Source organism: Silurus meridionalis, chromosome 29, assembly GCF_014805685.1.
Source record: "Silurus meridionalis isolate SWU-2019-XX chromosome 29, ASM1480568v1, whole genome shotgun sequence".
In the NCBI taxonomy this organism is placed as follows: domain Eukaryota; kingdom Metazoa; phylum Chordata; class Actinopteri; order Siluriformes; family Siluridae; genus Silurus; species Silurus meridionalis.
Genome location: NC_060912.1, coordinates 4,517,563 through 4,639,458, shown reverse-complemented (window position 1 = coordinate 4,639,458; position 121,896 = coordinate 4,517,563). Strand labels below are relative to the sequence as shown.

The window sequence follows — 121,896 nt, the reverse complement described above, 5'->3', positions numbered from 1 at the left end:
GCTTTCTTGTTTTAGTAATGCCATTTATTCTCACTGCAAGGGATACCTGTCTGTGACGCAGCGTTCTGTTCTAATGTATTTCTGTATTATATGTCATGACACCTCTGAAGGCCTAGGTGTGAAATGCAGGGCCCGCCACTGAATCTATTACATTACACTCAAGACCAGGCTTGCATTTTACCCACGATCATGTTAAATTAGTTTTGAATATAAGAACAGTCTGGTTAGGAACGTAATATGATGAGCAATTATCCCTGTAGAGTTGTAATATAATATTGCTAATATTGATAATTATGCACCATTATTTGTTTTAATTTCAATAATTCACATGCTTCATGCTCACACAATGGTTCATATGCTTCATGGGTTCACTTAGGATTACCTGGATATTGTCCATTTTGTTGCTACAAATCCGAAGGGACTTGTTGTGCAGCACAAAAGTAATGCTCCAGTGGTGGGTTTAGGTACATTTTTCAGGCTTTGGGATCTGCTTTTTAGGGTACTAAAGCTATGAATGTCCGATTGGGAAAACAGAACCAAGGAGAAGTTTTTAAAATAGCCATGGCATCAGTGTATAAAATATCTAGAGTTCTGTGCTGTGACTGTTCCATGTCCTGGAGAGGATAAGCCAGTTTGCCCCTGTTGGGAAGGAAGTCGGTTAATCCAAGGTAATACCTGTGCTTCAGGAGTAATGAACTGTGTGGGATGTCCTTGGGGGGAGAGAGAACTAAAGATATTGCCCGTTTGTGGCAAAGCCATCATTGACTCGATGAGACAGGTAAGGTGTCTTGTTACTCTGCCCAGTTCTGCTACTTCCTGTCCAAGGGAATGTATTGCCTGCAATACATAATCAAAAATTACAACTACATGTATACACACAATTCCACACACTGAAACCACTAGTTCTATTAGTTCTGGTTCCAATAATTTTTTTATTTAATGTTGCAACATATACGGGGTAATTTGCTTGAAAAATATTCAATATTTAAAAAAATCTGGTTAAAAGGACATTATTAATTAGATTATAGTGATGTTTTAAACCATTTTTTTATGGCAGAAAATGCATATTGACAAGCATATTAACATGCTACAAAGTTTCTGAGAGGATGTCATTTGGACAGATCAGACAAATCTGGAGCTTTAAGGCAAGGCACATCAGATATATGTTCACAGATATATTAAGCTTTCAAATGAAAAAGAACATAATGCATACTATGAAATTATTTAAAAAAAATTAGGATTGAATATGCCTTGGGGCTGTTTTGATATGCCTAGCACAGGGAGTCTTGAATTTACACAGGGCACAATGATATCTAAATACTAACAAGCCATTCTAAAATAAAACGTACTGCTGTGTCAGAGAACTCCATCTGAGTTGCCGCTCATGCATACAGAGCTGGATCCTACATGAATAATGTCCTAATTCATATATTACGTAATTTATACATATACTCTTTCCATAGATGTCTAATAGAAATCAGATAAGGGCTCTTAGAGGGCAACTTCTAGAGTTCACTGTTTTGTACTTCACCATTCTTGGGTGCCTTTAGGTAAAAGTTGAAGAGTTGAAACATACAGGCTGGAGAAGATACCCTTCAACCCTGAGACAGCTGGAGCAGTTTGTTCATAAAGAGTGTGCCAAGCTACCTGTAGACAGGTACAGAAGTCCCACTAAGAGCTATAGTTCCCTTGGTGGGAACGTCAGTGGGTTGGACATGATTTGGGAAAGCACTTGTCTGTCCTAATAAAGCTCAGAGCTGATAGTTAGTACATGAAAAAAGGAGAAATAAGCGCATAATTATGTTGTTAAATATGCTCTGCTTGAGTTATGCTGAGCCATAGATCTATGGAAGGGCACCAGTAAGTGTCTGCACCTTTGAAGAACCTATGAACCATGCAGGTCCTGAAGAACATTGAGGGATGGGGAATTTCAGGGTTCTACAGTCCAACATAATGTTGCTAGTGGTTGCCCCTGAGCATGGCCTTTCAGACTCAGTTGTATAAATGAGATATGGGGATATACACAGATATGGGGATAGAGTTAGGAAGTAATTTCGAAGACTGAAGCACTTTTATGACTAGAGTTTGTGAAATAGTTTGTTGTATACTTTCACAAGACAAGCAAGCTTGCTTCAATGCAACATGATATAAGGTGTTTCACAGTACCTCTTGGTCAAGATGACCTAACTGGCCTCTGTGCTCTTCTGGTTTTGCTGCTAACTGAATACCTGCAAGTAATTGAATACAGACAAAAATGAATATGTTTTGGAGAGGCATTGACAAGGCTGATAATGTAATGCATTGCATAACTGCAGAAACACAATAATTGTGTATGCAGTATATGTAGTGCATAGGGGTGCCACACATGGAGGATGCCATTTCATTGAGTTTTCATGTAGTGTATTATTCTTGTATTTACCCCCTTTTTTTGTGAGGGAGATGGGGGCACCAACCATGATCTTGCGTACCCCTAAGCAAATGTGCAGTTCCACCCCTGCACCAAAGATCAATTTATTACATATTTAAAAATTAATTTCCCCTCACACTTATAAGCACACACCTGTTTTGCTGGTCGTTGTGTTGGCTGAACTGGTCTGGTGACCAGGAAAGAAAGAGAACTCTGAAGAATTCTCTGTCACTGCTTCTTCGTTAGCTTCTGTACCATCAACAATCCTAAATGTAGAAGCACACAAGGTGTAAAATTCCACTACAATGACAGCTATACATCATTTTAAACCAAGAACCAGCATGCTATTATTTTGAAAAACTAAAACTTAAAAGCATTGGAAAAAAAAAAAAATTGTTTTTGGGAGCCCTACCGCTATGCCATAAAAACACACACACAAAAAAACCCCAGAATTTATTACAATAAATAATACAATAAATAAATGTTTGCAGAACATAATTTAACATAAAAAATTTCAAAGAAGTGATCAAGTATTATTTACAGTTGACAACAATAATCATGATCTAATATTTTTATCAGATTCACTTTGGTTGTATGGTTTGTTTCTTTCCAGGAAGATGCTGGACATGTTTAATGAATTACTGTGAAGTTTGGATACAGTCACAGTATTAAGAAAAATTAAAATGTGGTACTTTAAATGCCATCGAATTACAAATCCTATAGGATTGTATTTAAAAAAAACAAGGAATAAGATTAATTTAATAATGGTGCAATAAAGTACAAGATCATACTTAAAAAATGATGCCCCCTTCAGCCAAGGTCAAACTAGGGGCCCATAAACAGGCATGTCTTCCTATGCTCAAGCCAGGGTTCTATGATTGGATCCCTCAAGCCAAGCGCAAGACAGAGGTTGCTTCCTAAGACCACCCCAAGGCAGCGTACCAAGACTTATCTGAGCCCACACTGGCCTCCTTAGGCTTGTCTAAAGTGTTTGTTTTTATGTGGTTTTGCTTTAGTCTGTGCCTCACATGAGGTTTTTTTTTTCTCATTTATGTTCTGTCTTGGTCCTTTTTCCAAAGCTGTTCCCATTTCTGTGTTGACCAACACCAACACAATATTAGGCAGAATGTAATAACATTATGCCTGACCGGTGTATATAAAGTGCATTTAGAAAGTAATCAGACCCTCTTCACTTTAATTTTATTATGTTGCAGCCTGATACTCAAGTCGAGGTTGAAAACACATTTATTTAGTCAAGCCTTTGATCAGTAGATTTTTTCTTAGGTAAAGGCTCAGATCTGGAGGGAACATATATATAGAGTGTTTGGTGAACTGGGATATTTGTATGCTGTCGTCCCCTCACATTCACACGTTCACTCAGGTTCATTGACGGTGGTGTGGTGGGTCGTCTCTTATCCCAGAGATGTCGGTGTTACCCTCTGGTTCTCCCTTGTAGTTATGCTGCCATAGTGAGTCTTGCCGAAATCCAAACTGCACAGTGATATTAACTTTCATACAACAATAAGGACACATAATAATCCATATCCTTCTCTTCCTGTCACCCCTCTTCTCTCTCTCTCTCTCTCTCTCTCTCTCTCTCTCTCTCTCTCTCTCTCTCTCTCGGTCAAGATAAACATGCTCCTGTGACCACTGTTCCTGCCCCTCTCCCCTTCATGGATCTTCCCACTTCGTCCAGGCCTGCCTCTGGATAGTGTTCTCTTCGACTGGAGGCCACTCTCTGCAGCTTGTGACAGTTTCTCATCAACACCTTGGGTGGTTCCATGAAATTTTGGAGTAAGAACGGGCGCTTTGAGGATGGATTGGACTGTAGTTAATGTCAACAGTTTCCTACACTGACTCAGGACTACTTTTCGCTGCTGATCATCACCACTGTACCCCGCAACATCGTATATCTGCTACAAATGGACATTCAGTGCAACCCAGATGAGGATGGGTTCCCTCTTGAGTCTGGTTCTCTCAAGGTTTCTTCCTATCGCCATCTCGGGTTTTTCCTTGCCAGAGTCGCCACCGGCTTGCTCATCAGGGACAAACTTACACTTATAAAGAGCATATTTACTTTTAATCACCACATTATCTGTGTAAAGCTGCTTTGAGACAATGTTCGTTGTTAAAAGCGCTATACAAATAAAAATTAATTGAATTGATACTAAAAACTTTCAGATTTTTTTCTCTCACTAATCTATACTTAGTGACAAAGTAAAAACTTTGTTAATAAAAAAATGAAATATCATATTTACTTTAGTAGTCAGACCCTTTACCAGTACTTGAAGTACAGTGGAACCCGGTTATGTCGATGTCCTAGGGGGGTGCCAAAAAGCATCGTGGTAACCGATGATTGAGATAAACGAAAATCAAAATGGCGGCAATATATTAACGTGCTTGAAATTTCTTTATGTACATGATGTGCGTTAATAAATGAGAATGTGCATGCACGTGTTTTTGAAGGGTTTTTTTACACAACAGCGTTGCCGCGATTTGTTTGATGAAGGCATGCTATAAAAATACATACAGTACATGTTTATCTGTCATGAATCCACCTGCCACGCCCCCTTCGGCCCCCTTCAGCGTGTCAGGTGCTTTCTCGGCCGCTTTCTCTGAAGCTCCCGGCTTCAATCGCGCACATATGGTGCTCGTTTATCATCATCACCAGCTCCTATTTAAACTTCCACACTCTCACTGTCCGTTATTGTTGGTATATGTTGGTTCACGGCGGTCGTTGTTATCCCTCATGCGTTTCCCGGTTTGTGCCTTCCCACCGGCACTCTCTCAACGGCTGCTCTTTTCTTCCCAAAGCCGTGCCGAGCCCCTACTAACACTATGAACACTAGCACTAACTAACAGCAGAGATTCACCAGTATACAATACAACACCTGTAGCATCTGTAAGGCTTGATCGACATAACCGATAAAAAATGCTTAGAAAAAGCGAGAATTTGGCGGTTCCACTTCAAAAGTGTCGACTTAATAGAGTTGTCGAGTTAACCGAGGGCGAGATAAGCGGGTTCTACTGTAGTTGAAAACACCTTTGGCAACAATTGCGGCCTCGAGTTGTTTTTGCACACCTATATAGTGTATTCTCTTCCAATGGTAATGGCAAATCCCCTCACGCTGGGTTAGGTTGGATAGGGGCAGTCAGTAGACAGCCACTTTCAGGTCTCTCCAGAGATGTTCAATAGGGTTCAATTACGGGCTATGAATGGGCCACTCTAGGACATTAACAGAGTTGTCCCTTAAGCCACTTCTGTGTTGTCTTGGCTGTGTGCTTTAGGTTGTTGTCATATAGGAAGGTGAACCTTCTGCCCAGACAGGGTTTTACATGTACATGTGATATTTTATATCATACCCAGCACTTGCATCTGCTCCTGCTATCGTGTGCTTTCAGTGCACACACTTTACATGACACACAACTAGGCACTTTGTACTTGACCTGCCTCTCTCAAATAGACGCATGATTGTTTCGACAGCGGTTGATTCTCCACAGCATTTAGATTTATCCTTCTATCCTGCACCCTCCACTGTGTAAAGTATGTGTGGTTGTCTGTGTATGAATTGGTTTGTGTGTGTGTTTGTGTGTGTGTACCTGGGACTGAGATTAGAGAGGTCAGATATGGTAACTGCACTATGCTGAATGCAGAGTTCTTCACGTTGATGAGACTTTATGGTTCCACTGTGTTGGCTCAAGCTTCCATTTCTCCTCCGCTCCACCTATGAGGTAAAAATAGCAAACAGTGATTTGAACAGAGCATTTTCTTAGCAGGATTTATACTTTCAAGCAACTGAAATGTTCTCCCTAAATTTGTCTCAAATGTTCTCCCCTCTAAGGTGGTAGTTAATCATGTTTATGAAATAAATTCACATTCGAGTTCTGTGTATAATAATGTTGGTACAATGGCACAGTAGGTATTATTGGAAAGCTAAACAATAGGTGTGAATGAGTCTGCAAATGTGTTTGCAATGTGCCGTCAAATGGACTGGCACCCAGTGTAGCAAAGTTAAAGCCTATCTTCACCTATCCAACATTAATGTCCTATCTAGCATTCTTAATTAAATGATATACACTCTAAAAAAACAATTCAAGGGATCTGTTCTTACCACTCAATTAAATGTATTGTTGCAATATTATTGCAAAATAATCTGATAGATTTAGATAAATCTTCTAAGTTGCAAACATTGTTTAATGCATTACATGAACACAAATTTGTTGGTATTATCAACTTAATTTTGCAGTACAATTTTATTTGTATTTTTATGTTATGTTTATACTTAACAAATTTCAAAATTCAAGCTGCAAGTAACTTAATAAAATTGAGTTAATTACCTAGTTCTTCCACAACTTGAGTTAAAAGATTAAAATCTCTGTGGCCTCATCCACTGGACATGCCTGGATAAGTTATGTTAAGACGAGGGAACGCATCAAATGAATAATATCGATATAAAGCGCATTTCGAGGCGATTATGACTTTGTTTCTAAGTTAATTATTTAAAAGTATTGTAATTAGTAATATGTTCAATTGTGTGAGGATAAATGTTGATGAGTGTTGAGTGTATAGAGGTTTGGCTACACTGCAAAAGCACTTGATGCTAGTCACCTTTAGCAGTTTAATTTGAATATCTTTAATTTGTTTACCTGAATATTTCATACAACCTGATTGTGCAGCTAGAGAAACGTTTTTCTTTTGTGCTGTGTAGTTAGTGTGTAACCATTTTTACTTATTTTAGTGGCTTTAAACCACGGCACTGTAATGTAATTTCATTAGCCATTTCACAATCAAGGACTTCATGGAGCTCTGACGTGCATTATTTTATTCAAAACAAGTAAGTTTTTATTTCTTTTTTTAGTTTCAGATTTTATTTGAGATTCATGGCACCAATTTCATTAAAATATGCGTCTATTTTTTCATACAGATGTTGATACTAATATGTACCAATTAATACAGTAATTCTCTTTTTATGATCCACATATAAATGAAAAAGTGAATAAGAGAATAACCACAGTAAGCCTTGAATTTACTAGATATACATAGTAACAACAAATGGAGAAGCTGCAGAAGCCAGAATCAGTCAGATCAAGGAAATGCTTTTTGAGGTATGAATGTTAACAAGAAATTACAGTCTCTTTTAGTATCAAATTTGAAAACCAATAAAATTACTTTTGCATAGACACAAAGTCAGCAGGTGACAGGAGGTCCTAAATTAATTTGTTTAGATATTACATTAATCCAAAAATAAATGTTGCCTTGGCTTTTAAAATGAAATATTGTGCTTAATAAATAACTTCTGTTCATTAATGTTTCATGGTTTTTGAATCTTCATAATGGCATCAATGTTCATGATAAGCAGTGTACTTTTCCAGATAACCCTATTATTGAGCTGTGAAAATTGTGGTATATGAAAAACTGGTAATTTTATTTTCTTCCTGTTATCACAGTTTAATTGAATAATATAGCTGGATTGACAGTTTAAAAAACATTCTCCAATTTAACCTAATGATCTCTAAATTGCATATCTCTAAAATATAGCTAACCTGTATTATTATTTGCTTTACAAGCCTGCATAAGTAATGATGCAAATTGCCCTGGTCAGTGACCACAATCCCAGACCTGCAACTATTGTGGTTGAATGGACTACAATCATGAAGGAAACAGATGTCTTAAGATGCTGTGCTCTGCAGACGAGCATGATATAACCTAAACAACCCAATTCTGTTCACTATCACCGTCTAGTAAAAAGTTACTAGACAAATCAATTAACATAAAAAAAGATATTTTTTATAGTTTCCAACTATTCTGGCACCCACCATGCATTGCGGCATGAATGGAGTGTTTATTCATCCTGTTTTAATTCAGTTGATGAAATTAACAGTAAGTAACTTTTAAAATAAATTTGTTGTTTTCTATCAAGATTTAAATGTTGAGTATTGTAAAGCTGCTGTTTATTAAAAAAACTTGTGTTGCTTGAATTACTTATTTATTTATTTAATAATGTAAAAAACAATATAAAGTTAATAAAAACATCTAATTGGAACAAAAATAAACATTAAAAATGGTGTCAACTTAAAAAAAAGTATGTTTAAAGTTATTGTAATTAAGCAAATAACAACAAAATATGTCTTTAAATAATATTAAGAAGATATTTGGGACAACTTAATTAAATAATATATATATATATACACTGTATATATTTATTTGCCATCACTGGGCCATATCCCAGATTGTAGGGTTTTTCCAGCTGTCCTTGAAAACATCTCAAATTTATTATGATGTTTTATGAATGACAAATCTAAGGTAAGTTTTCCTGTGCATTTTATTAAAGTTCAAACAGGAAGTTTTTAATTTATACTTCACCTGTATAGCAGTTCTACAACATATAGAAACTATCTGACTAAACCTCCCTCTGAATTCACATTAACCATTCCTCTTGTTGCCTTGCTCATTGTTAGCTCCGCTTGCCTATGTCTACGTCTGATAGCCAGGAAATAATACACCAGTGATATGGTGAAAAAGCAGGCTAAATAAGTGAAAACAGCATTTAATGAAAAGAAATAATACTAAAAGTAACGAGGATGATTTGAAAATGTGAGAAGTAGAAAGTACAGATATTTGTGTAAAAATGTAATGAGTGAAAGTAAAAAGTTGTCCGAAAAATAAATAGTGGAGTAAAGTGCTGATACCAGAAAAATCTACTTAAGTACAGTAACGAAGTATTTGTACTCGATACTTCCCACCTCTGGTCATTGGTATCAGATTTAGCTATCTGCATAAATGAGCAGGTGTACAAGTTTTCCTATTAAAGTGGACTGTGAATGTATATCACGTAAAGTTCTTAGAAATATTTATTGTATATTACATTTTATTCATGAGCAAGGTGAAAATGAAATCAGAATAGCAGTTTTTCAGTGTAAGTGCGAAGGTTTAGTCTATGTTTGAGAAATAAGGATGAATGCTTGCACGATCCACCCCTTTCTGTACTTGACTAATTACACTGATAACTGTCTAATTACACTGTAAAATATTTTCATGAAGTAATCTGGTAATTTTCCCCAGCTAAATAATTAAAGATCCCTCACACTGTACTTAAAGGGTGCCAGCTTTCCCCAAAGAATTCAACCATGATCCCTGGTTTGCTTCCTATTTAGCCTGCACTTCACCAACACTCTATGATTTTCCACTGTCACTTTCATCCAGCATTATGGCTTTAAGCATAACAAGAAAGGAGGTGGAAAAGATGTCTCAATATCATGATGATAATCACTCAACTCATTTCTCCTATCATTCTGCTGTTTTAGTGCCATAGTACACTAAGTCTTCCCTAATTAGACAAATGAGCCAAGAGATGGATCATCGTTAAGGAAATGAGCCCAGAGCTATTACAGTCTACACAGCCTTGTAAGTTTATGTGAGTGACTGTAGACAGAAAAACATGCCTGTGTGTCCACTGGACTTATGATACATACACAAGCACAAAACTCAAATTTAAATAGCATAGTATCATTTCTCTGCTGTGTCTTCAATGTCGGTCTGTAACTGCGCAGTGCAAAAAGGGCGGATTGCAATAGACTGTTATTTTGCATTAACAGTAAAGTCAGATCTTTTTTTGGGCACATTCCTATGCCCCTCCATCAAACCCATTAATTAAAGTTCACATTTTATAGAATGCATCTACCATTAAATATTATGTATGTATTGTAATTATATCTATGCCATGTGAATCACCCGATCAGATGATAGACAATAGGAATTCTGGTAGGTTTTATGTTATAGGGCTTCTTCTTCTTCTTCTTCTTCTTCTTCTTCTTCTTCTTCTTCTTTCGGCTTCTCCCATTAGGGGTCGCCACAGCGGATCAGGTCCTCTCTCGGCACCCTGTCATATGCTTTCTCTAAATCCACAAACACACAATGCAACTCCTTCTGACCCTCTCTATACTTCTCCATCAACATTCTCAGAGCAAATAAAGCAAATTTGTTTGTATCTTAAGTAGTGAAGACTACAGCATGGGACAGAGCCCCACAGTTATGGAGGAGTCGACCAAATGCCATATAACATGAAAATATTTCCTTATTGCATTTAACTATGTGTTTGACAAATAAAAATCTTGAATCTTGAATCTTCTCTGTCCACAGCTGATGCTCGACCAGACCCCAGTTGCCACAGTTACTTTTTTACTGACAGTTATATTGTGATTCAGAGACCATGCATTAAAATTTTATTGTTTTATTAAACAGACTCAACAGGGAACCCATTCACATCTGGGTGACACTGGTAATAACCAAATCAGAGGTTATTTATTATATCCTCTCCACCACTGGTGGACAAAGTACACAAACCATGGGGTTGAGTTAAAGTAGTTGAAGCACTCATTAAAATGTTACTCTAATAAAAGTAAAAATGCTCCCTTAAAATTTTCACTTGAGTAAAAGTAAAATATTTTTTACCCTAATATGTACGTAAGTATCCAAAGTACTCTGATTTGTTTTTGGCTATAATGTTTATATTTAATCAACTCAGTTTATGTAAAAAGACTCTAATGTTACTCTTAGCAAACTAAAATATGAATAGAATCATTTAAATCAGTCAAACACCTTGATTTCTATTAAAATTATCTTGAGCCCAAAACCTTCTTTTCATCTACTTTTAATAAATCGCACTAATAAGGCCACAGGTGTTGTGGCAAGTAAGAGTCAGGAGATTCTTCCATCATTTATTCCTCTCAAAATGTTCTGCTTGCTGGTAAACTAACAGTGAACTGTATATTCGTGGCAAGTAGATACCACCAAGCCTCAATCAAAACAAGTTCAAAACAGAGTGTGCACTCTACCCTGATTGGTGGCTTGCTATGTGTATGATGTGCAGTTATGTTTTTATCCACGCATAAAAAAAAAAAAACTTATTTCACAAAAAGGTAGTTAAGTAGAACATGTAATATAAGTGCATGTAAGCAAAAAAGCTACTTAGGTACAGTAATGAATTACATTTACTTAATTGCTGTCGACCACTGATCAGCAGCAGTGAGATTTCTAATTGATGAGAATTCCAACCACAAGTTGATCCTGGTCCTGGTTGAAATAGACCAGGTAGGACTGGAGAGCAAAGGGGACAGAACCACTAGTACCTCAGGAGCAAATGAACATGCCAACAGAGAGAAAGAGAAAGGGAGAGAGGGGGGAATTGAGGACTATGTATATGGTGCAAATAGGAACTCCAGCAAGACTTACTATGAAAGCATAACCTATGACCACAAACCTTTGAAAAGTAGGTGTGGTGGGTCATTTCCTCTTAACCTGCTGCTAAAATACAACAAAATATGCTTCTAAACAGTATGTAATGTTTTCAGTGTATATACTGTTCATTGTCTTTAACCATTACATGACAATAAGAATAATTTATAATCTGTGTTTTTCTCTCTGTGTAGCTACTCATGAAATACTATTGACACTGACACATTCTGCTCTCTTGGGCTGCCTGATCATTCTGTTACATTAAATCTATTTGGAGATCATCTAGAAACCCCTTGCTGCTGGTGCTGCTGCTGCTGCTGAGAATGGCTTATTATGGACAGCCTCATGATCAATTTAATGTATGGCACCATTTAGAAACCATGAAGATGATGTAGTGCAATTGTTACAAACAGTTTTTCACATACATCTCCTTCATGGAACAGTTAATAAAATTTGTCAGCAAAGCATTCATCTGGGCAATCACAGCATTGAGCCACACAATATCTATCTATCAAAACTGACTGCTACGTATAGAATGCAGTCATGATGAAGTACAGCTATCCTCTCCATCTAGTCTCAGTAGATCTGAAACAGGAAAGGTCCTTAGATTTGTATGGTCAATCTTTAAACAAACGATCAAAAAGGTTAAATTTATATATAAAGTACATGCTGTCAGAGATTTTAAAGCTCTGCATGTCATATGAAGTGCACACTTCAGTTTGTCACCTTGTGTGTTTTTGCTTTGATTCATGGCCTGTCTTCACTCCTGTCCTTTTACTGGTTATTTAATTCACATCCTAATTCTTTAAATTTGTTTTCATCTTAGCCTTTGACTAGCTTGTGTTTAAAAATTCCAGTGTGTCTGTTGTATCCTTGTGAAACACTTCATTTAGTTTCTCTGTCTCTGGCTACAGCTGACGGACTCCAAAGCTGAAAATTATGCCAGACTACAGACTGCATGTAATAAAATTAATAATTAGCACCTCAATGTTATGTCAGTTCCAGTTTTATTTGGCATGTATATTAATCTGTCCACCTCTCTATGTGTTTTACTATTGTCACATTGTCATACATTGTTACTACTTGTGGGTATTTCTTTTCATTTTCTACCTATTTATCCTTGTTGTTAACTTTTTTAGGTGGAATTGGATAAATTAAATAAAACAAAAATTAAGAAGTACATACAGTATTGTCTCCAGAATGTGGTGGGATATGGATATTGACCCAGGCTATAAAAATAAAAAGCATGGCTTACATGGATCTCCTGCCCCTCTCTGAGGTTGTAGGTGAGGTCTTGAGTGATGTCCTGGACAAAGTGGTGGGAGTACTCAGGGTACAGGTCCAGCACCTCATACAGTCCCCTCAGATTAATGCACTGCAAATCACAATATGTCAGTGCTTTCACGTCTGCACTTGTCTTTATCACCCAGTTTTCCACAGACAAGTTGGCCCCAATCAGGTCCCCTTTACCTGCATATGCACAATATACACAATAAAGTGTACAATAAATTAATAGTCAGTTATGGCTATAGAGAAATGTATAATAGTGTTGACATTCATATATAAAACCATAATCTACAAATATACTAAACATTTATTAAGTGCCGCAGTTCTTGAATGATGTATGTGCAATTGGATGATTTTTGTATTTCTCCATCACGTTAAGTGAATAGATTGATGAGACAGTATAATGGCCTTACCGTAGTGTCAGAGGGACCGTCCTCTGTCAGTGAGATAATGAAACAGATGAGTAGGGAGTGTTTTTTCCTGTCAATGTCAAAAGACATGCAGACAAACACATACACACACATGCATGTATATACATGAAGCAAATGACAAGATGTTGGGAATTAGATTTAAAACAATTACTACAATTACTACTATTACTACTATTGTGCCAGTATGATGTGATGTGAGAGAGCATGAACAGATCAGAATGACATTAATGTCAGGGATTGGTTTTGGTGGTAAATGCAAGTGCAACTCTAACAATAAACACTATAAAAAACGAGAATACATAGATGCTAGTGCACTGTAAATTAACTTTAAAATACTGGCATCTGCGGAAACCGACTGCACTTAAATTGACAACTTCTATTTGTTTATAAACTAATATTTATCATGTTAAAGTAATGTAAGCATATTAGTACTGACATATTTTATATTTTACTTAAGTGTACAACAAAAAACTTTAAAAGTATCAGTTTTCACTGCATCATGGACTACAGAGTTACTGCCTTTAAATAAACATGCAGCATAACATCAATGTCCATCCTTGACTTAAACACAGGCTCTACTCTCCTGCACAATGGTAACCCATAAAACACACAATGGAAATTTGCCTGTTTTACAATATATTGCTGTTTTTTCTTCTTTTTCATTTTATGGTAAACCACTAGCAGCAGAGTTGACAGAAATCTATTGTTGTTGTTTTTTACAGTTTGCTTCCGTAAATCAAATGTACAGTATATTACTGTTAAAACACATTTCAGTGTTGTTGTTGTTGTTGTTTTTCATTTCACACATTTAACCCCTTTAACAGCAAAGCCTCAGTTTTAAAAGACCAATTAAATCTCATTTAATTAACAATTAAATGAGGATTGAGTGTTAGTGAACACCTGTGAACAAGCAGAATCACTGAAGGAAAGAAACACAAAAGCAGAGAACTTACAGCCAAAGCCATAGATGAAATCAAATGAAAAGAAAACATTAAATCTCTCATGATCTCAGCAGAGGATGATTAAACAAACCCACATACTAGCTTACTACCTACCAGTGATATTTTATTTCTGTCATATGTGTACAAAAGCTCTAATTGAGATTTTGTGTTGTACTTTCATTTGAAGTCACCATGATCATGAACTGCGATATAATCCTACACACACCATGCATAAATAAAAGCTTTAAACTATGGCAGTGTTCAAACACAGACATCAACAGTGTATGAGTCTCAACATCGGTGACAATCAAAAATGGGAAAAAAAAACCAGATCAACTCTGAACATCACAAAAAAATCTACTAAAAAGTCACAACAAACCAAAAAATACCAAAATAAAAGCAAATAAAGAAAATAGTATGACCATTTAGCTGCATAATTTATTTATGGTGCAATGTATGCTGGGAGTTTTGCACTACTATAGCACCCAGCATGGATTGTGGCATGAAAGTTTGTTTGTTTATATTCGCCATTGTTGAGTTTCATGTGTTGATTATTGATGTGTCTGTGATCTAAATTAGTGCTGTAGCTCTAAAGGTTTGGTGCATAAAATGTTTCTTAAAATTTATAATAATTAAAAATAATAATTAAATTTTTTCAAACAAAGTTTTCTTGGATGGTCATATTATCATAAATACTATGAAATTAACAAGTTCCCATATAATCAAAGTTTAAATAAACAAGGTTATTCAATGATGGTAATGAAGTGTTTTTTGGTTGACTATTGAGTTAGATTGTAATTACATCAACATCAATAGTTAACCAAAAACCACTTATTTACAATTTCTCTTGTCACTTTACTTGTCATAACAAATGTGTTTCACAAACACAGTCAGCAATCTTTTACAGTGAGCTCATTAAACCAAAACATGAATCAAGTGCATACAGTAATGTGATGTGAGTGGTGTGATCAGCTAAAGTGCAGTGGTTGATGAGAATCACAATCATGATAAACAGCTTTTGATTTCTGAGAAACTTTGCTTACAGGTGCATCTCAATAAATTTGAATATCATTAAAAAGTTGATCTATTTTAGTAATTCAATACAAAAAGTGAAACTTGTATATTTTTAAAGATTCATTATACACAGTCTGATATATTTCAAGTGATTATTTCTTTTCATTTTGATGATTATGGCTTACAGTTAATGAAAACCCAAAATTCAGAATCTCAGAAAATTAGAATATTGTGAAAAAGTTGAATATTGGAGACTCACGGCGTCACACTCTAATCAGCGAATTAATTCAAAACACCTACAAAGGTTTCCTGAGCCTTTAAATGGTATCTCAGTCTGGTTCAGGCTACACAATCACAGTGAAGACCGCTGACTTGACAGTTGTCCAGAAGACGGTCATTGATACCCTGCACATGGAGGGTAAGACACTAACTTTAGGTCATCCCTAAAGAAACTGCTGTTCACAGCGCGCTGTATCCAAGCACAGTAATGGAAAGTTGAATGGAGGAAAAATAATGTGAAATTATTCACATTATGCTGACCAGCTTTAAAGAGATGCTGATTTAAATTTCCAACAGGACTTGGCACCTGCCAACTGCCAAAAGTACTAATACCTGGTTTACAACCAGACCCAACAACATAAAAGAGCTGAGGGCCGCTATCAGAGCCACCTGGGCTTCCAGAACACGTCGGCAGCATTACATACCAATCGCCTCGCATGCCACTGCAGTAATTCATGCAAAGCCGAGTATTGAGTTCTAAACATGTTCATAAATATTCAACATTTGTATGTTCAAAATCTTTTTTATTATTATTATTTTCTTTTGGTTTTAAGTAATATTCAAATTTTCGAAGGTACTGAATTCTGGATTTCATTAGTTATAAGCCATAATCATCAAAATGAAAAGAAATTAGCACTTGAACTATATCAGTCTGTGCGTGATGAATCAATTTAATATTCAAGTTACACTTTGTATTGAATTACAAAAATAAATCAACATTTTAATGTTATTCTAATTTATTGAGATGCACCTGTATATATATCCATTTGTCTTATTAAAATCTTAAGTTAGAAAGCAACAATACAACATGTCTTCATGGAGCTTATTTTGTGGAAATTGGCATTGTCACGCTGAATCAGCTTGGGCCTCATGTTCCAGTGAGGGTGAAATTGTAATGCTATAGCTTACAGAGAAAACAGTGGTCGAGTGCGGGTTTGTGACTCAACGGTAGAGTTGGAAGAACCGTCTCTGTACAGTTTTATTTACGAGTGTTTTTGCTGCAGTGAGTAATGGAAAGGATAAAAGGGGGAAAGATGGGGGCTGTAAGAGCGAGAGAAGGACATGCAGAGCAGTGTGTGTACTAAACGCTAAAAGGTGAAAGCAAATATGAGAACGTGACTGTGGCAAAAAAAACCTGATTATTTTGTTGATAACCTGTCGTCTTCCTCCCATTCATTCCTATATGAGCCATTAAGCTCTCCACACTGATGCAAAACCTGAAAGAGGGAAGCAATTTATCCCCAAATGCGAGTGTGTCAAGTTTTTTACCACCCTCCAGTAGACACCTCCTCCTGAAGATGTGGACAGACCAGGCACAGCCCTTCAAACCCAGGTGAAAAAAAAAAAAAAAGATAAATTCAACCACTGTCCTAGTAGCCATGCCCCATGTTGCTTTCAACAAAATGGGACTGCATCATGATGTATGTGGCTAGACTCTGAGCAAACGTGGTGTGGGAGGGAAGCCTCAACCAGCCTACATGGTGGGAACCCATGTCAACAGATGTGTCAACAGATCTCAGTCCACCAAAGACAGGTTTGTTGCAAAGTGTTTGGTGCAGATTCAGGCTGAAGCTGAGGTGTTTGCACAAATTTTCTAGTTTTGATAAGGGACTATTAAAGTGGTGGTCAGACCATCTACTAATTTTGGGAATCAACTTCGGGAATCAATGTCCACATTTTAGTTGTTATTGAGGCGAATGTGCATGAACAAGTCTTGCTGTAATGTTAAGTGTGTAGGATGTGCATAGCGTTGGTTAAGGAGATGTTGATAGGGCCAGTTTCACAATCAGAAAGTTACAGGGCAGAGGAAGGCTTACCCCTAGTGTGTGGTGTGTAAAACTAAAACACTAAATATTAAACAAAATATTAAAAGCGAAAGCAAGCATGAAAATATGACTGTGGACTCTGAGTGTATGTAGAGTGGGAGGAAGCCACAGCCAGTCTGCTGGTGTGGTAGGAACCCAAGGAATTTTCAGGACCCCAATATCTTAAAGCTCTCATCTCTCCCCTGTTTATCTTATCGATTGCTCACTGCAACAAAGAACACTTGTAAATAAAACTGTATAGAGGTGTGTGATCCCTAATTCCTCTGGCTCCAACCTTCAAGTTCATAAACTAGTGACTCTGCAAACTCTGTAAGCTGTAGCATTAAATTTTCACCCTTACTGGAACATTAGCCCCAAACCTATTCTTACATGATACTACCAGTGTCCACAAAGTAAGCTCCATGAAGATATATTGTATTACAGGTAGAAGAATTGTGCTCCACAAAGCCCTGACACACATTTTTGATATGTGTGCGTGTATGCCTTATACATACAATAATCTTGAAATTGGGCTCCACAGTGACTGGTCTAACCCTGTGGTCTTGGTGCCCAAGGCCGAATGTTGGGTCTGGTTCTGTGTGCACTATAGAAATTTTCTATAAAAGTAAGCAAGGCTTACTTTTATTCACCACTGGATATAAACAACGGATATTAGCATGTTCCCTTGACTCTGATATCCTGTGAAAATAAAAATGGCCTTTTTTAATATGTTACACCAGTTTGCCACACTTTTTTTTTGTTTGTTCAAAGCTCCAGCAAAATTTTACTTTCTCCATAATGATTATGTCAATGCTTATTTCAATTACATAATCATTTCTAGAAATGATTGGCAGTAGCATTTATAACATCTCCTACTCCAGTGACTCACTCACAAAAAAAGGAAGCAAGTAGAATCACTCGTGGTATCTGGCACTTCAGTAGTTTAAGTTTGAGATGCTCCACAAACTGGGGGCGCAGATGGCGGTGAGAGATTTCCAGTTGTGACAGGGGGATGGGGGGTGTTATTATTAAGTGTTCTCTGTTGCAGTGTACAACAAAAGGTAAAAGGAGGAGGGATGAGAGTCTCAGGAAGGTGTATGTGCATGCATGTGTGTGTATATACAATAAAACTGAAATAAAGCAATCAAGATTGAAATGCAGAATTTACAAGATCAAAATATTGAACATACAATTAGATCTATTGACATTTTTTGCATAGTCTTACCACTCTTAATGTCTGGAAACCATAATTATCACCAAATGCTTAAATGCATGCTCATTTGAGCTGAGGCCAGGTGTTCCCAGACTTTGCTCTTAGAATTGTTAGTTTGCTTAATTACTTCCTGCTGTGGAGGTAGTAAATGGTCCTGATTCCTATACAGTCAATGAAATGCTGTTTTAACCCCCTCAAATGGAAGTTAAAAGTCTACACTTAAATTAAATTTTCATTGCTTTATTTCAAATAAATTGTGGTGGTCCAAATATTTTATGAACTGACTATACATTCATTGTATAAGTATATAGATATTAGGGATGTGCCTTTCTATAACTGAGGCTGATGCAATTTGAATCTCAGTGCATATCAGACGGATACATATGAAGCCGATGCAATGTCATTCGATTCACCCATATTACGATGCAGTGCAATCCGATTTAAATTTTATTCAACACAATGCATATAAGTGCAATACGATGCAATGGAAAAATGATGCTATGCAATTCAATATGGTACAGATATTTCAGTTTTATTTCTTTGGTTCAGACAGTAAATCATAAATGTGTGTGCCTTCTGACTTCTAACTGATGGTCCTTTCACAAACAGGCTTTGTTAGTGCAAAAAAAAAAGAAAAAAAGAAAATGATTAAATAAAACCAGACACTGTTTTCCATTCTGTCTCCAGGAAGATTCACCTCTACCTGTTCAATGATAATCTATATTCTATGTGACTCTCAGAACATGTCTCAATCATTGTTGTGATACGTCATATTCACGTAGCAGCAGTGGTGCTGAGAGAACTTGCTTGAGAAACAGTTTAGCGAGGAGAAATCAATTTATATTGGTTACAGATTATTGGTCACTTACTATATAAAAAAGATCCAAATATCTAAAAACGATGCATCACAATGCAAATGCCAACTTGTATCCGATGCCGACTTTTTTTTTTTTTTTTTAACGGATGCATCACATCGTTAACTTTTATGCAGATGCACTAATGCGAATCAGTCAATCTAACCATCCCTAATACATATACATATACACATACTGTACATTACCATATGCAAATGTCCATGATTAACTAACCGAGAATAGCAAGCACCATGCCATCCTTGAGCACCTCCATTGAACCAGAGCAGACAAAGAAGAGGGCCTGCAGTGCATCTCCTTGCCGCAATAGGTATTCTCCAGGCGCACAAAAAGATGTCTTTATGTGCAGTGACAGAGAGCGCAGACAACCACGACTCAGAGATGAGAACACAGCCAGCTCCAGAATTTCCTTGTTCAGGTGCATGGCAATGTCAGAACGCAGCTCATCTGGGAAGTCTTTCAGGAGCTAGACCAAAGAAATGACACTGATGTTGAAGAAACTACAGTTAGGGCACTAATTAAACAATCAGCTAGTATCAAAATAAATAACAGTAACTATATTATTTGCTGTATAGCCAGCGCTATTAACACAATCTTGGCTGCCAGATGAGAATGGGAAAAAATGATTTGAAATGTAATTTATTAATCTGTGAAATATACCCAATAAGTTTGATTATGAACATGTACAGATGTTACCAGTGCTTTGAATTCAATTTAGTAATATTATATAACATCCATGTGTTGTGCTCTCCTAAGCGAGTCAAAGAGTAAAGCACTGATGTTTCACTCTTCTCTTCAGCTTCTTTTGCAAATGTCCATTCATCACTCATCCTTCCAGCCTGACTAGAGCCTGTCACACCCTGATCTGCTTCACACACTCATGCCCTCACTCTCACACTCTTCCTTTACTCTCTCACTTCCCTTCTGTCAGAGTTCCATTTATTATTCATAACTCTGTGATTTAGCTAGGTGTTTATATTCCATCTTATTTCTCTTCACTGCTGTTGCTTCTGGTAAAGAGTGTCTGGGTTCAAATGCAGAAACTCTCCTTTACACTCCTTCATTACCTGAGCACAATTTAAAACAGCATAATTATTATAAAACATTTACAAGTATATTTTGTGTTCATGCTTTATGTTAAGTATGGTTTCACGAAAAATTATGCCATAGTGAATACTGGCTAATCTCTCCCCTGGTGCTGCATCGTCCCTTAAGGGGAACTGCCCACCAAGTCCCCTCAAACCTCCTCGGCTATGGTGGGCAAAGTTTATACAGCAGCGGGTCAAGCTGGTTGCTGTTTGCACATCATGGCGGTCCTGCAAGCCTCCCAGGCTGACCTTCTTAAGGAAATAGATAAAGGAGATGAAAGGAGACATGACGACATCTTAGAGCTGCGTCATGCTACAGACCAGGCTCTCAGTGCCACTAAGGAGATCGCTAGGGCCATCAGCCCGCCTATGGCAGCCTTGGTGGCTGCTGAGAGGCACCTTTGGCTGACCCTGTCCGAACTCTCTGACAGGGACTTTCAACTGTTCTCCTGGATGCCTCCGACTGGCCTGTTTGGTGACGCCGTTAATACGGTTGCCAACAGGTTCCAGGAGGCGAAAAGACCGTAGGTGGCATTTCAGTGCTTCCTCCCTTGCTCTCATGGGGCTGCTCTGTGGGCATAGCCCCAGCCCAGTACGAGTGGGCATCAAGAGGGCCCGACTTTTATTTAGGCCGACTTTGCGTAATACATGGACACCAGAGACAGCTGTGTTCATGTGTATGACCACCAGACGCTGTTACGGTACAGGAATCATGCAACCACTAATCTGCATGACCTGAAGCCGGTGGCCGGTAGAGGGGATGTCGGAAGCGCTGCTCGAGAAAGGAGAAGCATGGCAAGCGGCGGGTGTCTGTGTTAGGCTAAATGCTAACCCTAGCAAACCGAACACACTTCTTGTTTACAAACAAGATCTTGTTTACACAAACATCCCTGGCACGTATCATGCGGCGCCCCGCCCCCATCTTGGCTACTCAGAACACATCTCTGTTAAGCTAATTCCAGCATACAAACTGCTCTTCAGACGCTCAAAACCAGTTTCGAAACAGGTGAAAACCTGGCCAGCAGGAGCCACCTCTGCTCTTCAGGACTGTTTTGAGTGCACTGACTGGGACATGTTTAGGGAGGCAGCAACCAATGGCGATTCCATCAACTTGGAGGAGTACACATCATCAGTGACCAGATACATTAGCATGTGCATGGATGACGTGCCCATCTTCAAGACCATCACTAAACGCTCCAACCAGAATCCATGGATGACCGCAAAAGTACGTGCGCTACTGAAACATTAAGACTCTGCCTTCAGAGCAGTGGACAAGACAGCCTTAAGAACAGCAGGGGCCCACGACGCCAAGAGAATCCATGACCACTTCTAGTACAGCAGAGACATCTGGCGCTTGTGGAAGGGCATCCAGGAGATCACGAACTACAAGACAACACCTGCTTGTGACCGTGACTCCTCCCTACCAGATGCACTGAACGACTTCTATGCCTGGTTTGAGGTACAGAACAACGTGGAGGTGAGGAAGAACACCCCTCCTCCCAGTGACCAGGTGCTCTGTCTAACCACAGCTGAAGTGAGGAAAACTCTATGCGGAGTTAACCCACAAAAGTCTGCTGGACCAGACAACATTCCTGGCAGAGTGCTCAGGGAATGTGCTGAACAGCTAACGGATGTCTTCACCGACATCTTCAACATCTCTCTGAGCAGCAACGTTGTTCCTATGTGCCTCAAGACAACTACCATCATCCTTGTGCCGGAGAAGTCTGCTGTCTTCTGCCTCAATGACTATTGTCCCATCGCGCTCACACCCATCATGATGAAGTGCTTCGAGAGGCTTGTCATGAGGCATGTCAATGTACTGATATGACATGTACGTACAAATGCTGTTCATAGACAAGCTCTGCATTCAACACAATCATTCTCAGCATGTGATCAATAAGCTGAGCCTACTTGTAGCAATGCACAACTCAAACCACATCGTTAAGTTCGCAGATGACACAACTGTGGTGGGTTTCATCAGCAAGAATGATGAGTCAGCATACAGAGAGGAGGTGGAACAGTTAACAGCCTGGTGTTGAGCCAACAACCTGTCTCTGAAGGATGACAAAACCAAAGAGATGGTTGTGGACTTCCGGAGAGCACAGAACCGCCATTTTCCACTGATCTTCGATGGATCCTCAGTGGAGATCAAGAGCACCAAATTCCTTGGTGTTCATCTGGCGGATAACCTCACCTGGTCACTCAACACCACTTCCTGAGACCCTACAGACAATAGTAGTGACAGCTGAGAAGATCATCGGAGTCTCTCTCCCCTCTATCATGGACATTTACACCACACGCTGCATCCGCAAAGCCAACAGCATTGTGGAGGACCCCACACACCTGTCACACACACACTCTTTACTCTCCTGCCATTGGGAAAGTGGTTCTGAAGCATTCAGGCCGTCATATCCAGACTGTGCAACAACTTTTTCCCGCAAGCAGTCATGCTCCTGAATACACAGAAACTCACTCTCTGAATAAATTGAAACTCTCTCACACACACACACACATTCACTCAACTGTGTTACTGATCTGCACACACTCATTACTCATCTCAATCTATTCCACCATTATTTATTTTTTATTTATACTTAACCATATTAGACTGTTTACATGCTGTTTTTTTGCACCTCTCGAATGCTGCTTTAGGCACGCCTGAGGTCAGTCTCGAGAGACCGATACCCTTAAGAGACTATCTGGCAGCCTGAAATCTTCTGCCTAACATGTCTCCATGGGTCCTGCACACTGTAGAAAGAGTTTGGGTCTCGTCTGCCTTGATTCAACCACTTATGAGGGGCCGAAGCAGGCTGTGGTTATGGAACAAGAAGTAGAAACTCTCTTGAGGAAGCAGGCTATCGAGGTGGTTTCTCCCCCGATAGAGATGTTTTTTATAGTTCCCAATAATTATGCGTCCCATTTAGGACCTGCGTCAGCTGAACCGCTCACTAATGAGGCACAGTTTTAAGATGTTCATGCTGAAACAAATCAGTCACACAGTTGTGTGTATGTGTGTATGTATGTGTGTGTGTGTGTGTGTGTGTGTGTGTGTGTGAGAGAGTTCAGTTCAGTTGTTTGTTGAGTTGACTGATGGCTTGAGGGAAGAAACTGTTGCACAGTCTGGATGTGGCAGCCCGAATGCTTCGGAACCGCTTCCCTGATGGTAGGAGAGTGAAAAGTGTGTGTGACGGGTGTGTGGGGTCGTCCACAATGCTGTTAGCTTTGCGGATGCAGCGTGTGGTGTAAATGTCGATGACAGAGGGTAGAGAGACTCCGATGATCTTTTCAGCTGTCCTCACTATCCTCTGTATCCGAGACTGTGCAGTTCCCAAACCAGGCAGTGATGCAGCTGCTCAGGATGCTCTCAATGGTCCCTCTGTAAAATGTGGGGGAGGAAGATGAGCTTTCCTCAGCCTTCTCAGGAAGTAGAGACGCTGCTGGGCTTTGTTGGTGATGGAGCTGGTGTTGAGTGACCAGGTGAGGTTATCCGCCAAGTGAACACCAAGGAATTTGGTGCTCTTGACGATCTCCACTGAGGATCCATCGATGATCAGTGGAGAATGGTCACTCTGTTTTCTCTTGAAGTCAACAATTATCTCTTTGGTTTTGTCCACATTCAGAGACAGTTTGTTGGCTCCACACCAGGCTGTTAACAGTTGCACCTCCTCTCTGTATGCTGACTCGTCGTTCTTGCTGATGAGACCCACCATGGTCGTGTCATCGGCGAACTTGATAATATGATTCGAGCTGTGCGTTGCTACACAGTCGTGAGTCAGCAGAGTGAACAGCAGTGGACTGAGCACACAGCCCTGAGGGGCTCCAGTGCTCAGTGTGGTGGTGCTGGAGATGCTGTTTCCGATCCGGACTGACTGAGGTCTCCCAGTCAGGAAGTCCAGGATCCAGTTACAGAGGGAGGTGTTCAGGCCCAGTAGGCTCAGCTTCTCAATCAGGTGCTAAGGGATGATTGTGTTAAATGCTGAACTGAAGTCTATGAACAGCATCCTTACATAAGAGTCCTTGTTGTCTAGGTGGGTGAGGGCCAGGTGAAGGGTTGTGGAGTTAGCATCGTCCGTGGAGCGGTTTGGACAGTATGCAAACTGCATGAAGTCCAGTGCGGGTGGAAGCTGGGTCTTGATGTGCCTCATGATGAGTCTCTCTAAGCACTTCATCACAATGTGTGTGAGTGCAATGGGACGATAGTCATTGAGGCAGGAGACAGTAGACTTCTTCAGCACGGGAATAATGGTCGTCGTCTTGAGGCGCGTAGGAACAGTGGCGCTGCTGAGGGAGATGTTGAAGATGTCGGTGAAGACATCCGCTAGCTGTTGTGCACATTCCCTGAGCACTCTGCCAGAATGTTGTCTGGTCCAGCAGACTTCCGTGGGTTAACTTTGCATAGAGTTTTCCTCACTTCAGCTGTGGTTAGACAGAGCACCTGGTAATTGGGAGGATGGATGGTCTTCCTCGCCACCATGTTGTTCTGCACCTCGAACTAGTTGAGAAGTCGTTCAGCGCATATGGGAGGGAGGCGTCACGGTCACAAGCAGGTGATGTTGTCTTGTAGTTCGTGATCGCCTGGATGCCCTGCCACATGTCTCCGCTGTCCTGGAAGTGGCCGTGAATTCTCTTGGCGTGTGCGCGCTTCGCCTATCTGATGGCACGGGACAGTTTGGCCCTTGCTGTTTTCAAGGCCGCCTTGTCCCCTGCTCTGAAGGTGGAGTCTCTTGTTTTTAGCAGCGCACGCACCTTGGCAGTCATCCACGGCTTCTGGTTGGACCGTGTGGTGATGGTCTTGGAGATGGTCACGTCATCAATGCACTTGCCGATGTAGCTGGTCACTGTTGACGTGTACTCCTCCAAGTTGATCGCCATTGGTTGCAGCTTCCCTGAACATGTCCCAGTCAGTGCATTCAAAGCAGTCCTGGAGAGCAGACATGGATCCTCTGGCCAGGTTCTAACGCCTGCTGAGTGGTCTGTATGCTGGGATCAGCATAACAAAAATGTGGTCTGAGTACCCAAGGTGGGGGCGGGGCTTCGCCCTGTATGCGCCCGGATGTTTGTGTAAACAACATCCAGCGTGTTTTCTCCTCTGGTTGCAAAGTCCACATTCTGGTGAAATTTGGGAAGCACAGTTCTGAGATTTGCATGGTTGAAATCTCCGGCGACAATAAACAATCCGCCATGGTGTGTGTTTTGTAGATCGCTAATGGTCCCGTAGAGTACAATGAGCGCTTCCTTAGCATTAGCACTAGGTGGTATGTACACTCTGAGCACAATAGCGGTGCTAAATTCCCAAGGTAAATAAAAAGGTCTACATCTGACAACAATAAACTCCAGCAGCGATGAGCAGTAGGTGGAAATGAGGACAGAGTTCTTACACCATTCCGTGTTGATGTAAAAACACACAGACCGCACAGAGCTGCATTACTGTCGGCACGAAACACGGCTAGCCCGTCCAGCTGAATGGCGGCGTCCGGAACCCTGTCGCTCAGCCACGTTTCAGTGAACACAAAAACACAGCAGTGTCCGTACTCACGCCGAGTAGCTTGTTGGAGTCTGATGTAATCCAATTTATTGTCCAGGGAGCAAACATTTGCCAGCAGTAAAGGTGGTAGAGCGGGCCGGCTAGGGTTAGCTTTTAGCCTAGCATTAGCACCCGCTCGCTTTCCGCGCTTCCACTTCCTCGAGCAGCTCTTTTGATTCCCCCTCCTCCATCCATCCGACGCAGGCGATGCTGAGGTCTGGAGGCCTGGTTCTCGAAGCACGCAGAGGTCGCGTAGCTTCTGCCACAGGTCATCATTTATTGTGTTTGGGTTATTTCTGAGTTCTTTGAGTGTTTTGCAGTGGTACACAGGGACACCGGTTGCTCCGATGTCCATGTGTTGCGTAAGGCGGGCTACAAAGTGAAAGTATCACCATTGCTACTGCCACACCGCCAACTTGGATCCATCTTGGATTCTGTGGACACATACGTCCACAGAACTGCCTTATGGAGAAAGTTGGACCAGCTGTTTGTCTGCTATGATATAAGTCCTCTGGTCTCCCCACCACTAACTGACACCACCACAAATAACATTAAGTGAAGTCTTCACTAAAGATAATATATGACTAAGTCATGTTTGAGATACTTGTATATTGTATAGTTTATATACAGTGGAGTTAAAATAATCTGAGACCACCAGTCAAAAGGCTGTTACTGTATATACTCCCATCTTAGGGAGTTTTTTCTTGCCATAGACACCACTGGCTTGATCATTAGGGATAAACTTATAAGGAAAAACATATAGGCACTAAACTTACATATACATTTCAACTCTATAACATCTTTATAGCTCAGTAAAGCTGCTTTGGGACACTGTCCATTGTTAAAAGCTCTATACAAATACAACTGAATTGGACTGAATATCAATGTCATCAGTTAAAAGTAATAATATTAACATAATATTTTTGGTATTCGAGTATTTGTTTGTCATCTAAATATATATTTTAATTAAATGTGATATTTTTTTGTACAAACAAAAAAATAGTTAAAATGCATTTATTCACTACAAATAGTGATTTTTAACGTGGACTTTTGGACCCCACTGTATATATATATATATATATATATATATATATATATATATATATATATATATATATATATTTTTTTTTAAAAGCATTTTCAAAAAGGCTTAAATCCAGAGACTGTTATAGCCATTTCAAAATGCTGATGTGTTTAGCCAGGCAATTTTTGTGTTTGGATGTTTGTTTCTAATCTTCCTGAGTGCCATATGATCACTAATCATAAAACAGCTCCAAAGCATCAATGCGTCCATATTTTTATTTCAGTTTGCTCACCAAAATTCTTTTTACCAAAACTTTTGTGGCTCCGGTCTTTTACATTCTTTACCATGTCCTCTGGGACTGCTATGTTATTTATATGTGGGATTACTGGTAAACAATGCATATTTTGTTATTATATACACATTATAAACAAATGTTTATATGTGTATATAATGAACCAAGATGACGGCGCGTGCACAACGCGAGTGTCTCTCCAGATTTTGCGATTTAGTAGCAATTTCTCCATCAAAAGCAAGCTTATTCACTCAGAACAGGCTTGTACACATCTCATCCAGCTCGGCCGACAGCAAGACCACAGCGCCGGCGCCGAGACCTTAAACAAAGGAGGGCGGCATCAGGGCTAGGCTAAGGCTAAACGTGCGGATCAACCATCGATTCCAAGCATCTTCCTTGCCAATGTTTGGTCTCTCGCAAACAAAATGGATGAGCTGCTGCTCCGGATAACATCACACAAACGGATTAAGGAATGTAATTTCATGATTTTTACGGAAAATGGCTCAACGACAACATTCCCACCAGCGCCATTGAGCTCGGGGGTCGCAGTGTTTTCCGGGCAGACAGGACGGCAGAGGACTCTGGTAAGCGCAGAGGTGGAGGTCTATGCATTTATGTTAACAAATCATGGTGCACAGACTCTACTGTTTCTGAAAGTCATTGCTCTGTTCATTTAGAGTATTTGATGATTAAGTGCAGACCCTTTTATTTACTGAGAGAATTCTCAGCCGTTGTTGTGACTGCGGTGTACATTCCGCCGGAGGCTAATGCTAAGCTAGCTATGGAGTAACTGTGCGCTGCTATCAGCAAACAACAGTCTGCACATCCTGAAGGAGCCATTGTTGTTGCTGGAGATCCACTCCAACCTGAGATCTGTTTTTCCAAAATTTCACCGCAATGTCTCTTGCTCTACCAGAGGGGACAAAACACTGGACCAGGTGTACACAAACATACCTGGGGCATACACAGCCATTCCCCTCCTCCACTTGGGTCAGTCTGATCACCTCTCTTTGTTCATGCTACCCAAATACACACCACTGATCAAACGGGTGAAACCAGCTGTGAGGACAATAAAAGTATGGCCAGAGGGGGCCATTTCTTCTCTACAGCAACAGTTTCAGGATACTGACTGGAACATGTTTGCCTCACAGGCCACACAGGACTCTCACACGAACATGGACATTTACACTTCATCTGTTTTGGACCATATCAACACGTGCATTGACAAGGTCACTACCGTGAAACACGTGCTTTCCTAATCAGAAGCCGTGTATGAACTCTGATGTCCATCTCTTGTTGAAAGTAATAGATGCTGCTTTTAAATCTGCCAGATAGAAGAGCACTTCAACAACTCTGACACCAGACGCATGTGGAAAGGCATCCAGACCATCACAGACTACAAACGCACAGCTCAACCAACCAGCAGTGCCTTTCAACCGGACGAACTCAATCGATTTTTTGCTCATTTCGATCAAAGCACAGGACATTTGACCTCAACCACGGACTCTTCCACAGCTTACAGCCCACTTTCACTCTCAACAACGACGTATATTCAGTGTTTAGCAGAGTGGATGCACGCAAGACAGCTGGCCCGGATGGCATACCGGGAGGTGTTCTCAGAGCATGCGCTGGACAACTGGCACAGGTCTTCACTGACATTTTCAACCTGTCACTGGCCTAAGCCACGGTTCCTACATGCCTGAAGACCACAACCATCAATACCTGTGCCTAAGCACTCAGCTGCCAAATGCCTGAATGATTTTCGCCCAGTCACACTCACCCCTATTGCAATGAAGTGCTTTGAGAAACTGGTCCTGAATCAACTCACTGCGGGCCTACCACCTACACTGGACCCACACCAGTTTGCCTATCGCCCGAACAGATGCAGTTTCCACAGCTCTTCATTCAGCCCTCACCCACCTGGATAAAAGACCTACATCAACACCTACATCAGAATGCTGTTCATTGACTTTAGCTCTGCGTTCAATACAGTCCTCCCCACTGTACTGATCACTAAGCTCAGTGACCTGGGTATCTGCACCTCCACTTGCAGATGGATTCTGGACTTTCACACCAACAGACCTCAGTTAAGAGTTTTACAAAAAATTGGTTGTCACAGGAGTCCTACCATCAGTGCATGGTTGGAAATCACAATGGATATTTAAAAAATTTTGCAAATAACAAAATGTGTAAATCATAAACTGGAACAATTTGCTTCGTCCTGGGAAAAATATATTTTAGTGAAAATCTACAATGTAAAGAACGACCACTCCCTATATGTAAATAGTTTCTATACTATACTATAATGTCTATTTTTCTTTTATAAATAATGTAATAAAGAAAAATTTAAAGACATTCGGTGCCACTCAGATGAGGATGGGTTTCCTTTCGAGTCAGGTTTCTTTTAAAGGTTTCTTTCACATGACATCAGGGAGTTTTTTTTTTGCCACAGTCACCACTGGCTCGCTCATTGGGGATAAGCTTAAAAGTATAAGCAACAAACTTATAATCTCTTTATCTCTATAAAGCTGCTTTGAGACAATGTCCATTGTTATAAGCACTAGATAAATAAATACAAATTGAATTGAATTTTGTATCAATTGAATGAACTAAGTTTCACATCCAGTCATTTCAGCATCTCAACAGGTTTAACAATCAAGAAATCTTTTTTTTATTTGTGACCTTCTCATGCTGATTAATGTAATTACTGCTATCCATTTGCAGATGATGGTGAATTTGAGGATGATTAGTTGCTGATAGGTTTAGTTTTAGCTTGACTCTGTTGCCTCAGCTTTTATAAACAAATAGCAAACAAGACTTGTATGTACTGTAATTGATTATACATTTACACTTCATCTGTTTTGGACCATATCAACACGTGCATTGACAATGTCAGAATGAAATCTCTCTTAAACACACATTGCATTGAAAATGGTACCTCATTTGAGTCGATGCCATTGTTGACAGACCAGGTAGTCTGGAAGTACTCTAGCATGCGTTGCTTGAGGATTTGCGGCAGGTGGTGCACTCTTATGAAGTCCTTCAGGTCTTTAGTGCGTGTATGGTATGAGGACCAGCGTGAGTATATGCGCTGAATGATAGCTGTCACATTACCAAATACTAGAGCATGCATAAGTGCTGACATGGAGACACACACACACACACACACACACACACACACACACACACACACACAAACAACTTTAGTATTTGTTAATACAAAAATTAGTACATTTTTATGTGTAAATAGTATATACATTATTTGGTATGTTGCTCGTTATGTATGTCATATACACCACCCACTTTATTAGGAACACCAGCACACCTGCCCATTCATGCATCTTCATGCATCTTAGCAAATAGTGTGGCCTCAGAGCCATGCAAAAAAAATCAAGAGCTTCAGTTAATGTTCAAATCATCAAAAAAAATCTGTCTCATATATATATATATATATATATATATATATATATATATATATATATATATATATATACGTCTCTAGGTTATGTTTATAACCCTAGTTCCCCGAGGGAAAGAGACGCTGTGTTGCAATGCTTCAGGAACACCCCGCGTTGTCCGCGCTCTAAACCACGTGCGAAATCTGGCCAACAGACAAGTCGTGATGTCATCGGCGGGCTATGTCGTGACGACCAGGAGCTACAAAATGGCTGCGTGGTGGTAGCGACACTGGCTTTTGCCTAGAGAGAGGGAAAGTGCTGCAGGGACGCAGGGAGTGTGAACAGCTGCTCCGACTTCCTCCACTGACTCGTCCAGACGATTCTGCTTCTCCTGGTCAGGGTCTAGGAACAGAGGACAGGTCTTGCTGTAAGCATCTTAGGCACATACCCAGGTTTCGTATAGAGAAACGCGCTGGCCATGCTAGTGGCAAATTCCAGGCGAAACAGGGTCTACGGACAGAGCCTGCAGATCGCCGATCCTCTTCAGGGAGGAAATCACCACAAGGAAAGTGGTCTTTACCTGACAGGTACCTAAGGGCCACTTCGGCCAGGGGCTCGAAGGGGGGCTCGGATAGAGCTGCCAACACAACGGCCATGTCCCAGACCGGCACTCTGGGTCGAGACCCAGGCCTCAACCTCCTGATGCCATGGAGGGAACGTGTCACCAGAGGGTGCCTACCCAGCGGGTAATATAAGCCATGATAGCAGACACGTAAACCTTCAGGGTCGAAGGGGTCAACGACTGCCTCGTGGAGGGAGCTCTGGAATGGAGGATGTAGACTTTGTAGACTCCTGGAATCTGTCGACGACCGCCGTTACAGCATTGCCAAACAGCCCAGGAGGAGCCATTGGGGAATTCAGGACACAACTCGATCGTAAACAAAAGATGCCTTTCTGTGGCCACCAGGGCTGCCATGGACAGGTCAACGCCCCGCGCCGTGTGTTTCGTGGCCCTGAGGGTAAGGTCGGCAGCACAACAGTTTAGTAGGAAACTCCGGGGCCTTTAGCAATGATGCTACGCTAGAAGAGAGATAGCTGGCTAGCGTCTCCTCCACACGCTGCATCGCCCCGGAACCGCACTTCGGTTGTACGGGGTCTCCCAGGACCTGGACACCTCAGTGTGCAGGTTGGGGAAGAGTGATAAGCCTCGGCACCAAGGCTGTGACATGGGGCGCAGAAAGCACTCATTCAGCTTACTGGCCATGAAGAGTCCACAGGCACGCTAGCGTCCATCATCTTATCCTACTTGAAGGGAGAAATGTAACGCCGCGCTGCTCGCAACGGGAGAAGGAGCGGCCCCGGGTGTGCTTCCCCGAAAGAGCAGGCGCCCTATCCGGCAGGGTGGCTGGAGAGGACTCGTCTGACTGGCCTTCTGCCAGATCGGCCTGCAAGCCCCATGACTGCCGGCGCCACTTTGCGAGAGAGCTTTCCAGGAGCGAAGCGTGCGTGGTTTAGAGCGTGGACAACGTGGGGGCGTTCCTGAAGCGTTTCAACGCAGCTTGAAGTTCCCAAATGGGGAACAGATGTTGGTACCAGATAGACTGGTTTAAATTTATTAGATGCTGCTGATCTACTGAATATGTAATACACAACAATCTCTAAAATTTACACAGAATGCTACAAAAAGTTAAAATGATTTATATTCAAAATGACTGGAAACGACTTCATGAGAGAAGTTGGAAAAAATCGCAGGAATTATTTAGAGATGCCAAAAAGAATACAGTAGCGTAAATAATCTCTGTTTATACTGATGGTGTGCAGAAAAGCATTTTATCCTGAACAAATTATTGAGCTTTTAGATGAATGGGCTACAACAGCAGAAGAATGTGTTTCTCATCTCAGCCACAAACTTCCAAGGGTCTATTGTCTCTGTCCAGTTTTGGTGAGGCTGGGCTTATGATAGCCTTTACATTCTTGTTCATGGCTGACAGGAGTGGATGTTGACCTGGTCTTCTGCTGTTGTAGCGCATTTACCACCATGTTTGGTGTATTTTGTGTGGCGGAATTGGTGGATATAAAAAAAATGCTAGTATAATTAAAGGTATGATTTGATTTTGATGATTTCGGATTTATTGAGGGTTTTTACTCAAATTCGGGTGATTAGTCCTGGATTTAAAACCTGGTGCGAGATAGGGACTAGCTGTACCTGTTGCACCAACGGTAGGGGATTTGGTTTTTCGAAAAATTTAAGGTAACTACTATCCTACCCAGGGACTTTCACCCAGAGAATACTAGATTACCAATTAAAACTCATAAATAGACTATATGTTTATTCTCTTCACAGGAGAGGAGACATGGGTGGACCAGGATCAATTACTTTTATTAATCTACCAAAAAGTAGTAAACAATTAAATAAAAACGTCCACATAAAACAAAGAAATATGAACTACATATAGAACTAACTAATACAAATTACAATTTTAACAATACAAAACAAATAAATAAACCAAACAATAGAACTGAAGGTGCCAGCAAGGGGAAAAATTAGTAAAGAACAGCTAAAAAAAAAACTAAATCACTTGCACACACCAGTGCATTCAATCCACACATCACATAGAAAAGTTAGACACACACACCCTTTAGAATTAACAAAAGACAACTACTAACAACCAATACACAAAATAACCCTTACGGATATCAAAACAGCAACCAAGATGTCCAATATTAATAATGTAAACAATTTAGAACATACTATTATCAGAAACAAACCCAACAACATAAAAAAATACTTAACAATACTACAAAACTTTTGTACCGTTGCCCAACAACCCTAACACTCAATAACCACCCAATAATATTTTAGTAGAGAAAAAAGCGGCACAGGCATACATCCTTACCTCCAATAAGCATAATGCAAATAGAGAAGATCTTCTCAGCATCGGTATTAGCAGAGACATTCCCGAAGCCCACACTGGTCAGACTGCTAAGCGTGAAGTAAAGTGAAGCAATGTAGACACTGCGCAACTTTGGACCACTGTTAGCTGAGCCATTCACTGTGGTATAAGGGATCTCCAAACGTTTTCCCAGCTCATGCAGCCAACCTAAGAGAGTTTAAAACCAAGATCAGTGTGAACACAAAAAAGTTAAATGTGAAAAGCATATAAAAAGTGAGATAGTATGAATTCAATTAGCAAAAAAAGGACATGATATAAAACTCAAAGTACTCTGAAAAAATACAGTGGTTAGGTTTAGTGATTAAGTAAAAACATTACTGTCCACCACTGTCAGTTTACATGGCATTCTCATTTTGTTGTATCAATCTTTAGGTTCACAGATATTTATTTGTGATACACAATAATGTCAATGACAACATAAAAAGAGAAGAATTATTCCTTATTCTTCACCGACTTCACAACATAGTAACTTTCGGGGAAACGGATAAATACCAAGTAATTTAAATTTTAACTGTTCACAGGTGGGAACAGCTTAGGAATTGATTATCATTGAAATTCAATGGCAATCAAGAAGCTAACCTAATGCAAAAAAACAAACTAGAGATTTCTATTATAATGTTAAAACTGTGTGAATGAGCAACAAAAGGTCATATACAGCAAATAACCAGCTCAGAAACTAAACAAGGAAACTTTTATTTATCATATCATTCTGATTAGAGTCATCTCTACTGATTCTCTCCTCTGTCAGGTGTCTCTTGGCCCAATCTGTTGCAATTTTCATATCCTTTCATCTGTCATTCAGCCACATGTGTAATATAATTATAATATAATTACCCATTAAGCTGTTTGTCACTCACTCTTGTTATCATGTTGTTGTTTTATCTCTATATACAATATTGATTGAATGAATTTGCTACGAGTTCTCTTTATTATAAGTGACAAACCTCTTCAGTGAATATAATAAGAACAATTTTCTGAACTGATCAGCTCAATTAAACAGGTGTAATTCCATCAAGAGAGAGTTATATGCCACTCAGAATTTATTGTTGTGTCACTCCAAAAAAGTTCCATTAAGTTCTCCATGACTCAATTTTCAGTCAATAAGGTGAATAATTGAAGGTCATTTTCATGACCAGGTCTTTTGCTATGTTCATTGTTCAACTCCAATTTTAATCAAAAACTTTTGCGATTCAATTAGGCAGACGAGGAGGAGCTTACAAGTTACAAGCTTACAGAACGAATTATTGTATTGTACTAATGCTTTTTATAATATTTCAATATACCAGTAAGATATGCATTTTTAATTCGATTCAATTCAATTAATTTTTATTTGTATAGCACTTTTAACAGTGGACATTGTATTAAAACAGTACCGTATAATTGTAAATTTGTGTTAAGAAAACTCCCTGAGATGGTATAAAAAAAGAAACCTTGATAGGAACCAGAGTCAAAAGAGAACCATCCTCATCTGAATAACACCAAACGTCTATTCATTACAGGTAATCATTGTTAGGTTCTTGTCAAGTCAAATTTGTGTTTTTTTATTAATTTCACTGGTCTTTAGGCATTTTTAAAACTCTGTCATGAGCCTTTCTACATATTTGTGCATAAATCTGGGAATATGTGTAAGTGCAGATGTTTGAGCATAACTTTCTTACCTATATCCCAGGTGGTTTGCACATTGCTGTCCATTTCCTTTTTTCCAATGATGTACCAGATGCAGGCCATCCAGTGGGCAAGCAGGGCAAACATGGACATGAGTAAGGTGAGCACCACTGTGCTGTGCTGGGAGTAGCGGTCCATTTTTTGCAATAGACGCAACAGGCGCAGCAAACGTACAGTCTTTAACAAGTGCACAACTGACACCTGCCAGACAAAGGTAGATCATTACTATAATATCCTAACATAATGATGTGTAAGTGGATTAAAAACAGAAACCAGTTAGTAATGAGAGTTTCTTTCCTAATACACAAATAAATAATAAACAAACACACACATTTATGGGACTAGGTGTGTCTGCAATGAGAAAAATATGTACAGTATGAATGATGTATGCAGTCACATATCAGCTATGCCACACTATGTAAGTGAAAACAAACCATATTGTCTGTCAGCTTATTACTGTGGTGCCTCAGGCAGTCTGTAAATAATACTCGTTATACCATCCATTAATATAATCACCAGTCCCTTTCCACACAGGTAAGGTATTCTTATGTCTCAAAGCAGACATAATCATTCACAGTATAACAGACTATCATTCTTCACCTTACACTAATATTAACAAGAGGCACAGGGGTAGGAAGAAATGGCTCTCAGTAGCTTTTCTTCTATGAACACTGTTATTAAGAGAGTAATAAGATCAGTCAGTAATAAACACCCGGTTCTGTTTCTAAAATTTTTTTATAAGTCATAGAGTTTGGGCATGTACAACCGAATTCCGAAAATGTTGGGACGTTTTTTATATTTAAATAGAATACTTTCAAATTACCTGAGCCAATATTTTATTTACAATAGAACATGAGAAGTGCCAATTATATATGTGTGGCTGTAACTGAGAACAGTTGTGTTTGGATGAAAACTGAAGACTATAGCTGTGGGGGTAGAGTGTTGTGCTGGGAATTGTCATTAGCAGCCATGTTTGAAGGTCACAATGTTCTGAAAAGTTTTTTTCTGGCGGATTGCAGTGATAAATGAGTATAAAGGTGTACAAATGAACTGCAAAAAAAATTGACTTTTTTCTTTCTGTGTATTTTCAATATTGTACATTAATAATGAAGACATCCAAACTATGACAAAATCTTTACCAGACATAATGTTCTACCGTTCTAATGTTATGCCTGGTCTGTAGTAAACGAAAAAGCGTTTAACAACCCAGAACATGTTTAAAATTTTAGATTGTCCAAAGAAGCTACTGTTTTTATGACAGCTTGGCATACTCATGGCATTCTCTCATCAGATTCACAAAGTAGTCACCTCATGCTCGAGAGGCTCTAATAAGGACTGTACCAGGAAAGAAAGACCAAGAGCTAGCTTTGCTGCAGAGGATACATTACCAGAATCAGAAACCCTCGTTTAATACATATGCTTTTTGGAATTCAAGGGGCAGACATCTTTCAACATCCACAGAGGAGACTGCATGAATCAGGCTGTCATGGTCGAATTGCAGCAAAGAAACCATTACTTCAGAGGAACAACTAGCAGAAGAGCATTGTTTGGCCCAGAAAACACAAGGAATGTACATTAGATCAGTGGAAAACTTTGGTCTTTTGATCTAATGAGAAAGATGAGATGAGATTCCTGAATGTGTGGTTCACTGTGAAGCACGGAGGATCAGTGTGATGAGGGGGTGTGTTTTAAGTTTTCTAATTAACCAGCATGGCTACCACAGCATTTCGTAGTGACATGCCATTCCATCTGGTTTGTATTTAGTGGGACCATCATTTGTTTTCTAAAAGGACAATGACCCCAGACACACCTCTATGTTATGCAAGAGCTATTTGTTCAAGGAGAGTGATTAAGTGCTGGAGTGTCCTCGTTATCCTTAGTCCTTCCTCGCATGTGTTTGGCATCTTTTAGCTATGCTGCCCCATACCTGTGGAATTGACTTCCTTTTTTCACATCTTATTTGGAAACTTTTCCAAAATCTTTTGAAGCATTCATATTATTGACATTGTATTTGTATGTATTTTTGGTTGTATAGTGTTTTATTATTTTAAACTGTTGTTGGTAATTGTTTTATTTTCATTGTATGTAAGGGGTCCTTGAGTGTCATATCCTTATCATATCCATCTGATGATGGCCTGTCCTCCACAATCATCTAAATCCAGATAAAAGCAGCCAACAAGCACTCTGGAAAATCCTCATAATTGTTAAAAAACTATTTCCGGTGACTACCTTGGTTTACAGTTTACAGTAAATAATTAATCCATGTTCGCATAAGCAGTATGATTGGTAGCAATATTTCTCACTCATGTAACTAAACAAGTTGTTTAACACATTCTCACCAGATCTGATTGTGGTGACTGGTAAATTGCTGAACACCAGTTTGTGAAGAGAGAGTGGTGTCAAGAAGTAATGAATGAGTGCTGTTTGTTAGTAACTGTACTTTGTTCTATGTGTTTTTTTTTAATTGGCACTGAAAATTAGCACCTGTAACACCACAGCATATATTGCACTATAACACTGTTGAATACTGTACTGTTCTGATTAATACTGTATATATTTACTGAGTTTCTCCCAATTTACAATTACCAAGCATTCCATTTTGGTATGACAAAATAACATTTTAAACTGTTTTACTGAAATTTAAATAAAGATATTCCTAGCCTATGAGGTATCTATGGCCAAGTTGTGAACAGTACACCTTGGCTATAACACTTTATTTAAGAAATATTAAAAGCCAAACTTTTGAACTCACCACACTAACATTGAAGGCATACAGAAGATCAAAGGGCAGTGCGGCCACCAAGTCGATTACTAGCCAGGTGGTCATGTAGTGGATGCAGATTTGCCGTGCCTCAAAAATTACTTGTCCAGATGTGCTCACATATGTAGTGCGAAAGTTAAGCACAATGTCTACAATTAGTGTGAAAAATATGTTTAGACAACAGAAATTTTCAGCTCATTTCCAATAATTTACAGTCCGCAAAGTTTAAAAGATACAGGTGAGAGTCCACCCTGAATATTCTCACCAATGATAAAAAGGATCTCCACAGCAATGTCACTGACAGTGGTGCTGCGGGTCAAGTCTTCATCACCAATAAAACACACATTATATGGCACAGTCACAGCCACATAGAAAGTAGCCAGCAGAATTAGCCAATCCCAGCCAGCCTTGAAACTGCTGAAGTGGAGAAGGATGAACTTGGACTTCTTAGCATCTGCAACTTTGTATTCCGGCAAAGCTGGAGGATCACCAAAAACATTCTGGTAACAATAAGAATAAAGATGAAAAAAGGGTTTAGAAATTCAGCTGCATGTCCACAGTGACATGTTTTTCTCCTTCTTTTTTGCCTTTATTCAGCATGCCATTTATGTTTACTTTTTAAATTTCTTCTGTTATTGTAATAATGATAACAATAATAATAATAATAATAATAATAATAATAATAATAATAAAAACCCCACTACACAAAACACTGTTACGTTCAGTGAAAGACTCATACAACCGTGATGCACCACAAAGTGCCACAGAAGGTCATTTCCCATGTAACACAGTAATAAATAACTCCTAATTCTGAGTGTTAAACAGCTGGTAAATGGTAATTACTGTATATATATATATATATATATATATATATATATATATATATATATATATATATATATATATACAGTAATTACCATTTATATATATATATATATATATATATATATATATATATATATATATATATACTTTAGTTATAGATTTTCATGCCACACTTACATAATGTTAAAATCTTGGGCAATAATGTGCAATAATCTTAGTGCAATGATAATAATAATGTTTACATGTGCAATAACTTGTATAATGACTACTGTAGTCTTGCGGTTTTTTTTCCATCTGTTTCACTGCTGCTACATATTTCATTTCCTGCTGCTACACATTTTTTTCACTTAACATATAAAAATATAACACAAATTTATTAAAATTCTCTTTTTTTGTTTTATTTTACTTTAATGTTTAACTTTGAACAACTGCAAATAAAATTTCATTATGGCTTCAATAAAGTTTTCTGATTCTGATAGATTCAGATAATAATAATAATAATAATAAGAAGAAGAAGAAGAAGAAGAAGAAGAAAGAGAATCCAGTAATTATAAGTAAGACTTTTCAGTTGGGATTTCTTAAGGCAGACAAATTTCACAATCACAGATTTGACAATCTGACAAACAGGAAGTCAGCTTTTTTCGATTTTGCATTTGCATTCATCAGAAGCAACGTGCTTTACACATTTTTGTCTGCAGTTTATCATTAGTTCATCTGTCACTGAATTTAACTGAATGTAAATACTACGAGTGGCCAATAGTCTTAACTTGTAATACATCTTCAAATAAATCCTTCATGATGGTTCATGATTTTGCCTTCTGTAACCTCATATATTCTGTCATTTACCCTCCATGCATGTTTGTTCACCATGTGGTACCTTGTTGAGTTTGATTTTGTTTTGTTTCTGCCGGTTGTGGAGATGTCCTGAGATGTGATACAGGACGGTGTTCGAGCGAATTCGAGCAGTGCTAAATGGATACCCTTTGATCTGGCCATGATGACACTCTGAGAAAGAACAAGTAAAACTTAGTTAAAGGAAGTAGCTAAGATAAAAACCAGGGATACTTCAACATAAACAAATGTGGTAAAATAAATGTGCATGACAGCAAAAATTACAGACACAACACAGACGCTAACACAAACACCAGTCGATTATAAATCAATTTGGTAAATGTCTTCTAAAAAAGGTTTACATAATTATGAATACACTTATGCATTTCATAATTGTACCTGACATTTATGTAAGGATTTGTGAAAAATATTGTCCAAATAATGATTCCCCCTACTATTCACCTATCCTTTGCAAACACCAGTGATTTATACACTAAAGCAAAATAAGCACTTGGCATTCTGGACAATAATGTTGCGTTGCTGCAATTGAATGCAAAAGAATAAGACTGCATTTTGTTTCTATTCAGCATTTCAAATTAAATAGTGAATAAGAGGAGGGACAATCTTTTTCCCCCGTTGTCCTGTTTTTTACCTGCTATCCATGAAATATATCTGCAGATTTGGACATTCACACTGTTGTTACACAACACCAGGTGCAGAGGCTATTGTTAATGTCTGACCTACTTATGTCAAAGCCAAAATAAAAACTTAACCCAACACAACACTGAAACACAGACACTGTTAATGCCAATAATAATGTTTTTTTTTTTTTTTTTTTTTATCAGAACTTCATGTGGGCAAATAATTAAAATATTAACAAAGCAGGTAACTAAAACGGAAACAAAGGCAAACAAATCAGAAAGGTGAGCTTGGTATTCCTGGATTATGCCAACATATATTCTTTTAAACACTGATACGATATTAATTATAAAGTTTTAAGGATGCTTGAAATACACAAACAAGCCCACAAAACCTTTTTTTCTTTCAATGGGGATGGTTTTTGCCTTGGTGTCTGTGATGTCTTTAAATGAAGCAAGGAAGAGAACAACATCGCCTTTCTCATTCTTAATAGGCACAATATCCAGCAGACACCAGAACAAACAACCTGTATTGGAGACAGAAAAACAGTTAGAGTTCAAACATTGCAGTATTTTCCTTATGAGTACAGTGAACCAATCAGACTCTCTCTATACACATGTGTCTGTGTGAGAGAGAGAGAAAGGTCTGATACAGTACAATCTAATACTAGGTACTAGGACAATTATGGGTAAAATTCAGCTTGATTGCTTACAGCTGGTGATGTCAAACCTCTTGATGACACTTAAAAAGACTAAAAATGTTTGGAAATTGCAAATAAAATGAAATGTTAAACCTTTTCTTTTCTTTTTTTTAATGGATGCTCCACATATCGTATTTTCCGGACTATAAGCCGCTACTTTTTTCCCACGCTTTGAACCCCGCGGCTTAAACAATGAAGCAGCTAATTTATGGACTTTTCCTGGGTTTTTCTCGGTTTCACAAACTTCAAGCCAAAAAACTAAGCCCCATAATATTAGACCAATGAAATTGCCGAATGGGTTCAGGTGAACCAATGAAATTCTTTATATTAAATCAGATGCGCTCCCACTGAATCGGGCCGCACCACATCATAAATATGGATGATGTTCCTCTGACGTTTGGCCTGCCGCTCACTCGGACTGTCAAAAGGAAATGCGAATCATTCATCACACTGTAAACAACCAGGCATGAAAAAACGCACCTCACCTGTGTTCTGAGCTGCGCGGTATCGGGAGAAAAGATTCACCAATGGTGATTTTTAAACGCATGACGCCAAAAGAAAAACTCCCGAGAGAAATTGTTGTAAAAGGAAGGAAGAAGACAGTGAACAATGACTTTCTTGGTAGGCTACTGTTTAGATACAAGCCGTGTAACAGACACTGTCTTTCATTTAAGCCTGTTTAAAGTTCATTAGTTTCAATGTGGGAACCTGCGGCTTATAGACAGGTGCGGCGTATTTATGTTCAATATAATCTTTGTCAAATTTAGTGGGTGCGACTTATATTTGGGTGCGCTTAATAGTCCAATAGTCTACTAATACATTTATTAGTATTGGTGAAAACTATTAAATGTAGTAAATTATTCACAGCGCTTTTTTATTATTGTGTGTTTTAATGGATTCAATCCATTGTTTTCCTCAAAATTCTACAAACATCTTAGCCATGAAGTGTGAGGCCATAGTCAATAGCTACAGACCTCCAAACTTCAGATTAACTCAAGACCAGAGCGTAGAGAGCTTCATGGAATGGGTTTCCATGGTCGAGCAGTTGCATCCAAGTCTTACATCAACAAGTGCAATGCAAAGCATCGGATGCAGTGGTGTATAGCACCTAGCATATAGAGCACTGGAGACATGTTCTCTTCACTGTCCGGCAATCTGCGTCTGGGTTTGGCAGTTGCCAGGAGAACGATACTTGTCTGAATGCATTGTGCCACATGTAAAGTTTGGTGGAGGAGGAATTATTATGTGGGGTTGTTTATCAGGTGTTGGGCTCGGCCCCTTAGTTCCAGTGAAAGTAACACTTAATGCTTCAGCATAACAAGACATTTTGGACAATTTCATGCTTCAAACGTTGTGGGAACAGTTTTGGGAAGGCTTGCTCCGGTTCCAACATGACTGCACACCAGTGCACAAAGCAAGGTCCATAAAGACATGTATGAGTAAGTTTGGTGTGGAAGAACTTGACTGGCCTGATAGAACACCTTTGGGATGAATTAGAGTGGAGCCAGCGATCCAGGTCTTCTCGTCCAACATCTGTCTATAAAAGGTCCCACAGTCAACAGTGCATAACAGAGCAAAAACCAAGCCATGGAGTCGAAGGAATTGTCTGTAGACTTCTGAGACAGGATTGTACGGAGGCACAGATGTGGGGAAGGCTACAGAAAAATATGTGCAGCAATGAAGCTACCAATGAGCACAGTGGCCTTCATCCTCTGTAAATGGAATAAGTTTGGAACCACCAGGAATCTTCCTAGAGCAGGCCGCCCGTTCAAACTAAGCGAACAGGGAAGAAGGAACTTCGTCAAGGAGGTGACCAAGAACCTGATAGTCACTCTGAAAAAGCTCCACCATTTCTCTGTTGAAAGCGGAGAACCTTCCAGAAAAACAACCATCTCTGCAGCACTCCACCAATCAGACCAACCAACCAGACTGAAGCCGGTCCTCAGTAAAGGCACATGACATGGTCCAGCCAGAGTGCAGACTTAAACCCGATTGAACATCTCTGGAGAGATCAAAAATGGCTGTGCACTGACACTCCCCATCCAACCTGATGGAGCTTAAAGTGTTCTGCAAAGATGAATGGGAGAAACTGCCCAAAAATAGATGTGCCAAGCTTGTAGCATTATACTCAAAAAGACTTAAGACTGTAATTGGTGCCAATTACAGTCTTAATTACAGGAGCTTCAACTAAGTATTGAGCAAAGGCTGTGAATAATTATGTACATGTGATTTTTTTTGTGATGTGTGTGCCTTTTAAATCATGTCCAATGAACTGAATTTAGCACAGGTGGACTCCAATCATACACCTGAGCTCAGTTTTGTGAGTCAGTAAAGGCTGTGAATACTCTACTTTATTTATTTATTTTTATAAATGTGCAAAGATTTCAAACAAACTTCATTCATATTGTCATTATGTGGTATTGTTTGTAGAATTTTGAGGAAAATAATTAATTTATTCTCTTTTGCAACAAGGCTGTAACATAACAAAATGTGGAAAAAGTGAAGTGCTTTGAATACTTTCTGTGTGCACTGTATATACATAATATATATATATTTTTATTATTAAGGAGTGTGCTTTTCCATAACTGAGGTTAATGTAATTTGCATCTTGATGCATACTGTAGCTAATTATATGATACATTAATGATTCATATGAAGCAGCTGCCAATGAAATGCGATACAATTCACCCCATTACAATAAAGTGCGATCCGATTTCAATTTGATTGCAATTCACTGCAATAAGAAAAAAGGTGTTATGCAATTCACCAATGTCGCTGCATCACATACATACATTTTTATTCAGATGCACCATCGGTGAAACTCGCCATTCCTAATATATCATTATAATTTGCCAATGAATTTGTGAATTGTCTGGTTAAAAAATGTATGGGGTTAATCATAATCTGTAGAGGTACCAAGCACATATTTTTGTCATTTTTACTCACCTTTCTTCTTGTAAAACACGATCTCCTCTTTAAGCTCACTTCGCTTCTCAAGGGTAGAATCCACACGCGTGATCGTGTGTTCGCTGCTCTCAGGCCCATAAAGAAACTTACATGCACAACTCTGTTGCATGACCTCAGTGCGTGTGAAACCCGTGAGCTCACAGAAGCCATCTGAACAGTAAACTATGGGAAACCCCTTTGCTACCTGTGCATTAGCCAAGATGAAATTGCTATCTGTGGAAAAAAATAATAATTCACATGAATCATCGTAAATGGGATCACATTTTTGCATGGAATTACAGTCAGATTATAGCAGCAATCCTGAAATGTCTGTAAAAAGTAAAGGACCTTATAGCTAAAGTTGTAATACTGTCAGTCTCATAAGATACCTGTAATAATTGACCTACAAAATAAAATGTCAATTTGTTATCAGATGAATAAGAAAACAATAATTAAATCAATTTAGAGCAGGAGATGTCAAATAAATAGGTCGCCAGAGACCTGTTTACTGGTTTATAAAATCAGTAATACTTGAATACTTAAGATAAAGTACACACATTTTTTTAAATTTAGGCTCTTTAATCAAAAGTATACAGTAAGATTCTGACTAGTTATTGTTGCAAGAGACTCCATTTCCATCCTTCTACCAAAAAAAACTAGGTCCTACTTGTTATTATATGAGCTTAGTTACAGTGAGGAAAATAAGTATTTGAACACCCTGCTATTTTGCAAGTTCTCCCACTTAGAAATCATGGAGGGGTCTGAAATTGACTATTTATTTGTATGATACAGCTGCAAATAAGTATTTGAACACCTGAGAAAGTCAATGTTAATATTTGGTACAGTAGCCTTTGTTTGCAATTACAGAGATCAAACGTTTCCTGTAGTTTTTCACCAGGTTTGCACACACTGCAGGAGGGATTTTGGCCCACTCCTCCACACAGATCTTCTCTAGATCAGTCAGGTTTCTGGCCTGTCGCTGAGAAACACAGAGTTTGAGCTCCCTCCAAAGATTCTCTATTGGGTTTAGGTCTGGTGACTGGCTAGGCCACGCCAGAACCTTGATATGCTTCTTACAGAGCCACTTCTTGGTTATCCTGGCTGTGTGCTTTGGGTCATTGTCATGTTGAAAGACCCAGCCTCGACCCATCTTCAATGCTCTAACTGAGGGAAGGAGGTTGTTCCCCAAAATCTTGCAATACATCCTTAATACAGTGCAGTCGCCCTGTCCCATGTGCAGAAAAACACCCCCAAAGCATGATGCTACCACCCTCATGCTTCACAGTAGGGATGGTGTTCTTGGGATGGTACTCATCATTCTTCTTCCTCCAAACACGTTTAGTGGAATTATGACCCAAAAGTTATATTTTGGTCTCATCTGACCACATGACTTTCTCCCATGACTCCTCTGGATCATCCAAATGGTCATTGGCAAACTTAAGACGTGCCTGGACATGTGCTGGTTTAAGCAGGGGAACCTTCCGTGCCATGCATGATTTCAAACCATGACGTCTTAGTGTATTACCAACAGTAACCTTGAAAACTGTGGTCCCAGCTCTTTTCAGGTCACTGACCAGCTCCTCCCGTGTAGTTCTGGGCTGATTTCTCACCTTCCTTAGGATCATTGAGACCCTACGAGGTGAGATCTTGCATGGAGCCCCAGTCCGAGGGAGATTGACAGTCATGTTTAGCTTCTTCCATTTTCTAATGATTGCTTCAACAGTGGACCTTTTTTCACCAAGCCGGCAATTTCCCCGTAGCCCTTTCCAGCCTTGTGGAGGTGTACAATTTTGTCTCTAGTGTCTTTGGACAGCTCTTTGGTCGTGGCCATGTTAGTAGTTGGATTCTTACTGATTGTATGGGGTGGACAGGTGTCTTTATGCAGCTAATGACCTCAAACAGGTGCATCTTATTTAGGATAATAAATGTAGTGGAGGTGGACATTTTAAAGGCAGACTAACAGGTCTTTGAGGGTCAGAATTCTAGCTGATTGACAGGTGTTCAAATACTTATTTGCAGCTGTATCATACAAATAAATAGTTTAAAAATCATATATTGTGATTTCTGGATTTTTTTTTTTTTTTAGATTATGTCTCTCACAGTGGACATGCACCTACAATGACAATTTCAGACCCCTCCATGATTTCTAAGTGGAAGAACTTGCAAAATAGCAGGGTGTTTAAATACTTATTTTCTCACTGTAGATTTCACCTAAAACTATTCAAACTACACTCCTAAACAAAATAAAAAAATGAGCCAAGCACAAAATGGCAAAATATTAAGCTTTATTTGGTCTTTTAAACAGATGAAATTCCGGAGTAAGAACGGGCGCTTTGAGGATGGATTGGACTGTAGCTAATGTCAACAGACTGCTACATTGACTCAGGATTTCTTTTCGCTTCTGATCATCTTCACTGTACCCCCCAACATCGTATATCTGCTATAAATGGACATTCGGTGCAACCAAGATGAGGATGGGTTCCCTCTTGAGTCTAGTTCCTCTCAAGGTTTCTTCCTTATGCCATGTCGGGGAGTTTTTCTTTGCCACAGTCGCCACCGGCTTGCTTATCAGGGACAAACTTACTTATAAAGAACATATTTACTTTTAATCACCACATTTTCTGTGTAAAGCTGCTTTAAGACAATGTTCATTGCAAAGCGCTATAGAAATAAAAATGAATTGAATTGAATTGAATTATGAGTAGTTGAAAATATTTTGTAAACAGGGACATACGCTGAATAACATAAAAAACAAAAAGAAATTCACAGCCTTTGCTTAATACTTTGTTGAAGTATCTTTGTCACCAATTACAGCCTCAAGTCTTTTTGAGTATGATGCTATAAGCTTGGCACAACTATTTTTGGGCAGTTTCTCCCATTCTTCTTTGCAGAACCTCTCAAGCTCAATCAGGTTGGATGGGGAGCGTTGGTGCACAGCCATTTTCTGATCTCTCAAAGACATTCACATAGTCGTCCCGTAGCCAGTTCTTTGTTATCTTGGCGCTGGGTTTAGGGTCATTGTCCTGTTAGAACATGAACCGCCGCCCCAGTCTGAGTTCCAAAGCTCTCTGGAGCAGTTTTCATCAAGGATGTCTCTGTACATTGCTGCATTTATTTTTCCTCAATCCTGACTGGTCTCCAAGTTCCTGCTGCTGAAATATATCCCCACAGCATGATGCTGCCACCACCATGCTTCACTGTAGAGATTGGATAGGTGATAAGTGTTTCCTCCCGACATGATGCTTGGCATTCAGGCCAAATAATTCAATCTTTGTTTCTCATGGCCTGGGAGTCCTTCAGGTGCCGTTTGGTAAACTTCAGATGGGCTGTCATGTGCCTTTTACATGAGAAGTGGCTTCCGTCTCGCCACTACCATACAGGCCTGATTGGTGAAGTGCTACAGAGATGGCTATTCTTCTAGAAGGTTCTCCTCTCTCCACAGAAATACGATTAAGCTTTTTCAGAGTGACTATCAAGCTCTTGGTCACCTCCCTTACTAAGGCCCTACCCGATCACTCAGTTTGGCCGGGCAGCCTGCTCTAGGAAGAGTCCGGGTTGGTCCAAACTTCTATTTACGGATGATGGAGGCCTCTGTGCTCATTGGGACCTGCAATGCTGCAGAACTTTTTTCCCAGTGCTATGTCTCAATACAATCCTGTCTCGGTGATGAAGACAATTCCTTGGACTTCATGGCTTGGTTTGTGCTCTGACATGCACTGTTAACTGTGGGACCACATATAGACAGTTGTGTGCCTTTCCAAATCATGTCCAATCAACTGAATTTACTACAAGTGGACTATAATCAAGTTGTAGAAACATCTCAAGGATGATCAGTGGAAACAGGATGCACCTGATCTCAATTTTGAGTGTCATGGGAAAGGCTGTGAATACTTATGTACATGTGATTTTTTTTTTTTTATTTATATTATAAATACATAAATACATGTGCAGAGATTTTAATGGGGTATTGCCTGTAGAATTGTAAAGAAAATAATGAATTGAATCCATTAAGGATCCATAAGGCTGTAACATGAAAATTGAAGTGCTGTGAAAAATTCCAGATGCACTGTATTCTCAAACCTCACCAGGCATTATAAAAGAAGACTCTGAGCTGTTACCTTTGCAAATAGAGGTTGCACAAAGAACTGACTAAAATAGTGGCAATAATTGTGTAAGACACTTAACAACAAAAATTATAAACTATTTTGATTTTGCAATTGTTTTATCTCCATGAAAACATGAGTGCAGAATATTTTTGTCAGTATTTTAACAAAAGATCTAAAGGTTGAAAAATAAACTATTTTTCACAGCCTTCTTTGGTCATATTTACCAAGTGTAACAATATTAGTAAAGACAATCTAATATACCACTTCCCACCTTCTACTTTTTCATAAATGTAGTGACAACATTTTTGTACTGTCCTAGATTGTTTTCAAGCACTCCCTGCATGGTTATCCTAACAAACACACACACACACACACACACACACACACACACACACACACACACACACACACACACACACACACCAGCTCAGGTCCCAAACTGTAACACCTGAGTGCTATTTAAAGAAACACAGTATGATTAGTGAGCAGCAGCACAAGGGAGAGAAAGAAGGAGTGAGACAGATAGTGGAAGGAAGTCTCAGAAGGGGGCTCAGGGGAATTTCTGGAACCTTCTATTTTAATGGGATTGTCTCGGTCTGACACAACATTTTGTATACAGTACAATCCACTGTGTGGGAATTAGAAGTGGATGGATGCATTTATAAAACCTCAATTTTATTTAGCTTATACAGTGATCACTCCGCATTATCAATGGTCATTTTAATACCAAGAAAAAATCAGATACTGTAGGTACCTTAGATATATCCTTCCTAGGCAATGCTGAAGGTTGAAAGCACTTCTTATATTGCATAACAGCCATAATATTGTTGATCTCAGTGAGCTAAATTGCTGGTGATTGACACTGTAAGAATTCTGCTAATTTCAATTTTAAATTTAGCTTCAGCTTAGAAAGAGACTAAAAATGATACTTGGTGTCAATTTTATTTTATCAGAGTTTATTTTTGTAATTTGCTGCTGATGCTGTGCTTCATTAACCACTCCTGTAGCTTACCACCAATTTGTCTAATAATACCCTTAATACTTCTAATTCTAGGTACAAGTGGTGTAGAATTCATTAGGCATGTCCCTTGTGGTTTTCTATTTGGAGATTTCTTGATATACTTTAAGGTCTTAATCAGAATAAAATTACAACCAAAATAAAACAAAACCCAAAAACTTCCAGTGACAAAAGCTATTTGCCTGATGAGAAACTCCACTAAGACTATAAGACACATTTTTTGAAAACTTTTGAAATGTGATATTATGTGGATGATTTTGAGTCATAATTATGCCCTAGTGTTCAAATATTTAAAACTCGAGCAAATTAATTACCTACCAATAACATTCTGAATGCTGTGGTAGAAAAAGATATCAGGCATTCTGTAGCCTGATATGTAATAAATTTGGAAAACACAACTTGTGTTTCCTGGATATACTCTGGCTGCAATTATACTATGGATACACAATGAATACAATTACATTTTGTATTCAATTTGATTTATATGGTGTTTTTAACAATGGTTATTTTCTTTAGCAGCTTCACTGAAACCTGATTATATAGTTTTATGAGTGAATGAACAAATAATAGATCTCTTGATCTCTAGATCTCCATGATCTCTTTCTGACCCTGACTCCTGTTCCTCTATACCCTTGGACTTTGCTACTGACTCCTTCCTTTCCTCCCTTTCCTGAACTATGGACCTCCTCTGCCCCTTGACTACAAAACCCAAGAAGACTTCTTCTCCCACACCCTGACTGTCAGAAGTTTTGCGCAGCAATCAACGAGAACTCAGATCAGCAGATAGGAAGTGGAAAAAAATCACAACTCGATGTAGACCTCTCATCAACCTGACCAAATTTTCCTCAGATGTGACTTCTGCTAAGACTGCTATTTACAAGGAAAAGCTCAAGGCCTCTGCAAAAGATCCTCATAAGCTCCACAACATCTTCTCTTCACTACTCAACCCCCCTGCACACCAGTTTAACAAGAAGGAATGCAGCCGCTGCGGTGCCAAATGCGTCCTGTGCGGCAAGATGGGACCAGCAGCGAAAACAGGCACTCCATCGTCCTCTCCAGGGAAGTCCAGATGGCAGTGACCCAGGGACAGGCAGTTTCTTGCTCTCACTCTCTCATTCCTTCTCTCCCTCCCCACCCACATGCCTGCCCACCCGCTCCTCGGAATCTGGGAGCACTCTCTACCACTTTCTGCCTCTCATGCCGTGGGGGAGGAAGTCAGCTCAGGCTGGACAGTTCCCTGGCGTTGAGAAGGAAATGTTGAGAAAGAAAGGCGTCCTGGACCGCAAGTGTGTGGGTGAGCCCTTGCGTGAGTACTGGAAAGGAATGTGCCAGGGTGTAAATTAAAGAAAATAAAGAAAGCTCTGCACTGTGAACTTTTGTCTGTCTATCTTTCTTCCAGTGCAGTGCCAATGAATTTGTTAAAGTATACTTCAAGGCTCTTCTCTGTTCTGGCACCGCGGTGGTGGAATGAACTTCCCCTAGATGTCCGTACAGCAGAGTTCCTGACTATCTTTAAGCGACGGTTGAAGACCTACCTCTTCCTGAAACACTCAAATTAGCACTTTCCAAGTTTGCTTTGTAGAAATCAAGAGGTATAGTCTGATTTATACTAAGTTTGTAATCTAGTGTACAAGTGTAGCTTTATTCATTGGTAGAGACTCAAAACACTTTTGTACGTCACTCTGGACAAGGGCGTCTGCTAAATGCTGCAAATGCAAATGCAAATGTAATAGAATTGAAAGAAGGTGCACTTTTCCCCTGTGTTTCTAAGTACCATTTTTTAAATATATATTTCTCGTTTTCACCTGAAATATAAGCTTGGGACTCAAAATCCTATTATCTGAAAAAAGCATAGAAGAATATCATTCTGAATGGGAACATTCACTGCAAACTCCAGGGTGCGGTGCGGCAGGAAATGTGGGCTATGATTGTTCAGAAATGTTGCATGCTTACATTAATGAATAAGGATTTACAAAATCGGACATTGTTTCACTTTTCCTGTCATCAGTGAAGAACAACTCTTGTCTGCCCATATCTGAACCTCAGTCATGAACAATGACTATTCTTTCATCTTCATTAAGGACTTCCTTCTAATAGTCAAGTTGAAATTGAATTTCCAAACAACTAAAAGTAGTACAAATGTCTGTACAAACTATTGAATGCAAATATAATATTAGCAGTACATAGACATTGCATCATTCAGGAAAGAGGCAGAAATGAACTCCCAAAGATGAATGAATTTTAACCTCAACATAAAGACTTGAAAGGGAGGGAAACATCAGGTAACAAAGTATTGACATTCAAAATTCCTCTAACATGATGATCTGAAAGGCTGTTGAACAAGAAAGAAGCTCTTACTCCAAAACAAGAGTCAGTATTTTCTCTCTTTATATCAGACACATTCTTATTGCATCACTGTAGTTATTTATAAGATGCCATTTCGAAAGGGAGCCAAACTGGGACCACATGAATACAGATATTTTTTATTCTGCATTTTGGTCTAAATTGCTCTCTGCATTTTGGTCAGAAGTCTGATTATACAATTTATACTTTACTGCTTTCATCTGCACTAGTCAGTGAAGCACTTGGCAACTGTCCACCCAATTGCTGGGGGTTAGTTAATATTATGAAGTGAAAGGTTCCATGAACTTAATCTATTTAAAAAAGTAGACTAGATATATTCCCGGTATGGTATATGCCCATTTGGTGATAATTTCTGTCATTTCATCTTTAGTAATGTAGTAAGTAATCTGTAGTACTCCCAAACATATACTGTCACGCCTTTTGTATACCTAAATCCATTAAGGGTTTACATGAAGCCTTTTACAGTCAAATATTTCCATTTAGAGTTATATTTAACTTTAATTGCTCCATGTTAGAAACTACATATTCAGTAAGAATATGATCATGTAGAAATGCAATTTTCTATGAAGTTGTAAAGTATTGCAACACCACTGTTCATCAAGCGCCATGGACTTCAAAACACAGATTTTAAATCTAGTTTAACCAGTTAGATTTTTGGGGTAAGCTTGTGCTTATAATCCTGGAAATTGGTCTTAGTTGTATTAATGTCATGCATTGTTATGTAATACATTAATCAGACTGCTACATACAGGTTTCTTTTTCTGATATACAGTATTTTGACATAATTTAAAGCTGGTATTACCCTTGTAAAACAACCCTTATTAAAGCTGTAACAATAAGCCTTTGGCTGTAGCTGGTGTGCTAGATCCATATTTTGTAAGCCTACATGATTTTGAAAGACCTAAATTAGCATATAATATGTGTTTATGGTCCCTACTGTAGTGAAGTAAAACTTTGTATATCAAGATTTTCACGTTTTCTAGTTCTCAAAATTGAAGGCTGATTTGAGATGTTCTGATCATGCAGAAAAGGAAGAACCTGGCACAATAATGAGAAAACTCCATCAATAACCCTTGTCCTAATCAGTTTTGAATTTTCTGTTATAAGTCAATGGATAGGCTGGGTAACTCCACTGAATATATATGATTCATAAAGGAGAAAACATTGCTACTGGTGATGGGGGCTGCAGGCTCCAAAAAAACTTTACAGTGATATCAATTTAAAGAAATAGCACATCCTAGTAAAAGAAGAGGGAGGGAGTAGCACAGTGTTTAAGGCATTGGTCCCTCTGAAGGTCACAAGTTCAAATCCCAGCACCACCAACCTGCCACTGCTAGCCCTTGACAAGGCCCTTAGGGCATCTGCTAAATGCTGTAAATGTAAACGAAGAGAATGTAAAGCACCAAAGGCAGAAGACATTTGGTGCCACCCAGATATTCAAGTCAAGTCAAGTCAAGTCAAGTGGCTTTTATTGTCATTTTTACTATACACAGTGGTACACAGTACACAGTAAAAACGAAACAACGTTCCTCCGGAACCCTGGTGCTACACTAAACAACAAAACAACATAAAGTGCATCGAGTGCAGCCTGGTGCAAACAGTGCAAACAAAAGAACAGTACAGACAGACAACACAAGACAAGACAAAGACAAAAACAAGTATAGCGCCGACTAGTAAACCTACTGTATACTTACATATACAGTACTGTGTGTGGTGAATGTAAAAACTATACCCAGGAGAAAGTACAAACAGAACAGAGCAATGTAGTGCAAAAAAACAGCAGCAAGGAGGTGCAAAGACAGCATGTAAACATTATACTGTAGTATAAAAGGTGCAAAAACAGCATGTAAACATTATACTGAATATAAGGTGCGAGTATAAATAATAATAAATATATAAATGGTGGTGGAGTGGATCGAGATGAGTGATGATTGTGTTTAGTCCAGGTTGTACAGTTCAGTAACACACAGAGTGAGTGTGTGTGTGTGTGTGTAAGTGAGTGTGTGTGAGTTCTGTTCAGTTCTGTGTGTTGAGAAGCCTGATGGCTTGTGGAAAGAAACTGTTACACAGTCTTGTTGTGACGGCCCGAATGCTTCGGAACCGTTTTCCTGATGGTAGGAGGGTGAAGTATGTGTGTGAGGGGTGTGTGTGATCGTCCACAATGCTGTGTGCTTTTTATTCTTAATCCATTTAATTTTGTAAAGCTGCTATAGGATAATGTTCATTGTTAAAGTCGCTATATAAAAAACCTGAATGAATTAAATTGAATTAAATTGAATTGAACTGAACTATGCAACAACCCATTGTGACAGTATTCAAAGCCCTTGATTTAAAACATATAGGCATAGAGGATCAATCTGATAATGAATTCGCATCACTAAATGTCAAGTCTAAAGTGTATTCACAAAATACACCAACAAAAGTCTTATGCTTGAAAAATGACATTAACACCACCAACCAAATATAGAAGTAGACCTCTTTTCTTTCATTTTGTGAGGATATCTACAAACTTCTCATAGTGACAGAGCACGCAGAAAATAAGGCACTAGGGACCCCCATGACAAGTAAAAAATAAGACTTGACTCAATTCCAGCACTGAATGAACAAGAAAGTTTTGTTCACAGAATGAGTATCTTGTGTGTGACAACTGTAAAGCCATTTAAAAGATCCGACAGTTTGACACGATGCAACAACCTGTATTGAAACTCACGTGTGCCGTCAAAGCGCGTCGCGATGGTGTCCAGAAACGTGTTCTGAGGCGCGAGCAGTCCCTTCATCACCGGCATCTTCACGACACGGGAAAAACGAGGAGCCCATCAAACTAGAGAGAGAGAGAGAGAGAGAGAGAGAGAGAGAGAGAGAGAGAGAGACCCCTTTACCAAAGCGGGGAGGAAAACAAGTAAAGAGACCAAACCGATCGCGAATTTATGTCCTTTGAAAAGAGCGCGCTTGTTTCTCTGCCGTAATACAGTAACTACACAGGAATCTGTCCGGTATATGAGAGAGAGAGAGAGAAAGAGAGAGAGAGAGAGAGAGAGAGAGAGAGAGAGAGAGAGAGAGAGAGAGAGAGAGAGAGAGAGAGAGAGAGAGAGAGAGAGAGAGAGAGAGAGAGAGAGAGAGAGAGAGAGAGAGAGAGAGAGAGAGAGAGAGAGAGAGAGAGAGAGAGAGAGAGAGAGAGAGAGAGAGAGAGAGTCAGAGAGAGAGAGAGAGAGAGACAGAGAGAGAGAGAGAGAGAGAGAGAGAGAGAGAGAGAGAGAGAGAGAGAGAGAGAGTCAGAGAGAGAGAGAGAGAGAGAGAGAGAGGGAGGTGTGATGCTCCAGGTTACATCACCACATTACCTGTGTGGAATGGAGTGACATGCACTTGTAGACGCTCTGTCAGAAGAAGAATGCAGATACAATACGTCTTCAACATCTAATTTAACTGTGGAGCTCAATAAATTCATGGTGACAAGAAAGAAATGTCTTTGCAGTAATGATTCTGTAGAAATAATGCGGTAATGGTATGATTATATAGAAACACATCTGTGTGTACTTTTCATATTTACGTTAATTTTATAAAAATCATAGTTCATCCATTTCACCAGTGAAGGTCTGAAAATGTAACAAAATCATTAATTAGATTGAACCCTATAAATATATATTATAGCTATTTAAAACTAAATGTTGCACTTATATGGTTTAATCTTTTTAACTGGGTATGAAATAATTTTTTGTAATCATGTTTACAAAAGTTGCACTGGAAATTTGGTCATTCCACAAAAATTACATAATTTAAAAAACACTGTTTTTAGTGAAACTGACTAATTGTGCATTAATGTCAGTGACTCAAGAAATAATAGCAGAATAAAAGCAAAACAACATAAATTCATGCTTCTCCCTAAAAGGATATTACAAAAAAAGTTACAATCCCCTTTACAATTGTGTACACCCTTTTAATTCAATTTAATTCAATTCATTTTTATTTGTATAGCACTTTTAACAATTGACATTGTCTCAAAGCAGCTTTACACAGAAAATACGGTGATCAAGAATGAATAAGATGTTCTTTATAAGTGCAAGTTTGTCCCTGATAAACAAGCCGGTGGCGACTGTGGCAAGGGAAAACTCCCAAGATGGCATAAGGAGGAACCCTTGAGAGGAACCAGACTTAAGAGGGAACCCATCCTCATCTGGGATGCACTGATTGTCCATTTATTACAGATATATGATGTTGCGGGGTACAGTGATGGTGATCAGATGCAAACTGTAATCCTGAGTCAGTGTAGCAGACTGTTGAGATTAACTACAGTGAAAATCCATCCTCAAAGCTACTGTTTTTCATGGATCCCCATGGGAATGGGTCATGTAAACATCAATTGCAATATATTGCCTAAAGTTTGTCGACAACTGGCCATAAGACTCATATGTGATTTTTGACCATCCCATTTCACATTTAGTCCCCATTTGCTCTTATAATAATCTCCACTCTTCTGTGACTAGTTTTTGGAATGTGCTTGTAGAGATTTGTGCTCTTTCGGACACAAGGGTGTTGGTAAAGTCAAGTATTGATGTAGGGTGAGATGAGGTGCAGTCAGCATTTTAATTCATCCGAAAGGTATTTAATAGAGTTGAGGTCAGAGCTCTATAGCAGGAGAACTTCTACTCCAACTCAGGCAAAGCATATCTTCATTGAGCTGGTTTGGTGCACAGGGGCATTGTCATGCTGGAACAGGACTGGGTCTCCTAGTTCAAGTAAAGGGAAAGTTTCATGCTACCACATCCAAAGACATCCTATACAACTTCTTGCTTTCAGCTTTACAATAACAGGTTGGGAAAGAACCACATACAGCTGGGAAAGTGAGGTGTCCCAATACTTTTTCCACATAGTGTATGTTGAACACCCAGGCCTAGATTAAGAAAGTTCCTATCTCCATACTTATATATAGCATACACTACAGGAGATATTCACAGACACTGCAGAAAAGTCAGTGGTGTGTGGGACGAAAGTAAAAAAAAAAAAAGGAATATATATACATACAGTGCATCCGAAAAGTATTCACAGCACTTCACTTTTCCACATTTTGTTATGTTGCAGCATTATTCGAAAATAGATTAAATTCATTATTTTCCTCAAAATGCTACTAACAATACCCCATAATGACACTGTGAAAGATGTTTATTTGAAATCTTTGCAAATTTATTACAAATGAAATACCTCAAATTTATAAGTATTCACAGCCTTTGCCACGACACTCACGTGCTCATGTGCAACCTTTTTTTACTAATCATCCTTGAGATGTTTCTACAACTTGATTGGAGTCCAGAGGTGGGAAGTATCGGAGTACAAATACTTTGTTACTGTACTTAAGTAGATTTTTCTGGTATCAGCACTTTACTCCACTATTTATTTTTCGGACAACTTTTTACTTTCAATCATTACATTTTTACACAAATATCTGTACTTTCTACTTCTTACATTTTCAAAACAGCCTTGATACTTTTAGTATTATTTCTTCTCATTGAGTGCTGTTTTCAGCCTATCATCCTATCAGTGCACGGCTTTTTCACCATATCACTGGTGTATTATTTCCTGGCTATCAGACGTAGACGTAAGCAAGCGGAGCTAACAATGAGCAAGGCAACAAGAGGAATCATTAATGTAAAAATAAATAAAACCAAAGACATTCCTCAACACCCATGGCCATATATAAATATATATATATATATATATATATATATATATATATATATATATATATATATATATATATATATATATATATATATATATATGGGAGATGTTCGAAATTATCGGTGTAAAAAAGTGCTGGCTTTCAAGAAGTCGCGGTCAAATTTGAGAAAGCACATACAGGTAATCTAACGTTTTATTGATATATCTTTGTCATGAGCCATTTAAATGTTTAATGTTTTTTTCCCTACAATTTTGTTTGTCTTTTATATAAGGGATGCTGCCACATGTTGCTATTTTTTAAATAAGAATGTTCTTAATGTTCATAATATCCGTAGTATGTAGCTGTCAATATGAAATCTGAGGTTTGAACTTTAATAAAATGCACAGGAAAACTCACCTTAAATTGTCATTCGAAAAACATCATCATAACTTTGATTTGTTTTCAAGGACAGCTGGAATAACCCTACAATCTGGGATATGGCTTTGTGATGGCAAATAAATAAATAAATAAATAAATAAATATATATATATATATATATATATATATATATATATATATATATATATATATATATATACACAAAAGGACACCTGACCTTTCCTCCTATATGTGGTTCTTTTCCAAACTTTTGCCACCTCTGTTGGAGTCCACCTGTGGTAAATTCAGTTGATTAGACATGATTTAGAAAGTCACACACCTGTCTATATAAGGTCCTACAGTTAACAGTGCATGTTAGAGCACAAACCAAGCCATGAAGTCCAAGAAATTGTCTGTAGACCTTCCGAGACAGGATTGTATTGAGCCATAGATCTAGAGAAGGCTACAGAAAAACTTATGCAGTATTAAAGGTCCCAATGAGCACAGAGGTCTCTTCCATCTTTAAATGGAAGACGTTTGGAACCACCAGGACCCTTTCTAGGGGCCAAACCAAGCAATCTGGTAGGGCCTTAGTAAGTGGGTTGACAAAGAACCCAAAGGTCACTCTGAAAGAGCTCCAGCGTTTCTCTGTGAAAAGAGGAGAACCTTTCAGAAAAATAACAAACTTTTGCAGCACTCCAACAATCAGGTCTGTATGGTAGAGTGGCCAGATGGAAGGCACTTCTCAGTAAAGCCAAATGACAGCCCACCGGAAGCTTGCCAAAAGGCACCTGAAAGACTCTCAGACCATAAGAAAATAACCTGAATGCCAAGCGTCATGTCTGGAGGAAACTGTTGTCTGAGCAACGCTCATCACATGGCCAATACCATCCCTACAGTAAAGCATGGTGGTGGAAGCATCATGTTGTGAGGATGTTTTTCAGCAGCAGGAACTAGGAGACTAGTCAGGATCGAGGGAAAGATGAATGCAGCAATGCACAGAGACATTCTTGATAAAAACCTGCTCCAGAGCGCTCTTGACCTCATACTGGGATGATGGTACATCCTAAGCACACAGCCAAAAAAACAAAGGGGCTTCTACTGGACAACTCTGTGAATGTCCTTGAATGACCCAACCAAAGCCCAGACTTGAACCAGATTGAGCATCTCTGGAGAGATCAGAAAATGGCGGTGCAGCGACGTGGCCCATTCAACCCGATGGAACTTGAAAGGTTCTGCAAAGAAGAATGGGAGAAACTACCCAAAAATAGGCGTGCCAAGCTTGTAGCATCATATTTAAAAAGAGCACTGTCTAAAATGGCAAACAACCGGAAGGTGTTCACAACTCGGGTAAAGATGGAGGGGGAACTATATCTGAAATCGTTATTGAATTCCCTGTCTAAGAACACCTCCTCTGGCCTGGTCGATGGTGGTGGTTTCTGTGGAATTCCTCCATGAGTGAGGGGTCGAGTATGTGTGCACTATGTACGCAGGCATGCTATCACTGTATAATGGTGAAGGAGGGTCTTGTTCTCTGTCAGGTACTGAGTCTGGGGCATTAACGGGTTTGAGGAGGGAGAGGTGAAATTATTTTTTTCTTAGGTAAAGGCGCAGATCTGGAGGGAACAAGGATATAGAGTGTTTGGTGAACTGGGATATTTGTATGCTGTCGTCCCCTCACATTTACACGTTTACTCAAGTTTTTTGACAGTGGTGTGGTGGGTCGTCTCTTATCCCAGAGGTCCCTCATGTTGGTGTTACCCTCTGGTTCTCCCTTTTAGTTATGCTGCCATAGCGAGTCTTGCCGGAGTCCAAACTGCACAGTGATATTAACTTTCCTACAACAATAAAGACACTTAATAATCCATATCCTTCTCTTCCTGTCACCCTCTTCTCTATCTCTTTCTCTCTCTCTCTCTCTCTCTCTCTCTCTCTGTCGAGTTAAACATGCTCCTGAGGCTCCAGTGACCACTGTTCCTGCCCCTCTCCCCTCCGTGGATCTTCCCACTTCATCCAGGCCTGCCTCTGGATAGTTTTCTCTTCGACTGGAGGCCACTCTGTGCAGGGACGGTTTCTCATCAACGCCTTGGGTGGTTCCATGAAATTCCGGAGCAAGAGCGGGCGCTTTGAGGATGGATTGGACTGTAGTTAATGTCAACAGTCTGCTACTCTGACTCAGAACTACTTTTCGCTTCTGATCATCATCACTGTACCCTGCAACATTGTATATCTATAAATGGACATTCGGTGCAACCCAGATGAGGATGGTTTTCCTCTTGAGTCTGGTTCTCTCAAGGTTTCTTCCTTATGCCATCTCGGGGAGTTTTTCCTTGCCACAGTCGCCACCAGCTTGCCACCAGGGACAAACTTACTTATAAAGAACATATTCACTTTTAATCACCACATTATCTGTGTAAAGCTGCTTTGACACAATATTCATTGTTAAAAGCGCTATACAAATAAAAATGATTCAAATGATTTGAATTGAGGTAAACTGGGTAACTCGATCCAACACTATGTTTTTTGTCCAGGCCATACTTTCTGAAAATATGGTTCATTAAAACCTTGCCTGTCTCCATGGATGTGGGATGAGAACAAATGTACAAACTTTAGAGAATCTTACCACTGCAACCTATTGGGTGTTGTGCCCCTGTAAGTTTGGGAGGTCTGTGATGAAATCTACCACAATTTGGGACCATTTGGGTTCCAATAGGCCATACGAAGTTAGTACTTGGGAAAAGATCAAACAACCATCCACATATCATCTGGTGTCTGATGATAAGGATGCAGGGATGTACTGTCTGTTGGGGCCAATCAGAAGAAGCAGGTTCATGGGCTTGTGCTTTTTGTATCTCCTTCAATATGTCCCAGCATACTGGAGCGATGATGACTGAGGGTGGAAAGATGGGTTTGGGCTTCGATGGTCTGTCGATGGGGTCTTGATGGCATGAGAGGGTGTTCTTTGTACCTGGGCAATAAGTCACTGTGAAATGAAAAATAAAACTTAAAGGGATTGACACAAGTTCAATTGTTTGGCCTGCTTGATGTACTGTATACAAGATTTGTTGGTCTGTTATAACTTGAAAAGAGTGCTGGGCCCCCCTCCAGCCAGTGTCTTCAATTCTCCAATGCTTTCTTAATAGATAATAACTCCCAGTTGCTCTCTATAGGGTTTAGTTCACGTGAGTAATAAAACATCAGTAAAAGTTTGCGAAGCCCAGAAACCTTTGTAATTCCTTGGTATTAGATGGAGCGGGCCAGGATGTTACTGCTTTGATTTTGCTGTTGTCCATCTCCACACCCTGTCAGCTTATGACCAGTGTTGGGCAGTAACGCGTTACAAAAACTTTTAAGTCAAAGGTAAGCTGTGTCTTTCTGGTTTGAAGCTCGTATCTACTGTGATAAACAGCAACTCCAATCTGTTGAAGCTCCTCCAGAAACTGCATGCTAGAAGCTAGAAGCTAGAAGCTAACCCGGTGTTCTGTTCTACATTGTTGATAGTTTTCATACTTCAGCTGTGAAAGAAACATTTTTAAGAGCTCAACGCAACAGCAGAAGCCACTTTAGTTTTTGATTCTGAATATATTATTCAGCTTGTTTTGTTATTTATTTCAGAAATCCTTGTGATGTATTCAGTTTGTGCTGGTCTGACTTAAATAAAATAGTGTTTAAAAATTACTTTGTGTTTAAGTCAGTTTTGTGTTTGTATAGACCATAACACATAAAAGGGCATTAATGATTACTTACTTTTTGGTGTAAGTAATCAACAAAGTAACTAAGTTACTTTTTGAATGAAGTAACGAGTAACTGTAGCTAGTTACTATTTTTTAGTAACTAGCACAACACTGCTTATGACATATCCCAAGAAAGAAATGGAGTCCTTGTGGAGTCACACTTTTCAGCTTTGACCATGAGCTGGCCATAATCGTTGCAGTACAGTGCATACCTGGTCTATGTGGCTACTATGGGTTTTCGAATAGTTTAGTATGTCATCTATATAAACAATAAAAAAATTATTTAGCATGTCACGCAGAATTTCATTCATGAACGCCTGAACCACTGCTGAAGCATTAATGAGGCCATACAGCACTATCCAGTACTCATAGTGCCCCCAAAGTGGTGTGGAAGGCTATTTTTTTACTTATCCCCTCCTTCAATCCTGATAAGATTGTAGGCGAGTTAGTAAATTAATGTGCTTCCTGGAGCTGTTCAAGGGCGGACAGCACCAGAGGAAGTGGTGTTGTAAGGTAGTGTTGTGGCTCTTGCTTTGCTGAATACCTCTCCCAGGTCCCGATATTCTTCAGGAACATGGATAGGTGTATTCCATTTGGGACTTTCGACCGATGCAGAGAAGCAGGGTAGTTTGATATTATTGTCCATGCATCTTATGATACAATTCAGAGACCACTGACGTAGTTCCTTGCAGGAGCATGAGATCACAGGGTCATGCTTTTGGAGCCAGAAAAATCCAATTATAATAGGTTGTCAGAAGAAGATATAACAAACAAAGTGAGCTCCTCCACATGAAACAGTTCCAATCAAAGAAAAATAAGAATGGTATGATGAGTGATGTAGCCGGGGCTGATAGGGCTATTGTCCACTGCAGTGATCCTTATTGGCATAATGCATGGTTCAATGGAGAGGTCAAGATCTTTGACCACCTGGCTGTGGATAAGGTTGGCCGTGGATCCAAAATCTATGAGACCTGAAAGATTGTGCAGTACATTAGTAAGTTGTAATTGTACTGGTTACATAAGACAAAAGAAAGTAAAGAAGTGAAGCTTACCTTGACAGTTTGAGGACTGGGTTTTTCTGGGCAGGTGGCACAGCAATTACTAGTCCACAATAAAAAACAAAGCTGGTGTCATAGGTGTCGCTGGCGTTCCTCTGCCAATAACCATGTCCGGCCTGGGGCACTAGGATTGTCTGTGAGTCGGAGTTTGGCATAGGTAGCTCATACGAGCTCCGTACCTCTCCATCGTTTTCTCAGACTGCTGCAGCCCAGTGCAGTGTCTTCCGGAAAGCAATTTTAGCAATAGGGAGCATTTGGCAGAATCCTCTGCATAGGTCCCCGGTCGATGTGCAAAATACACGTTAAAGAAATCCCCAAAAGCATTTGTCGGAGCTATTAATTTGTTCGGTAATGCTAAATTTTAGAGGTTCAGCATAGCACGGAGAGCTTGCAGCAAAGTGGTTGTTAGCAGACTGATGAGCCTTTAGCTGCTCCAGATAAGCCAAAATCATTTCTTCCTGGAAAGCTGGTAAGTATTCTGTGAGGTAGACTTAGAATCCGGTTGTGTAGAATTCATGTTGCGGTTTAATGGATCAAAACAAAACATGTAATCCACAAACACAGTACTTAGTAGCAGGCGATGAGGTTCGGTTCACAAAAAGGCAGTCCCTGGGGCAAACAAATCCAATAAATACAACAAGCAGAAAGAAAAGGTCATAAACAATAGCAGGGTCGAAGCCAGTAGATCTAAGAACATGAAACACTGGTGAAAAAGGCTAACAACAGGATATAAACTTCATACAACATTGAAGCCCCAAAGGTGTTCAAAACTCGAGTGATCGCTCCCTCTGGTGGACTGGAGGGGAACTGTATATGGAATCGTTACAACAGGTCAAAGAACAGGGTCAGTTATGATACAGTACCCCTGGAGCTCAGAGGTTTAAGGGCCTGGAGCTCAGAGGTTTAAGTGCAACTGGAAGCTTCTGTCACCAAAACAAATTCCTTGAAAGTGCAAACATCCTTGGCAATAAAGCTCTTTCTGCTTTCTGATTCTGATGATCAAGGGCCCAAGAGTGGCAGCCTGGCAATACTGGGGCTTAAACCCCTGACCTTCCGATCAGTAACCACTGAGCTATCACTTTTCAAGTTTTCGCATATCTCAGGTCGTCAGGAAGCTGGGGTCAGAGCGCAGAGTCTGCCATGGTGCGGCGCACCTGGAGCAGATAAGGTTAAGTGCCTTGCTCAAGCGCCAAACAGTGGCAGCTTGGCGGTGCTGGGGCTTGAACCAGTAAAAGAAAAAGATCCATTTTCCTGTTTTATATTTTACATATTACTATTATCATTTTATTTTAAATGTTAAATTAATGACAGCTGGAACAACAACATCATAAGATATTTATTGCCAGGTCTTGCATTATATAGTTGCACTACTAGCTACTTTATTTTATAAATTATATTATAAAAATACATTTATAAATTGTCTGCATACACCTGTCATGAAATTATTATTTTTCCCCCTGAATAAACTTTTGGTAAAATTTCCTTTATTAAGTATTTATTACTTTAGCAGGTAAGTCACCCAATAAGACCCGCTTCTGTGCACATAGTGGCACTACACCACAAGTACTGTACTGCAGCTATAAGTATTTACAGGGATGTTAAGAGAGAACACTTTCCAGAGAACTGTTTCTCAAGGTATCAGGACACATTAAAATGTTTATTTTGGCATCAAGTGTGTGTATACTATTTGTTACTGTAAATAATTACATTTATAAATATAGCATTTCTGAGAGAACAAATAGAGATAGATGGATAGATAGATAGATAGATAGATAGATAGATAGATAGATAGATAGATAGATAGATAGATAGATAGATAGATAGATAGAAATTGTTATTTATAATTTATAAAACACATTAATAATACCAAAGGGAAATTTACAGATTACAGAAGCAATCCATGAAATAAAGTGTCCAAGCAAGAGTATTAAGAATAAAAAATAAGCATATTTATTGCAAAACTGTAACATAAAACACTGGGTATAAAGTAGATAGCTTAGTATGCATGAATCTTTGGAGTAAATGCAAGTGCATAACTGTCAGTGCATAACTGGAGTATATCTAATCAATAATATAAATAATTATATATAACCCATTACTGTAGCCATATTTCTAAAGCAAGAGTGAAGAAACATAAAGGCCCTGTTTTAGGTTATCCAAGCTTTGCTTATTTCTCTATGATCCAATTGGTGCTAAAAATTAGTTGCCATGGGTACTTCGGCAGTGGCTGCTGCAGCCATACCCTACATCATGCTGTTCAAGATGACCTGGAAGCATTCACGGAGGTTTTGCACATGCCACAGAAGTGTGATTGTTGCCCAAATTACAGTTGCAAGCCTCCCGCTGCTGCTACATCCTGTAGAAGCACAGCTTAGTTCCCAAAACTCCTGGCTGCAAACTGTTACCCAAACCTGAGTACCTGAACCTGAAGTAGGCAACGTTGCAACGAGTTGACTGTTTATTTCTATTTCCTCGGCATTCACAGCAATGTTTTTAATTGGTTATGCAGCACATTGCAAATGTCTGCTGGTAAATCCACCAGACACAAGTCAATTACAGTAGTGTTTCAATTTAAACAGTTTTTCTCATCCGCTAACAGATGACCTGGTTGAACCATTTAAACAAACCTTCTTTTAAACTCCCCTTTTGTATTGTTCAGTAACGTTCCAGCAACTCCTGGATAAAATGTTTATGGCTGCCTCGTTTGATGACATTTCTTACAGTCAACATAACACTTAGCATTTGACAGAGATCACTGAGATGGTTGGGACTCAAAGAATGCAACTGGGCTTCCACCTGGGCCAGCCAGCCCAAGACTCAAGACAAAAAAGAAGGTAAACAGTTCCTGGGGCTGACTGACTATTATTGTAAATTTGTCTAAATATTATTTTACATTTATTGGATTTGGTAGATGTCCTTATCCAGAGCAACTTACAGATGTGCTTTGAAGTTATTAACCTATTAATAGATACTTTGTAATACTGGTTCATTAGGTGACCAAAGGTGAGATTGAGTTGTTCATTTTATCTTAATGTGCAGATGTACCTGGGATATGTAGCAGTTCAGTTTCTCTGAGATTAAGTTTGAGCTGCCATCCTTAAACCATGTGTGACAGACACACTAAGATCTGAGTGGAAACAAGAGTGTCTAAGGAGGGGTAAGGAGATAATGAGTTGCCCTTGTCATTGTGTGACACTAGTGAATAATCTGCCTGGTGTGATGGTACGAAATTGAGTAACCTAATAAAGTGCAGCTGTGCAGTATGTGCAATTTAACATACATGTGCATGTTTTCTCTGTGTTGGATTTCAGGGAGCAGTAACGTTTCACTGACAACAATTGAGAAAACAGTCAATTTATGGGATGGCTGAACCTCTTTATTATCTTCCTGGGCCTGGTCCAGCACCACTTGCTGTAGATCCAAAGCAGGTCAGGGAGTTCAGTGTGGATGATGGTATTAAGAGGTTGGATTGGTTCAGGAGGAACACCACTGAACACCTAGGTGTGAAATGCACGGCCCGCCACTGACAGGGTGTGTGAGTTGGGCTGGCATGGGTGAAATGACACGCATGCGCAGAATGGGTTAAAACGTCCCACAATGTATGACAAACCTATTTTTTCGAAAATATCGGCGCGCATGCGTAGTACAGTCAGGTAGCTTCAGGCTTCTTTTATTATGAAAAAAAGATTTTTCTAGCTCTACGGGTGTCACACGGACTTCCGGTCTTGTGTCACGTGTGCAAGCAGCTGCTCTGCAGTACTTCCGCCTGCCTCGCGTTCCTGTGTTTACATGCAGCCTGCAGAATGGAGAGACTGCTCGAGCAATAGCAGGTAAAACAAACTCTCCGACTTCATGGCCTTGTTTGGAGGGGATTCAGGGCGACTGTGCGGCACGGAGTAGTGTCTGTACCTGGAACGGAGGCTAAAGAGTGTGTGTGTGTGTGTGTGTGTGTGTGTGTGTGTGTGTGTGTGTGTGTGTGTGTGAGAGAGAGAAGCTAGTGTGCAGCTAGTGTGCATCAGCAGCCTGACTCGCTCGACCTGTTCTCAGCAGGCAGGACTGTAATTTACACTGGAATAATATCAGACAGTGAGGCACATGTGATGTCATGTGATTATTACTTAGGGGGGGTCTTCGTTATGGTTTATATAATTGTATTTTATTTTTATCAGGAGTCCAGTAATCCACGTTCAGTCCAACCCTACAGTCATAAAGGCTTCATTTTGTTCAGTTTCCTTTTCCTCATATTTCATCTAAACACATTATCCACTAAAAGTTTCCGGTTAAACAGATCTACTGGGTTTATTCTGAAAGGAAACTATTGAAGGAATGTACTAAAAGTAAAACATCCTACAAATGAACTTGTTTGAAAGTAAAGTGGGTCATTGCCTTGCAATTCCATGATTTATTCATAACAAGAGCAATAAATCTAAATGGTTTGGTTTCACATGATCAACCCCCAAGACATATTGACACATGGAAACACTTAGTGGAATACTGAGAATGGTGAATGCTTGATGATGATAATAATATAATAATAATATGTATTATTATACATCATCTTATCTGTTGTTTATAGTGAAATGTGCTAAACAGGACTCTGGGATGCATTAATAGGAAGCTCAGATGTCTATGTTCAGACAGTATTATCTCTGGATTTGTTCTTCGGTTTAATAAAGACTGTGCTGCATGGTTTTCAGCATGATGTTTGCTCCCAGATATTATATTGTGATCATTTTGCTTGAAGCTGATGGAATTTGTGTGGGTCATGTGATTGGTGCAGCTCTGTACCCGGCTGATGAAGGTTAGGCATGTGAGTTTATTTAACAAGCTCTCAGCCTCAGATCTAACTAACAGTCTGGCTGCTTTCATGTCGTTGTTTTTAACATTTGTTTAGCTTAGGGGCAAATCTTCCTGTTTTCAGAGGAAGCAAAACGAATGTGCAGCTTGACATTGGAAACACATCTCTGGTTTTACACGTTTTCTACATACATTTACATTGAATGTTATCATTTCCTTTCTTGTCTTGTGGGAAGTTTATTTATGTCGTGTTCTCTCGGTTCCTCCTTCTAATGTAAAAGCAGAGAAAGTTGTTTACTTAAGGCTCATAGCAGTTAAAAGATCTAGGAGAACTGAAAAACATCATATTCTAGCAGATTTGTCATGAAAGGAAATACAGGCAAGGTAAAAAAAGAAAAGTGCAACCTTCTTTAATTCTGTTGTTTTAATTTATTAGGGTTGAAATAAACTGTTGTGGTTCTTGACAACTTTTATAAATAAATAAAAAATGACATGAGGTGACAATGTTTATTTTCTCCAAAAATATAAATGCTCTCTATAAATCTGTAGAATTATAATTAATGTGGAACCACAGAAAACCTGAAGTCGATGTTTCTGTATGAGTTTCACATCATTTTTGGACCACGCTTTTTTACCGCATCGCAGCAGTCCATTTAGTTTAGTCCATTTAGTTTGAAGGTTCGTCTTTTATACAGAGCTCTCTTTAAGATCCTGCCACAGCATCTCAATAGGCTTGATTTTGCCTTGACTCAGTTTTTGGACAGATGGTCTCACATTTGTCTCAAGAGTAATCTGTTATTAATACAAGTTCGTAAGTGATGTCATGAACATAAATAGTTAATGTGCTTAGAGAGGTATGTTGGTCACATGATGCAACATATGTACTTTTCTTCTTCTCTCTGAGCATTAAACAGTTTGAGTTTTCACTGAATGTGCTGTGATGTGCTAGTGAAGGACCACGTTGTATCTTCATATCTCTCTTCTCTCAGTGGAATATCAAAACAAGGCCTTTATTAATGCATTTACACTGTTAGGGATCAAGCTGGCAGATAGGATTGTTTAGGCTCTGTTTGGCTGAAACGCCCACTCCTGGGAAGATTGGCAACGGTCTTGAAGACTTTCCGTTGGTAAACAATTGTCATGAAATTATATCTTCTCACTGTAGAATTTCTAATTGCACAAGTTTAAATGTTTTTTCCTTCATCATTTATTTAGTCAGAAAGCTGATCACAGAAACAATTAAAAAAATGTCCCATCACAGAAGGCTTTTAAGAAATGGCCAATTCTGTAATATACAATAAAAATAATTTAAAATCAGGGTGTTTTGCAAAGTCATGGGTAGAGGTCAACCGATAGCCAGGCACCTTCGCTACCATCGGTATGGATTTTTAAACGATAGTTCCAGCAATCAGCTATTGGTGCCGATTAATCAGCAAAACCGATAAATCTGTCGACCTCTAGTCATTTGTGCTAATGTTTAGCTGCCTGCTGTTAGCTCCTGATATTCTTGAATCAAAATGATTATATATTACAGCCATAACCGATGCAATTTATGCCACAGACTCGCATAGCTTGTGTCCCACTCTATAACTAGCTGCAGCAGTGAGTAGCAGCAGTAGTCATTCTAACCTTCTTTGTTGAGTTCAATGGCTGTGAATTGAATTGCATATGATTTCCGAAATGTCACGCGAATGTAGCAATAGCCGTGACACGTTTTGTTACACCTGTAGTGAGTTAAATTTGAAGCCGCTGAAACGGAGTATGACAGCACTTGTAAAGAAGGCATATGAGTTATACTTTGGGATTATTAGAAGATTAGTGACCAGGACAAAGTATTATCTCCTCATATACGGTTTGCATTTTGTGCAAACAGGTTGTGTGTTGGGTGTCCATCCATTCAATTCATTTTTATTTGTAACATTTTAACAACAGACATTTTCTCCAAGCAGCTTTATAGAGATAAAGCAGTAATAATAGAATGTTTGTTCCTTACAATTGTAAGTTTATCCCTAATGAGCGAGCCAGTGGTGACTGTGGCAAGGAAAAATCCATCAGATGGCATGAGGAAGAAACCTTGTGAGGAACCAAGCTCAAAAGGGAACATCCTCATCTGAGTAGCAAAGAATGTCCATTTATTACAGTTTATCATTATTGAGGTGTGCAGTGATGTGGTCCTGAGCCATTGTAGGAGGCTATTAGTATCAATTACAGTCAAAATCCATCTTCTTGATTTTTTTTACAAACTTCCATCCATGCCTTTTGCCATTCTAATGATATAGAGGGAGCAGATGGACCATGTAACTGATCGTTACGTCTGAATGACGAATGTCTCAGGATTCTTCCAAGTACTAGCAGTTTAATCCCTGCCTCTGCAATGAGACAAGTGGTACATGAAGAAAAGTCCCAAAACCACCAGAGTTGTGGATGATGTTGCACATGACCCACTGGTTAATCTGAAGAACATTCCTTTCACCTTTGCACATAAAATTTGGGCTAATGAACAACTATGTTTGTTAAGGCTATGAACAAGAAAAGTGAAGCCTTTGCATACTTGCGACAGCTGTTTCCACGCATCAGTGATGCCAAGACAAAAGAAGGTGTTTTTGTCGGCCCGCAGATCCGACAAGTAATGAAGGATAGTCACTTTGATGACTTTCTGCAGTGTGCCAAACGTACTGCATGGACTATTCTTTCTCTCGCTCTCTCTCTCTCTCTCTCTCTCTCTCTCTCTCTCTCTCTCTCTCTCTCTCTCTCTTATACTCGCACAGACTCTTCTGTCCCGTGACTCCAAATCACGGGCCACTGCTGTCTCATTATTATTATTATTTAAAGCCACTACATCCTCAATGACCTCAAACTTCACTCCCTACACTATTAACAAAAGTTTTTATCCACTCATAAATAAAAAGGATCGACTGATTACGCAAAATGTAGTTGATTAAAAAGTAAGATACTTGGCTTTGAAATGAGTTAAAGTATGTGCATGGCTTACCTGGGGAAGAGACGGCACCAGGATACAGCATGGGAAGAGGCGAGCTGGCAGGGTGAATGTGATGCTGGGAAACCTCAGGTTTTTAGATTTTATCTGTCACATACATAACCACACACAGTACAACATGCAATGAATTGCTTATTATGATTGGCATATGACATACAATGCAAAGCTCTTTCCTCATTCTCTCTGTGTTGGTTTTCATTGATTGGTAGTGTTTCTCTGACTACAACAGAGACAAGTGTCCTTTGTTGGATGGCTGAGGTTTGTCACTGTTCTTCCTGACCTTGGTCCAGCAACACTTGCTGCAGTTAGGGAGCAATCTAATGCAGATTTTATGCTCAGTTGTTCATAACACACTCTGGAGAGCTTATCTGTTATGCTTGATTCTGTTCCCAAACCAGGCTTTGATGTTTTTCATTAATATGCTTGCAGAGGTGCAAGTATACAAATCTTGGGCACGTTAGAGACCAGTTTAAAGTCTCTTAACTTAAGTGTCTAAGATGGAACAGATGCTGATGGGCCTTCTTATCAAGGATGATGTTGTGACAGTGCCATGACTGGTTTTGTGAAATAAACATCAGCTGGGGTACAGTAGATTTCCAGTAGGTGGTATCTGTTCTTCTGTTTTTGTCTGAAGTCCACAATCAGCTCTTTTGTCTTTGCTGAGGTTCAGGAGGAGATTGTTCTCTGGGCACCAGTTCCCCAGACTTCAATTCAGTTCAATTTGTTTTAAGTTTATTTCTTTAATGCTTTTCAAAATGGATGTTGTCTCAAATCAGCATTATAGAATGTAATAATTATAGAATAAAAAGTTCACTTATATTTAAATGTGTGTGTATTTACTCCTGATGAGCAGCATGGGGTGACTGTGGCAAGGAAAAACACTTAGATGGTATGAGGAAGAAACCTTTAGAGGAAACGGACTCAAAAAGGAAACCCATTCTCCATTGAGTGACACCACGAGTGTGATTATAAATCATTAAAACATTACAAACAAGAGAGTGAGAAATATCATGAGCACTGGAGTGTGTGATTTAGAAGTAATTTCCTTTCCACAATATTGTAGTTGTGGAATCAGGTGTTCCTAAACTCATAACTCATAAATTAGCTTAACGTCCGAGATCATTATCAATTCAACTCCTCCATGCCAGAGCCTTTAAATGTCCATTGATCGAGAAACAGCATGTGTAGAATGTTTTTTTTTTGTTTTTTTAAATGTTGAATAATATGTTGTTTATCCTTGAAGCCCAATGTCCAAAATCTTCATGAAGTGGGATACAGCTGCAGCTGGTACATCTTAGGTCATTGCAGTGTCGGCATCTTCTCTTTGAATGCCTGAAATCTTCATGAGGTGAGACACAACTGGAGCTGGAGCAACCTCTAGATGCCTCGTGATCCATGCAGGGTCGGCACCTTTCAACTTCATGAAGTGGCACCTTGGTGCGCATCAGGCTCTCTAATATGTGTTGACAGCAAACTTGACAATGTTGATAGAGTTGACAGTGGCCACATTGTCATTGATGTAAAGAATGGGGCTCAGTACACATCCCTGGGGGGCACCAGTGCTGAGGCTGAAGGAGGTTGACACATGCCTGCTCTTGCTTACTGCTTGTGGTTTGTCCGTCAAGAAAATGGAGATCCACTGATACAGAGACAGACTTTGTCCATCTCACGCCTTTTAACCAAGTCTGGAGTTTAGAGGGAATTATATTGTTTGATGCTAAGCTGTAGTTAACAAACATTTTACCAATATTTTCTTTTCTGGTGTTTAGCTGTGTCAGGACTATGTGAAGGATCTGTGGTGATGAAGTCTCTAAACATTCTTTCAAAGTCTGGGTTGTTGGAATATACATGTTTAAGGAGGTGGGCTGAGGTTTCTTTGGGACAGGAACTATAATCGACACTTACACTGATTGTTCCAGGGAGAGGTTGAATATCTCTGAATGCTGGTGCTAGCTGCTAAGTGCAGGCTTTAAGAACATGACGGGTGATGCTGTGTAGACCTGCTGCCTTCCTGGTGTTCACTCTACTGAAAGCCTTTTTCGCACTGTTCTGAAAGATAACGTGTATGTGCATGTGTGCATTATTATTGTAAGCAGTATCTTATGTTGTCTATGTAGCTCTTACAAAGAAAGCACGATGCATGTAGTATAGGGGTGGGATTATTTCAACCCTGTGAAGAATCTGAAATATCTGTTTGCCACAAAATATCTTCAGCTGTTGCATGATATTTTGCCAATAAGATTGCCTGCTCTTTAAAGAACAAAAAATAAATATTTTAATAAGCTCCTAAAGACCAAAACTTTCTCATGAATTTTTAAATGAATTTAAATTGGATGTAATTTTGTATAAACATTTTTCTGCTGTGATTCCAAAATATTGCACTGTCCTTTTGTGCCACTATTCATTTTTCCAAACCCTTTAAGCTCGTGATAGAAGTTACCTAAAAGGTATCACCTGAAGAGTCTCTCATTCATAGACATCCGTTCACATTGTGTGTGTGCTTGTGTGTGAGATGTTCTTTACAGCTTGGTAACATCGATCTGATTCAGTCTTCTGTGTGCTCACAATTTATCGAATCATTTATTTAATATTCAGTAATTTAATGTATAAATGTTTTTGATATCTGGTTTTGTTGGTTTTCTAACAGTGCTGGTTAATTTATTGCATTCATTTTGTAATCACATTCGTTAAACAGACATAAATAGTACCTTACAAGGTGGTGTTAAATAGTTACGAGACTAGCTCTGTTTACAAGAAAGTACTTTATTTATCTATGTTTACACACCATCACCATCAAAATAGTCCCCTCGCACAGCAATACAACACTCCCAGGGTTCCTTCCACTTCTGGAATGTGTCCAGGAAGTCTTCTTTTTGAAGCGTGTCTAACACCTTCTGCTATTCCAGCTGGATCTCCACAATGGTGTCAAATTGGTGACCTTTGAGCTGGCTCTTTATCTTTGGAAAAGGGGCGATGTCTGGCGAGTAGGGTGGGGCGAAAGTGAGATTATGTTGTTTTCGGTGAGAAGAGCTCGGTGACAGAGTGCACATGTGGTCAGAATAACAGACGTGGTTACGCACATCATCAGAATAGCACCTTGACTTATGAAGGTTGGTGCTTTATGTGACTGTGCATGCAGCCTTGTGCTGAGATCTGTTGGCGTGTTACAAAACTAGTCTTCAAACCTTTTGATACCACCTCATGTATATCTCTATATATGTTAGTATCTGATTTGTGTAAAAATATTTAATTCCTGTTCCAACTTTATCTGAAATAATGATTTAAAACTGTGCGTATACTGCATAGCAAGCATGTGTCCATTTTGTCTATGCTTATCAAGATTTGGTCCAGATTTATTTTTTTGAAAAAATTTTCATACCGTGTTACCCCGCTGATGCATTCTGCCATTGTTTAGCTGCAAGAAGGATACATTTGTCTAAGGCAGAATATAGTCTTCATGTTTTTTAATGTGTCACTCTGTTAGATGTTATAAAGCTATTAAAATGATTGATTTAAGAAGTTGTCACATATAGTGGGTCTTGGGTTTTTTTTAAACATTTTCAATTTTTGAATTTGTTGTTTCTTGTCTTCAGGTTAATAATCACAGGATTGTGATCTTCAGTGTGGTCAGATCTCTGCCAAGCAGCAGTGAGTACTGGGTTCATTTCAAAAGTAATTCTTAAGCAAATTGTCTCAATTAGAAAAGATTTGGAGGTGCTTTACAGTTAATTAAGATAACTAATAATTCCCTCTGTGAAACTGAAAGGAATATCATATACATCATTACATGTATTTAATGTATGTTATCAAGTGTGCATGTGTATACAGTGTTACATCTGCCACAAACAGTGCCACAAACCATTCCATGGTAATGCATAATGATGAGGTTTGAAATGATTTATTTTATTGTAAAAAATATATATAATAATAATAATGTAATAATTTTATTAAATATAAAGTAAAATTTGGTTGTAATGTACCCCACAGTGGTCACATTGTCCCAGTGTCAGTCAGTACTTCCATGGCATGTGGTTTTATTTCTACATCTTTAATTTTTTTCAGGACATGCAGCACCCAGGCTTTGAAACGAGACACCCGCTACAGGCAGAAGAGCATGAAACTGGTTATGATCCTCTGAACAACTATAACCAAAACCGCACCCGTGAGTAGAAGCAGAAGTGTGGTGGTTCAAATACTTTCAGTAGGGATGAACAGAGTAGAAGAACAGAGTCGCATGAACATTAGAGCACACTGACATTTTTCTTCACATATTCCAGCGATGTTAGGAAGCTGGAGTCAGAGCACAGGGTCAGTCATGATGCAGCACCCCTGGAGCACAGAGGATTAAGGGGCCTATGATACATGGGCTTGAACCCCCAAACTTGTGATCAGTAACCACGAGCCACTGAACTAGAGATAATGCGTTTATGGCACACTTATCCACAGCAACTTACCTTTATCTCATCGAAGCAACTCAGCAGTTGAGGGTTGATAGTGTTTCTTAAGGACCAAGACCATGCAGACCAGAATCCATATAATAAATGCCCCCCATCAGCCATTCAAATTGTGTCTCCACTCTAGAGTGGCAATGTGTGTGTGCGTTCTAGTCTTGCTAAAGAAGATTCCTAAGTGGCATACTGACATCATTTACCTAAAGAAATTATTCTAATACACTTTTTTGGCAAAGGAATTTAAACACCCAACAATGCACCCATCTGCCGTTCTTTCTACGCTCTTGTCACAAAGCTGAAGCTGAAGGTAGCAGTTATACAGAATGTGTGCTGCAACTACTTCATATTTTAGATGACTGTTAAACCATTCTCAAATACTGATAAGTTGAGGAATAGTTTGTTTAACTTTATTTCTGTGTGTGTGTGTGTGTGTGTGTGTGTGTGTGTGTGTGTGTGTGTGTGTGTGTGAGATTAAGGTATTGTTATTACCAATTGAAAATTGTGTTTATTATTTACGGATGTCAGCAGATGTGAGTTGCTCATATATGATCGTACATTATGTCGTACATTTAATTTTTTTTTTTTTTATTAATGTGAAAAAAAGAAAATGCTGATAATGTAAATGGTTAGCATGTTATCCTGTTAAATGTTCCTTGTTTCTCTATGTGTAACCTTGTTCCTGTACATTTCTTTCCATTTTTTTAAGGAGACGTGCCAAACAGTGCTGCTGAGTCGACCTTTCAGTCGTACAGGTCTTTAACTGTTATAAACATCGTTAACTATTTACTAGCATAAAATCGTTCTTTTTTTAAATAAGAGGTTATTTTAGGTCAGTTTTATAGTGTTGTTTGGGTTTATGTCTTTATATCTATCTAGAAAAGAGTGGGACAACTTTTTCCAGAACAGCAACTATCTGGCCTGGATCAGACAGTCAGGCATTAATGGCCTGTTAAGGGGCAGCCGGTTTCGCAGCATATGCTGGAAGGTATTAAAAAAAAAAAGATTTCAGCTGTGACGCTTTAATGGGATAATGTTTCTGCTAAGTGACACTAGTGGAACTTTTTTCATATGAATGAGCGTGTGTTTGACACACATGCTGAGTAATCAATGACTGTGGTGTTTTAGCTGTACTTAGACATCCTGCCTGAGGATAAGAGCCAGTGGACCAAAAAGACTAAGGACTTTCGAGATCAGTATGAGCAGATTAAGGAGCGGGTAAGCTTGTGCATGTGTGTAAGTGTGTATGCATGCGAACACGCATAATTTAGGCACTTAAATTAAAAAGGATGCATTTCCTTCCTTCCCTCCTGTCTTCCAGCACATCACAAACCCACGCAAAGCTGCAGGCCAGCAGGACCTAGTGGTGAACAACCCGTTGTCTCAGGATGAGGGGGTGAAGTAGAGTTCTAGCTGAGATTTTCCCCAATGGCTGTCTCTGTACTCCTGCGCATTTTATTTACACACCATGTTAAATTTTTCTCTCTCCAGAGTTTGTGGAACAAGTTCTTCCAGGATAAAGAGTTGCGGGGTATGATCAAGCAGGATGTGTTGAGAACGTAAGTGTGTGAACCACAATAATGCACTCTCACATTAGAACATAAATTCTGGCAGCCTATGGCAATGTCATTTTATAAAGTCGGTTGTGCCTGAACAAATAATAGAACACAGAAAAACATTTAAAGAGGTCTGTGGTCACAAATAAATAACAATCGTATCGGTCCTACAGAGAAACAGTTTTTTCTTTCTTTCTTTCTTTTATTTTTTTTTTTTTATTAAACCCTGGAAGTACTCTATAGATTTACCTTTTTGCACAGAACTTTGTCAAAGAATCTCTTTGACAGTTGAGCAGTTTGTTAACCACCTACTAAACCAGCATCTCAACTACACTAAGAATTCATCTCTGATTAAGTATCCATAGCATAATTTGAATGATCCAGCTGGTGGTGACATTTAGAAGCTCAGTAGATCAAAACCCAGCACCGCCAAGCTGCCACTGCTGGGCCCATGAGCAGGGCTTTTAACCCTTGACTGCTCAGTTCAATAAATTACCGTGGCATAATGTCACTATGCAGTATGATGTTCTTGTAGTGCCAAGCTGATCAACTGTGGCATTGATTTGTTTGTTAAATGCAGCATCACTTGATATTTTACTGCAGTTCTTTGTGTAGCAGTTGACAAATGTGCTTTTATCTGCACAGGTTTCCAGAGATGCGTTTTTTTCAAGAGGAAGATATTCGGACTAAACTGACGGATATTCTCTTCTGTTACGCACGAGAAAATGAGCAGTTACTCTACAAGCAGGTGCTCTATTTATGCATGATGTTTTCTAAAACTGCTCTTACTGCAAAACATTTTTGAACAATTATTGCACATGAATCAATCTTTCACAAATGTCTGCTTCTTTTCCATAAATCGTTTTTTTTTTTTTTTTTTGGACAGTTTGTTTCAATGAAAAAGAAGAACTTTCTCCAGATCTTTCAATGCAATCACATAATGGCATCCTTCATATATAATGCCATCAAAACTTGGATGTTTTACATGTTAAGCGCAAACGAAGAGAATAAACTTCAATAAGTCTTCAATAAAGAGTTTTAATAAAATGATATGTTTTATTATAACTAGTTACACCATTTATTTCTAGTATGTATTATTTATTATAAAGAAACATACATTTCAATCCATCATTGAAGTCCTTGGTTCTTGCTTCAGCAGCTCACTTATTGGTTATTTAGACATGGCCGACCACTGTTCTCAGAGTCGAGCTACATAGACAACATAGTCGAGAGCTGTTGTGTGTAACTCATCTGTGCACTGTTCAGGTGAAAACTGAGTCGGTCCCTTATACAGTGGCGTAGTAATTCATAAACACATATTTCCGTTGTATTTTGTCTGTTATACTTTCTGATGTTCAGCTAAATACATTACAAACATTAATTTTCAGAACCATTTGATATTAATTACAGTCCAAATTCATCCTTCTTGTGTTGCTCAGTAATTTAATCGATCTTGCATGTTTGAAGGAGACTGATCTGGAGCACTGAATAAAAGACTTGGCAAAATCTCACTTCAATAATTGAATTTATAAAATTATAAACTATTATTATTATTATTATTATGAATATTAACTCATTCCGCCTTTTAGGTACACCTGAAAGTGAGTTTTGAGTAACTGGTGGATTATTCCAGATGAGGACTTAGTGACTCCCATTTTAAATAATTCAGCCTGATGTATCTAACAATTTTTTTTCTTTTATCTGTCTAGGGTATGCATGAGTTGTTGGCTCCTATAGTATTTGTATTGCACTTTGACCATCAGGCCTTTCAGCATGCCAGTGAGACTGGGACTCCCAGGTTAGATTCACCACACTATGTCATGTTGCACCCAGTCATTAAACATCAATGCTTCTCCAACACTCAACATTACCTAGTTAGCCAGACTATTTCTGATAGATCTGCTTACAGAATGCACTTTTTTTCAACAAATCACCCATAATATTAGCATTCATATGTTATTTTCGAATGTGCTGCTTTACAGTGAGGAGATGAAGGTGGTGCTGGATCCAAAGTTTCATGAGCACGATGCATAGTGAGTTACAGTGCTGCTTTTAAGGGAATGTCATTGCATTTTTAAGCCTTTGTCATTGACTGACTTGTGGGTTATGGATTCATCCGTCCATCCATCTGAGATCACAATCTTATGAACGAGTGGTTAAATGTCTGTATTATTTATATGGTGCTAAGATTGTTACCAGCATATGAAAGTACTTGCTTTTCTTTATTCATTTTCTTTATATTTGTACTGTATTTTAAGGGTTGCTCTGTCCTAAACATAGTCACTGAGATGAACAAACTTGATATGAATGTGGATGATTCCACTACCACCATTAGTGTTGTATTCCACTTGTTTTTTTTACAGCTGATTTGTGCAATTCTAGAAAGTCACCCATTTGTTCTGCATTACCAACAGTGCCATGTTCTCACAACTCATGGAAACAGCAGAGCCCTGGTTCTCCAGTTTTGAGCGGGAAGTGCGCAAGGTGTGTTGCAACTGCGTTTCATTTCTTACCCCAAATAGCACTTGCCATACATATTGTGTTGTATTAAATTGATGTGGTGCAAGCATTGGGTTGTCATTGCAGGGAAAGGAAGAGATGCTCACCAGCATTCCTTTTGCCAGACCTCAGGACTCTGGACCTTCTGTGGCCATTGTGACCAAAGTAAACCGTATCCAAGACCAGCTGTTAAAAAAGCATGATATTGAACTGCACATGCACCTGAACCGCCTGGAGATTGCACCTCAGATATACGGCATGTAAGTGCACAGTATATACACACTTGAATTCTAGAAACAGTATGTGCTAATGGTTTTGATGTTTACTGTATTGCCAAAAGTTTGCAGACACCTGGTCTTAAGTACGGTATGTGCTTTTTGAGCATCACTTTCCACATTTAGTCCCAATTTGCTTTTATAATTCCCTCCACTTTTCTGGGAAGATGTTCTACTAGATTTTGGAGTGTGCTTGTGGACATTTTTGTTCATCAGCCACAAGGGTGTTCGTAAAGTCAAGTAGTGATGTAGGATGAGGAGGCCTGGGGTGCAGTCAGTGTTCCCATTTATCCCAAAGGTGTACAGTAGGGTGGAGTTTGGCTCTCTATAGCAGGGCATTCAAGATCTTCTGCTCCAAACCATGTAAACCATATCTTCATGGGGCTTGCTTTGTGCACAGCGGCACTGCCACGTTGGAACACAAAAAGTTATTATACCGCATCCAAAGACATTTTATACATTTGTGTTTCTCCAGCTTTGTGGTAGCAGATTGAAGAAGAAACAGAATGTCACTGGAAAGGTCAGGTGTCACAATACTTTTGTCTATATAGTGTATGTGTAACCAAATATAATGTAATTGGGGGAATAAAGGATTAATGCTAATACTAATTTGGTGATGAACCTTGTTTGTGACAAATTAGAGAAATGTGGGTATTTATAAAAATGGATGTGGAGTATGAACATGTTTCTGTAGTAGTTATAAAGAATTTGCTGTGAATGGCAGAAAGAACTAATAAAAACAAAACCAACTATAATACACTTTTTTAAACTAAAGCTAAAAATATGTAAAAAATAAAAACTTTTTGAAATGACTTTGATTGTAGCGAAAACATCAAATAAACAGAAGATTTAACATTATTTGGTGACTGTTATATACAAAGCCTATTTTGAAGAATAAAGAAGTACACATTTTAGTATTGTTTGGCATTGATAATGCAAATATGTTATAGCAGCAAGATATGTGAGATATAAAAGAAGTTAATTTTTATAATCATAAAAGAATGTTTTTCAATTTAATTTGTATAGCACTTTTAACAAAGGACATTGTAACAAAGCAGCTTTATAGAGATAAAGAAGTTTTAAAGTTGGAATGTATAAATGTAGTTCCTATCAGTTTGGACCTTAGAAGTTTATCTCTAATTAGCGAGCCAGTGGTGACTGTGGCAAAGAAAAACTTCTTGATATGGTAAGAGGAAGAAACCTTGAAGAGAACCAGACTCAAGAAGGAACCCATCCTCATCTGGGTTGCACCGAATTTCCATTTATTACAGATAAACAATGTCGAGGTGTGCAGTGATGGTGATCAAATGCAAACAGAAGTCCTTAGTTTTTGTAGCAGACTGTTAAGATTAAGTAAAGTCCAAATACATCCTCAAAGCTCTTGGGGGGAGAACAGCATACAAATATCCCAGTTCACTGAACACTCTAGATCCCTTCAGATTTGCTCCTTTAACTAAGAAAACCTTACTGATTAAATACTTGACATAATAAATATGTTTTCAGCCTCGACTTGAACACTGAGACTGTGTTTGAGTCCTAAACACTGATTAGAAGGCTATTCCCTAAGTGTGGGGTTTATAAGAGAAAGATCTGTCCTGTGCTGTAGTCCTCATTATTTGAGGTCCCAAATAATAGCCTGCACCTTTTGATCTAAATAGGCATAGGGGATCATAATGGTACAGAAGTTCACTCAGATACTGCAGCTCGAGACCTTTCAATGATTTATACGTCAGTATAATTAATTTATAATTAATTTTAAGGGGGATAGTAGAGTAGATGGGAGACAGGGAAAAAGAAATAAATATTAAATATTCTACTATAGTAACTGACCAATTGTTTGTGTTTTTTCCCTGTGTGTGTTATAGTCGCTGGGTCCGCCTGTTATTTGGGAGAGAGTTTCCTCTGCAGGACCTGCTGGTGGTGTGGGATGCACTGCTTGCAGACAGCATCACTCTGGATCTGGTGGATTATGTGTTCGTAGCGATGCTGCTGTACATCAGAGATGCATGTACGTTTTTCTGCATGGCCTTAATTTTGGAACCATAAATCATTAGATTGACATTCAGTGACCTTTAGTGAACTCGTTTTGATTTGAACATAGTTTGCTTAGTTGACACTTAAATGCCATATAACTGATATTTATATAACCTTGAATATTATAAATATAATGAAGCTATAGTCAGTTTACATTTTTGGTATTTGGCAGACGCCCTTATCCAGAGTGATTTACATTTATCACATTCAAACAACTCAGTGGTTATAGGGTGAAGGGCCTTGCTCAGTGGCCAAGGAGTGTCAGGTTGGTGTGGCTGGAATTGAATTCATGACCTTCGGATCCCAAATCTAATGCCTTAACTACTTAGCTAACACCTCCCGAGTTGATACAGTATGTCCACTAAACTTGCATTTTTTTTTTATTGAAACAAGTTTAAAGACACTTGCTGTTATTATTTGGTTTCCTTAAAAGCAAAAGTTCCCAGTTAGTTGATCGGGTCAGCATTATTAATCAGTTACATTAAGATGTTTTGTAATGCTGACAGGCTTTTCACTGTTAATTAGATATTAACTAAAGGAAAAAATATTTTTATATTAATGTTTAAAAATTGATGTTTATGTTAATACGCCATGTATTATAATAATAATAATAATAATAATAATAATAATAATAACAAGACATGCATTGTTTTCTGTTTCCTATCATTAGTGATTGCCAGCAGCTTTCAGACATGTTTGGGTCTCCTGATGCACTACCCACCTGTTGGAGACATTAATGCTCTTCTGCACAAAGCGTTGTTCTTGAGAGACCCAAAGGTATCAGTATATACATTCTGTGGTGCTTAATCCATATAAAAGGTCGGACAGATTTAAGCAAGGTATAAGTCAGAGAAAGCAAGAACTCAGTATGTTGTGTAATATGGGCTATATGTGCTATTTTGCAAAAGGCTTTTATTTTTGAAGGACTTTGGCAACAGTTATTTGCAGTTGTGAGAACCGTGCTAATTACTGCACAAGAGATTAACAATTTGTGGAAGCATGAGCATGATTGAGTGACAGAAAAGAACTACACTACTGGTAAGCTATATAAAGTTGCCAATGCTGTTATAACACCAATTACAAAATAAAATGGGAAAAATGTAAATAAAACCAGAATGCAATGATCTGCAAAACTCAATAAACCCATATTTTATTCAAAACAGAACATGGAAAACATGTCAAATGTTTAAACTGAAGAATGCACAATTTTAAGGAAGAAATAATGTAATTTTCAAATTGATGGCTGCAACACGGGGGAGGGCCACGATTACTGTGTCGCATCCCCTCTTCTTTTAACAACAGTGCTTATACATCTGGGAACTGAGGTAAACAGTTGCTGTGGTTTTAAGAAAGAAAGTTGTCCTATTTGTGTCTGATACAGGATTCTATACAGGACAACTTCTTTCTCATAATTCTTGTTTCATGATGTGGCAAAAGTGCGGCTTGTGAAGGTCTGGACTGCAGGCAGGCAGATTCCTCACTCAGACTTTTCTACTATGAGGCCATGCTGTTGTAATCGATGCAGTATGCAGTTTGATATAGTCTTTCTGAAATATGCAGTCTTTCCATTGTTTCTGGTTTTATTTACATTTGACATTTTTTCCCCCACCTTTTTGGAATTGGGTTTGTATTATGCAATGAACATTTTTTATTATTAATGTTTATTCAGAACACATGCTAAACTGTTCAGGCTGTCCTGAGTCACACTTTTGTGGCCTTGTTTGCTCTAATGTGACATCTGAACATGTTTTTTGTTTTTTATTTTAGAATAATCCAAGGCCAGTCAACTATCAGTTCCAGCAGAACCTTGACTACTACAAAAACCATGGAGCTGACTTCGTCGACAGGACACGGTATAGTCTGTTTTTTTTTTTTTTTGTTAATATAGTTACTGTAATATGAGCGACTAAATAATGTGGGATTGTGATAAATAAAAAGTGCAACAATTCATGCAATGTTTTGCTAACTTATCGAGGTGGTAGATCAGTAGTTAATACTCTGGGTTACTGATTGTAAGGTCGGGGGTTCAAGCCGAGTATCGCCAAGTTACCACTCTTGGGTCTTTGAACAAGACCCTTAACCCTCTGTGCTTCAGCGGTGCTGTATCATGGCTGACCCTCTACTTAAAAACCAGCTCGCTAACATTGCAGGGATATGTGAAGAAAGAATTTTACTGCTGTAATGTACATGTGAAAAGTAAAAGGCACCGTTACCTTGTCTGTTGTTTTCACTTTAGGCAGTATCTTTATCAAGATTGTTATTTATGCTTTATTGTTCATCTCTGCGTTTTAGCGCTGTTAGCACCAAAGTGGCTCCTCTCAACATCAATAAGGTCTCCAGCTCTCTGCTTAGCTTTGGGAGGAAGCTCATCGCCCCCATTGGTGGTGGCTCCAGTGGCATAATGCCGATCAACAGCGAAGTGCTATCTTCTCCATTTCCTCAACCTCAGCAACCTCTGGCCATAGCTGAGCCATCAACCAACACGATGTCCTCTCGTACGCAAATGCATGTGGCACAACAGCGTCTACTGAAGTCTGAGAGCATGCCTGTGCATCTCAGTAAAGGTGTGAATACACGCTTGCACATTATTACTGATGCATTCACACATACACTTGCCTGCACTGACATGTTCACTATATGGCCAAAAGTTTGTGGACTTCCATACCATCACACCATACACAGACATTCTGTATAAATGTGTGTCTTTAGCCAAATTGTTGACACAAATTTGTAAACATGCAATTGTATAGACTGTCACTGTTTGATGTAGCATTGCAGTTTCTCTTCATGGGAACTGAGAGGCCTAAACCTGTTCTAACATTACAGTTGGTGTTTGGAAAATCATTTTCCATTGATTAATTTTGCTTGCATGCATTTATTTATTTAGTAGAAGAACACCTTATGGATGAACTGGAACAGTGAATGAACCCCAGTCATCCTCACCCAACATCAGTGTCTGATCTCTAAAGCTCTTGTAGTTGAATGATCACAAATCCCCACAGCCATGATCCAGGACCTAGTGAACGCCTTCCCAAAAGAATGAAGCGTATTATAACAGCAAAGGGGAAATAAATCTAGAATGGAATATTCAATGGCACATAAGGGTGTGATGGTCAGGTGTACATATACTTTTGGTCATATAGTAAACTTTGGCACATTCAGTAGTTGGGATTGTCTGCCTTTTAGCATTCAAGATGCAACACTACCCAATTAGTCGTCACTATGTTGGACAAAACATTCAACCAGTTAACTGAATTATTGTACTGTATTTTTGCAGTGTAAACAGTAGCCTTGTTCCCCATATCTATTAGATGTAGGTTCTGCTGGAATATCTCAGATCTCTCATCCCAGCCAGATACTCTCTGACATGCCAGGTAACTGTTCTTTTAGCTACTCTGTTTTGCTTTCATGCCACTTTGCTTCAGTGTATACTGTAGCTGCCTGCTTTCCTCCCTGGTGTTTGACTGTACATGATTTCTAAGCTGTAGCCACATCTTTAAAAACAAGCAACTCCATGAAATCAAAACAAATCCTTAAAATATCCAGCTAGCTTGTACTACACAATCTGACCAATAGTCCTGCTATTTTGCTCTTCGATAAAAGACCTAAACATGTTTAAACAGGGTTTTGCAATAAATGTGGAATTGTACCATTTAAATGAGGAGTTTTACTAGAAATATTTAACACAAAATGAAAACAGGAATTCAGTGAGCAATTGCAAGTAAGCACTCATTACTGCATTTAGTGCTGACGTTTGTAATATCTACACTATTTACGTAGTCAAACTATAGAACAGAAGGATCTGTCAGCAGAAATATTGCTGATTTCTCATTTATTGTTGAATTTTACATTGCAGTGCTAATCATGTACACCTTAAATAGTTTTAGATGGCTTTGACTAGGAATGAATGAGGTATTTAATTAGGAGTAATAAGAAAAGTGGACTGCCATCAACAATGTATGGAAAATCATTTCCCATTGATTCATTTTGCATTTATTTATTTATTTATTTATTTATTTATTTATTTATTTATTAGTATTATTATTTTATTTATTTATTTATTTATTTGTTATTGCATCTGCAAATACACTACAAATATATTACAAAAAAACGTGGCCAAAAGTTTGTGGCACATTCGTTTATGTTTGTTGAACTTTTCATCAATTCCTCCTTTAATGTTATAAAAAGCTCCACCCTTCTGGGACACTTACTACTAGATTGTGGATGTGAGGATTTGTGTTCATTTTACTACTAGATTATTAGTGAGATCAGACACTGATGTAGATTGAGGAGATCAGGGGTTCAGAAAGTGTTCTAGTTCATCCCAAAGATGTTCTGTGCAGGACATTTGAGTTCCTTTACGCTAACCTTGTGTTTAAACCATGTTTGCACGGATGTTGATTCATGTACAGGGGCATTGTCATGCTGGAACATCCATTAGTAGCAGTGAAGAGAAAATGCATACAGAGAGATTCTATGGAAATATGTTTTAGGTATATAGTAATGGCATTGATAATTTTGTGTGCTTAGCAAATGAAATGCACTCACAAACCCTTCTCCTGTTATCAGTGATTTATTACTTTCTGTGTTTTCACTAAATGCTTGTACAATTCTTTTTTCTTTAGCTCATTTATCAGGTCAGACATTCAGGCCTGTGAGCTCCTCACCGAGTGTTGAGAGTCTGTCAGGTGGGAGGGATCAAGCCATGTCATCCCCACCCCTTCTTGCTTCCAAGGGCGGGAGTCGAGCACATCATCACCACCACTTTCTGCAACTAAGAAAGATTTGTTCTTCAACATCAGTCGATCACGATCTCACAGCAAATCTATAGGCAAAAAGGACCTGGTGAGCCACAGTGTTGGTTATTTTCTGAGCCTTTCAGTTTTTCCCACTCTTCCATTTACCAAATATCCATAGTTGATCTTTCATTACTTAGTAGTTGGAACAGTAAAAGGTGATGTAAAAATATGATATACACTATACAATTTCCAAAAATGAATTAATTGTCAATTCAATTAATCATGAAATGAAAACGAAAGAATGATTTGAATGAGTTTTTGGAGATGCCAGGCTTTATTCTGTATGTAATACAGTTATACAGTTGATCAAATTATTAGATGTTTTGACCAACTTTTTTTTTTTACCTGCTGTTTATAATGAGTTATGCTAATGTTGGAATGTGTCTACAGGATGAATTAGAGGCCCAAGTGTCCTTTCTGCAGGGGCAGATCAATGATCTGGAGGCCATGAGCAAATATTGTGCCAAGATGATGAATATGCACATCGGTGAGTTGAACAGGCCACTTGACGAAAAAAAATTTCATGTTAAAAGATTGTCATTGCAAACAACAGCTTTTTTTTACCTGATGTACAGGCAAAATTCAGGAGGTGATACTGCAGGAGCATCTGCAGAAGGAGGATGAGGTTCTGGTATCGCTTGCTGGACTTAAGCAGGTTTATCCTAACTATTATTATTTTTTTACATATCACCTATGATAGAAAACTGTTTTTAAATAGCTAGCAGCATATAACAAAACAATGCCATCCGTGCTTGGGTTTTTGTTTTTAAAAACATCTAATAAACCTTATATGCTGATTTTGATCCTCAACATAAGCTCCTGCTGAAGTGCCTCTAAATGTTTCTCTCCTCAGATTAAGGACATCTTAAAAGGAGCACTGCGCTTCAATCAAAGTCAACTTGAGGCTGAGGAGAATGAGGAGATTACGATAGCAGATGATCACTACTGCTCTACAGGTCAAGACACAGCTCAGCAGGATGGGCCCATAGCCGACTCCATTACTGATACTGGAATTGTGCAGCCAAGCACTCAGCTAGATGTCGGTCATCGCTCTGAGCAAGACAACGAGATGAAGATACAGGAAAAGACAACAATGCCAAGTGAGGGGACACATACCACAGAACAACAGGTTAGAGAGGATAAAACTTGTAGCATTCACACACATGTATGTCTTCAATGATCTCTCAAACGTAATGAAGTCAATGTTGTAGTGTAATAGTAAGCAAATTAGGCAAAATAATTTAACCCTAATGATGAAAAGCATCTCTTGGCTAAACAGCTAAACATCTTTAAGAGCTCTATAACCAAAAAACTGATACACTTCATGTCTGAAAAATTGGGGTTTTTTTTGCCTGAGTGTTTTTCTGTTTTTTTCTTTCTCTCTCTCTTGCTTGTACCCCAGTTTGCTGTGGGGAGGAACTGGGATGACTATATCCTGGTCTCACAGGATGAGGATCTTCAACCAGCGGATGGCGAGATCGCTGTGCCCGGCAAGCAAGAGCAGGGTTTTGGCAACGCTGAGTTTCATGACCCTCTTATGGTAACCACCTCTGGATCATCCAGCCCAGAAGAGGGCAGCACTAACAGCAAAGACTCTGATTTTACCATTGTTAATACTGCTGACCTTTAAAGCCTAAAAATATATATCTGATCTTTATCTTTTGATTTCTTCTAAGAGGAGAACACATTCTGCTGGACTTTTGCACTTGTGAACTGGGGCTGATTGCCCTATGGGATGCTTAGTCCCTTTAAACTCAGATCTTATGTCATCTCCTGTCCGTGTTCTCATAGGCCTGTATTCTAAATATCTGCCCATACACCTGTATCCTGTGACATATACCTTTTGTTTGCACATTGAATTTAGCTACCTAGTTATTGTAATTTACCTTAAAACACAATTAAACCTACTTTATTTCACCCCATAGCACTGTATTTACCTCTGCCACAGACTCCTGACTCCTAATAGTCCACAAATCTTTATCAGTACTCAAGGCTCTCTTGCTCTCTCTCTCTTTCTCTTTCTCTCTCTCTTTCTCTCTCTCTCTCTCTCTCTCTCTCTCTCTCTCTCTGGTTGCATAATGACTGTGATGTGCAGTGGCATACATACACCATGTGTCTTACGTAAGCCAAAAGGGGAAATGTATTTGACATGGCCTTTAACAGTGTCCCTGCTTTCTCTCTAACATTGATTGTTCATTATCCGGTGCCTCAATACATGTCTGTTTATATGTCTGTCCTGTTTTTCTGTCCCAGTGTTTTTGTTCTTTCTAAAATAATTTTAACACTTGATTGCCATGTTAGATTTTGCTAACTTATGTTTTCCGTATTTTTAAAAGAAATCCTTGATATGTGACCTCTAGCTTTGTTGCTCATGTCTTTTGTTGAAGTTCTTTCAGCCCACAAGGTAGCTGAATGGCATTGCACGCATGGGATGTTGGAATGATATTAACTCTAGAAGAATAAAACAGAATTATTGCTCTTGCCTAAGTGCGTAATTTGGAAAATGATCATTGTTTCCTGTTTGAGTCTTTAAACTCGAATTTTAATCCCGTTTATTGTAGAGTCACAGCAGTTATAAGTGTGCTGATGTGTAGTTTGATTATGGACTGGTGCTTCATCACAGTTTCCTGATCCTTCAGTTTTGTCAACTGGAAATGTGAAGCATGCTGACATGGATATATCTGTGTGTCAATGTAATCTAGAAATTACAAATGTGGAGTCATATAAAGATCAATTTAAGGTTTTATAGAACCATTAATGGGTCACTTGTGGCCATGATATCCGGCTCATGAGGTAATAATATATTGCTGTTATAACTGTTGTGACTCTGTGGGCGCTGAACATCCCTGAAGCGGTGCCTCGAATCCTCGCATGTAGATATGTGAACTTTTCTTTGTTATAAAGATGAAGAAGAAAACCAAAGCACACACACATCTCACTGATACACACCCTCACATCCCCAGTGAGCATTAATGAACTGACCGCCGAGAAACGGAGTCAAACCTGTTGCTCTGCGAATGTGCTTAAGAGCAGAATATACTGCGTTTAATTCGTTTTATTTGTGCACATTATTCTGTGTGTCGTGTTTTCAGTAAATGTTGATTGTTTGGCCCTCGATTTAGACCTAATATTTAATTTTGTCTTCCCTCTGATTGAGGTCGACACCATTGCTCTATGATCTCATGTGATTTGCGGGGATCTGAGGGATAAACTGTGTCCACGGCTATACAGATGATGATATGTGCATCTGGTACATTTGTTGAGGAAACGCTGACGATGTTGGAGTGATGGTGAGTTTGAGGATCGTCTCCCTGATCGGAAGCGGAGTCCTGACGGGTCGCTCGCGGTGGTGCTGCCGCTCCCCAATTAGCGCTCAGCTGTAGGCGGGTTTTCCCTCCATTTTGTCTCGACTCCTGAAAGAAACGCGAGAGAAACTTGGGTAGACTTTAATTTATTCGGTTATTTTAACGCTTTTAGACATGGTGAGTAAATGAATTCAAATGCACCCAAACCACGTATAAAAATATCAAATTCACACCCATTTGTAAAATATGTGTAAAAACTGCTGTGAGAGAAGCCGCTCGATGACACACACCTGATAACATTTTGGTTTTTTAAGGTAAACTACTTGCTTTTATTCGGATGTGCCTAAACAAAATGATTAAAGTCTGCAATACATTTCGGTGTTAATTTTACAGTGTTTTAACTGCCGTAATAATTTCGCGTATTTAGCGCCACGTTTCTTTAGCATCACTGAGGCGGTGTGCTAACTACCTTAGCTAGAAACGCTAGAATAAGTCAAACATTTTAAAAGACGCTTTCGCCTGATATATTTCTAATATTTGGGTTATTTGGGCTGGTGGTGATGTGCATTTATCCATACAAAGCTCCGGGTTTGGTGAGTGAGACATTGCTCTCAGACTCCTCATTTCTCACCCGCAGTGGGAGTGGGAGAGAGAGAGAGAGAGAGAGAGAGAGAGAGAGAGAGAGAGTGTTCAAGAGTGAACAAAAAACTTTATAATGACCAAACTGAGTCTATCTGTGGAATAAACTCGACACTGGTCTGTGGTTGTTTAAACGAACATGAATGATTGTAGAATTAAGTTGTTTAGGCCTCAGGACTGACCGCGTGTCTGCCGCAGGATTTCCAAAAACGCCTGTCAAACGGCTTCATCCTCCCGGAGGGAAAAACGACCCCCAACACGCTGTTTGTGGGAGGAATAGACATGAAGGTGAGCCCCTCTGGGTGATGTGTTATTCTGAAAGGAAATCTACAGGAGATGACTGGATGCTTGACTTCACGCATTTTTCCACTTGTAGGTTGAAGAAAATGAGATCCGGGAGTTTTTTGCTCGGTTCGGTTCCGTGAAGGAGGTTAAAATCATCACATACCGCGGTGGGATCTGCAAAGGGTGAGTCTGTTCTGGAGGTCTGATTAACTACAAACAAAATAAATCGAGTCCATATTTTGTGTATCTATTAAAATGCACGTTTTACATTTTTTTTTTTTGCCTCAATGAAACCGTAAAGTTGGGGGTCAAATGCTATTTAATGTATTCTCTCTTTTACAAACTCTTCATTTATTTACACTGGAAAAGAGTTGGATTCTTATGCAAACGTCCAAAATACGAGTATTTCTGTGCCAAATACACTTTATCCGGGTTCGTTTCGGAATTTTCTTTCTGGTTATGGATCTTGGTAATGTCATGACGAGTGGGATTCCTCGTAGGGGCATTTCTCCAGTGCACACAGGAACCAGAGCAAGTGTCTGGTCATCAGCGGTGCACAGGACCTCCTCGAGAAGAATGTCTCCCAACAAGTGTGGTTTAGGATGATCTTGTTCAGTACTTACCATATAGACATGTCTTGCTGTAGTCTTTTTGCTATTGTTGTTCTTGATGTTTAATTTCAGACTTGAGGTCCAACAGTTGGATCTGATTGTTAGACAGAGTTAATTTAAGTCTGTAAAGTTGTGTTCCTGTTTTATTTATAGTGATGTCGCACGTGCATGTGACTTTTTTAGCTCCGTCCAAGAGAAGCGTAAAGCTGTAACTTTCTTTTATAGATCTCATAAATGGAGACTCTTCTGAGAGATGAATGGTGCAGTATTACTCTATAGGTACTCAAGAGTAACATTCGATTGGCTGAAACTGTGTGTGTTTTCTTTTACAAAATGATAAAACTATTAAGGGATTCACATTGGGTGTCACAGTGATGACGATGGGTTCTCTTTTGAGCCTGGATCCTGTCGAGGTTTATTCCTTTTTCCATCTCGGGTGGTTTTTCTTCACTATTGTCACCACTGGCTTGCTCATTAGGGATAAACTTATAGGCACTATTTACAATATAAATCTAAGTTTTATAAACTATCTCTGTAAAGCTGCTTTGGGAAATGTCTTGTTAAAAACACAATACAAAAAAAAAAGAACAATTTAATTTACATAAACTGCATTTGGCAGACGACTTTATCCAGGTCAACCTACAGTTGTCTCATTTACACAACTGAGCAGTTAAGTATTAAGGGTCCTGCTTAAGGGCTCTGCAGTGGCAGCTTATGGCTGGTGGGATTTGAACTCAAACTTGTGATCAGAAGTCCAACATTTTAACTGCTGAGGTCCCTTCAATCCTTTCCCCAATTTGCCAAAATATTATTTGGCAAGTCAGAATTTCCTCAAAAGTGCAACGTAGACACCTGACAATCACACCAACACGGGGTTCTGGCCCCAAACTGTTACCACAAAGCATGAAGCACACATTTACATGCTGTAGCATTATGATTTCCCTCTCACTGGAACAGAGATCCCAAACCTGTTTTGGCATTGCAGCCGTACCTGTGCACAGTCCAAGCTCCATGAAGACAGTGTGTTAAGGTTGAAGTGAAAGGACTCTTGTACATAACTTTGGCATCAACCTCATTCAACAGAGAGTTAAAAATAAACAGTAGCTGCATTATAGACCTCTTCACTCATTATAGTTACCTGATTTTATTAATGCTCTTGTATGTGAATGATCCCAAAAAACACTACAATCTAGTGGAGATCCTTCGTCAAAGTGTGGATCTGCTTATAACTGTGATGGAATACATTCTGAACAGGATGTTTAATAAACACGTGAGTGTGATGGTCAAAAGTTTCATACTTCTGGCTGCATTGTGCATGATGATGAACGGCATTGTTTTTTTTTTAGGTTAATGTAAACTAAACGTTTTTAAAATACAGGTATTACCCGACTTATTATATAGATGTGTCTTAATGACCCCATCATAATTTCAAAATAGCTTAAGTCAAGACATTGCCAAACCTTCCCAGGAGACTTGATGAATGGTGATCAGTATGGGGTGGTAATTTATAGTAGCATACTGTATAAACTATACAGTATAAATGCATGTCGCAGCAGGGGTGTGGACAAGCGCCGGTTCACACGTGGAGGGCGGAGCACACGCTGATACGTTTGCCTGCCGTGCAAACTCAAAATATTTTTACAATTTTGTCTTGTTGCTTTTGTCACAAGATTGAAAAATCGTAAATCGAACGATCGTAGCTCGGGGGACCATCTGTACTGTTATAAGAATCAACTTATGGGTCTTTCACATTTTTATTTTTAGTCCATTTTGGATTGACCCCTCGTGCATTTTCCCTGTGTGGTCGGTTTAGTAGAGCGAAGCACGTATTTTCATTTTTTTTTCCATTTCGGTTTTGAGTGATTTATTTCTCTACCAGAAAAAGAAGTCTTTTAGAATTACTAATTTATCTACTTTAAACATAGCATAAATTTCACAAATAGGATGGTGGTGCTGGTCGTTATGCTTATTTATATTACATACATACTATAAAATAACTTTTATTAAGCACTCAGAGGCTTTCTTTTCAGTGATGCGAATTCCAATAAAGCTGCTTCACCAGGTTGTGCATTAGTTTTGACATGATGTTCCAGAAAAAATCTTAAATGATTGGAGGAGGGAAAAATGGTAAATAAGAAAAATGCTACAAATTCTGTAATTGTGTATCAGTCTATTAATGTTTTTTAGAAAGAGAATAAAACCTTTGGTATACACAGAAATAACATTTTGCAAAGTAGCTTGTTAAAGTCTGTATGTAAATAAAGATTTTAATCATCCACATGTATCCCATTCGATTATACAGTATAATGCTTCATGATTTCTTTATATATAAAGCGTAATACGATAATATTAAGCTTTATTTATTTATCCTCTTTTCTTTGCTTGTAGCTAAACACTTTCATGCATATGTGTACACTTAGTAAAAAGGCATCAGTCACACTTCCTTCTATTGACTTCCACTTGTATGCACGCAAATAGTGGAGACTAGAAATGCATACTCGGCACAAAAAAATTTTAGCATTTCGCTGATTCAGAAAGTTCAGATTTACACATCAAGCCGTGATTTCTTCACGATGAAGAAAGCACTGATTATAGCAGTTTGTCACCATCCAGTTTCATAATAACACAGTTTTATACATTTTCAACTGCATTATGCTCAATGCTAATTTGCTGATTTGGAATAATGTCCTGTAATTTTTAAGGGGAAAGATTCTGCCAAAATTCAATTAACTACCTTTTACCTAATTAAGTGATTTAATTATGTTTATACATTTTTTTTCTAAATGGATAATAGACTTTTTATTAACTGCACAAATCACCTGAATCATATAACAGTCCTAAACTGTCAATTGTGCTTGTTATAGTTTGATCCACAATATATTTCCAGATTTTCATTGTTCATAAAACTGGTAAATTGATTATAATGCTGTACACTTTTCCATCAGCATGTGGTGAGATCATTTAGAAAAATACTAAACTTGTATGTTTTGTAGATGATTGTGCATAGTAATGCCATTTTTATTGAACCAGCGCTATATATTATTCTAAATGTAAAAGAAAATCTTTCTTTCCTCCCTTCTTCCTTTCTTCTTTTGTTCCTTCTATTCTCCATCTCTGACAGCTGCAAAATATTTCCATGGTAACATCACCATTAATGCAAAGGAACAGCTCACGTGTTGCTTCCAATGTTGCCATTTGCCACCTCCAGCCATCTCTCACTTATCATACAACAGCTACCAACTGACGATGGTAGGATAATAATGTGCAGTCATAGTTATGGGAAAGAAAAACATTGACCAAAATATAGTAAACTGTCACATATCAAGAATTGGCATTGAGCTTAAAATTCAGCTTAGGGTTTATAAACCACTGCATGTACACAGTGTATTTTCTCCCATGTGGTGCATGTGTTTTATTGATAGAAATAGTGTTTTGTTTAAATCAGATATAAACTGCAGAGGTAATTGTTGCACCACCGTGTCACCCATTAACAGTCCTTGTCAACTCTCTTTGCTTTAAGACTTATTCCTACCTAAACCCCAGCTTACAGCTGTCAAACATGGAAAAAGTTCAAGATGTTTGATTCCAAATTCCCAATATCTCAATATTGAAAATCTGTGGGAAGTGCTGGACAAACCAACTTATTCACGGAATAATACTTACAGCTTTGTTTTAATCTTGATCAAAGCCATTGTACTGTTTTATAAATTTCATTGTAAATTTTGTACATTGCTGACTTCAGCTTTTCCTGACTTCCTTATCGATATATTGACTTCTTACAAGCCATAGAACACCAGAGGGGAATAATTGTGAGATGCTCTGCCTTTGGTAGACCCCAATCTCTTTGGCTGTCTGTGCAGGAGAGTTAACCAGTCATGCAATTTTACCGGGTGTAAAAATCAGGAAATAAAAAGGGGGGGTTTGTTCTGATCTATTGTCTAATCATTTAATCTCAAAATAAATTGTCTTTAGTGTGGAGCAAAGGCAAAATATATAGTTGCTGTTCGTCATTTTAAAGAGGACTTTATTAATTATATGTAGCATTGACATCAATACATATACAACCGGATCTATCAGTAGTTATTGTTTATTTAAAGAATGAATATGAACTTGAAGACTTTTAATTTTTTATGTTTTCAATGTTTTAATGAGTATTAACCAAGTTATGGTTCATAAAACCTGAATGTTTTTATTTACCAAGTCACTAATCACAGTAGTAAAGAGACTTACTGTACAGCACTAGTTTAAATGATTTAGATGTCTGGAAATCCACAAATTGATGTCTTCTTGATTGTATAGCTTGGAAACCTCCTTCTGTTTGCAATTAACTAATACGCGGCTGTTTGTTCTATTGCTTTCAAATGTTTTTGTCCTTTTACTTATTTGAAAGCAAATGGGAACAAATTAATTATGTTTCAGTAAAGTTCTTCAAACCTGAGTCTTTACACATCCATTAAAATTCCACAGTCAATTCTCAAAGACTGTTTTACTTATTAAAATTTTTTAAAGCGCATTAATGATACTGGCTCTTTTACAATTTTTTTTTACTTACTATACTGTTAATGTCGTTGTTTGTTCTTTCAAAGGTATAAAAAGCTTCGGAAGATTAAATAAATCTGCATCATTTTCACAATATCTTCTACTTTCGGCTGCTCCCACAGCAGATCATCCGTCTCCATACCACCCTGTCCTCTACATCTGCCTCTTTCACACCAACTTCCTGCATGTCTTCCCTCACCACATCCATTAACCTCCTCCTTGGCCTTCCTCTTTTCCTCCTTCCTGGTGGCTCCATCCCTCAGCATTCTCCTACCAATATACCCCATGTCCCTCCTCTGCACATGTCCAGGGAGGTGGTAGCTCAGTGATTAAGGCATTGGGCTTGGGATCAGAAGATCACAGGTTCAAATCCCACCACCACCAAGCTGCCACTGCTGGGCCCTTGAGCAAAGCCCTAAAAAAACCCTCCCCTGCTCAGTTGTAAGTCACTCTGGATAAGGGCGTCTGCCAAATGCTGCAAATATAATATATAAATATATGTCCAAAGCATCTCAATCTCGCCTCCCTCACATTGTCCCCAAAACGTCCTTCATGGACTTTCCCTCTAATAAACTCGTTTCTAATCCTGTCCATCCTCATCACTCCCAACGAAAACCTCAACATCTTCATCTCCGCTTCCTCCAGCTCCGCTTCCTGTCTTTTACTTAATGCCACTGTCTCTAATCCATACAACATCACAGGTCTCACCACAGTCCTATAAACTTTCCCTTTCACTCTCACAGATACTCTTCCATCACAAATCACTCCTGCTGTTACTCTTCTCCACTCACTCCACCCTGCCTGCACTCTTTTCTTAACTTCCCTGACACACTCTCCATTACCTTGACCTGTTGACCCCAGGTACCTGAACTCCTCCACCTTCTCCATGCAACTGCACCACTCCACTGCCTTCCCTCTCATTCACACACACATGTACTCTGTCTTACTCCTATTGACTTTACACACTTCACTGCTGTTACACTATCCTCATACATGTCCTGCACCACCCTCACATACTTCTCTGACACCCCTGACTTCTTCATACAATACCACAACTCCTCCCTTGGCACTCTGTCGTACACTTTCTCTAAATACACAAATACACAATGCAATTCCTTCTGTCTTTCTCTATACTTCTCCATCAACATTCTCAAAGCAAATAAGGCATCTGTGGTGCTCTTCCTCGGCATGAAACCATACTGCTGCTCACAGATGGTCACCTCTTCTCTCAGCCTGGCTTCCACTACTCTTTCCGATAACTTCATGGTGTGACTGATCAACTTAATTCCCCTGTAGTTACTGCAGGTCTGCACATCTCCCTTATTTTTAAAGATCGGTACCAGCACACTTCTTCTCCATTCCTCAGGCATCTTCTCACCTTCCAAAATCCTGTTAAACAATCTGGATAAAAACTCCACTGCCATCTCTCCTAAACATCTCCATGCTTCTACCGGTATGTCATCTGGTCCAACCGACTTTCCAATCTTCATCCTCTTAATCGCTGCTCTCACTTCCTCCTTAATAATTCTATCCACTTCCTGCTTCACCAACTCCACACCATCCAACCTTCTCTCTCTCTCATTTTCCTCATTCATCAGCTGCTTAAAATACTCCCTCCACCTTCTCAACACACTCTCCTCACTAGTCAACACATTTCCATCTCCATCCTTTATTGCTCTAACTTTAAGCACATCCCTCCCAGCTCGGTCCCTCTGCCTGGCCAATCGGTACAAATCCTTTTCTCCTTCCTTAATGTCCAACCTCTCATACAGCTCCTCATATGCCACATCCCTCTTTACCTGCTGCCGCATCTCCTTGTACTCCTGCCATTTTTTTCTTTTCACTCTGTCGATCCCATTTCTTCCTCCTTCAGTTTCCACCATCTTATTCTTCTTTCAGTCCTCACTCTCCATCCTATAGACCACCATCCGATGCTGTCTAGCTACACTGTCCCCTGCCAACACCTTACAGTCTCCAATCTCCTTCAGGTTGCATCTCCTACATAGAACATAGTCCACCTGTGTGCACCTTCCACCACTCTTATACGTCACCCTATGATCCTCCTTCTTAAAATAAGTATTCACCACTGCCATTTCCATCCTTTTAGCAAAAGCTCATCTGCCATTCTACATTCATCTCCTTAAAACCCTACCTCCTCATCACCTCTGTTCCCTTCACCTACATGCCCATTAAAGTCTGCCCCAATCACCAATTGTTCATTCCTATGTACACCATCTACCACTTCATCTAATTCACTCCAGAATTTTTCCTTCCCCTCCATCTCACAGCCGACTTGTGGAGCATAAGCACTGATGACATTTATCATCACCCCTTCAACTTCCAGCTTCACGTTCATCACTCTATCAGAATCTCTCTTCACCTCCACTACACTCTTACTAAACTCTTCCTTCAGAATCACCCCTACACCATTTCTCTTTCCATCCACACCATGATAGAACAGTTTAAACCCACCTGCAATATTCCTGGCCTTACTCCCTTTCCACTTGGTCTCCTGAACACACAACATATCTACCTTTTCTTCTCTCCATCATATCCGCTACCTCTCTCCCTTTACCATTTAAATTGCCCACCCGATCCTCCACTCTCCTACACTTCACCTTTTCCGGGTGTCTCTGTAGACGTCTTCCTCCTCTCCTACGCTTCCTTCGGCCAACAGTAGCCCAATTTCCACTGGTATCCTGTTGTCTAAAAATACCTGTGGCGTTTGTAGGTAACCTCGGCCTCGACCGATCTGGTATGAAATTCTTATTACTGATCCGAATATTTTATTTGGCGCAAACTTCCCCATTTACCCGGGCTTGGGACCGGCACCAAGAGTGCACTGGCTTGTGCCTCCCTAATGACCTTTTTTTTTTTTAAATTATTTATTTATTTATTTATTTATTTATATATTTTTTTTGCTTATACTTGTAAAATATTGTCTTTTTGTGGAGAAACTGAACTATTTCTTTTTTTTTCCCCTCCATTTTCTAGTTACGGTTTTGTGTATTTCAGTGAGGACGTCGACATCCAGACTATCATTGAAGTAAGGAAGTCACGGTTGAACATTTGTAATTTGAATCTATTAAAGTCTGTAATGTTTTAGCTTATCATTAGTTGCTTGTTTTCTAGAATTGGGAAAGTTCTGACTTTAACACTGATGTGTCTCTGAATCTCTGTTATTCCCAGCAACAGGTTACTTTTAAAGGAAGGAAACTCAAACTGGGTCCTGCCATCATGAAGGAGAGAAGTTCCCGTGAGACAGGTTTGTCCCTGTTCTGATGTGCTTGGTGTAGAACAATGCAAAAATACAAAGTATTTTTCCTTTGTCAGGGTCTTTTTTATTCAGCAAAAGCTTTTACTTCACATTTGAATGTGTAAAATTACATTTCTAATCAACATTGTTTCAGGCAAAAAAATTTTAATAGATGTATACATTTTGTTCTATGACCTGTCATTGGTCAATCGCCTCAGCCCCAGGGTCCAAGCAAGAGTACTTTCACTGTGTCTGTGAGGAAAAATGTCTCTTGATTCTCAAATGTTAATATTTAGTTTTCCACAAGTGATATATAAGCAGTATGTTTTTACGGGAATTATGTAATTAATTCATAACCAGGAACCAGCCAGCTACATTGTTTGGACCTGCAGTTGATGCTGTATCACAGGGCAGTGTAACAGAAAAGTGCTGGCCACTTCCTCCAAATACATAGTCACAAAAGTCCATGATTGTGTAACTGATGGCAGACAGGGAGTTACAGCTACTAGTTTCATTCATTGCCATGAATGCTATTGATGCAAGTTGGAAACTTCTGCCAGATCTTCTTTAGTTTTTTCATCTCTCTTTCAAATCTTTTATCTGTATGCTGAGCTTAAACAGATTGGATTGGTACTTTGGGCTTGTTCCTGATCTCACCATTCAGGAAGACTGAAATAATTGCTACACTATGTTTCAGGTGTAAAAACAATCCTAATGATGGTTTACTTCATTAGCAGTGACGGATCCCAACAGATTGGATTCCAAAGCTTTGTTTAATCTTAATTAAAGCTATTGTACTGTATCTTATAGATATAATCATACATTTTGTACATTGCTGACTTGGTGTGTCGGTCGGCAAAAGATGTCGAGAAAAGATGTGCGTTATCACGAGTGAGTGGGTGAGTACAAGGAAAAGGAAAGTGGCGTTCAAAAGGGAATGGAAAGTAAAAGAAAGCTCTGTCTGTCGAACCATCAACTGTCATCTCTTTCTTCCAACCCAGAACCAGTGAGATCTGTTGCCATGTGATGTAGCAACTATAATATAGCACAGTTCCTCTCTCTGCTCAGTGTTAATCTTTAAGCTATAATATTGCCAAAGAACAAAGCGTTTGACGCTGCACACTGGAAAGTCATATGACCACACACGTGCACTTTTTTGTTTTGTTAGCCACGTGGAAAAACTGTTCTCGGAAGTGTGTCCACACATGCACTTATTTATTTCATTAGAATGTTTGCCATCATATAACCGCACAAGCCGACATCCCGATTGAGATACCGTTAATCTTGCAGCACTAGTGAGTAGTGATCGTGGCAGGTGTAAGCACTGCTTGCTTTTATATATTTGCAGTTGTAGCGCTTCTGGTTTACTGGTTCGGATGTAAAATACAGACTACAGCCATCTGCTGGTACGGGAGTGTTATGTTCTTGCACACAAGCATTTTTGGTGTAGATTTACCCTTAATTTGCATCACAATCAGCCGATGCCGATTATTAAAAAAAATGGCAAAAATTTGCCTGATTAATCAGTTGACTTCTAATTCTGACTAAAACTGCTTTGTTTTCAACTTTCAACTTATTGGTCAAGCTGATTAGAAAAAAAAAAAAACATTTTTGCCATAAAATATCAAATGGTTGATCAACGGGAAAAAAAACGTCTGGTGAGTCAGATTTAATGTATTCCAACCCAATGGAAGTGTCATGATGAGAAGCTTGAAGCGATGCAGCAGTTATGCAGAATGCCTTGTGTACAAGCCTAAAAATGTAGTTGGCTGAGAGCCATGAATGTACTGAATGACCAGGTTAATAGATTCTTTTCCTCCTGATTTCATGGGCTTAGGATAACATCATCCTTGGTGTTTTTCAGCTTCAAATTGCTGATCAGCATCTCGCGTATTAATATTTCATTTACCGTAATTTCCGGACTGTATAAGCAGCACCCACTGAATTTGACAGATTTTTATTTTGAACATAAATAAGCCGCACCTGTCTATATTAAAACTAATGAACTTTACACAGGCTTTAACGAAAAACAGTGTTTGTTACGGGTGAAATGTGTTGTGGCTCCTTTAAGAGCAGAGCGGCATTTTGGGAATAGCCTGCTGCCGAATTTTTCCGCTATTACTGCATGTGTGCAAGACCGAGGAATATGTTTTTAATATTTTCTGATTTCTTTGACTAACCCGTAACACTGTTGCCAAGAAAAATAAAAAAGCACGAGTTTTGGAAACCTGTCTGTGCTTATATGATTTCTGTTGTAACTTGAGTTAGCGAGCTCTCCCTTCACCCAGACTCAACGCGTTACAACGGCTTGTATCTAAACAGTAGCCGACCAAGAAAGTCATAGTTCACTGTCTTCCTCCTTCCTTTCACAACTATTTCTCTCTGGAGTTTAACTTTTGGCATCGTCGTGCATTTAAAAAAAAATTTTTTTTTCTCCCGATGCCGTGCAGCTCAGGACACAGGTGAGGTGCGTGTTTTTTTTTTATTTATTTATTTTTTCCCCCGTTTCCGTTCGGAAATTTCATTGGTCTTATGTTATGGGTCTCAGTTTTTTGGCTTTAAGTTTGTGAAACCAGGAAAAACCAGTGCATCACTATCAAACCAGTGCATCACTATTAAACATCACCAAAACTGTCCATGTCCGTCATGTAAGTTGTGAGGTGGAGCCTCTATGGACAGGACTCATTTGTTTAGCAAACCCACAGCTGCTTGATCAGGTTACGGTCTATGGAATTTGAAGGCCAAAAATGAACAGAATTTGAATGAAGACCTTGTTTCTGTGTGAATGATGCACACAGAAATTGTTTAGTATCCAGATTGATAAATAAGGCCCAGTGTCACTCCACTTGTCTATTGTTTGTGTGGCTGTTTGTACAAGAACAATGGAAAAGGTATGTTTTAATCAAGTGAAATGCTCATGCAATAGTCCTGTGGAAGCTTTTTCTAATTTGTAAATGTTTTTATAATGCAGGTTCGATCCAATCACCTATTATTGGTTCATCCCAATGGGTAAGCCCCTCCCCCTATGTGTACTGTACCTGCTGCCCACCCAGCCTGGTTACACCCAATGTGCTCAGTGGCAGTGCACAATATGTACAGGTAAAAACCTTTTACATGTTGTAGACACAAATCTTAACAATTCACAATACTGTACAATCAAATACAGATATTGAAGCATGATTTTATTAAAGTGTTCTTTGAGTTAAATTCAGAATATATAGAAAATAGCTTGCTTAGCTGTGTAATTTCAAAAAAAGCCAGCATGCAGTATTTTTATGCTTCTAGTAATTTTTGTTGTTCTTTCTCTCTAGCCATATTCTTACCCAGGTTTCAAGGAGTAATGATCCCTCAAGTGCCTATGAATTATGCGCCGACAGCTTATCCCTACCCGGTATGCAGCCACTATCACAACATGGACACAATCATTCTGTAGCTTATGTTTCTTCAGACGTGCTAAACTAGCCCATGTTTTTCTAACAGACCAGTGTTTGACTTTTACACTGTTTCTGAAGCACTAAGTGTCAGTGTATTGTGTTAACACAAAATAGACTAAATTGTTTTAATGATGCAAATTCCAGTGTAAACTACCAGTAGTTTGAAATCATTTGTTGCTCAGAACAACTTGGGGGCATGAAGTAATAGCAGTTTACATTGATATCTGTAGGTTTCCGTTTTTTCTGTACTTGCTAAATGGTCTAGGCGTGGCTGAAGTAATTCAATGAACATTACTTATAGTGTAATTAATAATTCTGTATTGAGAAATAAGCTCAAATTAAGTTAAAAGGACAGTCAGTTGCTCCTGGAGTTCCAAGACATTGTAAAAGTTACAATGCCTGAGTGCTTGTTTGACTGCCAGTCAAATAACATTGTCTGAGAATGTATATTTAATAGTCACTAGTGTTTTAAAAAAGTAATAGTAGATAAAAATAATAAAAATTTAACTGATTATGCACCACTTTCTTCCCAGCAAGCAAAATAGAGAGAAAATGCAAATATTGGTGCACACAGATCATAGGTGAAACAGGAAGTCAGATTTCTTAAAAGGCTGACACTTGTTTGGGATTCCATGTTTAAAGATTAAAGACACACATCTTGAAACTGGAAGAACAGGTTTTGAAAGATTACTGGAAACTGTTTCTTAAGAGTGATGAGTTGCTCAGTGCAGGTTCAATTTCTCTATTTTTTAGTCATGGGCACGTATGTCTTTTTTTATATCCCTTACTCTGCATTATATATTTTTATAAGACAACAACAATTTGTCGCACCAGTCTCTGATTGTAACTGGCATTTGTATGCATACATGTAGGGCTTTGCATAATATCTTAAATAAAATCTAATTTATTTGACCAAACAACTCATTAAAAAAAAAACTTAACCAAGCAAACCTTTACTTTAATTTGTTCAACAGTAGCTGCTATTTATTTTAAGTTGAAAAAGGTAAATTGTTTACTGTGTAATAGTAAATTAGCGCCGTTTCTATATCTGATTTATTTTTTAATGCTTAGTGTGAACAGCTGTGTGTATAATTTATTTTCTCATGCATACGGTGTTTCATATGGACATATGTAGAACAAATCTGATTGGTCAGATTACATGAGCCATGCAGTTTGATCTTGAGACAGTAGTTCCAGCTGCAACACAAGCAGTGGGGTTATTATTAAAGCTGCCTTCTACTTGGATCAGAAATACACTCTCTTTGTCTTGTTCAAGAAGTAGGTCAGAATGGCAAGTTATGCCTTCTAGTCAAACTCTGCTATATGAGGTGCTATCAGAGTTTTGAGACTACAGTACTTTTGTAACACTAACAGATGCAGCACAAGGCTGCATGCGCAATCACAGGGAGCACCGACCTTCAGGCATCATCCTGTGTACATCGGGAACTGAGAAATGATGCTATTCTAAACCACGTGCGTTACCACACCGGTGATTTCATCGTGGACAGCAAGTTATAACAAAGAGCAAACGTGACAATCTGCATGAAACTGGGCAAATATGCCACAGAGATGTTTACATAATTTTGCAAGTTTATGGTGATGCTGTAATCATTTGAGGTGTTTTGAGTGGTATGCGCAATTAAAAAGCAGAAAAGTATCACTGGAAGACAAGAGATCAGGAAGACCTTCAACAAGCTCAAAACCCCCGAATATGTTGAAACCATTTGTCTGAGAACAATTCACAAAACTGCTGCCATTGTCAGTGTCATACAGAACAGTCCAAGCTGCTGACCCAGGAGCAGAAGGAACTCCGCAAAGTCTGCCAAGGGATGACCCGTCTCTCATGTCGAGGATCATTACTGGTGACAAAAACTTGAGTGTATGGATACAACCCTAAAGCAAAGCTTGTGTCTTCATAGTGGAAGAGCCCATCATATCCACAACCGAAAAAGGCGAGGTAGCTCAGCCAAGTTCATGCTTATCGTCTTTTTCGATATTCACATCATCGTGCGTTGAGAATTCATCCCCAGGGGACTCCAGGTTTCAGGGCCTCTGAGGGAGGATATTCAGCAAAAGCGGAATCTGTGGTGTGCTGGTCTCAAAACTTTTACATTCAACCTCATAATGCATTCACTTTTACTGTTTTTATATCACCAGTTTACACACAAGCAGTCACAAATTATCTTTAATGGGATCACCAAATTCCCCATTAATTAATTTAGTTAATTTAGTTTTTGTTGTTGTTCGTAATTCAGTTAAACCCGATGCTACTTTAGGTATTTATTAGAAATTACTGTACTAAACTATGAACTGTTACATTTGTGGTGTTAGTGAGTGATCTAGATTTTCCCAGTCTCTGATTAGATCTAAAAAAGTTCCCATGTTTTAAAAAATCTAATAATCATCTCAGCTCACACATGCACATTGTTTTAAAACATTTCTGAAACTTTGATAAAGAATTTACATATACTGTTAATGTGGTGGCTGTATGTTTATTTTGTAGGTGTAGTGCTTGCAGTTTTATAGACACGCTCAAGGAAAGTTTTGTTGTATATAGGAGAACATTAAAAATAATTGAAAAAAATTAATTGGCTATAAAAAAAAAATGTATTTGCATGTATTAGAATTTAAATTTTTAGAGAATTAAAATACACACCAAAAAAAAATTATATACACAATCTTTTCCCCAGCTTAAGCATTGTTTTAGATTAGGTGTAGCATGCTTATAATTCAGAACTATGTATTTTTAAGATACATATACATTGATTATCCATAACATCTCCCAGAAATTGCGTAGTTTTTGTTGGGTTGATAAAACATCTTTGATCTGTCAGGTCGCAGACGCCACGAGACCTCTAAAGGTGTATTGTGGTTTCTGACACCCAGACATTATTAGCAAATCCTGTAAGTTGTGAGTTTTAGCCCCCATGGATTTGAAATATCCTTGTACACAGATAATCTATTAGATTGGGATCAGGTGAATTCGGTCAACACCTTGACCACCTTAAAGCAATCCTAAACTATTTTTGCAGTGTGGCAGGGTGCATTATCTTACTGAAAGCAGTCACTGCCATTAAGGAATTCCATTACCATGAATGGGTGTTCTTTGTCTTCAGCAATGTTTAGGAAGGTGTGTCAATGTAGCATCCACATGACAGAAATGACCTAAGTTTCCCCAGCAGAACATTGCCCAAAGCATCACACTGCCAAATATCTTGACCTCTGATCTATGCTTATAAACAATCCTGTTTAAAAACTTGAGAAATGAGAAATCTTAATTATTGTGTAGATTTTTTGTTTTTTTTTTGTCAGCTGCAAAGATCTATTCTTAATTGGTTGTGAAGGTAACATTTAGTATGTAGTATTGAGACTATTAACTATATATATATATATATATATATATATATATATATATATATATATATATATATATATATATATATATATTACACACACACACACACACACACACACACACACACACAGTACAGACCAAAGGTTTGGACACACCTTCTCATTCAAAGAGTTTTCTTTATTTTCATGACTATGAAAATTGTAGATTCACACTGAAGGCATCAAAACTATGAATTAACACGTGGAATTATATATGGAATTATATACATAACAAACCCATCTCGATTGGGTTCAGGTTCGGTGACTGTGGAGGCCAGGTCATCTGGCGCAGCACCCCATCACTCTCCTTCTTGGTCAAATAGCCCTTACACAGCCTGGAGGTGTGTTTGGGGTCATTGTCCTGTTGAAAAATAAATGATGGTCCAACTAAACGCAAACCGGATGGAATAGCATGCCGCTGCAAGATGCTGTGGTAGCCATGCTGGTTCAGTATGCCTTTAATTTTGAATAAATCCCTAACAGTGTCACCAGCAAAGCACCCCCACACCATCACACCACCTCCTCCATGCTTCACGGTGGGAACCAGGCATGTAGAGTCCATCCGTTCACCTTTTCTGCGTCGCACAAAGACACGGTGGTTGGAACTAAAGATCTCAAATTTGGACTCATCAGACCAAAGCACAGATTTCCACTGGTCTAATGTCTATTCCTTGTGTTCTTTAGCCCAAACAAGTCTCTTCTGCTTGTTGCCTTTCTTTAGCAGTGGTTTCCTAGCAGATATTCTACCATGAAGGCCTGATTCACACAGTCTCCTCTTAACAGTAGTTGTAGAGATGTGTCTGCTGCTAGAACTCTGTGTGCCATTGACCTGGTCTCTAATCTGAGCTGCTGTTAACCTGCGATTTCTGAGGCTGGTGACTCGGATGAACTTATCCTCCGCAGCAGAGGTGACTCTTGGTCTTCCTTTCCTGGGGCGGTCCGCATATGAGCCAGTTTCTTTGTAGCGCTTGATTGTTTTTGACTGCACTTGGGGACACTTTCAAAGTTTTCCCAATTTTTCGGACTGACTGACCTTCATTTCTTAAAGTAATGATGGCCACTCGTTTTCTGTACTTAGCTGCTTTTTCTTGCCATAATACAAATTCTAACAGTCTATTCAGTAGGACTGTCAGCTGTGTATCCACCTGACTTCTGCACAACACAACTGATGGTCCCAACCCCATTTATAAGGCAAGAAATCACACTTATTAAACCTGACAGGGCACACCTGTGAAGTGAAAACCATTTCAGGTGACTACCTCTTGAAGCTCAAGAGAATGCCAAGAGTGTGCAAAGCAGTAATCAAAGCAAAAGGTGGCTACTTTGAAGAACCTACAATATGACATATTTTCAGTTGTTTCACACTTTTTTGTTATGTATATAATTCCACATGTGTTTATTCATAGTTTTGATGCCTTCAGTGTGACTCTACAATTTTCATAGTCATGAAAATAAAGAAAACTCTTTGAATGAGAAGGTGTGTCCAAACTTTTGGTCTGTACTGTATGTGTGTGTGTGTGTGTGTGTGTGTGTGTGTATATATATATATATATATATATATATATATATATATATATATATATATATATATATATATATAATATATATATAAAATCTTTCTCTCTCACACACACACACACACACACACACAACCTGTACTAGTTTTTAGCCATAATGTATAACGCAGAGAAATTTGGCACAAAACCACAGTTGCTTTTTCTGTTCCAGTATTCCCTGCCACAGTGGTGTGCTGAACAGAGGTCAAGGGCTATGAATCAGGTCAGTTTCTTTTATTCTTTTTTCAACACAAAAGTACATGAACATACAGTCAGATAACCAAGAAGATGCATCCTCCTTCACATTTGTTTATCATTGCTTAAATAAGGTGTCTTTCTCACCAAGTGTTTAACCAAACAAAACCTAAAATAACAGAAAAATCCAGTATGGTGGTGCCTCAAAAAAAAAAAACCTGAATTCAGAAACTGTGTGAAAATAAGTAGCCTATAACTAGGAACAATCACTTGAAGTAAATGTTTTCTGTAAAATGTTTAGTTTTTCATGGCATTTTTAAGAAATATTGGTCTTCACTTTTTTACAATATTGCTTTTTCATTGCAGTTTGTTAAACTCTAAATATCCTATATGCCATAGCATCTAGCCTGGATTTTGATTAATTAATCACTTTTTATTAATTAATTAATTATTTTAATTAAGAGTTCGTTTGTGACATTTCTTTAGACCATCAGTTGCCTTGTGGAGAGTCCCGAGTCAGTCGCCCTTGTAGTGCTACTACTCCTACTGTGCAAATCTATATTATGGCAAGAAAAAAGTCTATCACTTCTTTGGAAATGACGCTAGTTAATCTCAAGAACATTAAACTGTATCCTCAAGTGCAGACTCCATAATCAAGTGCTATGAAGAAACAGAATTTTATGTGGACAGTCCCAGGACAGGAAGACAGAGCTACCTCTGCTGCTGACTATTAGCCTCAGAAATAATCAATTTACATAAATGTATCTTTGAGTTCAAGTAGCAGACAAATTTCAACATCTGCTGTTCAGAGGGGACTGCTTGTGTCAGGCCTTCATGGTCAAATTGCAACAAAGAGACCTTTGGAAGAGCAACAAGCAGAAGAGACTTGGACATTTTCTTGGGCTGCAACTAACAATTATTTTGATCATTGATTAGTCAGGCGATTATTTTATTTATTTATTTTCGATTAATCTGATAAAAACATACATTTTTAAATGAGATGTTTTGCTTATTATAACTATATAAAAGACTAATTCCGGGTATTCATGTATAAAAGTATACTTAAAAAAATGCAAAAGCCACACAGTAAGTTCAACTATCTTTAATTTAGACATTTTAAAGTTTATAGTGGCTGCTTGTTGAGGAGTAAATGGGGGATTCCTCCTTTGAACAAATTCCCCCATGTAGAGTTGTTTCTGTAAAAAATAAAAATAAAGAAATAATAATAATATAAACAGCATTTGAGTATTCAAGGTGAAGCAGATGGCAAGTTGACAACTATGCTTAAAAAACTATATAGAAATAATACATTATTTTGACGATTTTTGTTTAAATAAAATGCAGACATTTTGTTCATTTGTGAAAATGTAAGCATCTACAATATATAATTAATTCAATCTTGTATAATAATTAAATGAATTATGCATAAATTAATATACAGACATTAAAAACAAGCATTTGAACGTAGTAAAGTCGCAGTACATCCCGTTTGAAAACATAAGTTACTGCTGTAGTAGGCAAATGCTATAAAAAAAAGTGAATGGAACAGAGAAATGCAGCAAACTAACAGGCTTAATTAAAAAAAAAAAAAAAAAGAAAAGAAAGAAAACATATGCATTGGTATACAAATGTGCAACCTGATGCTCGCGAGTCAGGACAGTTTTTTACACCATTTTCACATGATTATACAGTTTTTGCATTTTTGCATATACAGTTTAACCTTCATTCTTCACGCCACTGTTTTATTTTCACGTACTCGTGCTTCACTGTGGTACTTGCATCCCCCACAAGCTCCCCATTGCAATAACTTGCAGGTACAGCCGGTTGACCCTGTACTATGTGCTATTTTCGCAGGTGTCTGCGTTATCTTAGTCACACTAACCTGTAACTTGAGCAGCTCAAGGACATTCACAGAGTCCCGTAGCCACTCCTTTGTTATCTTGGCTGTGTGTTTAGGGTCGTTGTCCTGTTTAGAAGATGAACTGCCACTCTTGTCTGAGGTCCAGAGCGCTCTGGATCTGGTTTTCATCAAGGATGTCTGTGTGTCATTGCTGCATTAATCTTCCCCTCGATCCTAACTAGTCTCCCAGTTCTTGCTACTGAAAAAATATCCCCACAGGATGACACTGCCCCACCATGCTTCACTGTAGAAATGGTATTGTCCAGGTGATGAGCGGTGCCTGTTTTCCTCCAGACATGACGCTTGGCATTCAGGCCAAAGAGATTGTCATTTGAATAACAAGAGTGATGATTAAAATGTATTTGCCGTGAGGTGGGGATTTCTGTGTAATAATGATGACCTTCCCTAAACACAAGCTCTGAATTAATCCAGGTTTGGAAATCAAATAATATATGCAGAGTGGTTTAATTTTCGTGTCTGTCTGTTCTAGGGTTTTGTGGACTGTGGTGTCCAGACGTTGCTGACACTTTTGTAGTCTATTTCAGATGGTGGGCCGTCTTTCTGGTAAGAACTTGATTTAAAAATAATAATAATTTTCCTTCCTTCTCTTCTCAACTCTTTTCCTTCTTTATTACTCCAAGATAGGGGTCCACATAGGCTGGTGTGGCTGGGGGCTTTCAGCTGCAGGTGGAATCAGGTCTGGCTCCTACTAGTTAGAATAAAAGCCTCCACCCACAACAGCACACTGCAGGTAACAGTGACGACTGTTGCTTGGAAGCACTTGGAATCGGGTGTCCAGTTTCAAGTGGTCTGCGAGTAAATTTTCCACATTTATAACGGTCTGCTTTTTATATTGCACTTGATCATGCACATTTTTCAGGCACTTTTTAAATAGAGTAGGAATTTTTATTTAATCATTGATCAGTTATTTTTAATTAGGTTTTCTAACTGCTTTAATGTACACTCACCGGCCACTTTATTAGGTACACCTGTCCAAATGCTCGTTAACGCAAATTTCTAATCAGCCAATCACATGGCAGCGACTCGATGCATTTAGGCATGTAGACATGGTCAAGACGATCTGCTGCAGTTTAAACCAAGCGTCAGAATGGGAAAGAAAGGTGATTTAGGTGACTGAACGTGGCATGGTGGTTGGTGCCAGACGGGCTGGTCTGAGTATTTCAGAAACTGCTGCTCTACTGGGATTTTCACGCACAACCATCTCTAGGGTTTACAGAGAATGGTCCGAAAAAGAGAAAATATCCAGTGAACCGCAGTTCTGTGGGCGCAAATGCCTTGTTGATGTCAGAGGAGAATGGCCAGACTGGTTCGAGCTGATAGAAAGGCAACAGTAACTCAAATAACCACTCGTTACAACCGAGGTATGCAGAAGAGCATCTCTGAACGCACAACACGTCGAACCTTGAGGCAGATGGGCTACAGCAGCAGAAGACCACATCGGGTGCCACTCCTGACAGCTAGGAACAGGAAACTGAGGCTACAATTCGCACAGGCTCACCAAAATTGGACAATAAAAGATTGGAAAAACGTTGCCTGGTCTGATGAGTCTCGATTTCTGCTGCGACATTCGGATGGTAGGGTCAGAATTTGGCGTCAACAACATGAAAGCATGGATCCATCCTGCCTTGTATCAACGGTTCAGGCTGGTGGTGGTGGTGGTGTGGGGATATTTTCTTGGCACACTTTGGGCCCATTAGTACCAATTGAGCATTGTGTCAACGCCACAGCCTACCTCAGTATTGTTGCTGACCATGTCCATCCCTTTATGACCACAGTGTACCCATCTTCTGATGGCTACTTCATAAAGCGTGAATCATCTCAGACTGGTTTCTTGAACATGACAATGAGTTCACTGTACTCAAATGGCCTCCACAGTCACCAGATCTCAATCCAATAGAGCACCTTTGGGATGTGGTGGATTGAGATCTGGTGACTGTGGAGGACATTTGAGTACAGTTAACTCATTGATAGCATCATGTCAATATGGACCAAAATCTCTGAGGATTGTTTCCAGTACCTTGTTGAATCTATGCCACGAAGGATTAAGGCAGTTCTGAAGGCAAAAGGGGTCCAACCTGGTACTAGTAAGGTGTACCTAATAAAGTGGCCGGTGAGTGTGTGTATATATAGATGGTGGTGTCATTATTTTATCCGAAAGAAGGATTGGAGGGTTTTGATCCTGTCCTCAATTTCAGTCTCACCTTGTACTTACTATTTCCAAAAAACATTAAAGTCCTTCATTTTAGATCATTTCATTGAATTGCTTTTGAAACAACTTTTTACATTCATGCAGCAAAGTTTAGAGACTCACTTGAGTTACATGTTGAGTGTCTCACAGCTTGACAGACTTCAGACCGTATGTTTGTTCTTAGTTAAATTGGTTAAGAGATTATTTAGTCTTACTTAATACCAATTCTCAAGTGATTTTTAAATGCTGGAAAATTGTGTGTGTAGATGTTAAAATCTACAGTTACTCTCCTGTGCAAGTTTATGTTTAGATTTTTATTTTATTTTAAAGACCCTGCTTTAATTATAACAGTTTAAACGTTTGTGAGAAGATTCAGGAAAGTGCTACAGGAAATAAATGCTTTCTTTAAATTAAGTATATCAGAACAAAGCATACCCAATATTATCAGTGGGTTTGGTTGATACAGTACTGTGTATCGATCTTTCACATCTTTTGCACAACTTTTGTTCTACATGTTTATATTAGTTGCATAAGGCTCTTGTTGTTGATGTTGGATGACTGACTTATGTTACTGCGATTTATTTATTTTAAAAACATTTTCGGACATGCGGATTGTGTTTTTAGGTGTGCACTGTGGTTATGTTCCAAAACCACCCACGATAAATTAAAAACCTTGATAAATGGACGCCACCCAAAAAATGCTTTATTTAAAAAAAAAAAGTTATATATATTGTTTAAACCGTAGATCATCCTCCCACATACTTTAAACACACGCACAAAAAACATTTGCAAGAAAATAGCGAGATGAATTTTGTGTTCATTGGTAGAAATACAGTACACTACACATTTATAGTGAGTACATGTACTGTACAGTATACAGTCCTGTAGTAGCGTAGCCTATGGGTAGTTTCTCTGCTTGTTTACTGGTTAAAGTGTCCTATGACGAGGTGGAGTTAAAGATACAAGTCACCACATTCTTTACTTTCTGTACGGTATTAACATTTTACTTCATTCATAAATAAATTAATTAATAAATGTAAAACGAAATTCATTTTCTATAAAAACAAGTCCCTATAAGTTTTTTTGGTCTATCGTGCTAACCGCGAGACACCAGGAAAATCAGCCAAAAAACATAAACCAGGGGCGTGAGATTTGAACTGCTGGGGGGATTGCTTTTCCATGCTTTTCTCTAACAGCAGATATAGGGTATTTCTTATAAATCAATTGACTGTACATTATACTACATCTACTTCCTTTGGCTGCTCCCATTAGGGGTCGCCACAGCGGATCATCCGTCTCCATACCCCCTGTCCTCTTTATCTGCCTCTTTCAACCCAGCTACCTGCATGTCTTCTCTCACCACATCCATAAACCTACTCCTTGCTCTTCCTCTTTTCCTCCTTCCTGGTGGCTCCATCCTCAGCATTCTCCTAATGATATACCCCATGTCCCTCCTCTGCACATGTCCAAACCATCTCAATCGGGCCTCTCACCTTGTCTCCAAAACGTCCTACATGCACTGTCCCTCTAATAAACTCATTTCTAATCCTGCCTGTCATTGTCACTCCCAACAAAAACCTCAACATCTTCAACTCTGCTACCTACAGCTCCACCTCCTATCTTATACTCAATGCCACTGCTCTCACAAATCACTCCTGCTATCACTCTTCTTCACCAACTCCACCCTGCCTGCACTCTTTTCTTCACTTCTCTAACACACATACTTTGCACTATTGACCCCAGGTACTTACATTATACACTTGCTATAGTTTTGAGAGAAAGAACTTGTGTTCCAGTTTTAGTGCTACCTAAAGTACTCAACTTGAGATTTGACTCTGACTTAACCAGAGAAGATGGATATTTGACTTGGACTTCAAATGATTACAAAAATATATATCAAATTAATGGAAAAAAATAGTTTCTCAGGTGACACTGAAAGTTTTCCCACTTTTTAATTGTTTTCCCTGCATTGCTTTTTTTTTAGGACCAGCATTCATGGATACCGAGGCTGATGCCTTCATGAAAATGACATCTAACTGAAGGAAAGAACCTTTAGCATTCTACCCCTGGTGTGACTGTGTTTGGGAACAAAGGTACCACTCTGGGTGACATGAGTGTGATGTCAAATCATGGTCATGTGGTCAAACTTCTAATGAAAGACTGCATACTGTGTGTGTGTGTGTGTGTGTGTGTGTGTGTGTGTGTGTGTGGTTGAGTGAGAGAGAAAGACAGACTGGCTGACAGACGGAATACAATTTACACCAAAGTCAGTTTACATGAATAGTTTTTTTTCTCTACCTTTTGTAGAACCAAACCTTAAAAAGACACTTTTAAAAGCACAAAGGTATTTGTTGTATGTTTGATTTCTTTTGCATATTTTAATGTTTGCACCTCTTTTGCTCTCCAAATGTTTTTTGGTCTGAAGGAGAGGTGACTGTTCTTGAGGCTTCTGTAAATTGTTCGAGTTTAGTTCAGCAAATTGACTTTATTTGTTGCATAATCTTATTCATGCTGCCAAAGCTCTATCAATTAACTCTTCAAACATCATCTCTCACATTAATAACTGTCTTGTTTATATATGTATTTATTTTGAACAATTTGGGATTCCAGTGTTTACTATTTTGGACTTATAGTAATAGATTAGGAATTTTTTGGCTTAATGTGGCTTTGCCTATTTGATGTTATAAATAATTTTAGTTATTTCATTGGGTTGACTCTTAATTTTAGATCAAGAGGCCAGAAAAATTAATTACTTCATTAAATAAGAATGACTGAAAAACTTTTAAAGTTGTTTCTATAAAAAATGGCTTTGTCACAAAATGGGTGGCCAGTTTTAATTCACTTAGTAATAATGGAATAATTCTTCACCTGTTCACTGGTTAAATCTGATGTTTGTTAAATTTTAGTGTTTGCTGTGTTTTTTTTCTTTACTTCACTTTGGTAGTGGTGGTTTTCTTCACAATTTACTTTATTAAAAAACGAAACAAAAAAAAGATAAGTGGTGGGATTTGCACTTGTTTTCTTATGTAACAGTTTGCATGCTGAGTTTAATAGTAGCTGTTAAGCTGTAGGTGTGAACACCATTGTTAGCACACACCTTTGTGGAGTCTTTGGCATCTGATGGATTTTTTCCTCTTGAGCATCCCTTGGCCTCATAAGAACTGTAGCCTCTGCTCTGATTGATGGCACTGGTCGATCACTGTTCAGTTTTGTATGTATAATAGAATAACAAACGGTTTGGTGTCTTGTCTTGTTTAAAAAAAAAATAAAGTTATAGTTAAATAAAACCTTTTTGTTATTTGTGCTTTTTTAAAGATCATGGGAGGGAAAACAAAGGAAATGTTACATCCACCCTGTAGGGAAAGATCTGCTTACAAAACCTTTGTGTTCTGCTGATAATCTCCAGGTGAATACACTGAAGTCTGAACAGTCTAATTCACATTCATGTGACTTGACATTGGACATAAGTCCAACCCCACATTAATCATGATTTGATCTTGAGACCTTTAACACAGTCTATATGACAATAAATGAACTCAGTAATGGCATTTCCTTAATTTCTTGCCTCATAGTTTTTATCATGCAGAAGCTTCTTTAACTTTTTTCCTAACTAGGATGTTTTTTACTCAGTTTTGTAGTCTTTTTATTCAGCTATGATTATGGATTAAACTGTGCAACACTTGGGTCACAAATATTAATACAGTGGAACCCGGTTATGTCGATGTCCTAGGGGATCGCCAAAAAGCATCGAGATAACCGTTGATCGAGATAAACCAAAAATCAAAATGGCGGCAATATATTAACGTGCTTGAAATTTCTTTATGTACATGATGTGCGTTAATAAATGAGAATGTACATGCACGTGTTTTTGGAGCGTTTTTTACACAACAGCGTTGCCGCGATTTGTTTGATGAAGGCATGCTATAAAAATGTACATACATTCGTTGTTATCGCTCATGTGTATCCCGGTACATGCCTTCCCACCGGCACTCTCTCAACGGCTGCGCTTTTCTTCCCAAAGCACATCGCGGATTCCCCCCGATCCTGCCGGTGTTCATTCTATGCTTTTGCTGCTCATCCCACGTTCCGCGCGCTCCTACCACCGCCTCCCGTTCATCGCATAACATTTAACAACAAAAGGCATATGTGCACTAACTAACAGCAGAGATTCACCAGTATACAATACAACACCTGTAGCATCTGTAAGCCTTGATTTTTCCGCCACTTTCGTGAGTTCTTCTGCGGCTGCACCGCGCCGATCGAGATAACTGACGTTAAATGGCAAATTTTTTCCCCCCTTGTGCTCGAGATATTAGGGTTCGGCAACATAAAAAAGTCGACATAACCGATAAAAATGCTTAGACAAAGCGAGAATTTGGCGGTTCCACTTCAAAAACGTCGACTTAATAGGGTTGTCGAGATAACCGGGTTCCACTGTAGTATAATAGTTATTCCCAATACAGTATCCTACAGTAATGTCATTTTACTGCTTTTCATACTGTGTTGAAGTATTGGATAATTCATTAAAAATAGCATCATAGTACAGTTTATTTTACAACATTCACAATTCAATTGTTTGCTCTTTGCTCTAAAAAAAGAATTTTGCAGTGCAGTGTTCTTATTGACTTGTAATGTTTCTAACCCTAACCCGAGAATTAGTTTTGCAAAATTGTATTTTAAATTGACCCATAAACTAAAATTATGCCCACTTACCTTTAGCACTGGGCCACTGTCAGATCATTCATCCTGTGACAACAGAAAAAGGTATGAGTGCTATGTGGTAACTAGCTGTCTGGTCTGAAATTAGAACTATTGGAAATGCTGTTACTGAGCGAGCAACTCTTGCTTAGGAAAGGTTTATTGTTCCCAAGTTCAAACCCTTGTGGAAAACAGAGTAAAAAAAATTGACCTGCCTTATTGATACTCGGATTTACTCTTATTTGTTTTCACATTCTTCAGTCCTTTTATCCACACAAGGGGACAAGCGTAATATATTTTTGACAAAATATTTCTCCATCATCTCATACAGCACCGTCCAGTTGTCCCTCACAGGCAAGCTGATGCTAATGGACAAACTAACCAAAGCTAACAAAACCTCCAAATCTACACAAATTCACACACCCCTTGTTTCTCTTAACATGTTTTTTATATATATATATATATATATATATATATAATATATATATATATATATATATATATATATATATATATATATATATATATATATATATATATATATATATATTATTATTATTATTATTATTATTATTATTATTATTCACACTGAAAAGTTTGGATGGAAACCCAGAATGTGATGTTTCTACAGTATGACTGTGATGAAACAGGATAAAAAAGATGTAAAAGATGAAGCATGTTACTTTTCACCTGAAATCTTTTAGTAAATGGTTACAGTGACAGCTCACGTAGCAGCATCATGAGCTACGCTTTCTTCGCGTGCCTGTTTTAGCTTTTCACTTAGCAGCCCCAAAGTGATACATTTGTTTTGCAGTCAGGTGGATGTTTATTATACACAAACTGGGAATACAGGTTCTAAAACAGCTGTTACATACAGAGGATTTACAGACATGAGTCATCTTTGTCATTTTCACTTCATGATGCACAAAAAATGTTCAGTTAGTGGATGAACGTTTAGCATTGCCTTGCTGAAATATGCAAGGCCTTCCCTCAAAAATGTCCTTTGGATGGAAGCACATGCTGCTCTAAAACATGTATATACCTTTCAGCATTGATGGTGTCTTTCCAGATGTGCAAGCTGCCCATTTAAAAGGCACTAATGCACACTCATAACATCAGAGTTGCAGACTTTTGAATGGTTTCTAGAGGTGTTTCCAGTCATTTTCATTACAGAAGAAGCCTGTTCTTTAGTGCAGTGCTGCCAGAGGGCCTAAAGTTTAAAAGCATCCATTATGGATTTTCAACATATATTTCCAGATTCTTGAAACGGATTTGAAGATATTTGGTGTCTCTGCCCATCTTAGATTCTGAAAGACTCTGCCTCCTTTTTGGAATTTGGGCTCTAATTTTATAAATAACAATTTATTATTCTAAAACAAAATTTTTTTGTTTAATTTTGTTATTTGGTCAGTAGCTGCTACACAGATGGATCAGAGCTCTTTTAAACATTACCCCTTTAAAATTACACAATTAGCCATTTGAATGATAAAGTATAGTACTGTCAGGGTTCGGACCACGAACCGGATGCGGGAGTAGCTCTATCATGTTTATTGTGAACACACATACATACATACAAGTCTTGTAGAGATACAAACCGAATCGCAAATAGAATACATGGGATGTTAGTAATCCAAGCAAACCACGGGAGGAGAGCAATCCACGGAACTAAGGTAATCCTCGGAACGAAGGTGATCCATGGAACCAGTGGGAATGCTGGCAGTCCTGAAAAGGGTTGGTGTCCATAGCCATTGAGTAGGTCTGACACAAGTGAGATGGGAATGAGAGCTTATATGGGTAATCGGCAGAACGAGGCAGCGTGACAGCTGCCGAGGTGGGCGTGGCGGGTGGATTCCTGACATTACCTCCGTGAAGATCTGGAACAGAGCGACACCCACTATGGAGATTTGGAATGGAGTGACAGTCTCTGCGGAGGCCTGGAGTGGAGTGACGTCCACCACCGAGGTCCGGAACGGAGCGACACCCTTGGCGAAAACCGGAGGCTAAACGACATTCTCGGCAGAGATTGGCGGCTGAGCGACGCCCTCGGCAGAGATTAGATGCTGAGCGACGCCCTCGATGGAGATCAGGGGCAGAGTGAAATCCTCGGTGGAGATCAGGGGCTGAGCGACGTCATTGGCCGAGCTTACAGGCTGGACGACCCCCTTGGCTGAGATCAGAGGCGGAGAGACGTCCTCGGTGGGGATCAGAGGCCGAGCGACGCCCACGGAAGGATTCAGAAGCCGAGCGACGTCCATGGCGGGGTTCGGAGACCGAGCAAGCCCACGGCGGAGCCTGGAGGCCGTGCGACGCCCTCGGCAGAGTCCGGAGGCACCGGAGGCATCCGAAGACACCTGTCTCTCGTTAATGCCAGGAGCGGCAGAACGAGGCAGTATGACAGCTGCTCGAGCTACTAGATTGTATTGGATGCCTGGATATTGTCACCTCTCAACTATAAATTACAGTGTCAAGCTTCAAATGAAGTGTGATAGCGTCTCAAAATCATTTTCTATGGCTTTTTAGTGCGACTAGTATTTTATCATTTCAGCTTGTGTTTTAAAATGGTCTTTTTCCAACCACTACTTTTAAAACATTTTATTATGTATTTCATAATGATGCTTTTAACAGGAGCACATCTGGAAGCAGGGCAGGTGGAGGCCCAGGGAACAAATAAATGAGCTCTGAAATGTGGGTGTGTGCAAGCTAATCTGAAAGATACATGATTAAATAGCTTATCCTATTTCGATCCTCACTAAAGATGTTAGAAATGCTCAGATACAAAGACGTTGATCCTTTTGTCTCCCAAAATGCGTTCGGAGGAGAAAATAAACGTCCATAGACTAAAATATACACATTGTGGATGTGAGCTTAGTATCTAATCCTCTCAGTCATATCAGCATCAGTTGAAGACGTCATGATTCTGTATATGCGCAGTGACGAGAAACGGGAGAGCTGATTTAACCTGCTCACCATGAGAACATCACCCCACAAGATACCATGTGAGTAATAGTTTAGTAGCATGGGTCAGATCACAGTCAATACAGATTTGGCTTAATTTATCAATAATCATTTTGTGGCTTGTGTTTGCACAGACCCTACAGTACAGTAGATAATCCGGATCCCAGCCCTGTGTGTGAGAGCGCAATTGAGAGAGATGCACAGGTCATTTATGTTTTGTTTTTTTTCATCACTTGAGCAGGTTGATTATATTCCTACCAGATGAGAATCTCTGGTAAATTACACTTTTTGATCCTTTCTCAGCTCCCATTGGTGTTACATTTCTGTAACTGATCTTCAGGAAGCGGTAAAGTCGGATGCGCTCTGAGTCGCATCTCTTTGATACAGCGAGTGCTCTGAAGCTACTAAACACAGTAAGTCAGACAATGTTCGAATATAACGGTTATATTTTATTATTTTATGTTTTTATTCCGTTCTTTTGGCTATATTGAAATAATGGTGATTTTGGGGTTGGGAGAATGTGATGTCTATTGTCTTATCATTCTTAAGTGATTAAAATCTGTATATTTATTTGTAACATTTTTTTACAGCTTTAATTACTTTACAAATTATTGTATAAATTCCGCCACTGGTTCGTTTTAAACCTTGCAGAAAATAATGTAGCTGTAACTGTGATTGCATAATGTTGAAAATGGACCCAATGTTATACTGGGTCTGACCAAGAAACAGTGTTCTGCTAGGAATTTAGTTTTAAAATAGTGTTTTGTAGAGAAAAAGAGAAATCAGACAATTAATACTAAGTAAATGATGGTTAAAGTTTTCTCCCTTAACTGGAAATAGCCTGGAGCAGGCCTTACATTTAATTCAATTTGTTTGCTTTAGTTAGAGTAAATCCAGATCAGCTTAGTTCAGTTTTATTTGTATAGCACATTTAATAAGGGGTAGGGGTAGCTAACTGGTTAATATGTTGAACAATTGAGTTAAAATCCCACCACCGTTATGTTGCAACTGCTGGGCCTTTGAGCATGGCCCTTAACCCTCAACTGCTCAATTATCTGCCAAATGCCAAAAAAGCAGATTTACACATATAAAAAGGTTATAAAATGCGAATGTTTAAGTTAATTCCCTTGTATGTTTATCCCTAATGAGCGAGCCAGTGTTGACTAAGAAAAAAGTACCTGATATGGTATGAGGAACCTTGAATGGAACCAGACTCAAAAGTGACCCATCCTCATCTGATTGATACTATTAAAGGTCCAATTATACAGCATTGTTGAGGTGTGTTGTTCAGTGATAGGTGATAAATGTTTCAGCATTTTATTAAAAACATGCACTCACTTTTATGAACAAAAACAATAATAATGAATAATACATATTTTAATTGGCAGATAAAATGATCATTTATTCTGTGCTCTGAATGACCTTTTATTCAGAATCACTACATGCACAATATGAGTTTGCTGTGCATGTGCTTGTTCATTTCTTTTAAAAATGTAAAAAAAGTGTGTTCAGGAAAGTTGTAAAATTTCTGCATAATCTTTTGGGATTGCTTCATACATTTACACACATTTTTTTACATTTTAAATATTGATGCATGACCTTGTACAGCCTACTGGAGATTAACTAATTAGTTAGCACAGACCTATTTTATAACATGAAAAGAAAAGGTATCCTAAAATACAGTTGAAAATGTGTCATTTTTAGCTGGGCAAAGAGTGTAGGCAACCAATTTGGTTGTCCCATGTTTTTCCATTGTGGGATTAAAATCCTACTCAAACTGATTGCAAACCCTAGCTGGAGTGAGAGAGAGATGGAAGAGTTGAGGATTAGGGAGAACGGTTCATATCCTCTTATAGCACAGCTTTGTAGGGCAAAATGTACTGATGAATTCAATGTTCCAACATGAACTATGTATTAATATGTGTAGAAAATGGTTAAAAGCATGAGTATGATTCTTACACTAGCTGAGGTTATATAATAATTACATAAATAGAGTAAATGATTTAGACTACAGATGGAGGGGGTGGGATAGTTGATGGTTACTGAGCAGAGGGCTTTGTTGTGGTCTAATCAGATGAGATTTGAGGGATTACAGGTTTAAAAGGAGGGGTTTTGTGTGTCAACGAATAAACTAAGTGTATGTATTTATCTGTGAAAGCACTGTTTGTCGCCTAGTGATTTCTGTTCTTTGTAGTGCTATTTTACATATTTATCATATTTAGTCATTATTTAAATTTATTTTAATGTAATTCTTTTTTTTATTATATATTATATTATATTATAGTTGTATTTGTATAGCTATTTTAACTATGCACATTGTTCCAAAGTGTCTTTTCAGAGATAAAGAGGTTATAAAGTTTTAGTTTGCTCCTTATAATTTATCCCTAAGGATCGAACCAGTGGTGACTGTGGCGAGAAAAAACTCCCTAAGATAGTATGAGGAAGAAACCTTGAGAGGAACCAGAATCAAAAGTCTGCTTATATATATTTGTATAGTGCTTTTAACAATGAACATTACCTCAAAGCAGCTTTACACAGATAATGTGGTGATAAAAATTAATAAGATGTTCTTTATACCTGATGAGCAAGCCGGTGGTGGCTGTGCAAGGAAAAACTCCCTGAAAAGGCATAAGGAAGAAACCTTGAGAGGAACCAGACTTGATAGGGAACTAATCTGGGTTGCATCGAATGTCCATTTATTACAGATAAACAATGTTGAGTTCAGAAGCAAACTGTTGTCCTGAGTCAGTGTAGCAGACTGTTGACATTAACTTCAGTCCAAATCCATCCTCAAAGCTCCCGTTCTTACTTCGGAATTTCATAGAACCGCCCAAGGCATTGATGAGAAACCGTCCCCAGCTGAAGAACCATCCCCTCGAAATGAAGAGGCAGGCCTGGGTGAAGTGGGAAGATCCGCAGAGGAAAGAGGGGCAGGAACAGTGGTTACTGGAACCTCAGAAGCATGTTTAGAGAGAGAGAGAGAGAGAGAGAGATGAGGGTTTACAGGAAGAGAAGGATATGGATTATTATGTGTCCTTGTTATTGTATGAAGGTTGGAAGCATGGAGATGTTT

General features: G+C 38.8%; 4 protein-coding genes across 4 annotated transcripts in view; 3 read left to right on the top strand and 1 right to left on the bottom strand.

The window, feature by feature from the left end:
* Nucleotides 1-296: 296 nt before the first annotated feature.
* Nucleotides 297-63,153, bottom strand: kcnh8 (potassium voltage-gated channel, subfamily H (eag-related), member 8). The gene is made up of 18 exons (XM_046844287.1): nucleotides 62,437-63,153; nucleotides 61,929-62,355; nucleotides 54,330-54,440; nucleotides 44,132-44,365; nucleotides 40,880-41,011; nucleotides 39,893-40,020; nucleotides 38,456-38,690; nucleotides 38,182-38,339; nucleotides 35,423-35,630; nucleotides 33,708-33,911; nucleotides 30,351-30,550; nucleotides 19,701-19,950; nucleotides 12,898-13,112; nucleotides 6,008-6,132; nucleotides 2,561-2,673; nucleotides 2,420-2,494; nucleotides 2,167-2,228; nucleotides 297-837 (listed from the first exon to the last, which is right to left on the bottom strand). The coding sequence occupies exons 3-18, from the start codon at nucleotides 54,403-54,405 to the stop codon at nucleotides 568-570; spliced, it is 2,685 nt and encodes an 894-aa protein (XP_046700243.1). The 5' UTR covers nucleotides 54,406-54,440; nucleotides 61,929-62,355; nucleotides 62,437-63,153; the 3' UTR covers nucleotides 297-567.
* Nucleotides 63,154-73,891: 10,738 nt separating this feature from the next.
* Nucleotides 73,892-88,355, top strand: tbc1d5 (TBC1 domain family, member 5). Its single transcript, XM_046844016.1, is given in 23 exon segments — nucleotides 73,892-74,123; nucleotides 74,300-74,399; nucleotides 75,395-75,440; nucleotides 75,565-75,673; nucleotides 75,814-75,903; nucleotides 76,007-76,081; nucleotides 76,177-76,244; nucleotides 76,887-76,989; nucleotides 77,951-78,039; nucleotides 78,224-78,274; nucleotides 78,656-78,725; nucleotides 78,828-79,000; nucleotides 80,881-81,023; nucleotides 81,720-81,826; nucleotides 82,817-82,902; nucleotides 83,342-83,613; nucleotides 84,361-84,423; nucleotides 85,675-85,779; nucleotides 85,782-85,894; nucleotides 86,239-86,335; nucleotides 86,424-86,503; nucleotides 86,702-86,977; nucleotides 87,251-88,355. Coding segments are annotated over 23 exon segments (2,643 nt in total). The 5' UTR covers nucleotides 73,892-74,024; the 3' UTR covers nucleotides 87,479-88,355.
* Nucleotides 88,356-89,539: 1,184 nt separating this feature from the next.
* On the top strand, nucleotides 89,540-114,457 carry dazl (deleted in azoospermia-like). Its single transcript, XM_046844020.1, is given in 11 exon segments — nucleotides 89,540-89,746; nucleotides 89,991-90,080; nucleotides 90,169-90,260; nucleotides 98,222-98,273; nucleotides 98,417-98,492; nucleotides 101,455-101,582; nucleotides 101,795-101,821; nucleotides 101,824-101,874; nucleotides 107,039-107,089; nucleotides 109,452-109,525; nucleotides 113,155-114,457. Coding segments are annotated over 10 exon segments (645 nt in total). The 5' UTR covers nucleotides 89,540-89,713; the 3' UTR covers nucleotides 109,497-109,525; nucleotides 113,155-114,457.
* Nucleotides 114,458-118,095: 3,638 nt separating this feature from the next.
* The window catches only part of pals2b (protein associated with LIN7 2, MAGUK p55 family member b), a 42,648-nt gene continuing 38,847 nt past the window's right edge, over nucleotides 118,096-121,896 (top strand). Inside the window, 3 exon segments of the mRNA XM_046844018.1 lie at nucleotides 118,096-118,864; nucleotides 118,958-119,027; nucleotides 119,127-119,236. The gene's annotated coding sequence lies outside the window, so the exon portion shown is untranslated.

Bases quoted from the DNA above. Each gene is read 5' to 3' on its own strand.
- kcnh8 (XM_046844287.1), bottom strand. From the start codon at position 54,405: ATGCCGGTGATGAAGGGACTGCTCGCGCCTCAGAACACGTTTCTGGAC. The intron at 44,366-54,329 runs GTGAGTTTCAAT...TTTTTTCCACAG, and splicing joins GACGCGCTTTGACGGCACAC to ATAGCAATTTCATCTTGGCT. The intron at 38,340-38,455 runs GTGAGAATATTC...CACTAATTGTAG, and splicing joins GGAGATCCTTTTTATCATTG to ACATTGTGCTTAACTTTCGC.